Below are 118,281 nucleotides of genomic sequence, written 5' to 3'. Positions count from 1 at the left end.
GCAAAATTTACAAATAAATAATGAATAAGTCAGAAAAAATGAGAGGAATAATTCGAAATAATGAATAAGTGAGGTGTAATAATTCTGCTTTCCACTCACAATACAATGTTTTTGTTAGGAGAAGAAACACATTACAGTGTATCTGGTTTTATTTGGTTGGCTATCCATAAAAGTCATTAAAATGTAAAATTAATTCTAGGGAAAAATATATTTCCAACCAGCAAATTTTAGCCCAAATCAAGCTTCCTAGACCCAAGAAAATTAGTGCAAAACATGCATTAACAATCAAAGAGTAAGTACACTTTATTTATCTTTTGAATAATAAAATATTTGTTAAAAAGAATGATAATTTCGTAGGCACTTTTCGCTATCCTGTGAGGCTTGTGATAGGGCTTGTGATACTTTTCTTCGTAAATATTCTTGAACAGTGTAGGAGACAAATGAGTGAACCTTTTCCGATCGACGACATACACCAATAACAAGCAAGTTTAAAGAAACCACTAAGAGAAACTTAATCCTTGGGCAATCAGCCACATTGACTAAATTCCCTGTTCTACAAGGTCTGCATCTTGCCCAAGCAACAAGATTCACTTTCGACAAGAAATTATATGCTTCCGATCGCTTGATAGGTTGGTAGATTCCGGGTCAGAAAGTTACTTGTATATACTTGTTTTAGACGCCATTCAGGCAAAGCCTTTAAGCCTGGTTTTCACTAGCGACGCAAGCACAAGCGAAGACGGCTTCGACTCAAGCAAAAGCACCAGCGCATTGCAGTTTTATGCTTGTGGTTGTGGTTACGGCAAGCACAAGAACAAGGATCAAAATTTGTCTTTTTTGCGTGATTGCGCTTGTGCTTGCGGCTTGTCGCTAGTGAAAACCAGGCCTTAGTTCAGTATAAAGACAACTATGAAATCATTAAATTTAAAAATAAAACACTAAAAATTAAAACTAGTAGTAATTGGCAATTAGGGGAGTGCGTTCGGTAGGCTGGGGTGTTTGGGGGGAGGTAAGGAAAGCTAGAGGCAAGGGGTGGGAAGTATGATATTGTTTTCATATTCTCTTGATATATGAGGTCTGTTTGTGATGCGCAAACTATACAATGAAATATCCATGCAGAAAATATATGACATTTCTCTGAAAGCTGATGAAATCTTATCTGCTTGTACCAACCCATCTTTCTAAAGCATAAGAGAAGAATACTTGATTGTGCCAAGCGAAGTGGCTAAAGGTCTTTAAATTAATGAATCCAAATAGAGTACATCTAGTATATACATCATGTATATCTAGTAGATACTCTGGAAAATGTTTGTATAGTTATTTGTAACATTTACTAAAAGCAACAAACGACTTTTAAACTGAAATGTAGCCATTCCAAACATTTTGATACCAGTCCATTAAGAACAGTTTTTTTGTTTCTTTACAATCATAAAATACAACAGATGTATTTAAAAAGAAATTTTGGGGTTTGTAAAGTAACTCAACAGTAGTTTAAAATGACTCGACAACTTAAAATAGCCTGCATTCATCTAGTCAATGCTTAGTGGCCGAAGGGAATTTGGTATATTATAGGAACGCTTCGTTCCTTTTAAGACATCATATTTACACTGATGAAGGGGTTTCCGCGAAATGTCTGTTAAAAAAAAAAAAAAAAAACTATCTTTGCACTCCAAGAACACTTATTGAACACTTAAAATTATGCTAGCACAATCTACCAAAGCCGAGGCCAGGAGCCCTGCCTGGACCCTGTTGTTCAAAGGGTGGATAGCGCTACTCATGATCCGCCGGATAAATCTCTATCTAGTGGAAAACTATCATACAAAACCTAATTCGCTTTCCACTGGATAGTAATTTATCCTGTCATATCGGATAGCGTTATCCTAGGCCTAGTGGGCAGGCGACAGGAGTACTCAGAAGCGATATAAGCAATACGAATATCGGCCCGGTTCTGACCTTTCAGGTCTATGATCTGGACTTTTTTCCTCTTCACTTAAATCTATCTATTAATCTGTCTAAATTCGTTGTTTCAGAATTTCAAGCATTGGAATAAAATACCTTTTTGCTCACGGATAGACAAAGAGATATTTAAGCCTGAGATCAAGGTAAAAAGGATCGTATTGTGCAATGAAACAACCCCACATAAAAACAATGTGGAGTTCTCGAAGGTGACTTGCAAAGCGTAGATTCTTGCGATTGGAGAACATATCGGCTTTTTATGCAAGTAGTGTCTCAGGAAAACGTTATTACTCGGAATAGACCAACGGTAATAGGCCTTATGCATGATAACGTCATATGCTCAAAATTCATCACCAAGCCTCGTTTACGCGTATTATTCTCAACCCTCTGCCACCTTCATGCAGTTTTCACGTGGGCATTCTTTTCAACTTTGCTGCTTTGGGAATTGGTTCATGATAAAATTTTACAAGTTTGCGCTTCGAAAGCGAGGCTTGGTGGTGAAACTAGCCAGTCTGACGTAAACATGCATAAGGGCTATTCGTAAAGCTCAGAGAACAATGGAGACAATTTTGTGCACAGTAATACTCGACACATTGAAACTGCTGCGCGCAATAGCAGAACATGATTACGATTCGCAATATTGGGCAAAATTTCATCCTGAGTAGTAACACATTGCAACTTAAGTGCTTGCAATGTTGCACCATGTGTACGGACGTTTACTCAACGAAGTATTGAAAAGAACTATTTAAGGTTTCAATACGTCAACTGCTAACATAGACGAAATTTTGTTGATCGATCAGCCTCTCAGGGCCACCAAGGCGCCTCGCTTTAGTTAAATAAAAAGGCTAGGAAAATGAAATCTATTCGTCGTACAGTATTACTTTTCTTTGTGAAAACTTAGTTTTGGATACGCCTGCTTTAAAAGAGATGAATAAAGAAGATCTGAGGTCGAAGAAAAGGGCTTTTGTAGTTTCAGTTGAACAATGGCCGGTAATTTCCTGTTAATTCATTTTTAATGCCAACAATAACATTTAACGGTAGCTTCTGATTACTATAGGTAACATGGTAAACAGAATTGTCTTTTCACGTCTGTAAGTTGTCTTTTCACGTCTGTAAATATTGTAATTTTAAATTCATTTTTACTGTGTAACTTTTTTAATTTAGTTTAATAATAATTATTGTAATGCGCTTTTGAATATTTTTATAGAAAAAGCGCAATATAAGTATTAAATATTATTAAATATTATTAAGTTGTCTGTAAGTTCTCTTAAGTTGGATTCGGAATTTTGTTAATACGAGACCAAACGAGAAATCTCCATTTGTCCCCCACCAATAATTGTTAAGTTTTAATTTCTCACAGTAACAATTTTATGCAAACCTTATTTGGGATGTGAAGTCAAATCGCGCGCAAGTGATTCTACTTGACGTCAGTTTTTATGTCATAAAGAGAAATACTCAGAATTTGCTGTGAGTGCTGTGAAAGGATTTGTCGCAACGGACAAACAGAATTCGTTCGTAAGAAGAAAAGAAAAAGAAGTTATGGATAGTATCCAGGTATTCATTAGGTAAGTTAATGTATTTATCTATCTGAAGCATATGCGCAACTCACGCAAAGTCTATAATTTCAGACCAAAATTATATTTTGGTAACGCACGCTGCAAACTGTAAAATGCCCTGAAAACAAATGTAATTGAAGAACAATATGGTCAAGTGAGAAAAACCTTTGAAAAGTCTTAAACGTCGATAAATATAGTCTAACAATATTCTTTATACTGAGTCCAAGCACAGTTTTGCGATTTATCAAACCTGGCTGTGAAAATAGTCGTAAAAAAATTCGATAACAAAACTTTTTATGTGCGCGCACGTAACCTTGGCAACGCGAGAAAACACACGCCATAGCAACAATCACATCACCGCTTTCAGTTATCTTCTTGCGGCGCTGATGTTTCGCGCTTTTCCATTTTAATTTTCGCCGTCGATTAACCTGCGGAATCACGCGATATCACCTGATACTTTATTAGACGATGTTCCGAACGCTGAGCAGGGCAATTCTTTTATGCAACAAATTGTGAATGTGTAATGTATTTTTACAGCCAGATAAACTGTGGTTCTGCGATGCTTTGCAAGGTGTTGAATGAGTTTTCTTGAGTGCGCTTCCAAACACGGTCAACTACTTATATCGCAGGATATCTGTTTTGTGTGGATGACGGACAACAACGACTTCTTAACCATATATGCATGGGCACCGTGAAAATCTGTTGAATAATAACACAGGAAAAAATACATAAGTTGACGGATATAACGAATTGCGTATTATTTTCAACCTTTGCTTTTTAAATGTTTTGATCTGCTAAGATCTAATTTTTTTTATGAAAGTGATACAATTTACCCGCATTGCGGACCTGGGGCCCGTTTCTCGAAGTTTCCGAAAAGTTTTCGCACCTGAAAAGCGATAACAAAATCTCAAACCTTTCGTAGTTACAGGGCTGTTTCATTCACATAATTTAAATATGTACAAAGGTTCCCTTCATACAAAGTTTCTAGGCCTATACACATCTCTGTTTTTAAGATACAGATAATTACAAATCGCTTTACCGCGCGGCCCGAAAACTTTCCCCGGCTTTCGAGAAACGGGCCCCTGGAGACACCGTGTTGAAAGCCTGCTGACAAGGCCAGGGAAACTGCCGCAAAGTTGGACGTTACAAATCAATCAATCTTTTGTTCATATTAGAGCCCATGAGGATATCTAATTGAAAAAAATTGGAAGAAACCGAATAGAAGACACGAAGTCTCGTTGCCAGTTTATATCGTACCTACAACACAATTTGAAAAAGAAAGAAAAGGTGAACCTGTTTGTAAATAAGTAACATGGTTCCAGAGGTTTTCTCTTTGAGCCCCGAAGCGATGCGAACAAGTCGCGAAGCGACCTGCGAGAAAACTCTCTTTTGCCGCTTCGACCCCACGAAAGCTTTTTCGCTTTAGTAAAAAAAGAAGGAAGAAATCCTCTGGGACCAGGTCAGTGAATTAGAGGACAACCCTGGTGAGTTTATTTTCCAACTGATCCAAGACCAAATTATCGCATTCCAGTGTAACTGTCCAATAAATCAGTGTTTATAGGGTGTGCTGATATACCAGATATACTAACCGGACCAAATAAATTTGTTATAAATTTACACTGCCGGGAATCGCCGGAAATGGCGGTAAACCAGTTTTCAATGAATATCTCACCCGGCACAAGAAACATGCTGTTTCCATCCTTAGGAGCTAAATAAAACCAGTTGGGACTTTGTGCGTCACTTTCTTTTTTTCTAAACAATAACAGTGATCTGATGCCCCGGGTCTGATGCTTGGCATCAAATATAAGCCGTGAAAACAAAACTCCGAAAGTGTTATTTTCTCGGCTAGAATTTTAAAACCTTCGTTCAACGTTAAATCGCTGAATTATGGAAAATAAGCTTCAATTTTTGTGTGGCTCATACGAACTGTAATCCATATAAAGTAAATGCAGCAGATGTTTATTATCGCGGGATGCAGTTCTTCGTAGTTTCTAAACCTTTCTATTTTTTTGTGAGTATTAAAACCCACAGTGTCACCAGGTCCGCAACGCGGGTTAATTGTTTTTTCCCCTAATGCTGCTTAATACGTGACAATTAGTGCTTTGCGATTTTGCAACGGGGTTATACCATCATAATAGGAGTCAGTTTACACAGAAGCTACAAGACACGTTGGCGTCATAAAAAAGCGTTAACTTCAAGCAGAAGTCGCATTTCATTGACCCTAGCTCGCGCATTTGTCTTATTTTCTCCACTTCTTTATTTTGATAATACTATTGCAAGAGTCGTGAACTGTGGTGTTTTATTCAATTTCCTATGACATTTTTTAGTTGATTTTTCTTTAGTCCCAGTTACCCGGTTCCAATTTTTTTCTGCAATGTTAACCTGTCTGCAGGGTGGTAAATGGGTTATGCGTGACGCGTGATTTGAGCAAAAATTAGCGCGTGAAAACAGCTAAAATCTGACCGTGATCCGTGAGCTGCCACTGTAGTAGGTTGCGTGATCTGCATATTTTAAGGGTCGTTATTCGTGATTACGGCTGTACAGGCTCGTGAAAACCGAAGATAAATTACGTACACATAAATCAATTTACGGTAGTAAAATAAAATAAACAAACGACAAAAATCATAAAGCCAAAGACTGGAGTTTTCAGTGGACGACACTTTCTTTCGGCACGATTTGTGCGTTTAAGGACTTGTCTCTCACAGTGAACTCGTCTGAAAGATCAACTCCGCTTGTTGCTAGGCATTAAAAGGTAAATTGCACGCAAATGAATCATTGAAGCTCATTTTATCAATAATGTATACTAGATAAGTGATCCGTAAAATGGTCTAAACAATATACGTTATTCGTAATTTAAAAGCAAATAGGCTGGTGATTCGTGACTGGGATCCTCCCCCTCCCTCGTTACCACAAAGTGTCTAGTAAAAGGCAAACGGAAACTGCAAGTTGCATACTGTATTGTGCAACATCAGGAGTCCAGACTCCTAGACAAACCTGTTGCGAAACAAATTAAAATGGCTGCAAAAATTAGAATGGCGCTGCCGCCTTAGCCTGCGAATACAGCCGCCTCTCATCCGCGTTCCGCAACAAAGAGCGAAACTTCGCGTTTCGCTCTTCGTTGCGGGACGCGAATGAGAGGCGGCTGTATTCGCAGGCTACTGCAGCCTTTCTTGCATGGCATTTTGCCTTGTGCCTGTCTCGCCCCCAGACGTCCCTCCTTAGTTTTGGAGCACGGTGCGCTTGGTGTTGTGGGCTTGTTGCACTCAGATTTCGCCGCCTTACCACCAAACCTCGCTCCCTGTCTCTCGACTTTCGGCGACGGAATGAAACTGCGTCTGGGAGCGTGGCAGACTTAACGCCGACTTATCTTGTGAAAGGCCCTCGAAAACACGCTGATGGTAAACATTGCTACGTAAAAGCAATGTATGAACTTTTGAAACTGTTGTCAGTACTAGTCGAAATATTGGCCTCCTTCCGCTTAGTGCCAGCCTTGCATTTTAATTGTTTTTTTTTTTACCACTAAAAGCAGTACTGCAATCTTACCTTCCCTCGTCACGAGATAAAAGGTTTTTTAAAAATAAAATAGAACCAGGAATCAATACTAAAACCTGCATACGGGTAATCCCGAGAAGTAAGCCTGCGATCGGGTGATCCCGAACGGGCAACGGGGACAGTCACAAGATAAAAAGAATCTACTTTTCGATTGCTTCAGTTCCCACTTTTGGCATTGAAGATTTGATTGAGTGCTGAGTAGAAAACTTAGCTAATGTGATTGATTATTGTTTATCCACGAATGTTTATGGAGTTAAAAATAGATTTTATCAGTTCTCTGTTATCCGCTCCCTTTTTGACTTGTCGTAAACTTGTTTTTCTTGCCGCATGCGTAGTCACGCGAGCCAAGTTCCTAGCCTCGTTTTTGTGTAAGACTCTGTAGCTTTGCGTTGTTTGATCGGATTTTTTCCCCTTGGCTTTCGTGAATAAGAGAACGAACATTAAGCTTTGCACTCTAAAGATCGGAGCCAAAGACATAAACAGAACTTGATATTGTACGGAATTTCTAATCTGCTCAATCTATTTTAATGATCCAAAACAGTGCGTCTACTTCTTCTATACCATCGATGATTATCTGCAATTCCAAACAATAGGATTGATTGACTGTGCGAACTGCATTGTGAGGGTGAAGGACTTTGAGTGAAGTCAAAATAAGCTGATTGGAATGTTCCGAATGTTTATATTTTACATTTCTTGATGACGCTAAACCTTGTAACCTAATTTTATTTCAATCAAACTTTCAAATCGTTCGGTTTCTCGACCCTTTCCGATATTTGGACTTTGGGGCAAGAGGAGTGTTGAACTTCTAAACCTTGATAAACCAACAGAACAAAGCAGTCATTTTTATATGAATGAAAAGTGCGCTATCATTTAAAACCCAGCCTGATCATTCTGTAATTTGTCTGAAGTCGAAATAAACCGACAGTACCTTTGAACTCCTAAATCCTTATCAAAATGCATAGAAAAATACCGCATTTCCCTTGGACTTTTTAAAAATAGTTCGCTCAGCGGATATGTGTGCCCTCATGCGCCGAAAGTAGCCGTACAGGCGAGCAGAAGTTAATAGAATCAATGCACATTTCTTGTCATCACTTTTTTCCCTACGATATGCGAGCTTATAGACACGCAAGCTTTATGTCTATGAAAGCTTTATAAATAGGTTGTGCGGAGCAATAGACTAGCGGCCTCCGACAGCTGGTTCGGCTTAGCTGACCTGAGTCGTTTTATGAGAATTAGAAACTTCCAGGTACAGAAAAAAATCACGAAATATGTCAAATTAGTCCAATAGGACGGCTAGAAAAAAACTTTTTATTTTTTTGTCTGTGCTAAACTACATCTAGAATATAACCTACCTTAAGAAACTTTTCCCAACTGTATATACCATCTATTTAGTTGCTGCTGTTAGGGATTCTCGCCGCCAAGTAAAAAAAAAACACCTTTTTTTGGGCCGCTCATGACTCGCACCTCACCCCATTAAATGGATCAATTACGGGCAATTGGATAATTATCAGAAAGTCGCGATACTACCTTGTCATACCTTGCTTTTTTATGTCCGACAATTAAAATTATTGGTTTACATACTAAAGCAGAGAAACATCAAAAAAGCAATACCAAGTGACGATGTGGCCCTCGCCCCGTGTGCGAGTATCGAGCCATGCAGACATCTCGGAGACGACAGACGAAAACATTTTGAGGCGGGTTTTGTGAAACTGGGTCATTCATGATCACACGCAAAACGAATTTGGACTTGGCTCAACAAAAACACCTGCCGTGCAGCATAGATCCAAAATGAACTCCATTTTTAGACATGAACGACTCTCGACAAGTTTTGCTTTCCTTCCTGTCTGAATTTTACAACTTATGAAGGCTGCATGTACGCCGGGCATGAACTCAGTTAAATAATCATACCTTATACATATATAGAGCCCCGCTTGTAATTGCGATCATTAATCATGCGTTATTCTATGAACGGATTTGGATATTCGCACTACAAAATCAAGTGTTACACTGACTAAATTTTGCTTGTGTAATCTCTTTAACTGATATGGAAAATTTCCTGCAGATCGGAAGTTGAATAAAGAACTGTATTGACAATGGTGTTCAGCTCTTTATACGTTTCCTCCTAGACAGTGTTGTTCAGAAATGTGATTCGTGAATGACTGTTTGTATTCAGGACCAATACAACTGCTTGAAAGTCTCTCAAGCTCCTTGTCAACAAACTGTAAGGAAATGAACCGAGTCAACATGCTCTCTGGGACCTCTAAGGAGCTAAAAATAGCAACATGCACTTAATTGTTTGACACTTTGTCCAATTGAACATCTTTAAACTAGCGGCGAATCGATATCAATCGTACCTATACAGCAGAGCTAACAATTTGATGATAATAAAGTCATGAAAAACTCGTCAAGAAAGTCGTATTTAGCAGTTTGCGACTGTTTTTTTTTTTACCATTGTTATTTCAGAAATTGTCAAAGGAGTGGTTTTAGTCCAGCCCCCTGATGAACAAAGAGATATTTTTAACTGAACGATTTCCAGGTACCAACTAGTTTACTAATATTGCGACATCTCAACTTCAAAACCAAGGTTATATAATGACAAGAAGTTCAAAATCTTGAGTACAAGTTGCATGCTTTTCATTTTATTTAAGTGGGAATATATGCTGGCGACTATATGAGTATTTTCACGGACGAATTTCTGCATTTGATCTCTGGCCCCAGATCCTAAATATAGCATCTGTTTTGATTGGCGTCTCAATCGTTTTCATTCTGGAAACTTGACACATTTATTCGTATCGAGTGGCAAAAGGAACCCATGCAGACATGAGAGAGCGACAGAGTTAGCGAGTCCAGTTTGAGTTATGGCTGTGTTATGGAAATTGTTCGTAGTGTTTGTCTCGCTTCTGCACATCATTGAAGAAAGGGACTGTTTAGGTGTCGGCGAAAGTTGCGGGCCATGCTTGTGCCGGACGGAGCGCCGAGAAGTGTTTGTTGATTGTACAAGACGCAATCTAACAACCATTCCAGATGAAATTCCGCGCGATGTTACAGCCTTGTAAGTTCCAATACGTTTTCTAAGTTGGTTGAATTCGTTGTTGTTGTTAGGTAAAATGTAATTAACCTCGTACTCTGTATATGGGGATTTCTCAGATGTTCGTTTCTGAGGCCGTCATATGTGTCTCTCTCAAAGGTGTCAAGGGAGGTTAAAAATAGCAAGATCCCTTCCCAAGATCACGTACTGGATTTGATTTAATATTTTACGTCGACTACATGCCATACGTTATCGAAATACAACGTTTCGAGCTGTTTGATTGCTTTACTTCTGTGCGATTTTACTGTAATCGCATTGTTACCCCGGTTGATCATTATATAGAGCTGGGGGGAATTGGGAATTTACGTGGATATCTGCCGATTTATCAGAGATCTGATCGTTTATATGAAGTGTTTGCTTCAATTCTAAATCTTTGCATTCGCCTTTGCCAAAAGATATGAAGCTGAACAGATGTAAAACGATTTACAACTTAAACTGTAATGGGGTGCAGAGAGTAATATTGTGCTCTTTGAAATACTACTTCATTGAGAAACTGTGAGAGATGACTCTTAAGCTTTTTATCCCTCAAAAAAGTCAAGTTATTCGTTTACATTTTTATGTGAATAAAAAGACTAAGAGTCTATAAAACGTTGCGGAGTAAGACAACGAAAATGCCCGACATTTATTTATTATAAATTAAGCGCCCTGTAAGAGTTCAAATCGTTGGTACATTTTTACCATGGTTTTTACACGCCTTTTTGTCTGAGATTTGACATCGCAATAACAAACTTCAGTAAGCTGATCAAAACTAATGACCCAAATAGTACAAAAGCAAAAATATCCATTGGCAAAAATCCTTGTCATTTTTCATTGGAAAACGCTAAAAACGCATTCAACGTTTGTAGTTGAATGTGTGGACTCTCGAATTGAACGCTTTCCTAATTATATGGTAAATTTCATGTTGACGTTTGACATTTTGGTCAGCCTTTTCAACAACTAGTAGGTCTGTATTATAAAGTCAGCCTGTTAAGGATCATGAAATAGCAAAGGTTGAGAAGGATTTTCGTTGTTTATGCTTGTGGGGGGGCCAAACTTTTCGACAGAAAAAGCAAAAGAATTCGTGAATACCTGCGTGCTTTTAATGCGAAAACCTTCGTGATAACGAGCCGAAACTATTTCGCCTGTCTTGTGTTGATTTATTTCCTGTGCCATGTGATAAATTTACTCTTCGCTTACTTCAGCTTGTCATATTGTCAAATATGTTTGTTTGTTTTGCTAATCCCGAGTGCATATTATCCATTTCAGAGATTTGAGTGACAACATGATCACCGAGCTGCCCGATTCGTCGTTCTCCGCGTTTTCCAAACTCGTCACACTGTAAGTAAACCTTTTCACTCTATCCCTTTGTTAAGCTTGACTGGAAAATCTTTGTTTTTGTGAGAAATATTGCATTGGATAGATTCTTTTAAACAAACAACCATATTCGAATCTGTTTCGTGATCATTCGTTTGAAAAGAAAATAGCCCGATATTTGTAAACAATTATCCAATTAGATTTTGCGACCTTGTTTATATTAGCACTCCTGAAATCGGCGGGAGTGTTTGTTCCATTTTCATCTCAGGCAAACACATTTTATTGTATTGCGGCATTTTTTTTCTCAGTATTTCCTTTCGTCAGCGTTGAAAATATATATTTCAGGATATCTTGCTGCGCATTGGCGTGAAATGAGATAGCTTTGGGGTCAAACGAGAACCGAAGTTACTAGAGTTTTGTGGTTGAAAATAAAAAATGACCAAAACTTGACGATTCCACCATATGTAGCTGAGTTCGCAATGTGGGTCGCAACAACATCTCAAATTTGTTTTACCTCGAAGATATTTATCTTTGCGCTATGAACTAGACAAAGAAACTTTGTTTGCTATATAATTTTAGATGCCTCTTGTTGTTTTTAGAGCTTAAAATTGTCTGCGTCTCGCAATAAAATTTGTTTTCAATTGGACTCCTTTGTTATTTAAAGGAACAAACAAACATAGAATACCTTAGAAATAATACCGCAAACGCCCTAAATAGCCCGGCTACACCGCGCGACGTAATTTATCAGTTTCACAAACATACTTATTATAAATTTTCGGCGTTGTTTTTTCGGTCGGGCCAAATTTCAACGAGGGTTTTCACATGAAACTATGGAACCTAGCAGATTCTTGAAATGTTTTCTTGCAGTGCATGTTATGGCCAAACCTTCTCCTTTTCCAGCTTTTTAAAGTCACACAATCTAAAGTATTTAAGACGGTTGATTTCGTTAGATATCTTACATTATCTACATTGGCTCGGCCCACTTTTTTTCCTGAAAGCCAAGCTAGCGTCAGTTAACAATGATGTAGCTTAATGGATTTCACGGAAAACCGAGGGCAGATCCTCGGAAACGTTGAAAGAAAACGTGATTAGTGATTTCCTTTTCTCTGTCTGTGTGGAAAATTAGTGTGGGATAACAACTTGTTTTTTCAGTCATTACCTACGTGGAACATTTTTAACAAAGAGCGCTTTGTCGATAATACTTGTTAAATGTTTTTGCACGATATGAGTTTCCTCACTAATCTGGTATATCTTATGCTGTGACATATTTTATTAACAAAACGTCCTAAAATGGAACTATGGCGTTAAAAATACACTGTAAAAACATCATGGAAAAAGGTCGCTGTTTTTGTCACGTATTCAGGAAATAACTTTAGCTACACCTCACCAAAGCGCTGTAGAATCTTAACCACTTTAACCACAAGAGAGCTGTTATTTTTGTGTGGGAAGTATTTCTCTAGTAGAAGCGGATGCGCCAATGTGCGGATGTGCAAAAATAAATCATTTTGCGGCCTTCTCGTCTGCTCGCTATTCACGCTGTCCTTCAATCTGCCCATTAATTCAATTGTTGAAGTTTGATATCAGTCGTTAAAAAGTTTTTAAACTTTTTTTGTGGTTGAAATCCCGGAAACCATAACTTCCAGTTCGGTCTCTGTTTTGATTGCAAATAAATGCACCGAACGCCTGGCAGTGCGTCAACATAAGATATATTACATGCATCACGAAAGCATTCCGTCTCGAAAAAACAGAAAGTTATCCTTACACCAAACGAAAAAGAAGTATCCGGAGTTACTGTTTTTACTAGGCCTGTTAATTTCCGCAATATATCTCTATCCGAAAATATTTCTCGTATTTGACTGCGTTGGCGTGCTGGTGGTATCCAAACTTCAGCTTTGAGTAGGTGAATAAGTGGAGGTTATTCAATACTAACAATAAAATACTCTTAGATTTACACTTCACCTTATAAACTTTTTCTTTGTTCTGTTAAAATGTCAACGCAAAAAGCACTATTCACAGGTCTGAGAGAATCACTTCAAAGGGTTTTTTATTCCAAAGGTTAATTTCATGTTTTATATATTTTCAACTGGAGAACATTTTTTCAGTGTTATTTTTTGTTTAATCCTCGCGGGATGTCAGATGTCTTATCGGCTAACCACCAAATGTATCTTATTTTTGCTAAACGCTTTAAACTTTAATCTGCTTCTCAGTCTAATGGCGTGCAGTTTACATAAAAACAGCTTCTTGAAATAACTATATACTGCACGCAACATTCAAGCGCGGAAATGCCAATACGAAAATCTTCGTTCAATTGAATTACATGTTTAATGCGACAATTTAGAAGCGTCCTCGTGTTAAACCAGTCTTACACGGGCTTTAAATCGTCGAAAACAAACCCTTTACTTGACAAATCTCCGAAGACGAACAGACGGCTATATGAGAGGAAGGTTAAAAAGTCCGACCTTTTTATCAGCATAACTTTATAAAGCCAAAAAAGTCAATATCAATTTTAACAACTCGCAGATTGAACAATAAAACAAGTGTGGACGTTGTTAAGCCTCTAAAACCAGTGCTACTTTGTTAAACGCAATGGCAACGGGGAATCTCCTTCGATTGCACACAGAAAAAAGTTTAAATCAGTGGTACTCGTTTATTTAAATAGTAAAAATAAACTACTGTTAACTTTTTCAATGAATTGAAATCACTTAGAAAGAGGAAAACAAATTAAGGTTTTTTTTAACAAAATGGATAAATGTAATGATTTTAAAATGGTTAACCAAAGACATTTTGAAAAAAAAGGACAGACAATCTTCCCTTTAACTGAAAGATTCAAATTGTTGAGAAGATACAAAATAAGCGACTTTCAAATGATGAAAAAAAAATCAAAGTCCAAATGAGTTGAATAGTACGAAAATATTCACACTTCGCTCAACAGTCGTAGGGCGGGGTTAGTGAAGAGTTTACTAGAACAATTTTTATTTATTCAAGCTGCAGACAAAGAATTGTCCGGCAGCAAAGGTTAAATTAAAAACAATGACAAATCGCTCATGGTGTTTGAATTTCCATGGGGAATACGTTAAGTTATCCAGCCCGTGGGGATATGCTGATGATATATATTTTCGCTTGACATGCACTTGGTATATCACATATCAACCGCGCGCTCAAGACTTGTCATAATCTAATTTTATAACCACCGTGAAATAGATTTGGACACTTTTGTGGAAGTTTTGTTATCCCCGAAAATAACTCTCTTTTAATTTAATATCAGGGCTTAAAAAATTTTTTTTGGTTTGTTTTTTTTTTGGGGGGGGGGGTTTTTTTTTTTTTTTTTAAAAAAAAAAAAAAAAAAAAAAATTTTTTTAAAAAAAAAAAAAAAAAATTGATTTTTTTTAATTTTATAAAAAAAACAAAAAAAAATTTAAAAATTTTATTTTTTTTTTTTTTTCTTCTTCCTTAAAAAAAAAAAAAAAAAAAAAAAAAAAAAAAAAAAATTATTTTATTTTTATTCTATTCAATAAAAACCAAAATCTTTTTTTCCCCAAAATTGGAAAAAAAAAAAAAAAAAAATTTTTTTATTTTTTTAAATTATATATATAAGAGATAATATAAAAAAAAAATTATAATAAAAAAAAAAAAAAAATATTTTAAAGCTCTTATAAATTTCAATACGTGCCAGCAATTCTATCCCACTACAACACCAACGAGCGACAAAAAACTTTTACAATTACTCTCTGTACAAAACTTTGTGTAACACTATTTAAAGCTAAAAGCTGGTTTATTGGTGAGGGTTTCTTCATTTCCGAAATCACAGTTTTTTTGAGATATTAATTAAGAAATTTTAGAATGACAGTATAATTCTGGTTATTACAATACACTTTTGCGAACAGATCAAGGCTTTAAATTCTAGTAAGGCCTTTTAGTACTGTAGACTAGTAAGAAATTTAAAGGAATGTTCCTTTTCCTTAAAATTTTTTATCAGAGCTTACCGGCTAAATGCTGCGGTTCAACTGGAACTTTTGAACTTCAACAGGAAAGTCTATATACAGGTTACAGTTTATGGCGGCAGAGTTGAATCTATAGAAACCAAATATCATTTGCACTCGAAGGTTGTTGAACACTTCGAAAGACGAAATAAGAGCTAGCTTTGACGTGGATTTTCTCTGGAAAAAAATCTATCCTTAAAGTTAAAAGGTCTGAAATTTCTAAAGCTTTTCTCTCTGTTTCGTCTTTACCTACCCAAGTAAGTGTATGCCTCACCTTTAAATTGTTTAAAAATGGCACGCGCGAAACATTTTCGTTACATGCAATCAGGCCACAGACCACTGCGACAGACACGCGACTAATTTTCACAACTTCTATCGTACATTTAAAATTTGCTCGCTTAAATTAACGAAAAAAAAAACCTTTTCGAAAATGGCATCAAGCCAGGCATAAAAGCGATGTGTTCATCTGCGATCACGGTGAATGGAAGACTGCTTATCAATACAAACATTCGGTCGAACTACATTTCTTCACTGAATGCATTGCGCAAATGAGTGCTATTCTTACAAAAAAGTTTTGAATATTAACAAGAATGATTCTCTCGATCAGCACTGTTCTGTTTGATACAATCGTTCCGTAATGTTGAACAGCAGTAGACTGCATGCGCTTTTTCTTTATGTGAAAGCCAAACGTGAGTAACAATTGAAATAAGACCTTATAGCAAAGGAATTGTTATTGTAAACCGTTTGCAGTGTCAGGTCGAAAATGTCTTTTTTTCCGAACAAAACGCTTGGTTGTTTGCAGCAACATACACTGAGAACGGATTTCACATTTATTACTTTTTTAGACAAACGAACGAAGCTCGTTTAAGCACTTTAGTTCCGAATCAGGATATTCCGGCGTTGAATTACTCTTTTATGTATATTTGTTTATTGCTTATAAAGGGGGGGGGGGGGGGGGGGTTCCCCCCCCCCCCCCCCCCCCTTTCCCCCCCCCCCCCCTCCTTTTTCCCCCCCCCCCCCCCCCTTTCCCTTTGTTTTTTCTCCTTTTTTCTCCCTTTCCATTGCGAAAAAAAAATAAATATTACGAAATTTTTCTCTTTTTCCCCCCCTCCCCCCCCCCCAAAAAACCCCCCCCCCCCCCCCCCCCCCCCCCCCCCCCCCCCCCCCTCCCCCCCGCCCCCCCCCCCCTGTCCCCCTCCACTATAAAGTAATAAAAATCGTTGATTTCTCATAAAAGGTGAAAAAGAATTCCATATGTTATAGTGTTCTGGAATTACACGTATTTTCAATAATCCTCAATAAATATGGTCTGTATTTCACCTCCTAGTTTCGTTTACGTAGTTCTTGATACGATTTTAGGTAGCTATTCAAGATTTGGCTAAGGCACAGTTCCTATCGCGAATCTTTCCCTGTATGCTGTTTTCTCTTGTGCAATCAGTCTCTAAAAATCAACCTTTGATGTCTTTATGAGCACTGATTTAGTGTATTAATCTGTGGATTTCTTCCAGTCGCAAATTAGCGAAATTTTCTTCAAAGACATGCTCAGTATTTTTCAAAGAATTCGGCCTATTTTCAACATCTGCTACTGATGAAGACCCCCAATGCTAAAGACTGCAGTTCAACATAACTGATTGATAGCTTGCTTCCGTTCTTTGGGTAAAAGCATCAACAATGTGTTGAGTGAAGAGTGCGTTGAAACATAGAAAAAAAGCGAGCCTATTTTTAGCCCCGTGAATTAGACCTGTGCAGTCATGTAACTTAACGAAGAAAGTCCCTTCGTATCCCTGTTGACTTTTGTATAAAAGAACTTTTTCAGTTTGAATTTGACAGGCAAAATTGCTTTGTCTCTGACACTAAAATCGAAAGCTTCTTCTTAAAAATTGTTATGGTTATTTTTTGGGTACAGTAAACGACATTTTCTTGTTGTTGTGTAAACGACCTTGCGTGGTTGCTGATCGGCCAAGAGTCTTCATTCCAGATTAAACCGTTAGGCATTTTGGTTGCTGTGGGATCTCTGTGACCCCGGCTCTTTTGATGGATTTTCTAGCTGTTTTTAAGACCGAAGAAACATATGGTTTCCATGACAAGAAAAGCGCATCAATTGTTACAACTGAAACGATTAGCTAGAGACAAAAGGTCGAAAGTTAGTACTTTCTCCTGGACTGTGAATATATTTAGTACCCCTTCGCGCTGGTTTGGGGAGCCCGGGCTGGAGTCGGCATTGGCCGGGCGGCTCGGGGCGGCTCTCGCCGCTCCTCCCCGCGGTCCCTCGATCCCGCGCTTCGCCGTTTGCCTCGTTCCCGGCTATGTGTCTGTGTGATGGTCGCTCGGTGTCGTGAATGAGTGGTCTCTTCGTGTGTGCTGCCTCTCGGGCGTTCATCGGACGGGTTTCGCCCCGTCGTCCATGTCCACGTTCTTTTGTCCGAGCGCGCGCAAAAATTATGGGTGGGTTATAATTGGCGACACCTGTACTGCGCTGTGATCAAGGTTGACCCTATACTAGTGTGACTGGAATAGGCAGCTGACAACCAAATGTAACACGTCACAGCTGCATGTGCAGCGAACAAGGAGTCTGCACCAAGCAGAGCTTGTACCGAGCGAGTAATGAGTCAGTAATATCTGCTTCCGTATAGACCACCACTTTGACAGTTTTTCAAAAAATAAGGCTTACATTGACCTTTTCTAGCTAGGACTGAGTTTGTCCCTGTGCATGTGGGTAACCTTTGGTAAAGGCATTGTAGTGGTTGGTCTTTAGAGCAAGCTTAGAACAATCTGGTCTCCATCACTTGCATATCTGCCGACTTGAATTCTTAATCAGGTGTGCTGACGACCAAAATCAAATTTCATAGCATTTTCTCATCGCGAAATAGCTCATTGCTATCAAACACTTTTTCGCATTCTTATGTAAAACAAGAATATTGTTACCGTATTTTCTCGATTAAACGCCGGGTATTGAATAAACGCCGGGTCTCCAAGACGAAGTTGAAAATAGGCCCCTCAGGTGTTTATTTAAGGTATAATAAGCTGTAGGCATATTAGCCTGATACATTTTTGTCAAAAAATAACGAATAAAAACCATTGCTAGCGCTTGATGAAAATTGGGCTCGAATAATCTGCTGAAGTCAAATAAACGCCGGGTCCACCAGGCCAAGTTTGAAATAAACGCCGGGGGCGTCTAATCGAGAAAATACGGTTCTTAGTGTAAAACGAAAGAAGGATGATAATCATCAATATCAATATCGATTCTTTCATTGTCATGTAAACTGCTCTTAAAATTAAATGGAACCTCCGTCTAACGGCCTAAGGCCTCAGAAGAACGCAAACAGAATACTAGAAAGTCAAATGGCAGTAAAGCTGGACAAAGTTGGGCAAGATTAAAAGGGATTACATTGCAGACATTAACAAATTTTGTCGCTGTCGGAAAATCAAGTTTAGCTCTATTTGTATCAAGAAAAGAGACCTAACATGCTCAGAATTTAGTGTTTTTTGTTATGTAGCAGTAATTTTTTTTATCCAAATCATCCCCTCTATTAACTATGTCCAAATAAACACTGCATGGTCATTTTACTACTCTGCGCAGCTGATGTGCGCCTTGTGGGAGGGTTCGTTGTTGGGATGTTATACACTGAATATTCTGTAATTTGTAAAGAGATTCGGTGTATTGTCCCCTGAATTGTCTTTGTCTGTTATAATTTATGATGTAGATAAGTGTATCGTTTTTACTGCAGAATAATTTTTTTGACTGTTAAAATGTAAGCTAATGGAACTGTCGTCTAAGAGCGCTTGTCGTGAAAACTTCTGTGGGGATGTTAGAACGAATTAATGGTAGCTATTTCGCGACGAGAATAGTTTCATTTTTCTCATACTAACCCTGTCATGATGGACATTAGTTCCTAATAATAGTTTATTGATTGTTATTATTAGTTTATATTGAGTATCCCTTTGCATTCATTTTCATTTTTGGTATTCCTTAAAAATTCCTTTCTAATTTAAGCGCATCATTAGTCAATTGATATTAAAATTGTTGAATCCTTCTGCCTCAATCAACTGAAATTACAATCTTAGGGGATGTAGTTAAGAGATGTATTTTTTCCTGAACTCATTTATTAAAATCGCTTAAACATACAAAAAAGGGAAGTTTTTACTTTTGCAGTTTTACATCGGGAAGCCATGCGAATGCAATTTGATTGATTGAAAACGTGAAATGACGTTTCATTTGCATGATTCATATGGACTCCTGGAAAAACTAAATGGATTAAACTTAGGAAGGTGCGATGAACTTACACTAAATCTATCGAAATCTAGATTGAGAGGTCAAAAGTTCTTTTGTTCTATTCTTGGGTAAGACACTTAACTCTCTACGTGCGTGTCTTTAGCCAGGAGCGTAAAAAGCCGGGTGAAAAAGGTCTCTACGAATATGTGGAGTGAGTGCAACATACGATGTATTTGGAGTAATATTGATACATCTCAGTGGCACCATATCTGTCATCTGACAGAACCGGATATTAAACGCGGTGTGTGAAGGCCATTTGGTCCTTGAACAAACTTTCTTTAACCGGAAGAACACAATCATATTTTTAAAAATAAGATACACCACTTCAAAACTTTACAGAGTGTTGCCGGAGGGAGCATTTGCCTATAAGAGGCTGTATTAAATTTTCTGTGACACTTAAATTAGTTTGAGGAATTAAAATTGTAAACGCGTTGGTGTTACTTTTTAAGTTGAATGTGTTGCCAAGGTCTGCGGAAAATATGCGCCAAAACTTTGATAACTCGCGCTTTATTTTAATTCTATTGTAAAATTCGATACTATTATGACTAAATGGCGGAAGAATTTGTCTATCTGCGAAAGAGGGATTTTAAACAAATCTTATTAACTGTGTTAACCGAAACGAAAAAATAAACGGGATAGCAGCGAGTTTAAGTATATCCGGTCACAACATGATTTACTAAATGCAACTAGCTGAAAATAAATTTGCTGGCAGGGAATCTAGGAAATAATTGCCTAAGTCTGCTGGCCAAGTGCGGGCGAACAGCTTACAGCGAACAGGTTACTTTTGAACACGACAGATAACTTAATCTTTGTACTTCAATTTCTGAAAATGTCCAGACATAGTCAAAGCTTTTCTTTCACGTCATCTTAACGACAAAAAATAATACCCCACACGCATTCAACCTACCATTTGGTATTTTGCAAAACATGCCGCCATTTCAACTGCAAAACTATCTGAACTCTAGCTAAAATCACAGAAAATAACAAAAAATCCATTTACAGACTTTTGCAAAATTGCAAAGATTTGCTTGAAAACTTCAGCAACTTTGCGTTTTTTCAAGTTTGCCCATATGTTGTAATGATCTGTAATCCATTTCCATCCTCGCCATCATATAAGCCATTCGAGCTTATTAAAATTATCTCTCGTCGTGTATCGAGTTCTCTCCTGGACAATCAAACTACTTATTTCTGACTTTTCAGCTATCATCTAATCTTCAGCTTCTGTAGTCCTGCTAAAAATCGTTTAAATCGTGAACGCATATCTGTAGCATGCAAGGTTTGTGCTAAAATAATATGCAAGTTTGGAATGTTCGTCCCTTTCAGTTCATTAATGTCATCTATGTTGTTGTTACAAAGCAGGCAATTCTAATTCAATATAAGTACGGACCAAAAACGATTACACCTACCGGAAAAGGGTACTAATGGGATCAAATTTTTATCCAGAGATAGAGAACATGGCAAAGTTAAATTGATTGTTTTAAAACCCCCTGGCGAGTGAAAATTCTAAGAAAACATTCCAAAGTCTCAAAATTAAACTCCGGTAGCAAGCGAAAAGTCGAAAAAGTAATTTAGTTAGAGGGCTTCTGTTATGTAGGTGAAATAATTAGTTTAGTCCAGCCTAGTTATTTAGGTCACCGAAGGGACAGAATGCCTCAAGCTTTCAGTCTGTTGAAAGCACCTATTTTGTTTTATATTGAAATCGATGCAGTATCGAACAGGTCACTTATAATGGGAGAGGTTTGTTGTTGGGCCGAACAAGCTTATAATCAAATGAAGTATTCATACGAATTACTCGAAGCAATTAGTGTTATTAAGTGAAATACACTTCACAAAAACGATACAACTGAAGATCTTATGAAAGAGGGCTATTTGAGATGGTTGATCCGTGATAACTAACTAAAACTGACACAAAGTCTGGCCTTTGTGGCTATGTTTCGACGAAGCTAGCTTTTTGCTAGCTAATAGTGAACGCCCAATCTTTGCGCATGATCAGAACATGTATTGCGCTTTGCTTGACGGAATTCAAAACTCGCGGTAACAAAACAGCTCATGTAAAAAATCGCCTTTCGTGATTTTCACAGAGTATCTTGGAAACATAAACAGCTTATTTTCAACGAGGACTAAACGAAAACAAATTTCTTTTGCTGTATAGCGCTATATAAACGCAAGCACACGTCTGTCTCCATATTCACAATTAAATCAAAAGTAGAGTCTGGAAAATAGAAAAGACAATATTTCTTTTACAGCGGTAACTTTGAAATATTAGAAATGCTTTTAATCCGTATTTCCTTTTGCATGTGGGATCTGATCGAAGCAAGAGCTTTATTCTTTATTTTTCTGTCTGCGTATTTAATGTGTCTTCTTAATTCAGTTAACTTGATCTGCTCTTCCTTAGTGTTATTTATTTAGTATTATCGGAAGCAATAAAGTCAATTTTAATCCCAACGTGCAAACAGGCCTAACGCCCGTACCATGTAGGTATCGGCACGATGAAACGTTTGATTACTGTTATCTTTAAGCTAATTTTAGCTTTATGTAGGATATTCAATTTTTAAGAAGGACATTGACACGTTTTTCAGTAACCTGAAAGCTCGTGTGAAGGGGAGTGTGAAATCGAACGGGCGTGTTTAAGTTTTCCCGCCATACCATACATTTCCTATGATGATTCCCCATTCCTACTACTATAAAATACCCCCCCCCCCCCTACCCCACATGATAAAAATAGACTCCAAAAGTCCTCTGGTAATAAGGCCTATCCTCCGAATATAAGATGAGGGGTTTATATCATTTACATTTCCCACAATAAACGATATATTTTTCCAATTATTTGCCATCTATTATAAGACCCTGTTTTGCATCCTGATTTATTTATTTATTTTCAGATGTTCATTTATTGTCATTTGTTTTTTCTAGACATTTGGATGAAAATAAGCTCAAAAGTCTTCCACTTAATGCCTTTAAGGGAGTGAAGCATCTTGAGATATTGTAAGTTTCCTTTCAATTATATATAAGTTTTTATTTGTGTTTATTAGTTCAAATTGTGGTTGTTTGTTAGTTGTCAGTTCAGATTTCGTTCATCTGTCGTTTGTTGTTGAACGCATCTTTTTAATGTCGTTATTCAGGTCTCTTAAGGGGAACAACTTTAGAACTTGTCCAGAATTTGGAGTGTCGCTAGAATCTTTAGATGAACTGTAAGTACTTTAAAAGCATGTTAACTTTGTTCTTGGTAGTGTTATTCATTTCATATACAGTTGCATTGTGCACAATTTAATAAACGATATATATATATATGTTTACTTTTTTCAGATATCTGACAGGCAACAACATGCACAGTATCGGTTCGGATGTTTTCCGAAGAGTCCCAAATATTCAACATCTGTAAGTTTGAATAACTTTGGGCGGCATTGTTTATATGACCTGCGAGGGGCAGTATCAGTTTTGTTGTTGTTGTTGTTGTTGTTGTTCTATTTGCTTGGGCTGTATTTGCATTTCTTTAGACCCGCCGTTGACCTGTTTGACTAGAGCACAAACTATAGTACATTGAAATGTATAACCCATCAAGACATAATTCATCAGTTAGTTTGTCAGTTAGTCAAGTTAATTAGTTTCGCAGTTGTCTGTTTGACGGTGCGTTTTCACTGTACGGAGAAAGTATATCAATTTAAGGATTTAATAGGTTAATTGTCGTTATAGATCTTGCTGATAGGAGTTCAGAAACCTGGAGATTGCTACTCTCGTACTAAGACTATAAGACAATCTATGTCCAGGCTGAGCTATATTTAGAAAAGAAGGCAATTTGAGGGAGGCATTGTTAAAGCTAGCTTCTTCTAGCCATGCGTTTTCTTAGGATATGGTGTGTATTTTCGATGCTCATTTGACTGAAATTTTACTTTGTATTCTTGTTTTTAGTTGGCTTGATGACAACAATCTAACAGAAGTCCCGACGCATGCGTTAGAAAAGCTCAAATTTCTGAAATATTTGTACGTATTTACTGCTTCTGCTTCGTTTTGCCGTAAAAGTCCTGAGGGTTAATTTTTTGATCTCTAGAACTAAACTACACCTTACTTTACAGCCTTTCACTCATTTTACAAATTATCGAGGAAAAAAACGGTAGCGGATTACAGAACTGCTCTAACACATTTCAGTTAAATGGTTGCGCACAAAGCTAGAACCATCTTGTGTTTTACCTCAAATTTTCGAAAACAAACCACAAGTTCTGCTATTTAAGTGATGTGAATATTCTTAGCAATAAAAACATTGTATCAGTTACTGTGGTAGAAAATACGCAACTGTTTACGCTTTGATAGTGAGTGACTTACAACTGGGCCTAAACCGGCCCCCTTACAGTACAATCATCTGATATAACCTTTTGTTATTCTTTCCAGGAGTCTTGACCAAAACAAGATTCGCATCATAAAGAATGGCTCTTTTCAATCCCTCTCCAGGCTTTTGACACTGTACGTAGATTTCGTCTTTGAAATTGTGCGCTATTAAGCCCCGAGATTAAATATTTGACCCATGGTGTGTTTTGTTTTACGCATAGATTGCTATTTCATAATGAAATAATGGAAATTGAAGATGATGGATTTAAAGGCCTGGACATTCTGGAATCGTTGTAAGTACTCAATGCAGGTTTGTCATGATATTAATTTTAAGGTTAAATGAAGGGCAGGATTTGCATAATCGTAATCTGCGTAATCAGGATCGGCATAATTATAATCTGTATAATCATGTTTGGAATAATTATAATCAGTACAACAATTACATACTGTTCAAAATTGTAATCTGTTCCGCAATAAGTGTTTTATTCAGAAATCCACGCATCTGATTGGTTCACCCATTGTTGTCTTTTCGTTGACAACACGATCGCGCGCGTATTGATCTTGAAAGGGAAAATTAGTATTGTTTTTTGGCATAGAAATGCAAAAAAAATTGTAGGTTTTAGACTGCACTTCTTTACCCTGCTAAAACAATTGGACTACTCGCCCTCGTTTTCTATGGGCAAAAATCAACTCGTTTGCGCCTCGTTGACTATTCGATCACAGAAAACTCTGGCTCATGGTCTAATTGTTAGTTAGAGCAAATTAAGACTGCATGAAATGGCTTTCCAAAAGTTCAAAACGTTACAAAAATAGAAAACAGAAAAGTAGTTTAAAGTTTTGTCTTACTTCTTTTAGACATTTGAGAAACAACAACCTCAGCAAAGTGCCTGTTGCCTTGAAAGATGTCAAAAATCTTCAACAGCTGTGAGTATTTCGTTCTGCTTTAATAAGTTAAAGAATAAAATAGTTTGAACTTAGCTCGCGGTTTGCGTCAGAGTGGTTGCTTAGCAAAATGACGTAGTTATGCTGACGTGACAATATCCAGAAGTACTGGTGAATGTTGGAGGATAAAATTCGAAACCTCGTCGAGTGCACGGAGATTTTCCGAAAACGACGGGTGTTCACAATGGTTTCTTTTGAAATGATCAGATTTTACTTTGTGCGTGCGCAATTCACAGCTTAATCCTGATGTTTTTTTTTTCTTTCAAACAGGGAACTTAGTTATAACCCGATTACGGAAATCCAAGACTATGCCTTCAAAGGATTGGTTAAGCTCCACAATTTGTAAGTATTACCTACTCTAATGAAGTCAGCGATTAAAGCCGGTGTGTCCGTGTTTAATACCGTTTACGTACCGTTTACATTGCTTATAAATATTTTGTTACTTTTCTTGGCAGAGTTTTCACCTGGGAAAAATTAATTTCAGTTGGACACAACGCTTTTGCATTTTTACCATCCTTAAAAAGCCGACTGTAAGTTGAAATTTGCTTTTAATTATTTTAATTAAAGTTTTAAAGGAATTAAAACTCCTTTAAAAAACTTCGAGATTACTAAAACCTGAAAATAATTAACAATAATTCTACAATCGCATGCTTTTAGCTGTAATTTTCTATTTTATTTATTTTATTAAAAAAAAAAAAAAAAAAAATTTATAATTCGGAGACACTAGCCTTGTCATTGCTTCACTATTATCCGAATTGAAATAATACAGTTTTGATTGATAAATAAATAAAATAAACTGATTGATTTGATTGATGGCTTGCCTGCGACTTATTGTCAAACTGAGTCAAAGAGAAAATATTTAGAAATAACCATCAGTAAGGAATTGTAGGGAGTTTAATATATATTTTGAGTTTTCCTTCAATTTGAAAGTAATTTTTTACATTAATACAAAAGACTTAGATATCCTGGCCCATAGAATGATCAATCACCTTTATACGTATATCATTAAAGTATACGGATAGAAAAAAAAATCATCTTATTAATCATATAATCGCCTGATTCCGTTTATCAATTTTAATCTTTCAGGAGGCTGGTCAGTGTGAAGTTGAACAAATTTCCGAACTTGACGGGAACATCTTCTCTACAATACTTGTAAGTGTTGTTAAATTCCGCTCAGCGGTCAAACGCACTGCGCACGCGTAGATTCCACCCAAAATGCCGCTTATAAGTGTTTCAAATTTCTAAAATCCTCCACTTTCAAGGTAAAAATTGAGACAGCTACTGTGAAAAATTAAGTCTTAGTAAAAAGTGATTTTCACTTGTTATTTGATTTTTCAAATGCGTTTTACAATTATTCTTTTCTCATGTTTTTTTTAATGTTTTTGTATCTGTAGGACTTTGACTTTCAACGAGATAAGAGAATTACCAGAAAATCTCTGCCAAAACCTGAAGAATTTGGTGGATTTGTAAGTTGATATCTTCAACTGAGTTTTGTTGTAATTTATCCACAAGCACGCCTTAGTATAACGGAGTCTTCCTACGTGACCAACGGTTAGAGCGCTGGACTTCGGAATGGGTTCGAGCCCTGCCCTGGCTACCAAGACACTTTACTCTCAAAGTGCCTCCCTCGGCTCAGGTGTATGAATAAGTACTGGCGAATTTAATGCTAGGGCGTAACCCTGCGATGGACTAGCATCCCATTCATGGGGAAGAAGAAATACTCCTAGTCGCGTCATGCTACAGAAATGGGGATAAGCTCCTGCTTGGTGGGCTACTAGGCCCGAACGCAGATTTAAAGGACTTGCTTGCAAGATGGAAAACAGCTCTTTAAAGTTTTGGTTTGCTTGTCTTTCTTTTCTGTTTAAAGCAAAGCTTTCTAACAATCATTTCTCTTCTCTTTAAAGGACATTGAATTTCAACAAAATTGTTCGTATACCAGACCTGGCTGAGTGCACATCACTTTCCGTTTTGTAAGTACAGTCAATTCACACAGCGAAGCTTTTGGAGAGCTGGGCATTTAGTGCAATATACATTAATTTAAATCACTTACAAACCCCTGGGTTTTATTTCAACAGGAAAATCGAGCACAACGAGATAGAGTCAATTGGGAGCTCTTTGAGAAATTTGGGAAATCTAAAAGACTTGTAAGTACGGTTTATATATTAGCCTTGGAAGTCAGACATGATTGAAGTTAAATATTTCTTGAAGCAACCTCAGTTATTGTGGGATCAATTTTGATGATAACGATTGGTGTAACTACCTTAAAGGCCCAGTTATACGGGCAAAATGTTTCTTTCCAACTTGTCACGGGCACTGTTGCATTGCAAATTAAATACTAGATATGCAACACTTTCGCGTGGTATACTATAGAATATCCCACTTGTCACTTGTATTTTCTTCGTATACACACTCGCCTTTAGGCGAGTGTGTATACGAATCGGACGGGGATCCATGTCCACGAGAGTGTTGTGTAACTATTTTATACCATGCCATAGAAAATGCGCTTACTAAATTTCATCGAGAATAAGATCGCAGCGCACGATGGGAAGGTTGGGTTGAATACCTTCGAATATACAACGGCTTTCCTGTATTCTGATTGGCTGTATTTTCTATGGCGTGGTATAAATAGAGTCATTACACTTATCGCCACCCGTGTTGCAAGTTGCGGCAACATGTTGTACAAAGTTGAATTTTTGTCTTCTTCGCGCAACATGTTGCCACAACTTTAGTGAGCGCAACAACACTTTTCAATTTGCAATGCAACAATGTTGCCAGATAAGTTGAAAGAAAATGTTTCCCGTATTATTCGGCCCGTAAAGGGATGCTGTCAGTATGAACGAAGGAGTGAAGTGAGTGATTGAATGAGCGAGTGAGCGAATAAATGAATAAATGAATGAAGAATTAATGAATGAATGAATGAATGAATGAATGAATGAATGAATGAATGAATGAATGAGTGAATAACTTTATTTAAGTGTCGGGGGAGTATATAGCTTTCACAGCTAACTGTAAACACTTTTCTAAGGTTTAAATGAATCAGTTAAATTTACAATGTGCAATGAAAATTACAGTGAGTAGTAAGATGTTCGCAGTACATCTATTAATCATAAATGTCTTCTGCAAACACACTTTTAAGGACTCTAAAAGGAAACAAGATTAAAAGACTTCCAAGTCGGACATTTGAAGGAGTCACCAAGCTGGAAACTCTGTAAGTATTTCAACCAATAAATTACGTTAACGTATCGCCAATACATTTTACCATGAGTATTACTTCTTGTTCGTTTCATACTCGTAAAAATGCCCGAAAGTTTCCAAATCTCATCGTCGAATAAGAATCCAGTACGAACACTCTCGGAGGGACCACGAACCTTAGCAATGCCAGCACTCGATCAAGGAACGTTTATAGCCATCGTTTCCAAACTATACTTGCAGATGAAAATTTGATGCAGGTTAAGTTTGAAGTCATTACCTCAAATTCAAAAATTGCCCGAGTGTAATGAAGGGGAATAAAAGTAGTGAATACTTTTTCTCTGAACAATTTGTGATTAATACGTTGATGCATTTTTCCTTGCAGAAATCTTGCAAAAAATGAAATCAAATCTATTGCTGATGATGCATTTGCGCCGTTTGAGATGATTAAAGTCCTGTAAGTACATACAGTTCTTGCTAAACGCCTTTTATTAGATAATTGGTCTCACGAATTTTAGCTGGAAATCTGAAAAATAACTCTGTAATAATAAACCTATCAATTTCCTTGTAAGCGTAGGCCTTTGTAAGGACACAAAAGAGAACGCGAGGCAAACAAAATCCTTTTGATCTTGGTGGGATTCAAACCCACTACTTCCGGATTAAATCACTGTTGCTTTTACCGACAGAGCTACGAGACCTCACGGGAAAAGGTGGTGGGTTATTAGGTTGATCCACTAAGCACTAATATAAGACAAGTTAAAAATCATAGAATTATTTCTGTAGTATTGAATTTCCTTCTGAGCAGCAGCTTTTAACTCTAGTACATTGCAAGACAAAGAAACAGTCTTTTTTCAAAGGCTACTTGGGAGAAAGTCAAAACAGCATTTCTCCCCAGGAAAGGGGTTGCCCTAGCTTTATTGTCTAGATTATTATTTGTTGTTATTATCTAAACTGCGGTTGTTTATTGGGATTTTGACCACCGAAAAAAACAGTATAATTACGATATTTTTTACGTGTGCTTGATATCACCTATCACGTGCTTACAAGTTTGCCATGTTTCAATGGTAAATGAGCCAAAGTTTATCGATATTAAGTCGAAACATCTTCGGATCTTCCTCGGCAATCTTCGGTTATCTTAAGCAATCTTCGGAAAAGTTTGGAAAATGTTTGAAAACATTTGTTTGACCTTCGGACAACATTGGGGCTTTTACGACTTTGTAAGGGGCTTTCGGAGGGCTTATAACTGGGGGAGTTTATATCCAGTGGGGCTACAGCAGGAGACTTTTAACCAGTATTATACGGTATTATTAGGTTCTAATTTCAGATAATTTTTTTATCGGCAGAGATCTGAGCTTTAACGCTTTTCCCGTGCTTCCCGCAAGAGGTCTGAAAACATTGGAGACCCTCAGGGTTCGTGACAACAGAGAACTTAAAGAACTGCCAGCCGCAAAACTCACCAAGATTCGACTTGTGGAAGCCCATTATCCTTACCACTGCTGTGAATTCCGCAAAGAGAAAAAACAGAAAGAAAAGACAGTCGAGAAAAAGAATGGCGCCAGCGAGTCCACGAATGCGTGGACATGGGACAAAAATGAAGAAGTGACTTTTCTGAGAAACAGTTACGAGGATAATTCGACAGTTTTTACAAGCGACGAAGACGACATGTCAGGCTTCGGCTCTGGCAATGTCGACCCGCTTCTGCGCGACTTTGACGGCAGCACAGAAGACGACCTTCAATCGACGAATTCAGACGGTTCCGGTCAACCGGAAGTTATCTACGAGCATCTTATCCCAATTGAAGAAGAGGAGGACCGTCAAGTGGAGTGTACACCCGAACCAGCCGACCCATTCTTCCCGTGCGACGATCTTATGGACTCCTCGCTACTCCGAATAGGGGTCTGGATCGTGTTCTTGCTTGCACTACTTGGCAACGCCATAGTTATCTTTATTATTATCACGCGTAGCTCTCGAATCGACGTGTCCAGGTTCCTTATTTGCAATCTAGCCGTGGCGGATTTATGCATGGGAGTGTACCTTGGTCTTTTAGCTATCGTAGATGCTTCGACGCGAGGAAACTTTCGAAGCTACGGTGTTGAATGGCAATTGAGTAGTGGCTGTAAGACCGCGGGTTTTCTCGCAGTGCTATCGAGTGAAACATCTGTATTTACTTTGACTGTTATTACCATCGAAAGGTACATTGCTATTACGCATGCGCTGGACATTACTAAGAAAATGAGCTTGAAGAAAACTTCTATCGTGATGTTGATTGGCTGGTGTTTTGCTCTCACCGTTGCTACGCTACCGTTATTTGAGATCAGCGATTACACCAAGTTTAGCGTTTGTCTTCCATTTGAAACTGGCGACATGAAATCTTTGGTTTACGTCACAACAGTGCTTGTACTCAATGGCTCAGCATTCATAGTCATACTAACTTGTTATGTGAAAATTTATACCGCTATTCGTGGTTCAAATGCGTGGAACACGAATGACTCAAGAACTGCTCAGCGAATGGCTCTGCTTATATTCACAGACTTTGCGTGCTGGGCACCAATAACTTTCCTTTCTCTCGCCGCGGCGTTTGGTGGCGAGTTTGTGAGCCTTAAAGACGCTAAAATTTTTACAGTGTTTGTATTTCCGCTCAACAGTTGTGCAAATCCCTTCTTGTACGCTATTTTCACGGGACAGTTTAAGAGGGACTGCATTAACCTCTGTCGAAGGGTCAAAACTTCACAGATACCTAAAATTACGAGCTCACGGAGAAAGTATTCAATCTCAAGCGCCGAAATGCGACGGAATTCACAGGTCAGTTCATCGTACGGTCTGGAGGGTATGGTAGCAAAACTCCGAACCCGCGACTTCCGGCGGAACTCTCTTCCACCATCCATGAGGCTGATGGCAAATAGAGGTGGAGCTAACAGGAGCTTAGAGATGGGCGAGAAAGAGATCATCGTGGAACGAGTAACATCTCTTTAGCAATCTCACATATCCTTGCTTTATGTAACACTTGGCACACAGAGCCAGCTAAACAAACTGATTGAACGCCACTGATAACAGGCGATCTTTAATTATGTAAAAAGACATGTTTTGTACAAAGTCTCAAGTTATATGATATTTAACTGTACAATACTGTACATTATATATAGGGAGATATTTTTATCAACTTCTTGCAGGGTGATGGACTTGAGTAAGAAGAGTTTCTGGTGACAACAAGAAACAGTTTTAACAATGACAACAACGACATTTGTTTCTTAACAGAGTAGTTATTTTGAATTATTATTAAAGGCGAGTTTGCCAGTCATATTTATTTTGTTTCAAACACAATAGACTCACTGACAAAGTTTTCATTACTGTTAATTTTAAGGGTTTTCAATACTCTGACAAATTTATGCATGGTTTTGTATTGTAACAGTCTAACAAACGCAATACGATATTGATTGAATGTGCTAATTTTGTCGGTGTATTGGAATAGTTTGAAAATGTTGTCGCAAGTGTAAAATAGACGGGTGCTGCGTTCATCTTCGCTTGATCACATGTGTTCATTGCTGCAGACGGTGGTAATGCAGCACAAGGGTAAGTCGCATTATATAACCGAGCAAAATGAGAGAAAAACTAGTTTACAATCTTAACAGTTGCGTAATTCTATTTATTTTCATATATCTTCAACTGTTATGAACACGAGAGCGTGCTGGTTTGCGCAAGAAAGCGATTGTTGAGAAAACTACGGCCGGCAAATAGTAGAAAAGGTGTGTAACCCGCGTGAAAGCGCGCGAAAAGTTCTGTATGATTGAAATCACCACTTTCGCCGTCGTCTGATTGTAACACTCAAAGCCAGTTTACTCAAACAAATCTCTGCTTACTCTGAATTGTTCTATTCAGGAGGATATCCTAATCATTCTACACTTGTTTTCAATTCTTTAACTTATAAAGGATTTGTTTTTGTAAATTTCGCTTGTATTTATGCCCCACTTTACAGCAGTTAATCAAAGGGATATGTCTTGTTGGTTAAAAAGCAACATTATTTACATCTTTTAATTTTTTTGTTAGACTACGAGCAGTGATCTGGTTTCCTCGGTTACTACTCGCAAGCAGAAATGTCAATTCTGTAAATCTTGCTGCCCGTAGGGTTTCGACGCTTGATTTGACTTTTCGCGCCATAAAAAATCAGTCCTAAGTCTTGAAGAAAATTTCACTCACACATTCTTCCGCAAGGACGATTTCAATTGATGCTTAAAGAGACTGTGTCAGGGCTGCAATTTTTTGCCAAATTCTTGCTTTGAAACTTAATGTTAGCGAAGAGAATGTTTCTTTGCTGTTAAAAGTGGTTATTTTTATATTTGGCTCAATTTGGAAGCCATCTTCTTATGTGTAAATTTGGCTTAAATTCGTGGCACAGTTCCTTTAAGTCAGCAGATTTAATGACAAGACGAGTACTTATAATTAACTTATTGCTTTATGACGGTAAATTTCATTGGTGCACCAGTCAGTTAAATTAGAAATGGAACACCATGAGAACGTTTGTCTTGTAAATACGTTAAAAAATCCTTTATTACAGATTATCTTGATTTTGTGGATTAACTTCCATGGCTTGTTGATTTTCTTTCCGCGGTTGAATTGTATAAGCTTATAAATAGCCTACTTACGAAAATTGTACATGTAATTGTAAAAAGGTAAATAAAAAATACATCAAAAATTTAATTTGCTTGGGTTTTTTTGACTTGCACGGTGTAGCCAATCTTGGTATTACTGGTTGGCAAGATGTAACAAGGGCCGCTTTTAGACGTAATGAAAGTGCAATGTCGTCCCCCTCGATTCCTAGCTAAAACGCTCGCTATCCTGGTCCCAGTTGTTCGAGGGGTGGATAACGCTATCCGCTGGATAAATCGCAATCCAGTCGAGAGCGTAGTATGTTTTGTTAACATTTATCCACTGGAAAGCGATTTATCAAGCGGATACATTTATCCACCCTTCGAACAGCTGGGCTCTGATGAATCCCGTAAAAAGTCGGTTATAAGCCCTGGGATTTTACAACTTCGTAAGGAATTTCGGGTGGGCTTATAACTGGGGGAACTTATATCGGGTTTGGTGGGGAGGGGGGGGGGGGGGCTATAAGCAATATAAAAAATTGTTTGGGGGTGAACTGATAAGTGACAATTTGGAAATTCTTATAAAGGATATACTGTAAGAAGCCTACTCTTATCAAACGTTTCAATCAGCCCTCTACTTACAAACTTATATTCATTGCCTATTTCTTACTTATTTTACTTAATCTTCTTCGTTCCTAAGTGGAACATAGGTCCTTAACTGGTGTGCGCCACCTAACCCTATTTTGCGCAGTGCCCTTTGCCTCAACTCCACATAGGATGTTTCTCCTCCAACTCTGCCATTCTCGTGCGTCTCCAGGTTTGTTGGGGACTCCCTCTCTTTCGCTTCCCCTGTGGGTTCCACTCTAATGTCCTCTTGACTACATTTCCATCTGGTCTCCTCAGCGTGTGGCCGATCCAGCGTCAAGATCTTTGTCTTATTTTTTCCTCTATCGGTCACTGTCCTGTTTGTCTCCAAAGCTCCTTGTTACTGATTCTTCTAGGCCACCAAATCCGCAAGATGTTCCTCAGGCTCTTATTGATGAACACTTGCAACTTCTGTTCCAAACCCTTGGTCAGCCTCCAAGTTTCAGAGCCATACAAGAGCACCGCTTTCACATTTGACTCACAGACTCTCAGCTTGGTCTTGGTTATTAGTGCCGTGCATTGCCATATAGGCCTCAGCATCGCAAATGCCTGTCTTGCCTTTCCGATTCGTGCCTACGTTTGGTACCAATATGCATCAGCTTTGTCTTGGAGGCATTGATCTTCAGGCCTACTTTCGCATCACTCTGCAAAACACCTTTCTTGCCTTTTACAGTAGCTCAGATCACCTTTCTTGGGCAGCTTGATTAGCAGACCTATCCTCCATTCCTCTGGTGTCTTCTTCTCGCTACATTTTCGGTTGCAGAGGGCCAGAAGAACCTCCTCTTACGTTTTCCCTCCCGCCTTAATCGCCTCTGGTGGTATATTGTCACGTCCTGTAGCCTTCCCGTTTTTTCGACTGTTTTGCTTGTTTACAAGCAAGAAAAGGAGAATAGTGGACAAGTTGTTCTATCTCGAACCACATTCTTGTCTACTCTCAAGGGACTGTTTTAATTTCTCAAGGGATTACTTTCCGCTGTGGGTGATCAAAGCGTCACTCAATAAAAACGTGACTTTTCAAATTTACAACGTTATATAACATTTTTAAAACGTGACTAGCCCAAATCAAACATCGCATGTCAGCTTTCTTATCTCAACGCACGTGTTTCTGTAAGGCGATCTATAAAAAGCGTTGCGGCCGATGTGCACATGATTTCAGGCGGTGCTGTAGTCTTGATAAACGTTACAAATTTACCCTATACTTTACCAACTGTATGACTCGAGCCGTGGCGAAAAGGTCAAATGGATTTAATTATTACGATTACAGTGATCCAGTTTTTGATAACGTCAAACTAAAACATATTAAAATACACAAACGCAAGAGAAACTGAGATCATCGAACAATCGAATTAAAAACGAAACGAAATTACTAAAGGTTACCGATTGTCCTCCCTCTTGCCTGAACAGTTTAAAACGCACGAAGGCAACACAGGGAGCAGAGGAGCCAAATTCGACGTTTGTAAATATTAAAATGTTCGATCTATTTCGCAGCGCTTGTCATACTAGCCTGTTTCGGGAGCGAAGAGAGGCGGCTGTATCCGCAGGCTATTGTCATACGTTATCCGATCTTTTTGTTTACGCGACAGTTAAGCCAGCGGGAACTCTTTCAATAGTCTGTTGCCAAGCGCAACAGGATTCCCGCTGGTTTAACCGACAAGCGCTACGAAATAGATCGAACATTTTAATATTTACAGAGGTCGAATTTGGCTCCTCTGCTCCCTGTGAAGGCAACGAAGTTTATAAAACGCACTGAAGCGGCGCTAATATTTAACCTAAGGCACTAAATTTCGTGACAATTGATTGCGTGACTTAACACGAGTTAATCACACATTCCAGAATATCTGGGACTCGAGACAATTGCACGTCTTCGTGAATTTTCTGTCGTGCGTAACCTTTATCGGGAACCCTACATTAAACCGAGTATATCATTTTTACTCGAAAGGAAACAACTATTTAGAAAAAAAGCAATCGAAAAGTTTATTTTCAACCAATCCACAGTGTAAACAACTTCGCGACTGACAAATATAACATTTCCTTCGCAAAGATAGGAAATTGTTAAACTAAACTACAAAGCAACTGTAATGATAAGTTCGAAGAACAATGCACAGGATAAACCTTCGACTCATACTTCGTGCAAAAAAGTCGATATCTCGAAGAGATCTTTGATTTAGCTTCTTTATAGCATTCTTGATTTCAATGCGTGTGATGTGACCTGTCCTGATGTTAAGCTCATCATTTGGCTCTACCTCTGGTGGGTTGAGCGGCTCTTCATGGTTAAGCACCGTTTGCAAGTGCTCCCTCCACCGGTGCATCTCCTTCTATGCTGTCCTGATCAACATGCCCGCCTCGTTTCTCACTGGCTTACTCGTATTCTGGAACCTCCCACTGAGCTTTCTGGTGATCTCGTACAAAGTCCTTTCATCGCCTCTCTTTCCTGCCTCCTCAGTTCTCAGCCTCTGATTCCACATACAGCCTCCTGTCTCTCCTACACGTCCTCTTCACCTCCCTATTCAACTCTTGGTACCTTCTACTTTCATCTCTCTTCTGATTTCTCGTTTTGGCCATGTTCATGGTGTTTTTTGCTTCCTTTCGCTGCTCAATTTTTTCCCAAGTTTCCTTGCTGATCCACTCCTTCCTGTTTGCCTTTGCCCTACCCAGCACCAACTCGCAGGTCTCCACGTAACCTTGTTCGATCTGTCTCCATTTATCATCAACTGCCAGTTCTTCCTCCTCCATCAACTGCTGCAGACCCTCAAACCTGTTGTGCAGCGCTAACTTGAATGTGTTCCTAACCTCCAGATCTATCACCTTGCTGACCTTAAAACGCACTCGGCCACTTCCCCCCTTTCTCACCTTGGCAATCCTTAGCCTCACTTTTGCCATCAACAGGTGGTGGTCCGACCCAACGTCTGCACCACGCAATACGCGAACGTCCTGCAGTAAACTACTCCATCTCTTGCTAAATGCTAGGTGGTCAATCTGGTCTACAATACCACCGTCAGGAGACCTCCATGTCCGCTTGTGGCACTCCTTATGGGGGAACAGCGTTCCATCAATTACCAGTTCCATTTGCCTGACAGAAGTCTGCCCACCTCTCACCATTTTCATTCATTTCAGCTCTTGCTCCATGTTTACCCATCACCTCCTCTCTGCCCGTATTGTCCATCCCCACCTTAGCATTCATATCTTCCACGACGATCTTCACATCTCTGCATGGCACCTGCTCCAAAACCATCTGTAGCTGATCGTAAAAATCAACATTCGCCTCCTCCGTTGCCTCATTTGTTGGGGTATAGCATTGCAAGATGATGACCTGCTGCCACTTCGAGTTGGACCTGGCCCTGATTATCCTCTCAGACAGGGGTTCTCATTCCAGCAGACATTGTGCAGCTTCTTTGAACAAAATGAAGCCAACTACTCTCTCCAATTTCATCGGCCGTTTGTGCGTCATTCCTTGCGTCCCACGTCGTTCCAACCGGGTGTTTACAACTCTGAGCCCTGCTTCCCAGTGGGGCGCAGCGGTTATTCTAGTTTCGGTTTCTGTAATATAATAAGTTTTCCGGGAGCGGATTATCGGCCCACCGCCCAACCCTAACCTGGAGGACCAGGGGCCGTTTTTCGTCTGGCCCCTACCCTTCCAACAATCCGGCATGATTAGACATGCCAGGGACCAAAGTTCCCGCCGGCACAGCTCTCTGGGTCATTGAGACACACAAGCTTCACCACTACGGAAAGGTGTCAGCCCGTTTTTATTAGGAATAAAGTGTTCTTTAAAGATGTTGCTACGTTAATGTAACGGCTGAGATAGTTTATTTTATTAAGTTATGCCAAATTCTCTCTATGAAACTTAATTTTTCGAAGAAGGTACTTCTAAAGATCTAAATTACAAAACCATAGCTTCATTGCAAACAAACATGGTCAACAAACATGCTTCCCAGGCTTTCTAATTAAAAGTTACAAGCAAAATAATGTTATAGACTGTTTCGAACTGTTCAGCCTAACAGAACACTTTTTTGCCTAACAATCCGTTTGAAACTTCTCCAACTTTGTCCATCCATACCGTCTTTTGTATTTACTGTGTTAAAATATTTCTTCCCTGCTTTAATTGGCTATTTTTATATTTCACTAGATTTGGTGGCCATTTTCTCATGAGGATAAACTGGAACTTTGCTAACATCCATGACACAGTTCCTTTACATGGAATAGTTGGATAGCCTGGGAGAGGTGAAATGTCTGGTAAAGGGACGGGGGTCAGATAACAGGCATTTTACGGTAGTTTGATATTAATATTAATTTTGCTTAACTTACCATACTGTTTCTCTTGACGAGCGTCTCAAACCGGCCGAGAACAACTGAGCGTCTGAAAACAGCAAAAAACAACAGAAAAGTCTTATTGAATAATTTGGAATTTGTCTTTTATTCAATTTACCGTATTTACTCGAATAAGCGCCGCGGCGCTTATAAAATTTTTCGCGTCTCAAGTGCGGCGCTTATTCGAGGGCGGCGCTTATTTGAGGGCGGCGCTTATTTAAAATTTGGACGCCATAAAGAATCTGATCTTTTACAGTACTTGAAACTAGCGTCTTTTGATTGTCAGTCTTCGTCTCTTGCTGAAGAAAGAAGTAGCGCTAGCTGTCTTGGCAAAGTTCACGGCCTTCAAAACACTTACAGAACAGCGTATTGCAAAAATGTTGGATAGAAGAACTAATGGGCGAATGAATGAATGAATGAATGAATGACTTTATTAACGTGTCTAAAGTGTTAAGCTGAGGGGAAAAGTCCCCTCTACTAATTGTGGACACCTGACTAAGAAAAAACTTTAAAAAACTTTAACCTATCATTATACAACTATTAATAATTTAAAGTTAAAATAAGTTAAAAAAGAAGCTATTTACATAATAAAAACGGGTAAAAAAAAAGTAAATCTATTTATATGATAAAAAAAAGACTATATACATGGCTAGCTATTTACATAATAAAAACGGGTAAAAAAGTAAATCTATTTATGTGATAAAAAAGACTATATACAGGGCTAGTATTAATAGTCACAGAGGCGGCAATTGCAACGTTCATTGTTTAAAAAGTTATTGAAGTCACGTTTCCGAATCGTTTTTTTAAATGTCTTAAGTGACTGGCAGTTTCTTTCATCCGTCGTCAGGTGGCCCCAGAGCTTCGGCCCCAGGTATCTAATAGAATGCTTTCCGTACGTAACTGTAGTGAAGCGGGGCATCGAAAAGTCTGATTGCCTCAGCTGGTAGGACGACTGATGAGGCTTAAATAGCTGACGGATCGGATTTGGACTAAGCCCATTTTTAACCTTATACATCAGTATGCATATATCTTGCAATCGCCTGTTTTTTAAAGTAGGTAGTTCTGCCCTCTTTAGTAAAACTTCGTAGCTTGATCGATCATCTTTAAAAACTGCTCTTAATCCTCTTTCCTGTATCCTCTCCAATCTACGTGTATCACTTGCACGACAGAAATGCCAGACTAGATGACAAAATATTAAGTGAGGTAGGATAGCTGCTTTATAAAGCTGTAATTTGGCTTTTGTTGGGATAAGATTTTTTAGTCTCATAATGACTCCGATTCTTTGGCTCGCCTTTTTGCATACAGTAGTGATATGGTCTCTAAAACTTAGTTTATCATCTATTGTTACTCCCAAAAGATTCAGGCTGTTCGATGGACTGATTTCAGTATTTTTTATCTTAATCACATCTGTGTGATACTGGTTGGCACCATTGCTACAGATGTTCATAGTCTGATACTTTTTGAGATTTCCTTCCAATAAGTTGGAGTCGTACCACTCCGTAGCGAGAGCAGCGCTTTCCTTTAATTTTGTGGTGACAGAATGTAAGTCTGCCCCCATTTCGTAGATCTGGTGGTCATCAGCATACATCGATAGGGATGAGGTTATATTATACGTCATATCGTTTTGGAAAATATTCCAAAGAAGGGGTCCCAGTGCGGATCCTTGCGGACATCCTCGACTTGTACATTTAAACGAGCTTGTAAGGGATCCTATTCTCACCCGATTGTATCGATCACATAGGTAGCTACGCAATAGGTTTATCGCGTTATCTTCGAATCCGTAAGCTTTCAATTTACTTAGCATAAGTGGAGGGTGGAGAGAGTCGAAAGCCTTCGACATATCTGTGGATAAGATACTGGTGCACTGGCGATTATCCATTGCCAGTCTCCACGATTCTACTAAGCTCACGAGGGTGGTTTCACAGCTGTTATTCTTTCTGTAAGCGGTGAGGCCATCTGCCAAACATTCTTCGAAATTTATCGTGATTTGCTTGGCCAACAATTTTTCAAATACTTTATCTACGCAAGAAAGTACTGTGACAGGTCGATAATTTTCCTTCACACAGCGATCACCCCTCTTAAAGACAGGTGTCCATTCTCCTTTTCTCCACTCGGTAGGCCATTTTCCTTCTTCGATGCAGGCGTTGAATATCACGGAGAGTGGACGAGCTAGATCCGAGGCACCAATCTTCATCATTTTTATGGGGATAGCGTCATATCCAGTGGCTTTGTTCGCATCGAGTTTTTCTAGGACCTCACATACTTGCTGTATGTGAGCGGTAAAACAATAACAATGAACTGCAAAACATCTCTTTTGATGAAAAAGAAATTTCCAAGTTTGTTTTATAGTTGCTTTGTAGTGCTGTTACTAGTAAAACGGAATTTCTCAAATAAGCGCCGCATCGGGACTGCGGCGCTTATTCGGGGGCGGCGCTTATTATCTTTTTTGTCCCAAATGCGGCGCTTATTCGGGGGCGGCGCTTATTCGAGTAAATACGGTATTCAAAAAAGGGGTTTCATGAATTGTGAAAAAATTTTAGATTGTAGCAATTCTTGATATGTTAAAGCAGAGTTTTCCTCTTGCAAAACATGCTGTCTTATGGTAATTTCGATTATACAGAGGAAGCCATTTAAACGATTAAATTTGCATATCGGACGAAACTATTATCTGTCATCAAGGGAGACATAGTATAAATGATTGTTTGCTAAAGAACGAAAAAACAACGTCAACGGAACGTCAAAAGCATATTAATATCAGAACTGATATATTTTAAACAAACTCAGGTCCACGCTCCTGACAATTTCATGTGACACTTGTTACACAGTATAAACCATTGTTCGAGTGCATTTCTTTTACTCCATAGTGAAGAAAGATATGTACAGGACAAATTATTTATTTCACCGTGAATTGTCATCGTTTGTGAAATACTTTCACTTCCATTTGATTCCATAAAAGAAGCAAAATCGCATTTCGGCGCAGTTTTAACTTAAAGTTGAATATTACCGTAAATACTCCCCTTGGAGGAGGGGGAGGGGGGGGGGGGGAGGGTTACTCCACTATATAAGCTACCGAACATAGCTTTGTGCCGCCCCAAATGGTATGGTTTTTGAGCAGTTTTGGTCTGATAACGGCTATAGATTTTTGTCATTATGGTCTGCCGGGAATCGGGTATGGCTTTCACGGGAACCACGAAAGCGTTTAAACGCATTTGTCTTTTCAACTCCAAATGAATATGAGAGAAAGAGAAATAACCGAATATATCATTCGAGCTGAATTTTAACACAAATCGTTTTTTAGCGTTTTAACCTAAGCGGCGAATACATTATTTAGACCTATATAAACATGTACGTCGTGTGTGTGACCCCTGCCATAGACTACAACAAAGCCAGCGGAAAACTTTAATTTGCAACGTTAATTTGCGATAAAATGTACAAAGGATATTGTTTGCTGTTTACACGATCGCGAATCAAACACAAACAAGGTGATAAAATGCAATCAGCTAGAATAATAGAAAAACCGACTTTAATCTTGTGGACTTTTCTCTATTGAATTCTTTTACAGCAAGGCGCCCAAATGTGTGACCACTTTTAATTTATTCACATTCTTTCGTGCAGATTTAATCCAATCAAAAGCCGTGGATAGCTTGCAGTTGACTTCTGATTGGATTAAATCTGCACGAAAGAATGTGAATAAATTAAAAGTGGTCACACATTTGGGCGCCTTGCTGTAACAACTTTTTTAACAAGTACAACTTTTGGAAGCCAAATCTGAATACGCGCACTTATGGATTTTAAAGGCCAGGTCAGAAAACGGGTGAAGTAAATGGCATGTTTTGGTCTGAAATTGGGTCTGATTTCCAACGTCGTTCCCAGGGTCTCTCCCTTTCCTCTTGGAGGCCGGGAGAGAGACCTCCACCAAGAATTCCGAGGAGCATCCCCCGGGCGTAAATGGTGATCTGGTACCTAGTAAAACTACAATCGTGATGTAATTCTGCCATCTCCCAATATCCTTGATAAGTTTTAGAGGAATTGATGTTCAAAATTCTGGCATTGAAAAGCTTTGCAAGATTACACCTCCTCGAGAAATTTTTCATAAGGGTCGATCCTTCGTGACCTTAGCTAAGGGACTGGTCAATAAGTATCAGGGGGGGTGGGCCGGAGCAATTGGAAAAGTGGTGGCTCAAAAATTTGTGACCCACCCCTTCCGTCTGGCTCAAAACCGACTAACCCACCCCTGACAGGGGGTTGAAAATTACATGACCCACCCTCTTTGCTAAAAAAAAATCAAGGGACCTATCATTTCTTTATCATCTGTTAGGGGTTGGAGATTTTTTATTTGACTTCAGCTTTTTAAGTGAAATTCCCTACATAGACATTTTCCCTGATGAACACTGCTGTTCCATGTATGTCTTTTTTCCATTTCTTGACACACCAAAGAAGGATGAATTTATCACTTCTCATACTAGCCTTTTGTAAGTTTTCCACATATTTGTGTGTAAAGTGAATGGGGAAATTTAGACACAAACATATGCAAAAAACTGAATCAGTATATGATATTAATTCATAATCAATTATATATTGAAGAGTTCATATTTTTATACAGAAATTAATAACATAAATAAAATACAACCACTGTCCATCATTCATATTTGCAAATTGTTTGAGAAATATATCTTATTAACCACGCGCGAGGGCCGTACTGGGCGAATATTAGCCCGAGGTCTTGACAGTACGGTCCCGAGCAAGCTTGGTTAATAAGAGATTTATTACACGACTAGAAACTTTGTGTAGTGGGAATTGCTACCCGGTAGATGTCGTGGAAAACAATGTGCGGCAGAACTTTTACGCTCGCTATTTATTTCTGTGTTTAAGGTCATTTCATTTTCAAAGCAATAAAAACTCTGAAAAAATCTTGCAAAAAAATCTAGCAAAAATCTTGCGCTAAATCGCGAGGGAATTAGCGCGGGATCATCCGGGACAAAACCCGGTCCGATACTTGGAAAATATCGGCCTCGCGGGACCGGAAATTAAGTAATCTGATTGACTGATATAGTTATTAGCCCTTGGACCACCTTAGTTGTGTAATAAAAGAGTTTACTGGTATTTAAAGGCCTAAAGCCCAGCATGAATCTATGCAGGTTGAAGAGAGTCAGGTAAAACTAATGATATGATTACAAGCCATCTAGGGGGGTCAGGGGGTATGTTCCCCCGGGAAAATTTTATATTTGGGCCCCGGGGGGGGGGTACTCCCATATGTGGCCTATATAGGTATGTGCCGCCCGATAGGGTATGGTTTTTGAGGTTCTCGGTCCTTAAATAGGGTATCATTTTTGCTCCTTTTGGCAATGTGTTCCCGCTGTGATCCTTAGATAGGGTACCTAAATTCTATTAGCTAAAATAAACGCCCAGCTAAACGAGAAAAAGATATCTGAAAACTGAATTTTCTGTTCAGGTATTAGAAAAGCGATTTTATAAAGATTTGTTTCTTGCCGTGCGCGGTTTGCCGTTATTTGGGTCGTCACGGAACGTTTCTCCTCCCCTTAAATAGGGTGTCATTTTTCGGTTTTGGGCCTTAAGTGGCGATGTCCTTTAAAGCGGACCATCGCATTTCGGGTCGGAAGAAAGTTTTCCTTCAAACTTTGCCCAGTGAACTATCTTGGTTTATAAGTAAATGTAACTGCATTAGTTTTTTGAAATACGTTAAAATGTTTTTTTCAGAGCCTATAACAGCCAAGGCGACTAAAAGGCTAAATTTTGATGGTCGCTACAACGAAAAACTGCACAAGTTGACGAGCTCGGCACACAAAAACCGCCGACCGCAACAGAAAACTATTATAATCCCATGAAAGGTGGTCCTTAAAGGGTTGTGAAAACATGTTTGTTTTAATATTTTTTAATTTTCAGGTTTGGAAAAATTTATGTCTCAACATCCGTCAGATCACTTTTTATAAACATGCCAATGTACCCTGACTTTGCTGGCCTTTAATTTCCAAGTCCAGACCAGACCATTCTAAATTCCACCTGAATTCTACTAAATAGATGCCAGTGAGCACAGAAATCTAAAAATACCTTGCACTTCTTACTCTCTTTCGTCACAGCGACTTCCAACTTTTTGTGTTTTAAGCGAATTTTTCATACACATTATGCAAATGAGGTTGTAAACCTAACTACGGTTGTTTTCAACAAAAACGGTTTAATTGGAAAATTTTGACATTGTAGGTGAAAAATACAGGGAGTTTTATAGAAAGAAAACTTGCAAATGATATGAGTGGTTAAAATTGACAAATTATGTTGTCTTGAACTTTGCATGCTTTCAAGACAAATGTCACAATTGATTTGCAGAATGTGTTGTCTGCTGAACTTTGACCGATGTTTTCAAACAAACCGTTCTAACTTTTTGGAACTCGCTGTTTTTCATTTAAAAAGGGAAGAACAAATAAGTTCTTGCTAAATCTGAAAGCGTTCAAGGTGTAATATTTGAAAATTTCTTCAGTTTTAACTGGTCTAACAAGTTGGAGTTATGTAACTCTTGAAATAAACAATTTGTGACCTTGTATTTCAGTTGACATGTTTTGTTGCCACTTTATAAAGTTGCAGTTTTAGTTAGTTAATCTGCTGTTCAAAGTAACATTCATAAACTTGTTTTGCATAAAGCAGCACTCATTTTTCCTAGCCTGAATTCCAGCGGTCTCTATGGTCGCTTTCTTCCTCAGCGCTTTACAACTTTATTTGCGTGACTTTTCGTGTTTCATGCAAACAAGATTTGCGTGGGCAAAACCCGACGGTTCGTACCGTCAAAATTCTATTGCCACAATTCACGTTACCAGCTGTAAGGATGCACAAAGACATTTGAAATTGTCATTCTGTAACTAGTTTTATTCATAGTTTAGTGTATAGTGTGGTATTATGGCACGAATTTTTAAATAAATGTTAGAGACAGTTCTCGGGTAAGTATTGTCACTGTGATAATGTAATTAGTTTGAGCCAAAGTTTTGTAATTGGCTCCAAAAATAAAATTTCAAAACAAGATGTCGTGCTTTTTGTCGCAAACGGGAAAGCGTAGCGAGTCGCGAGGCGTTTCAGGTCTTTTCTGCTTGCTTCAGTGCGATGAATCGATAGACAGTCACCTCGCTTCTATACATTTATCGCGAGAGGACATCACAGAATGGCAAATTATCCTGGACAGAGCTGGCTTTTTCGATTTAGAGGAGTCGGTTGTCGCAAAAATGACCGTGTGCGCCAAGCATAGGCACACATATGGAAAGTTCTGGCGCCAAAGAACAACTTGCTTATATCCAGCGCACCAAGGACGTCCACGAAGAAACCAGTAGGGGGCAAAGAGACGGTATTCCGTAAATCTGGAAATGTCAAAGGCTATTCAGAAGGTGTACGGTGTTTTTGTTCAAGTCGGATCCGGTGCGTAGAGAATTGCCATACAGTTTCTTTTACATAAAACAGATTATAAAAATATTTTTCTTTTGCTTGAGAAGTTCATGCCGGTTCAATATTTTACTTGAGCTGCTCTTCTAACATTTGTTGAGGAGGGAGAGTTATTTGCGCCCGCTAAATTCTTCTCAAGCCTTTGTCGGTACTTCCAGGTTACGCGGTTGGTTCATATTCTATAATTGCGCACTAAGACGTCATTGTTAGATAGCTTGTTTTGAATGCTGTTCAGACAAATACATGTAAATTATTTAAGAATTACGAAGTTAATAAGGGAAGGTTTTTTTTATAGCTGTTGAGATCCCTCCGGCCCTTTCTTAGTTTTTTTGCCTGATTTATGGGGGAGGGGGAGGGGGTGTAAATCCCAAAAGAAGGCAAAGGCCACCAAAAAATATCTTTTTAGGCTGTAAGAAAATAAAAAAAACGAGCATCTAAAATTCATGCCCCCTCCTTCATCCCCCCGCCCTATAAAAAATCTAACAGTCCTTACGCTATCAGCCTTGACTAATCAGACTATTCGGTTCCTATTGTCCTTTATCTCTACTAAGTGTACTTATTACTTAGTATTTCTACGTAGGGCCTGTTTACAAGCAGGTAGGGTAACCCTGAGTGCTAGGGTTACCCTAGCGCCTTGTAAACGCTCTGCTAGGGATAACTCACCTACCCGGAACAACTTTATTTTGGCTCCAAGAATCCAAATTTGTTTAAAAATACCGACAAGCCATAAGGTGCGTTTGTTCGAAATATTTAAACTTGAACCTCCTTTTAAATAACTTAATAACCGATATCCCTACGCTTTCATTTACCTAAACTTGTGAGATTCCTACTCTTATATACCTAAAGCATGAAAAAGGTACCCCTTTCGGACGGAGCCTCCCTGTTTAGGCCATTATGGGGGTAACCCCTCCCCCTGAGGGGGGTAAGAGACGTTCCTGGTTATGAGCTTAGAGGTAGTTGTGCAAACTGAAATTTGTTTAAGGCTTGGTAGCACATCTAAAAATGAAAACTGAATGGATAAGCAAAAAGTCGAAAGAAACTAGACGAAGAACCAGGCGATTAGTTTTGAACAGATTAGTTATAATTTTTTGGCCGTGTCACGCTAGTTTCCGTTTTGGCCGATTGATCTAAATTTGAGTCAAGAAAACAGACAGGTGCTTTTTTGAGTAGAGGTTTTCTATGAAAAGTATTTTATTTGCAATGAGAAAGTGTTTTTTTTTTTCTTTTTTTTTTTTGGAAAAGAATGATATAATCTCAAGGTGTAGTAAGTTGTACCGTGTGGTAGCAACAGGGATCAGAGACGTTTCTTGTTATAAGCTTAGAGGTACTTGTGCAAACTGAAATTTGTATAAGGTGCGGTAGCACATCTAAACATGAAAAACCAAATGGATAAGCAAAAAAGTCGAACGAACATAGATAAAGAACCACGCGATCGCGATTAGTTCTGGCTGTGTCACGTCAGTTTCCGTTTTGTCACGGTAAAACTCGCCCCAGTGATCTATAAAGTTCGGTGTCTGACATTTGCAGAATGTAGAATGCAGAATGCAGACGAAGAGAATATATTGTGTTACCTTTACCATTATTGAAAGCTAACTGTAAACAGGCTAACCGGAGTGTATAGTAGGCTAACCGGAGTGTGTAGTAGGCTAACTGGAGTGCGTAGTAGGCTAACCGGGGTGAACTTTTCACTCGGGTTAGCCTACTACACACTCCGGTTAGCCTACTATTCACTCCGGTTAGCCTGTTTACGGTTAGCTTTCAATAATGGTAAAGGTAACACAATATATTCTCTTAGTCTGCATTCTGCATTCTGCATTCTGCAAATGTCAGACACCGTATAAAGTTTGAGTCAAGGAAACAGACTTGAAAGTATTTTTTTCAGTAGAGTATTTCTATGAAACGTATTTCATTTGCAATGAAGCAGCGTTTTTCTTTACTTTTACGGAGGAGAATATATCTCGAGCAGTGGGATGATGATTGGACGTCGATATTCACGGGTTTGCGAGTATAAGATGTGTGTAAACAAAATTAAGTTCGCACGAGCGAGCTTTTGTGTTAAAATAACTTACTGATACACAGAGTAATACTAAAATTTACTGATGTCTGTGTATGTAACAAAGAAGTTGAAAACGAAATTCATTAGGAAGAAAGGCAATAAGGGCCACAAAGTACCGTCCTCAGCTACCTGCTCAGCTACGGTAACAGAATAAATTATTTTTTTAACTTCGTACATTGATGTCAGTAATTAAATTAAAATGTCACGAATCCTAGATTTCAATGTGTGGTGTTAAAATTGAACTTATTACATACTGAGAAAACGCTCAGATTCCAAAAGTAACAAAACTGTTAACTTAACAATAGAAAGCAGCAAAACCAAAGAGTACACAATCCAACTAGTACGTTTACCTGACCAAATTTAGCAGACAGCGAAACTGCATAATTAATTCGTAACAAATTCAAAGTTCCAGGACGAATAATTCGCCGTTTTTAACCGCTTAAAACGTTTGCAAGTGATCGTTCTGTGAAATGACCTGTATTTTTGACTTGCAATGCTGTAAGTCAACGATTAAACCGTTTTTGTTAAAAACAACCGCTGCTCGGTTTACAACCTCATTTGCATAACGTGTATGAAAAATTCGCTTAAAACACGAAAAGTTGGAAGTCGCTGTGACGAAAGAAGGTAAGAAGTGCAAGGTATTTTTAAATTTCTGTGCTCCCTGGCATCCATTTAGTAGAATTCAAGTGGAATTTAGAATGGTCTGGTCTGGACTTGGAAAATAAAAGCCAGCAAAGTCAGGGTACATTGGCATGTTTATAAAAAGTGATCTGACGGATGTTGAGACATAAATTTTTCCAAACCTGAAAATTAAAAAAAATATTAAAACAAACATGTTTTCACAACCCTTTAAGGACCACCTTTCATGGGATTATAATAGTTTTCTATTGCGGTCGGCGGTTTTTGTGTGCCGAGCTCGTCAACTTGTGCAGTTTTTCGTTGTAGCGACCATCGAAATTTAGCCTTTTAGTCGCCTTGGCTGTTATAGGCTCTGAAAAAAACATTTTAATGTATTTCAAAAAACAAATGCCGTTACATTTACTTATACACCAAGATAGTTCACTGGGCAAAGTTTGAAGGAAAACTTTCTTCCGACCCGAAATGCGATGGTCCGCTTTAAAGGACATCGCCACTTAAGTGGCAGTTTCTCTTAAAGCGGTCCATTGCATTTCGGGTCGGAAAATAGTTTTCCCTCAAACTTTTCCCAGTGAACTATCTTAGGTTGTAAGTAAATGCAACGACTTTAGTTTTTGGAAATACGTTAAAATATATTTTTTAGAGCTCTCGACAGTGAAGGCTGCAAAAGGCCTAATTTTGAGCTTGGCCAGAACGAGAAATTTCATAAGTTGACGAGCTCGCCGCTCAAAAATAACCAAACGCACCAAATTATTATTATTATTCCTAAGTTAAGTGGTTCTTCAAAGGTTGGAAACGCATGTTAATTTTGATATATTTTGATTTACGGGTCCGTGAAAATTTAAATAACAGCAACCGTTAGATCGCTTTTTGTAAACATGCAAAAGTATGGTGTCTTCGCCGGCCTTTATTTCACGAGTCCAGACCAGACCATTCTTAATTTCAACTGAATCCTACTAAACAGATGTTAGGAAGCTTAGAAATATAAAAATACCTTGCACTTTTTATCTTCCTTTGCCACAGCGACTTCGAACATTTCGTGCTTATGCGAGTATTTCATACATATTATGCAAATGAGCTTACTTACTCGCATAAGCACGAAATGTTCGAAGTCACTGTGGCAAAGAAAGATAAAAAGTGCAAGGAATTTTTATATTTCTAAGCTTCCTAACATCTGTTTAGTAGGATTCAGTTGGAATTTAGAATAGTCTGGTCTGGACTCGTGAAATAAAGGCCGGCGAAGACACCATACTTTTGCATGTTTACAAAAAGCGATCTAACGGTTGCTGTTATTTAAATTTTCACGGACCCGTAAATCAAAATATATCAAAATTAACATGCGTTTCCAACCTTTGAAGAACCACTTAACTTAGGAATAATAATAATAATTTGGTGCGTTTGGTTATTTTTGAGCGGCGAGCTCGTCAACTTATGAAATTTCTCGTTCTGGCCAAGCTCAAAATTAGGCCTTTTGCAGCCTTCACTGTCGAGAGCTCTAAAAAATATATTTTAACGTATTTCCAAAAACTAAAGTCGTTGCATTTACTTACAACCTAAGATAGTTCACTGGGAAAAGTTTGAGGGAAAACTATTTTCCGACCCGAAATGCAATGGACCGCTTTAAGAGAAACTGCCACTTAAAAAGGGTATCAATTTTCGCTTTCTTTATCCTTAAATAGGGTCAGGGTTTAAGAACCTTGGCGGCACACCCCTATCCGAAATTTATGGGAGTACCCCCCCGGGATTTGGGCCTTTTGAAATCGCTAGAAATTCATTTAAAACTGCTTACATGGAGAAATTTATCAATTTTATATACTGATGAATACAACTTTTCTTGGAACTATAACAGTTAAAAGTAAGTGAATAAATAAGATGACCCACCCCCTACGTGTAGATCAAAATTACATAACCCACCCCTTTTCGAGGGCTCAAAAACTGATGACCCACCCCCTTTCTGCTCCGGCCCACCCCCCTGTACTTATTGACCAAACGTCCCTAAACAGATAAACACGGTGACCCAAGTATTCGGTTTCAGATTTTAATGCAAATAAATTCATAAATGCGGGTATCTTGACAGTCTTGAAATCGGTCGACAGACGCAGCACGTTTTGTATATTTCCGCTTTGTTTGATTATTTTCGTGAACCAAGGGCGCGTGATGAGTTGATGTTTCGACGCGAGGAAACAGTTAGAAAGGAGTGCTTCTCCCGATTGTTAAAACACTCGATCGGTGCTGTGAAGAATGGTTTCTTGGCACCGGCGAATTCCTGTTAGTTTCGGAAGAAGATTATTTATCAAGCGACGTTTCACTGTTGGTGTAGTGGTAGCAAGCGTGCCTTTCCTAGTATACTTACTGCTATTCGCTTCTTCAGATAGTGGATGTTCTATTTCTGGGTCTGGAAAAACAATTTCGACGAACATTGTATGCAACTGTCCTTGTGCAACCAGGCAACAAACGCGAAATAAGACTGTTGAGCCACAAACAGAAGCGGTCGTCACATCGACTGCAAGCGCGTTTACACGCGAGCGAAAAGTCGAACACGATTCCTTGGAGTCCACCGGAAGTTTAACCGTTCACATGTGGTCTGAAATATGTGGAATGAACGTCGATATTTTAAGAAACTGGCCTTATTTTCCTTACTTTCCAGACAAGCGTTCCTTTATTTCGGAATTTCACAAAACTCAAGTGAACATGATAAATAACGGAGAAAGGATTTTTGGATTTGTCCATCCGCAGAGAAGCGGTGAGTATGAGTTTGCCATCACATCAGATGATACATCAGAGTTATGGCTGAGTCCGAACGAAGATCCCGCTTCCAGCGAGATGATCGCACGTGTTTATTCTCCTAATGGATCGGCTTGGACTGAAGAAGGAGACTACAAAAAATATCCTGATCAAATATCTAAAGAAATCATTCTAAACGCCAGCAAGAAATATTACATCGAGTCTTTGAGTAAGCAAGGTTCTGGCGCTGCCCATGTGGCTGTTTATTGGTCCTACAGAAATTCAACATTTGAAATCATTTCTTCGAAGTACTTGTCAAGATTTTCAAAAAATAACATTCTTGAATCGATCCCCGCGCACGCGGGTAAACAAGCCAACACTTCGCTGCAAAGCAAAAGCAATTTATATTATTTTAATCGTCTTCCAGTTATAAACAGGAAAGAATACATTAACCTTATTCCAACCTGTCCTTACAGCCCAAGCTTTCTTGTGCGAAAAAAGCTTCGAGGGGATGAGGGCGCCATGAAGTGGATGGCACAATGGTCACATGTTTTTCCACAAGATAATACCGACATGATTAAAAGTAAGAGGAAACCCCACTGGTCGAAACCTAATGCACTTGTTGATAAGAACAGAGCTGAATCTGTCGTGGACAAGCTCATGAACGCTTTGCAGTCCAGGTAAGTTCAGCACTTGCATTCTTCAATTGCTCAGTGTTGAAGATAATTAACTAAGTCGTATGCCTTGTATCGTATTTCAAGTCAGAGCATCAAATTGCGAATCTCATTCATTAATCATCATGATAAACAAAAGACCATCGCGTGACTGTCCTACAAACTTAACATATAGATGTTAGTAAACCTTTTTAAAGTTGACTTGCTGGAAAGGGCCATTTTGTTTGTATCAAGTTGCTCTCACTGACATCAACACCGTGGCAGGCCGAGTACGGCGGAGACACCAATAACGCAAAAGCAATATCAAAATGTAGTGAAGAGAGTTAAAAAACTCATCTAGAAAAATAAAAGCTAAAGAAAACAAATTAATGGGACTCTGTAAAGTGCGGATACGGACGGCGGATGCGGACGGCGGATGGCGGACGGCGGTCGGCGGACGACGGACGGCGGACGGCGGATGGCAAAAAAAAAAAAATCAATAAATAAAATAAAAAAATAATTAAAATTATTTTTTCTCAAAGGGTTCTTCTGATTGGTTCACAGCGCGGGCAAGGTTCTCCTATCTCTTCCCACAGGCCACGGTAACGCTTTCGTGAGTTTCATTTCGCGGCGAGACGAACGAACCCATGACAGTTTTGCTCTCCAAAATCGATGTAGTTGCTCACAAACCGATTTTTGAAAGGGAAAATAAGCAGTGGAATTGAAGGCCTTGAAGTTCTCCAAAAGGCGAGTATTCATTCTCCATATTGACAAAGTGAAGTTATAGTTTTATGACCGTGGTTTGTCAATCGTTGTTTGTGTATTCGCACTGATTTCACGCCATTGCGGTTAACTGCAAGTCGGCGCTGTACAGACTCGATTTATCCTTTCAAACGCCTTGCTTCTCTGCTACTTTTCTCCAAACTCGAATACTACTTATCGCCATTCAAGAAAATGAGATGCTTTATTTAAAAACAGTCAAATTAATTCTCGGAATATTGTGCCTTGTGCAGGCGACCGAAGTACATAAGCTTATTTCAGCTTCATTCAAGTTTCCCTTTGCAAACTATTTATCAAAACAAAATACTGTGGAAATCAACATTGACGTTTTTGACTCGTTAAATACAAATCCCAGCCTGCAAATAAATATATATACTACCATTTTCATTTTTGGAGCGACCGTGAAAGGCAAACTTTTTTTGCGTTTTCTCACGTGTAAAACATTCAAGTTTGTCTAGACAAACTGTCGCGTTTTACAAGTAAACCATTCAACGTGGTGTCGGTAAAACGCCGACTCGGGTCGGGGCCGGGGCCGAGGTTGGGGTCAATTTTTTAATTTTTTTTTTTAATTGACTGATTCACTGAAAAATTCACAGAAAAAATATAAAGTTATATTAGCGCGTGGGTCATTTCGAGTCGAAAAAAGAGCATTTTCTTCACAAACGGCACAAATCTTGATCCTTATAAGGTCAAGAGTATAAAAGAAGAAATTTGTGGTCTAACAGGCGACAGCTTGGCGGATAGAATTCTCTGCCGACTTCTTTCTGAGCGCTATCTCCTCGCCAACACAGCATAAACTTTTCTTAGGTTAAAATCTTATTGCCCATGCGTTTGTGTAGCAAGAGAAAATGACCCGAAATGACCCACACGCTAATATAAACTTTATATTTTTTCTCTGAATTTTTCAGTGAATCAGTCAATTAAAAAAAAAAAAATTAAAAAATTGACCCCAACCTCGGCCCCGGCCCCGACCCGAGTCGGCGTTTTACCGACACCCACGTTGAATGGTTTACTTGTAAAACGCGACAGTTTGTCTAGACAAACTTGAATGTTTTACACGCGAGAAAACGCAAAAAAAGTTTGCCTTTCACGGTCGCTCCAAAAATGAAAATGGTAGTATATATATTTATTTGCAGGCTGGGATTTGTATTTAACGAGTCAAAAACGTCAATGTTGATTTCCACAGTATTTTGTTTTGATAAATAGTTTGCAAAGGGAAACTTGAATGAAGCTGAAATAAGCTTATGTACTTCGGTCGCCTGCGCAAGGCACAATATTCCGAGAATTAATTTGACTGTTTTTAAATAAAGCATCTCATTTTCTTGAATGGCGATAAGTAGTATTCGAGTTTGGAGAAAAGTAGCAGAGAAGCAAGGCGTTTGAAAGGATAAATCGAGTCTGTAAAGCGCCGACTTGCAGTTAACCGCAATGGCGTGAAATCAGTGCGAATACACAAACAACGATTGACAAACCACGGTCATAAAACTATTAATAATAATAATAATTATTAATAATTATTATTAACAACTTCACTTTGTCAATATGGAGAATGAATACTCGCCTTTTGGAGAACTTCAAGGCCTTCAATTCCACTGCTTATTTTCCCTTTCAAAAATCGGTTTGTGAGCAACTACATCGATTTTGGAGAGCAAAACTGTCATGGGTTCGTTCGTCTCGCCGCGAAATGAAACTCACGAAAGCGTTACCGTGGCCTGTGGAAAGAGATAGGAGAACCTTGCCCGCGCTGTGAACCAATCAGAAGAACCCTTTGAGAAAAAATAATTTTAATTATTTTTTATTTTTTTATTTTATTTATTGAATTTTTTTTTGCCATCCGCCGTCCGCCGTCCGTCGTCCGCCGTCCGCCGTCCGCCATCCGCCCCGTCCGCATCCGCCGTCCGTATCCTCACTTTACAGAGTCCCCATTTTCTCTGGTGATAAAAGTTCGGGTTTTTTTCTTATTTTTATTTTTCATTTTTATTTGTTTTAACTGATGTTATTTACAACAATTCGTTCTGCTTACGTAATTTGATATTCTCGGATAGGGATAGAGTGGTGCAATCACAGCTGCTCTCAAAAAGTCAGGAGAACCTTGCCCGCGCTGTGAACCAATCAGAAGAACCCTTTGAGAAAAAATAATTTTAATTATTTTTTATTTTTTTATTTTATTTATTGAATTTTTTTTTTGCCATCCGCCGTCCGTCGTCCGCCGTCCGCCGTTCGTCGTCCGCCGTCCGCCGTCCGCCGTCCGCCGTCCGCTATCCGCACTTTACAGAGTCCCCAACTGAGCGGCCGCCAGCGGCGACCTCCTCCACTTCAATCGGGAATAAACGCTAAAGTTTGAAAATTCTCACCTTTTTTTCTCCGGCTTGTGATCAAATACATGTTTTTCTATATCGTGGCCGAGTCTGGGCTTCCTCCGTCCAATTTTCCCAGAGAAAAGCGAAGCTTAAGTCCTCCATGAAGGTTTCTGAACATGATCTGTAGCTGACAGCGCGACCAAAGGAATTCCAAGCATGCGGCTCATTTAAAGTCAGCCAATCAACGCCTTGCGACCGTTGCACATCCAAACCCCAACCCGGCCCGGCACGGGAGTTTTGACACTTCGTAGAAGGCACCGAGAAAGAAGAATTCATGCTCGCTTTTCCGTTTTCCGTCTATTTACGTTCAAGACTTTCCGAGAAACTCGCTCAGTATTCCAGTTTCGTCTGGCTCGTAATGGCTCGTATAATTCAAGTGGATTGAAGTGGAGGAGGTCGCCGCTGGCGGCCGCTCAGTTGCCTGCCTTGTCTCCTTTTCTCTTATTACCGACCACCGGCCGAACGTAACATACGAAAAAAACGCTTAATACGACCCGGAACGCGAAAAAAACACCACACATGAATAGATTAACATTTAATTCACCTTTATTGAAATATTTCGAAAGAGGTTCATTTATAAATGTAATTTTCAGAGCTTTATTCAGAGCTTTATTCGTAACTCTCATAAATTTCAACATATTTCTATTGTTCGTCTTAAGTGAACAATTATTAACCACGAACACATAGGGTGGTCTGCCTGTGGTTCAGGTCGTTCAGGTTATCTGTATTTCACATTTTTGTTGCTTGTTTGTTTTACCGGCAGCCTTTATGTCAACAATAAAAGTTAGGTGACAAAATTGATCTATTTTTAACGGCCGCTGTGGCGCGTCCTTTCTGTACATCTTTGAGGTCGTTCATCTTGTTATAAAGCAGTTTCTTTTAATTTTGTTTCCCAATTACATATGAATTATAGATATTATAGAAATTCTAAGGTATAGCTTCGGTGTAGTTTCACGATCCTTACCCCGGTCAACTTTTAGTCCGCAATAACATCCGTTTTTTTACCGTTCGTGTAATGAAGTGTTATATTTCGCATACATTATGTAAATTAACTAGCTGACCAATCAGCGCTCCTGTCCGGATTCTGGACAGATTTACGTCATCAGTATGGAATTTCTGGCCGTGTATCGCAGACGTCTCTCTTCGCGTTTCGCTCTTCGTTGCGGGACGCAAATGAGAGGCGGCTGTATTCGCAGGCTACAATGTTAAAAGACCCATGGAAGTGTTGAACGAAATAAGTTTTGAAGCAACACTTATACCTGTTCAGAACTGTTATCAACAGAGTGGGACTTATAATTATCCGCTGGGGGGGGGGGGGGTACTTATAGCCGGATGTATGTTCTGTTTCCAGGCGGATGGGCCTTTGACATGGGGGCCTTACAACCAGAATTTATGATAATCGGCCTCCTCCTTTTGATAAAAAAATTTGAAATAACTGCAGGGTTGGAAATTCGCATTCGCCCACTCGCCCGTGTGTGAAAACTGTCGGGCGAGTGCAAATCACGGATCACTCGCCCGGTTTGGCGAATACAATTTTCATATCCAGAATATATATTATTCAAAATAAGCGTTACTTTTTACTTTCTACTTTTAAATAATCTTCACTGTTCACAAGCGGATAGCTTACCAACGTTTTGAAATATTCAACAAAGACAACAAAGCTGGTTCGTGTTCGTAAACAGACAAAAGTGGCGTCCGCTTGGTGATTGTTACATGATAGATGTAACAAGATAGAACATGATAGAACACATGATTGTTCACTTAAACATGATAACATGATAGATGTACAAAGTAATACCTCTGGTCATAAATACCCTTGACTCATCCAACGCGTTTCCAACCCTGTAACTACCTCTCTGAAATAATCATACCTCACCCCTATAATTTACATGTACCTCCCTTAAAAAAAACACCCCCTCTCTTTCTACCTCCACTTTACATGTATATCACCAACTGGCTTAGGAATAGCTTTAGCTCTGATGCAGGGCAGATATCGAAAAACACTAGCCAGAACCCAGCATGAGTGCAGTGTACTGGATGACATGTGATTCTGTTATGATTAAATGGGATAGAAAAAAAAAATATTTACGACACATTTTCCAGTTATTCTTTTTTGAAATAATAATCACAATGTATTTCAAAAAGGGAACAATTATTGTCCCCTTGATTAATGACCAATCTCAAATTACTGTCCCCTTTTGGTGCCAAAAATAAAATAATCCATCCCCCCCTGAGGAGGAAATACAATACTTTTAAACATTCTGTTATTGATCACTACCTGTAAGTGCATCAGTAAAGCACAAACAAATTTATACATGAGCATATGGCACCTATTTGTAACATGGTCTAACAGGTAGTGCCCAGAACTGCATAATAATTATATACACTGGGCATCTTCAAAGGATTGCCATTAAACTTAATTTAGATCAAAAACAAATTATTTCCTAGCTTGTGGGTGCCTTCATAATATTTTGGGAAGCAGAAATCACAGAAGATGACTTGTATTAAAAACAAACCAAGATCATTATAAAAATCAAATGATCCTTCCACAACGTATGGCAATCTTGTGCAACGTTTTAATTAATTCATTATGTGGTGTGTGAAAGTACTTGCCTGCATCACCAACTACAAAAACTGACAAGGAAAAAAATAGGGCCTGGTTACATGAGCCGGTCTGGCCTGGTTAGCGCGGCCCGTTCGGTTTTGCCGAGAACTCGATATATCTGTTTAAGGTGACAAAAATCAATTTTGCGATTTCATGACAACCTCCCCAGCCTGGTTTGCCAAGATCTCAGTTATCACAATAATATATGCCAGGATCATGTTCCCTGGGCCAGCCAGGCTTACCAGGCCAGCATTGAATTTCTCTTCCAAGCACTATGGGGCCAGGCCAGCCAAGCTGATGTAATCAGGTCCTTAGACAAAGAGAAGCCTTTTAATAATTTATGACCTCCATGGCAAAAGCTATTTCTGAAAGGTTTTCGGAATATCAAGGAGTCACAAGAAGGAAAGCTAAGGAAACAAAAGTACACAGGCAGCTCAAGCTGCCGGTTTGCCAATGTGGTGAAAATAGGAATGATTAAAATGGAAAATTATAAATGGTACTTTAAAATTTATCATAGTATAGCAATTTGAACTGTTAAAATTAAGTGTAAACAGAAACTGTGTACCTAAACGCCACGAAACAACATATTGTTCAATGCCCTTCATAGGGCAGATGACTGACTGGGGGTTTCTACGGACACCATAAACATTACTGTCACCATACTGCAAAGTCTTACCCCAGACATAATTAAATAAGAGCCCATCGTCATTTGGAAAACGAAGAGTTTCCGAAACTTTAACCTGGCCGAGGTCTCCTGGCCGGTCCCCGCTAAAGAACGCCGGCTTAAAGTACGCTCGGTCACGTGCAATAATAAAAACGATCACGTTTCGTCTTTGCCCTTGCCAACTCGCCTCCAAGATACTTCGATAACTGTGTCAATTTATCCACAAAGAAGGGCGTGGCTTGTTTTGGGGTAACACGGGCCCTCAACTGCTCTGCTGTGACAAGACGAAGGTTATCTTTCACCAGTTTATCAGAAGCTGGGTTACCAAGACCCAGCCGCTTATCCCACTCCCCATCTCGAGCTATCGAATGGGAAATCGATCTTAACTTTCCTATGTATGAGTCCACAGTCTTATAAGACAATCTCAGAGGGCAGCCACATGAGTGTCTACCACGCTGACCCAAGAATTCACAACTATTGCGGTGTACTTGTGTTTTGCAATGTCTGTATTTAAAGATCAGAAAACGACACAAGTCCCTAGGAGTCACAGTCGCCAAGGTAGGTACAAAACCCGGTAGAGCACTAAGAAAAGCCTCAAGTTCCCTCTGAAGAGAGTCTTTTTGCTTTTTGTAACTGGTCGCCTGGTCATAATTAAGTAATTGTTGCAGTCTCGCTTCAATTTCATCAAGGATAACTACAACATCAGAGCAGTCCTTAATAGGCGTTGTCATAAACCTTCTCTTGTAACCACATCGCTGACAAAAACGGAAATCAGTCATTAGCGTGACCACAAGTTGGACATAAACTGACTGAACAAACAACTTTGCCATGACTGGAAGCTCTTACAAACAAGGAAAGAAATACCGTATCATACACCACACACCAGCAACACATGTTAAAATGTATGTCAAGACGCAGCTAAAAACATACAGCAAAAGCCCACAGATCTCCAAGAATGCCTTTGTGAGGTAACCACCCCTTTCTGGACGGAACCAAGAGAGCGTTGCCATCGCCCCGTACAGCCAGGTGTTTGCTCTTAAAGGCTTTACTTACAAGAATAGGCCACCAATACTTTTTAGGAAACATGTCAAGCACCACCACAGTGCACGACTGTCTGTAACTCTGCAGGTCCCGTTAAAGCCATAGGAGGAAAAAACATACGGAGGGTCGACGACACCCACTTTCCCCAACAACGAAATGGCTCCTGATCTCAACCGCGCAATGAGAGTGTCCTCCACAAATGACACAAAGGGCTTGCATGATACATTGTTCTTAAAACTACCAACTTCATGGGAGGCTCGTTTGAATCGTACGATTCCCCTTTAAAGTGCTTGAAAAACGGCTGAATCGAGACCTTGTCCCTTATCCATCCGAGCATCTATGCTTACTGCGGAGAAGGGCTCTCCTTTGCGATGTACTGCCAATACTCGAAGTGATTATGCAACCCCCCAGCTCGAAAGCATTTTGGGTCGCGGGACAACAACTCCGAAATATCACCAATTAGCTCTCCCATCTGTATTCTCTGTAATCTATCATGGTCATAGGCTGTCATCTCTCTACCAACCCCGACGGGGTTTCCGTAACAATCAACCCAGGACATTGGAATTTCAATTTCTTTGTCTTGAAACTCCTGAAGTCAAAGGTCCATCATGATTTAAAAACCACCCCGTCAAAGTCAGCAGAGAGATAACAGCTTTGACCAGCGAGGCTGGAGGGCGCTTGAATCAAGGATACCCCTTTTTCAAAGACGTTAAAACTATGTTGACAAGACAGAGCAAAATATGCACTAGATTGATTTCAACACACACAAAGGCCTGTTTACTATTGCGAAGAAAACTTTATTACAGCACACAGCTTCGCCAAGGTGTCCAACGACCTTAATAACATTGGTGCGATCTGACACAATCTACTTGTCTGATTTGAAAGAAGATTCGCTATGACCGGCCTTCCTTTCAGGGCAGTTAGCCTCAATGTGACCCCGCCTATTACAAAAATAACATCGTATGTTGAAGGAACGTGAGGAGCGTGCCACACCGGCACCTCTATCCTCCCTCTCCGGCTGAGATTTCTTACGAGATTTGTAACCATCCAACGACCACATAAGCCGAAGGAAATACGAATAAGCGAGTCCGCGGTGTTTCCCTAGTTAAACTAGACGCCGACCACTAGTTCACCAACTAGCCACCGCTGAAATAAATCAGCTCCCTCGCTTGTACCATTTGTAAACATCCAACGACAACATAAGCCGAAGGAAATACAAATAAGCGAGTCCGCGGCGTTCCCCTAGTTAAACTACAGGAGGACAAAACGGAGCTGTTCCACTGAAAAGCTGTTCTTCATGCACTTCCCAGAGAAAAACGCACGATTTCTAATGAACCAGTCATTGGATTTTTATGAAATTTTACATGGTTATACTTTAGAAAGCAAGAAAACTGCTGATTACAAAAAACACGGCCAGCCAGATGAGTTGAATTTTTTTTCTCAGCCAGCTGGAAAGTGCATGAAGAACAGCTTTTCTGTGGAACAGCTTCGTTTTGTCCTCCTGAAACTAGACGCCGACCGCTAGTTCACCAACTAGCCACCGCCGAAATAAATCGGCTCTCTCACTTGTACCATTTGTAACCATCCAACGACCACATAAGCCGAAGGAAATACAAATAAGCGAGTCCGCGGCGTTCCCCTAGTTGAACTAGACGCCAACGGCTAGTTCATTAACTAGCCACGTCGAACTGGCGGATTTTCGACTGGTTCCACAGGATCACCGAGTAGCTGAACTTCAGGTTCTGCAGGTTGACCTTCAGCCATAACGAACTTGTAAAAGGAAAATCGCGTGGGTCGTATCTCAATACGAAAAGAGTTCACCTCTTCGTGGCTCCGCTGAAAACTGAGCTAGAATGAATTATTTTCGCGCCAAACCAGAATTTATCATTGGCAGTTACGTAATTGCACGTGAGACTGCTAAACTAGCCATGAAATACCCATTATTAAGTGTATTTCAACTTCGCATATCATTATGAGTGTTATGAATAGCTCCACAATTACAAAGAAAGTCTAGCAACAAAAGTGCTGGCTTTTGGTGCGTACAATTGTATCAGGGTAGAAGATGTAAAAATTCTCACCGAAGCAAGTCAACACATGTCTAAAGAAGGATTTGCCCTTTCCCACTAATTGCGTCACTAAAAAACAAGCAACTTTCGAGCTGAACGTGAAAGCAAAATTTGGAATTTTAACTTAGAAATACGTAGCAGTAAAAGGAGGACATTCATAGTCTTTTGGAAAAGATGAGATGCAATTCTTTGACATCTATGTCTTGTAAGTTTTTATTATCTTTAGTGACTGGTTATTTACTTTGTGTCAATATCTGTCTAATGCCTTCGTTGTCTATCAGTCGTTATTGCTGTTGTTTTAGTGTGTCGTGAGTTTAGCGAGTGTAATAGTCAAAATTAGACACGTACCTTGATTTCCATGATTCATATTCAATACGAAATGAAATTAAGATTATTGGGATAAAGTATTCCTAATTTAATTAAAATCAGTATCAAGTAGCTATTAAGCAGCCTTTTCTTGTTCTTATTCTTCATTTTTTTTTTCAGAAAATATTTCCTGAAGAAAATCCACAAAGTGATTCACAAGCCAGACCCCAAGAATGGCGACCGTTTCTTGTTGAACCTTGAACTCGGCTTAGACAAAACCAATCAATCATTTCGGCTGTCAGAACACGTGTATCAGGAAAAGGGAAATGACACCTTGTGCCTTCCTGAGGGAATCAACTGGAATAACAGCGCCACGGTGTACTTCATTCTCCCTGTCAAGGATCAAGGAAACTGGGTGCATTATTTTATTAATCAGCTCACTGATGCCAGCTTATTAACCGGTGATACGAACTTTCACGTCATAGTTGTTGATTTTGAGAGTAAAGATATTGATATGGGCAAGGCGTTTAACACATCCCTTTTCAGAAGTAGACATACTGTTCTTTCATTAACGGGAAAATTTTACAAGACTGTCGCCTTAAACAAGGCAGCTGAACTTGTCCCGAATGCGCATGACATAATTTTCCTGTTTGACCTGCATATTGATGTGCCCGCAGACATTATGGACAGTGTTAGAATGGTAAGTATTTTGTGTATTTGCATTTATTTAGATCATTATAGATCTCTAACGAAACACAGTTTCACAATTTATGACACAATTTATGGGCTTCTTCGCTGTTTGAAATAACTGGACAGCGAATGGGTACAGAACGGCTCTATTGGAAATATGCCAAATCCTAACGAGGTTTAACGATTTTAGCGCGTGTGCTAAGGCGGCCGTAAAGACTCGTGTATAAGCCGCACTCAAGCTTGATTTTGAGAAAAAAATAAAAACTTAAAAACTTGAAATCCCAAAACCTTTTAAAAGGATGCTCTTTTGACGATATGTTGTCTTTCTTGCTAATGTCCGATGTGGAAAACGATGAAATTTGACTGGAAATGACGAGCACAACAGATAAAGAACGATACAAAACGTTTGCTTAGTAACCACACAAAGAGAGAAGTCTGGGGTCGAGTCACGTTCGATCGGTGATCGGTCCTGTAAACAACATGGAAAAGTAAGTTCGATTTCTAACCATTTCAGCTGTGTGTTGATAAAAATTTGTTGCTCAATAGGAGTTTAGCAAATAGGCAGCTTTGTGGAGGAATGGAGATCCATGTCAGCTCAAGTTTTGCTGCTCAAAAGAGGTGCAAATAAATCCTTTGAAAGAACAACTGACGAACAATTCGTGACTGAGGAATTAACGGCTGCTTTAGGGGCCAGACTTTTTTACCAAAGGCAAAAGCAATGGTCGACAGCAGCAGGTTTCAATATGTTAAATATTATTTAGTCAATGTTTTTAGTGCTTTTTCTAGGCAATTTACACCCCTCAAAAGCAATTGTCTCGTAGATAAGCCGCACCCACGATTTTGAGCCCAAAATTTCAGCAAAAAAGTGCGGCTTATACACGAGTTTATACGGAAGGCAGGCAAGTATGGCAGTATGCACTTCCCCTACCCGTGCAAAAATCGTACGGAAACCGAAGCCGTAGCCGAGCTGACTTAAACCAGACAATCAGCTCCGCAGGATTGATGTCTGTTCCCTCGGGAAACAGTTAGTTTTGTTTTCCCGAGAGTCTCGATGTTTTCTTTCGACTCCGTCTCGGGAAACATCGAGACTAGAGGGAAAACAAAACTAACTGTTTCCCGAGGGAACAGACATTAAGTGCTTTGTTATACATCCAAAGGATGAACAAATTAAACAAACGAACGAACGAACAACAGCACGCCTGAGCCCGACTTTATTTCTTCTATAAAACACTACAAATGTACGACAAATACATCGTAAAATACGAACAAAAGAAAGCAAAGAACCGACTTACTTTCCAGGTATTTTCGAACTCCTTCTGCTCTAAATTTTTTTTGACTTCGTGTTTCTAATGAAAAGTAGAAAGCGCCAGTTTTAGCCTCAAACTGTTCCACTGTGTTTCACGAACTTTCGAAGAACTAGCGACAAATTTCCTGGAATCGCCGAGAAGTGAGCTTCAAAGACATCACGCCACAATCACGCCACCGGCCTTGGTCGCGTTTTGATCACGTGCTTTTTCTGGTTATTGATCACGTTCAGGTCAATGTATACCGATCGGGATATATTTGATCAAAATGTATCCCGACTGGAATATGGATACATTTAAATTTATGCAAGGTCACGTGATCGAGAATCAGCCAATGAGAATCGTCGTTAGAGCAAGAGAAACTGCGGATGTATAATAATGTACGGACATGACTGCAGATAACAAGGGCTTCCTGACTGTATGTGGACATCGCGACAATTTCTTAAACAAAAGCGCAGGATATCTGTTATGTACCAATGAACGATAACAAGGACTTCGTGACCATATGTATTTTGACAATTTGTTGAATAATAACATTGAAACAACAACAACAAGAGAGAGAGGGAGAGAGTTCTCATGTCATTTTTCGTTCTCTTTGACTTCTACTCGTTTTTCTGTTTAACAGTTGGACTACGAGTCCGAGTTTTCTATGGGCGAAAAGTCACCGAGACGCAGCCGAGTTCACTATCGCTTAAGAAAAACTAGGCCGAGTAGTCTGTAAATTGTTTTACCAGAAACTCTAAAGGATTGCAGTTAAAAAACTATAATTTTATGTAATTTTAAGCCATAAATCAAGAATAATTTTTCCTTTAAAGAGAAACGCGCGTGCAATCGTGTTCTATCTAAAAAAAAAATGGGAGGACCAGTCTGATTCGCGGATTTCCAATAGAAAACGACCGAGTTTCCACTAACTAACAATTATATTATGAGCTCAGCCGGTAGAAACCACGAGCTTGCCGTCTAATTAACAATTAGACGGCAAGCTCGAGGTTTCTACCGGCTGATAGTTGGCGAGAGGCGAAGCCCCGAGCCAACTATCAAAAGCCGGTAGAAACCGAGAGCGAGCCGTCTAATTGTGTTAGCATAACCCACTGACCGATCTATTAAACTCAGAATATCGCTAGAATTGATTTATTGAAGGTTTTGTTTGATAAATTCAGCGAAGACTAAGCGCGCGCTCCGAGAGCCTTCTACGGATCGATAGTAGGCACCTGTGTAGCCAATCAGATTGCGCGATTACCAATAGTAGGTCAGTGTGGTTATGCTAATTGTTAAATAGTGTGCAATGGCTCAGCCAATCAGATTGCAGCATTTCCATTAGTCTACTAGTAAAATTCTTCTAAAACTAGATAGCATTAAATATTAAACGTATATTTATATTTAGGCTAATCGATCGCCCCACGGAAAGATCAATGCTGTTATCTTTGTTTGGTGAACTGGTATTTGGTAATGGGAGAAACAGTTGTTATTAAAGGTTTCAGAGGGTTTCCCTTGCCAACCAAAGACTAAAAAAGTGTTTTTTTTTTACAGAACACTATTGCTGGTCGAATGGTTTATTTTCCTATAGTTGGTCGTCTGAATTGTGGAAGTTCTTCCGTGGAACATGAAGGTTTTTGGCAAATGGATGGCTATGGAATTATGTCAGCTTATAAATCAGACTGGGACAGATTTGGTGGTGAGTACAACTCAAAATAAATCATTTTCCTGTTTAAACTTATCTTCTTCTTTTCAATTTGTTGTTGTTGTGTGGTAAGTGGAGGGGATTGGGATGTAGGTCCCACTCCTTCACTCGTTCTATGGTGCAGGCAATAAAATGGAAACCGCAAGCAACAGTTAGTTGCAGTTCCTGGTTAGTTGCAACATTTTTCTGCTATGTGACTTACATAAGTCGTTTCCACATTCATTTCTGTAAGTTAACTCTTCTTAACAGTAAAAGAAATAAAGAAAAAAACTGTCCAATTTGGAAGATTACAAAAAGCCGTAGGTTTTCAATAAAACAAACCTGCGTCATAACCGAAGGAAAATGATAAATTTACATGTGGAATGTGAAGGAAGAATAATTTGCCTGTCATTCACCAGACACATTCATAAGCTATGTCTACTTCCTTTTTCAATGAAAAGCTGCAATTGCTAAAGTTAACACGTTTTGTTGTCTTCCTTGTGGTAAGTTAGGTCGATTCTAGTCGTTTGTTCGGCCTTGTACTGCGCATGCGTAGACAGTGGTGTACTCCAAGAATTACATATTGGTGCCTATGCCTTATTTTAGCAAGTACGATAATTCAAACTTTTAATTTCTGTTTAAAATGCAAGGAATGAACATTGAAGACTTCAAATACAAATGGGGCGGTGAAGACTGGGACCTACTAGACCGAGTGCTGATGTTACCGGTGGAAGTGGAACGAATCAGGCATCCAGGCCTCTATCATCATTATCACCCGGCAAAAGGAAAGTGGAATCAGTAGAGTACGATAATACTGTTAAGTTAAATTAAGTTAATTGAAGTTAAGTTAAGTTAGTTAAGTCGAGCTAAGTTAAGTAAAGCTAAGCTAAGCTAAGCTAAGCTAACATGAGCTAAGCTAAGTAAGGGACTGTGTCACAGCTGATATAAGTCTTATTTATTATGTTTTGCCAAATACTCGCTACAAATACTCGCTATGAGACGTATTGTTAGCGAAGAAATTACTTCTATGGATCTTAATGACAAAATCAGTGCTTCATTGAAAACAAATATGTGTCCCTGTGTTAAAATCCAAAGTTACAAAGAAACGAGATTTTTAAAAACTGTTCACCATAACACTTTTTCAAAAAGCCATACCGCAATATGTTTTGATCTTCTTCAATTTTTTCCATCCGTTTGTATACCATCTCTTGTATTGCTGTGTTATTGATATGTTCCTTCACTGTTTTAAGTGGTTTTTCACTCAATTTGGAGGCCATTTTCTGGTGTCTGAATTTGTGAAGTGAAGTGAAATGAAGTGAAGTTAAGTTAAGTGAAGTACAATTAAGTCAAGTTAAAACAAGATAAGTTTTGTGAAGTGGAGTTAAGTCAAGTAAAGTAAAGTTAAAATAAGTTAAGTTAAAAGGGCACTTAGGCTATCTCGGCGATTTTGCTAAATTTCAGTCAAATCAGTCGGTTATAGATTTATTATGACTAAGTACCTTCGCCGGCTCACTCCAAGAGGTAAATATTAAACTGTCGAAGGGAGAGCTAATTGTAAATTGTTTTCGGAGATGTCTCCAAGAGACAAGGGCAGAATTTGAATAACAATTTGATATCAAAACCTCGTGTATTTATATGGGTGTGACTCATAATGATCCCCCTCCTTAATAGCTTTACTACACTAGTATAGTAATTTCAATAGTACTAGACGTTCTCTTACACGTTTAGGTTTCCGTTGTTGTGAATATACGTTTGGACTTTTGAATTTTCGAAGTCATGCTTACGATAGTTAAGCAATACACATTGTACTAATTTTAGTATTGTCAGTTAAGTATAGTGTATTGTAAGTAGTGTAAATAGTGTAAGTAATGTGATATGATTGTAAGAATAAAAATATGTCTTGAACTTCATTTACAAATGAAGTTAAGGACAGTGGAGTTTAGAAAAGTGTGATAATCAACAATCACTACGAGCCCGAGTTTTCTATGAGCGAATAGTCAACGAGGCGCAGCAGAGTTGACTATTACTTATAGAAAGGAGGGCGAGTAGTCTAATTGTTTTATTAGCGCGCGGATTGATTTATCATTTGAAACTTGCAGCTGTGTACACGCGCTCATCAGTTCATTCAACAGTTTTGAGTTTTTAAAGTCCTGTAACGGTGAATTTTCTTATTTTAGTCTTCTCGGGAATTAACTGATAACCCAGTAATATTTCTAAACCTTCCTTTGGCCTGTTTTCTTTTGAAAAGCAGCCGAAGGCCCTCGCCTAACGGCTCGGGCATCCACCAGCAGCTTTTCTAGACATCAAGCGTGCATTACAGTAAACACCCGCCGACATATATAAGAACAAGTGGATTAAGAACTTCAGGCTGAAAGTTAGCCAATAAAGCACCATATATTTAAGTACCAATTCAGCCTGAAAAGTAAAACATGTTCTTATATAAAAAGAAAAAACAACTTGAGTTTTAAATTGTTAATGTTTTCTTATATTAGTAATAGTATTTATTTATTTATTTGAAATCGATTGGAACTGATTGTTATCGATTGTCATCGATTGTTATCGATTATCGTAATTCAGTTTTTGTACTCTTTAAATATGGAAATTGGACACTTTTAATTTTGAGAAGATGACTTTTTGCCAAACGAGAATAAGACTCACCGAGAGTTAAAGGATCATCGTCATCATCATCATGTTTTTTTACCCTCGGATTTCAGAGTAGCTTGTACAGCTAATATCTCCGAGCAATTTCAACAGTACACAGTACGATGGGAAAAGACCAGACCACAACACCGGGAACTCCATGCCCTTCTCTTTACGATCAGTGTGTTGGTTCTTTTACGTCCCCTGCTGACCGTAACACTGAAGATGCAGGAGACGGGGCCTACGGTTTATCGTCCTTATCCGAGAAGACCAGAATATCTAACCAGGATGAGTTTAGTTGCACGAGAGCGAGTTTTATACAACTTTCAGCAAGCGTGGGCTAAATTTGGCTGAGCTGTCCACGATGGTAAACTACTTTAAACGCGTTTTCGCGTTCTTCCCTCTTCTTGTTAGCAGTAAACACTTCAACGACATATGCAAATGAGGAAAGTGATGATGAAAAAGATGAAGAACTGAATCAAGAATATCTCTTGGAATATTCGAGCTGTGTTCTTCAAACTTGGCACTATAAATGTACACCATAACAGACACAAAATGACACCCACCGTGCCGTTGCCATGGCAACTCTTTTGCTGCTAATACTTATCTTAACTAATACTGACATCCACAGTTTTGCTTAACCAAAGATGATCCACTCCCAACAAGCCTATGAGGAGAGTAAGGAAAATAGGGCATCATGCATGTGTGTTCCAAGCCGGACCCTCTGTCCCACTTAAAAGGGATGCAAATTTAGATATGTGGTTTATGACAGGAAGAAACTGGAACCAAGAGTGTTGCCATGGTTACAACATAGTATGAGCCATCTTGCACCTTAAAGGAAGGTCACTACATAATTATGCCAAGTTTCAAAAATAACACTCTTATATTTTCAGAGATATCCTTGATTTTGTGATCTATCAGTTTAGTGGGACATAACATGACATTGCATATCACAAAAACTTAAATATCTCCTTAACGAAAGAAGATCTTTCAAAACGGTAAACGCCATTCTTCTTTATTTGTAAACGTCTTTCAAATAAGCATCAAGTAATTTTTACTTCATATGCATTTTAAGTTGAAAGTTAAAAGTGGACGGTGCCAAGTTCCTGTCATTGCTAATTAAAAATTTAACGCCAAAGGTCTAGTCTGCATGCTGCCGTCTCCTATTTCCTTCACTTTCCGGTGTGACTGTTTCACTTTTCCTGTATTCCTACGTTTTAGTATTCTATTGTGCGTTTCCATTTGTCGTCTTAGAAAGAGAAAGTATGTTGTCTTTTTTCTTCTTTTTTATTAATCGGGCGTGGCCGATTTATAATTTACCCTTTGGTCGTCCTAGACGATAGTCTCCTGCCGGCCAAAAACGACGGAGATAGCCTGGGCCAATCGGTTTCATTTCAGTTTTGACAGTAAATCTTTGTAGGCACACTGGGTCGACTTTTGGGCTAATCTGCAATCTGGTTCTCTTATTTGCTTCGGCGGGAGGACAGAGAAAAAAGCTTAAGGGGTAAAGTACTGATAATCACCATTGTGAAACTGTAGTTGCTTTGACAAGTTGAAGCTATTCTTGTAAATAAAAGGGGTAACGTCATTCATGTCACGCAATGTTTTTGTGGGAAACTTTGAAACTAGACGCTTTGCTGGTTTCTACAAATAGGCAATAGCAGTGTGATCTGGCGGTACATTTTTTTGAGGCGGACTCCACTTTAAAACTTTTTTTATATATTTAGCAAGAAGTGTGTCGATTTTCATTTCCGCACAGTTGGGCGTCAAAGTCGCCTGTCACAAAGAGTAGATTGTTTGCACAACATGTTTTGAATATATTTTAGATTTGCCTGGTGACGTTAGTAAGGCACTTCTCAAGACGTCAGCAAAACATTGGCAATGTACAGTATTGGTGTAAACTTGAATGGAATTTTTTTACGAGATCGGTAAAGCTATCGAATGAAAAGATGACTTCATACCAATTAAATACCAATTGAATTTTATTTTAATTTAATTTTATCACGGCCTGAATGCATGTCATGGCTTTGAAAGTCTTCGATTTCAAAAGGTTGCTTGGTCTCGTTTTCGATAAAAAAAAATTCATCTGAAACATTTTTCCTGTCGTGTGACGCACGTTAATGTGGTTTTGAATAGTTTGAAATTGTGTTTTTAAGATTTTATTCTTGACTATTATGTAACTCTTGCGAAGAAAGATTTAATTGATGAGGAACTACAGTCGACCCCCGATAACTCGAACCTTCAAGGGAAATTGAAAATGGTTCGAGTTATCGGGAGTTCGAGTTATTGAGAGTTGAAAACAAATGACCGGAAATAAGGAAAAAACGGGTTTTTCTGATTTCCTTTTCATACAGTGTAGACCAGTGTACATTTTAAACAAATTTAATTAGAGTATAGAGAAGCCAAAAGAAAAAGGAACAATATATTTCTAAATCACTGTATAAACCAGAACGTAACGTAACGTAAAACAAAGCGAATCAGCTGCCAACGTTGCAGGTTTCAAAGAGAATAACACTATAGGCTACTGCTGCAGAGTTTATGCGATTTACTTTTCGAGAAATGGTCAGTTAATTCGTCCTGATGATAATCCTTTAAAGTTTTCTAAGGTTGGATTCAAAAGAATCGTTATTAACCTCCACAAACAAACTGAACGCCTGTAGCACTTCAATGGCGTGGCACATTTCGTGTTTTGAGGGGCGTTTCGGAGTCGGCTCTGACTTGTGTACGTTTATTTTTCAAAATTAATTCAACGTTTTGGACTACAGTACACTGTTTGTTTTGACTTGTCAGGTATTAGCTGGTATTGACAGGCATGGTTCGAGTTATCGAGGGTAAAACTATATGAAAAATTATCTGAAGGGAAACGAAAATTGGTTCGAGTTAGCGGGAGATTCGAGTTATCGAGGGTTCGAGTTACCGAGGGTAAATTTACAGTAAATGTATGACGGAAATCCAGGGGAAATCGATTTTGGTTCGAGTTAGCGCGAGGTTCGAGTTAGCGAGGGTTCGAGTTATCGGGAGTCGACTGTAGTACTGTTATTTTCCGGATATTCCGATCTTTTATTCGAGAAATGAATTATTTTTTGGCTCGTCATTCAAGCGTTTTGAGTTAAGTTTTGGAATCGGGGAAATTTATTTCCCGTTGAGGGATGACCCGACATGGCAGAATAAGAGTGGAACTTGAATAGGGCTGGTAGCCGGCCGAAACAACCGGCTGACTTGCCAAACTTTGGCCGTCTACTTTCGTCTCTCTTTACCCTAAGCTTTGACAAAAAATAAATAAAATAATGGAAAGATGCCGCAAAAATACTGCATGACATCCGTGTCTAATGTCTGAGTCGAATTGTAAACGCACTGCAAGAGTTTTTAATATGTTCACCTTTAAAATAAAGCAGCGAAACGCAATGAGGTGAAATCTACATCTTTTGATGAGAAATTCCGGAAGTGACATCTGTGTTCAAAACAGGAATTTTTGCACAACTTAAAGTTCCGAAAAAAAAGACCACATGTTTTGTAAAAATCACAGACAAACATGATCAGGGAAATAAAACAGGCCAATGGGTTTTATTCACGAAAATACAACTTTCTTCAGAAAGAGTTTGTAAACAAGACAGTGGAATCAAATTACATTACACACGAAATTTGCATACATTTGAACTTGCAAAAGAGAAGTATCTCTGCCGAGACATAATAGCGAAACCTTGCATTAATAATCATTGTATTCTGATCTGATTGTTATTTTTTATGCATTAACTATTTGAAAGTGGTTCTCATTTTCATTCACTGCTTGAAGTATTTATAGACGTGAAAACATTCACTTAATCAAATTACATTCTGCACGAAATATTTTTAATCCTTTCGTCCCGAAACTTTGAGGAAATTGAAATCTTTGTTGGACAATACTGCATAAAAGCAGGACATAGAATTGAATAAGAAGATAAGAACCATATTGACTGAAAGGACATTTGAAAACTTTATTTTGGCTCATTTTGACGAAATTCAGGATTTTCAAAGACTGCCAGTAAACGGCTGTATCTTTTCTGTCTCTAACGATTTTGCTGCGGTTTCGAACAAGCTAATTTTTTCAACATATGGTAGCGGGCAGAAGTCGAGTAGTAGATAATGTTGTTTTAAGCCTAGCTTTGGATTGCCTGCATACTAATTTGGATTTCCTGCATACTAATTTGGATTTCCTTCATACTAATAACTGCGTTCCTCCATACTAATGAACGGATTCCCGCTGCATATTAATGGTCCATTCTTTTCATATGATAATAAACTGTCTTCTGAGACTTCTCTTACAATGGGCTTGCTCTGATAGAGAATTTTATAAGAAGCTCCATTTTTTTAGATTACCTAAGATATATTTCCTTTAGCCTACTAGAGATTTTGAAGCTCAAATAGATCGAATAGTTTATTCACGATCAAGCAGACAGAGGCTTAAAGGAGAAGTTCACTCCAGAATGGCCATTTATTTTTTTTTACACCAATAAAAAGTTTATACAAAAATATGTTATTCACCAAAATTTCAGCTTCCAACGAGCGCTAAAACCCTACGAAATCTTTCTCTAAGTAGCCCAAAATTCGTCAACTGAACGCCGCCATCTTGGAGCTAGTAATGTATGCGTGACGTCAAAGAGCTCAGCCTGAAGTTTGAATACTCAAAACTCCTTGTTTTGTTTTGTTTGTCAAAATGCCTGTTTGTGCAGCTCCATGTTTCTCAAACAGTGCTCCAAGAGATACAAAAAACCTTTCACCGTCTTTCAATATCTAAAAGAAAAAATGCTCACAAATGGATTATAAGAATGGGCAGAAACGAAAAATTCCTGCAAAAGCGGATATAAATATTTGTGTGTTCCGAAAACTATACGGAAGACTGCTTCGAAGAAGATTACAGATACAGTCTACTGAGTGAAAACACCCCCCAAAAAAAGAAAAATGCAGACGCAATACCAACCAATGTTACGATTATGCTATTTCACTTTTTTACTTTATTTCAGGGAGGATTTTTAATCAACCAGAGAAACTCTCTGTTGTTGTTGTTGACTTCGTCGTATTTTAAACGCGGGTCCCCGATTAAACGCCGGCTTCGTATAAACGCCAGGTCAAAACTGCTAACTTTTAAATAAACCCTGGGAGCGTTTGATCGAGGTCCCGGCGATTATTTGTGGTCAAGCAAACAAGTAAATATATTCTTTTCAGTAGCACTGCTACGACAAACTAGTACGGTTTGTTACTTTGGTAATTTTTTATGATGTTCAAGGAAACGTCCGTCGTAAAATAACTAGGATGGATGCTGTAAACAAAACGAAACAGCAATGTTCGCGTTCATGTCGTCACGACTGACGCGAACAGTGGAGGAGGACGTTTATCACCGCGAAGCACATTGGCGACATTGCCGTTTATGAACTTATTGGTTGTTTATGTTCTGTTTGTCACAAATCTTGATTGCAACATGCACGTACCGTACGCAATACTGCAACATTGGTATCATGATCATCCTCGGAGACCCAGAGACAGATTGTCGAGCGGGACGACGAGAAAATCGAGGGTCTCGAAGGATAGGTAATAATAGATCAACCTGAAAAAGTTGCAGAAAATTGCACTTCGATAATGAACTCGATCGGACCCCGATTTAACGCCGGAACACACAAATATTTGTGTCCACTTTTGAGCAATTGTTCTTTAAATATTCACGGTGAAAACGAAAATACCTCGTTTTGTCTTTTTTGGAGCTCTGTTTAGGCAAAATGGAGCTGCACAAACAGGCATTTTGACAAACAAAAGCCACTACAAAGAAACAAGAAGTTTGAAGTAGTTAAAATTTTCCCGTTAACTTCAGGCTGAGCTCTTTGACGTCACGTATACATTAACAGCTCCAAGATGGCGGCGTTCAGTTGTCGAGTTTTGGGCTACTTCAGAAAAGGATTTCGTAGGGTTTAAGCGCTCGTTAGAAGCTGAAATTTTGGTGAATAACATATCTTTGCATAAAATTTTTATTGGCGTAAAAAAAATTAACGGCCATTCTGGAGTGAACTTCTCCTTTAACCATGCATTGTTCTCATACAAAGCCGGCGAACGCGCTTGAGTGACCACGGTATAAACATAAGGATTTTAGCGGAATCGAATCGCTTATTATGTACAGAACGAGTCGCGTGAAGAAATATTAAAACTAATTGGTTGCACACACGGATTGTAAAAAAAAATATTTCAGTAGTTCAATTTAACGAATTACAATGATTTTTTGAATTACAATGATTTTCAGTAAACACTGCGTTTTGAGCGGCGCGAAACTTAGACACTAAACACACAAATTGTAAATCAAGCAAAACTTTATTTTAATCGCTCAACACATTACAACGATGAAATTTAAGAATCGTCTTCGTCTTCGTCATTTCTAGGGGGATAGTATGTAATTTTAGGAGTTTCTTCGTTCTTGTGTATGATTGCTCCACAATCATAACATCGACGCAAACTGTGTTTTCCGTGCTTTCGGTCTAGCGGAATCTCGTGCTCGCATATAGGACAAATTTTGCAGTTATCTTCCCAAAAACACATAGGACATTTCATGACCGCAGTATCATATACATTCGGACCTTCGCAGTGTTGACATGGATTATAAACTTTTGCGTGAATTAAAGCTGAACTATCAGAATCGCTATTCTCAGTTTCTTCATCGCTGTCGCTGTCGCTCTCTTGAGATTCCTCAGCTCCAATACCATCCTCAGAAGCTGTTTCCTCCTCTTCGTTACTGTCAGTCGAGTTACGCCGTCGTCAACCTCTTCCTCTTTATCGCGATAGGCTTGTTCTTTTTGTAATATATCGCTTAGAATTTTCTTATTCTTTATCAAACGCTTATTAACCCCAAGCTCTGCCAGTCCCTCCAGGAAGGTATTGAGTGCACGGGGTTTGGCTACATCATCGTTATGAGGAAGTAGAACATACTCAACCAGCTCTGATATGTTTGTTACTGGTATTATACGTTGATTTCGGAGTAATTGTCCGCGGGGAGTCCAAAACAAGATATCTTTGGAGGTGGCCATACTATGCAGCAGTTCAGAAGCATATTTTCTTGAAACGGCTTTGGAGAGATTGTTTAAGACATCTTTTATACGGGGTTCTTCGCTGTCACTCTCGTCATCAGAGGATATATTGTCTTCTTTTCCACTTTCCTCCTCTTCATCATCCCAGTCTACCTTTCTCTTCATATCGATAAGCACTTGTTAAAAGCAAGATACAAATAATCAATTTTTAGGATGCGGCTTTGCTTTTATAACATAAGAAGCCCAAAACTACTTATAATGGGGGTCAGCAATTCTTGAATAAAGCCTCCACCCTCTTGTACAAGAATTTGCTTCTTTGTCTTGAAGGGAACATTGGGTTCAGCGAGGTTAACTAAAGCATCCTTATATGGCATCAATTTACGCCTATCTTCTTCAGGGATCGGTATGTTTTCCGTGAGAACGTTATAAATAAGTTGCACTAATGCGTGCATCTGTTGTGGCGAGGCCGTCTTTAGAAGAAAGTGACGCTGATAAGAAGGACAGTCGGCTAAGAGTCGAAGGAAACCTTGATTGTTCTTTACTACACGAGACATAATCATAGAATGAACTAATGTTAGTAAGATACATCCTTTTATTGGTGGTGGTGGCAGTGGTGGTGGAGTTAAACAATAGAATTGTGGTGGGGGGAAAAAAGAATGTGTGGTGGAGTTAAACAATAGAATTGTGGTGGAGGTGGTGGTGGAGTTAAACAATAGAATTGTGGTGGTGGTGGTGGTGGAGTTAAACAATAGAATTGTGGTGGTGGTGGTGGTGGTGGAGTTAAACAATAGAATTGTGGTGGTGGTGGTGGGAAAGGGGGGAGTTAAACAATAGAATTGTGGTGGTGGTGGTGGCGGTGGAGTTAAACAATAGAATTGTGGTGGTGGTGGTGGTGGAGTTGAACAATAGATTGTGGTGGTGGTAATGGAGTTAAACAATAGAATTGTGGTGGTGGTGGTGGTGGCGGTGGAGTTAAACAATAGAATTGTGGTGGTGGTGGTGGTGGTGGTGGTGGAGTTAAACAATAGAATTGTGGTGGTGGAGTTAAACAATAGAATTGTGGTGGTGGTGGTGGTGGTGGTGGTGGAGTTAAACAATAGAATTGTGGTAGTGGTGGTGGTGGTGGTGGTGAGATAAACAATAGAATTGTGGTGGTGGTGGTGGCGGTGGGGGGGGGGGGGGTGGTGGTGGAGTTAAACAATAGAATTGTGGTGGTGGTGGAGTTAAACAATAGAATTGTGGTGGTGGTGGTGGTGGTGGTGGTGGAGTTAAACAATAGAATTGTGGTGGTTTTGGTGGTGGAGTTAAACAATAGAATAACGGTTTATATAATTGTGAAACATTACACATTTTGTCAGTTCGTGTAAACCTTTCGTTCAGTTGACATGAGTTGGCCCTGTCCTATTTGTCAAAAGAATTTTTCTAGGAAAGATAGCATGCAAAGACACATGAGCAGTAAACATAGCACTTCCGGTGTCCGTCCGTTTCAAGCTTTGTCGGTTTCTCTAGAAAAGTGTCAGCGGTTTCACTTGGAGCATCCGTTTACCTGTATGGTGGCGGGAATGACTGGTTCGGGAAAGACGATGTGGGTCAAATCTTTGTTGCAACAGGCTCACAAGACAATCCACCCACCTCCGGAGAGAATTGTTTGGTCTTATTCTCAATGGCAACCTACCTATCGCGAGTTATTATTGACGATACCAGGAATTGAATTTATCAAGGGTATACCCTCAACTCTTGAACAAGATTCATTCTTTGATGTTAATATACGAAACTTGATTGTCATTGATGACCAAATGATTGAAGCTGGGAGTGATAATCGGATCGTGAACCTGTTCACAAAGGGTTCGCATCATCGAAACTTGAGTGTCGTATACATTGTGCAAAACCTATTCCATCAAGGCAAAGGTAACAGAAGCATCAGCTTAAACAGCCATTACTTGGTCCTTTTCAAGAATCCCCGCGACAAGCTACAGATTTTAACCCTAGCAAAACAAATGTATCCTGGAGAAACTGCTTGGTTTATAAAACAGTACGAAGAAGCGGTGCGGAGACCGTTTGGTTATCTGTTTATTGACCTTAAGCCAACCACTCAAGACAGTTGCAGATTTCGAACAAATGTATTACCTGTTGAAGAACGATTCGATAACGGGGAAGAAAAAGGTAGCGTTTCTAAAGAACTCCTGCAATATCTCAAGCAGCAAAACCTGATGGCTGCCCCAGTAATTCCGGAGATGCAACGATTGCGGAATAATATGGATGGCCTTCTATCCCGTAACGACCTTGGAGAAGATGAAAAAGCTAGGCAGTATATGCAGCTACAAAACAGGTTTCTGACATACAAACACCAGCTTAATTCTATACCTGAGGCAACAAAGTGGGCCGAGCCCCAAGAGAAGAAACAAATATCTACCACAGAGAATTTACCAACAGTACCAACACCGAGTCCAGAACTGGCGACAGTACCAGCCACTCCAGTTCAAGCACCAGACCCACAAGTAATTACTTCCGTGGCAACCTCCACTCCCTTACCTCCTTCCCCTCCTCCATCGATCTTGACCCCTCCGCCCACAGTGGAAATGTCCCCGCCTAAAAAGCGTAAACGCCCGCAAATTCGGTTAGTAAATTATTTGGATGATAAACCGAAGAGGCCTTCTAGACAATCACGGCGTTTACACAGAACCTCGCCATACAAATATTCCAAGGGACATGAAGACGATTATTAAATTTCATCGTTGTAATACGTTGTGTCGAACGACCGAAGTAAATAAAGTTTTGCTTGATTTACAATTTGTGTGTTTAGTGTCTAAGTTTCGCGCCGCTCAAAACGCAGTGTTTACTTTTAAAATCACTGAAAATCATTGTAATTCGTTAAATTGAACTACTGAAATATTTTTTTTTACAATCCGTGTGTGCAACCAATTAGTGTTAATATTTCTTCACGCGACTCGTTCTGTACATAATAAGCGATTCGATTCCGCTAAAATCCTTATGTTTATATCCGTGGTCACTCAAGCGCGTTCGCCGGCTTTGTATGAGAACAATGCATGGTTAAGCCTATGTCTGCTTGATCGTGAATAACTATTCGATCTATTTGAGCTTCAAAATCTCTAGTAGGCTAAAGGAAATATATCTTAAGTAATCTAAAAAAAACGGAGCTTCTTATAAAATTCTCTATCAGAGCAAGCCCATTGTAAGAGAAACCTCGGAAGACAGTTTATTATCATATGAAAAGAAGCGACTAGACAGTTATTAGTATGTAGCGGGAACCCCTTCATTAGTATGCAGGAAATCCAAATTAGTATGTAGGAAATCCAAATTAGTATGCAGGAAATCCAAATTAGTATGCAGGCAATCCAAAGCTAGGCTTAAAAACAACATTATCTACTACTAAGTCGGTTCGTTCTGAATTTTTCAATACGATATGCAAGTTACAGGTCAATATACAGACCCTCTGTAAAGTAAAAAACGTTTTGAGAACAAACCATTGTGAACTTATTTCTAAAAATCCTTACTACGACTGGAGCTTGTTACCAAGTTCGTAAGTACGTTAATACTGCAAGGTGTATAACCTCAGAGAATTATTATCAAGTGTGTTTTGTTTTATTAGCGGTTTATACTCTAAGGTCTTGGTATAGGAGATCAAAATTAAGGCAAATTTCTGTTATTCTCTAATTGCTTGGCACAGATTACTCATTAGTACGCGCACAAACGAAAAACCAAGAAAAAAGGATACTGAAACGGTCAGGAAATGTATGCAAACATTGAATTGAATGAAAAAGGCCGAAAATAGCATTTTCAAGCATCTAAATTCACCCAAAACGCTGGTGAGGATGGAGGTAATTGGAGTAGAAAGCTCGATGGGATAGGGTGGAGTAAAATACTGCAGGAGAGGGGAGGGAGGGGAAGGATGGAAGTAGAAAGGGAGGGACAGGTGGGGGTGAAAGGCTAAGGAGAGGGAAAGGGAGGGAGAATTAAAATCTATGCTTGGTTATATCACGCAACTTTTGACTTCTGTTGTTTTCTCACAAGAACAAAACTTAAGGTGGGGTTCTACCTGAATTTGAATGAAATTTTAAGAGATTTTAAGAAGGGATTGAAGAAAAAAATGAAAACACCATCAAACAGTTGACCCCCTCGAAAGCGCACTCCAGGTTGTCAGGGGACTGTTTGGTGTCCGTCGGCCAATTTTTAACTTCAAATTCTAATATTTCTTATTTGTCTAAATCTAACTAATCCTTTGAGAAAATCTATCGCCTCCCCGACATCCCCCAAAATCGCCCAAAATTAACAAAATACTGCAAAACATAAGCTTTTTTGGATTTCTTGAAACGCAGCTGAAATGGTTTTCAGTATTTTCCAGCCCTTATACTTTGGGTCAGTACTACTATTCTTCATCAGTTGCTATTACAGTAATGGTATGAAACAAATACCTAATCATTGGTCAACTAGTTGTGCCCATTTTCTTGACAATAGTAGTTACCTGATAAAGAGTATTGCGAAAAGGCTGCACTTTGCTTAGTGTTGAAAAATTTTATTTTCTAGTCGTCTAGCTCAATCGTTTATTTTTACATGTATTGTGCGAAATATATTTATAAACTGAGAACATTATGTCATTTAGTAATAATGCAATCTTGAAAACATTCCAGATATTATGTTCTACTAGGGTTCTACACACTAATACAGCTCATGCAGACTGTGACTTACGCAAACCTCCCACTGAGTGTTACTAAAGTGACTGTTTTTTCCAGTGATTTTTACTGTACTGTACCCCCCTTTCTAAATATTATTATTAACCGCCCGATTTTAAGCTTCTCAAGCTTCTCAAGCTTCTTGTTTAACTCTAAGTAAGACTGCGAAGAATTTACGGCTTAATGGTATATAAATTTGATATTTACGGAATTTTGTACGGTCAAGAATTCAATATATTTGAATAGTATTCCCCAGTTAAGGCAATTATATGTGAAGTTAGGAATTTTATTCACTTGACCAACCTTTATAAAAGGTTTGTGACAGTGTAGTTTCAAAAGTTTAATCCTAAATCACTAGAAGTTGAAAAAACATCTGGGATAAGACGTTCGGAATTGAATTCTCGTTTTATCTTTTTGAATATTTTCGGTTATTTCAAGTGAATTTGTTTAAATTTCAAAGGAATAATTCTCAATAAAGGTATCAAACTACATCACTAAAACAAAGCTAATGCCGGTGGTCTATTTAATGGTGCTACGTCACCGACAACACATCTTGACGTCGTTCGAAACCATCCTTGGTTATTTTCGCGTTTTTATCAATCCTTTGCTGTTTTTCTATGTTAGAAAACTATTATTTTGAGACTCTTTTGACTCTCTTTTGAGGTTCCCTTCAATTTGCAAGTGATCAGAAAAATGACTTAAAACAGCCATTGTAAACTTGTGCAACACTAATGACTCATGCAAATTATTTTGATGTAAGTCAACACTGGAACATAAGGGGCAAGTTTTGTATTTTCCGCCTTTTGCAATTATTTTCATGAACCAAAGGACGCGTTGATGTGTTTACTTCTGCTGTGAAGGATGCCTTTCGGGCGAACTCCTGTTAGTTTTGGAAGAAGATTATTTATCAAGCGACGTTTTACTGTTGGTGTAGTGGTAGCAAGCGTACCTTTCCTAGGGTACTTACTGCTATTCGCTTCTTCAGATAGTGGATATTCTATTTCGGTGCCCGGCAAAACACTTTCGACGAACATTTCATGCGACTGCCCTTGTGCAACTAAGCAACAAACTCAAAATAACACAGTAAAACCACAAACAAAAGCGGTCGTCAGTTCGACTTCAAGAGCGTTTACACGCGAGCGAAAAGTCGAGCACGATTCCTCGGAGCTCACCGGAAGTTTGAACGTTCACATGTGGTCTAAAATATGTGGAATGAACGTCGATATTTTAAGAAACTGGCCTCATTTTCCATACTTTCCAGACAAGCGTTCTTTAATTTCGAAATTTCACAAAACTCAAGTTCTGAATATGAGAAATAATGGAGAAAGGATTTTTGGATTTGTCCATCCACAGAGAAGCGGTGAGTATAAGTTTGCCATCACATCAGATGATACATCAGAGTTATGGCTGAGTCCGAACAAAGATCCCGCTTCAAGCGAGATGATCGCGCGTGTTTATTCTCCCGATGAATCGGCTTGGACTGAAGAAGGAGACTACAAAAAATATCCTGATCAAATATCTAAAGAAATCATTCTTAACGCTGGCAAGAAATATTACATCGAGTCTTTGAGTAAGCAAGGTTCTGGCGCCGCCCATGTGGCTGTTTATTGGTCTTACAGAAATTCAACATTTGAAATTATTCCTTCGAAGTACTTGTCAAGTTTTTCGGAAAACAACAATCATGAATCTATTCCCCCGCACGCGGGTAAACAAGCCAACACTTTGCTGCAAAGCAAGAGCCATTTATATTATTTCACTCGTCTTCCTTTTATAAGCAGAAGAGAATACTTTAAACTGATTCCGACATGTCCTTACAGCCCAAGCTTTTTAGTGCAAAGAAAGCTTCAACGCTATCAGGGCGTTTGGCTGACACAGGAGTCACATGTATTCCCACAAGATGATACAGACATGTTTAAAAAGAGTTACTTGAAAAGTGATTGGAATAAACCTAATGCAATTGTTAATAAGGACAGAGCTAAATCCATCGTGGACAAGCTGATTAACTCTTTACAGCCCAGGTAAGTTCAGCATATTTTTATTCTTTAATTGTTCAACGACGTGACTCTGAACTTAGTACACAGAGCAGGAGTTTCTCGGGCACTTTAATTTCGCAATAAAAACGGTTTTTTATTTCCCTTCCGTGCAGAAGTTAAAGGTTTTCATGAATTTTTAGAGATCCATTAAAATTAATTTAATTATTCTTTGACAGATTACCGGTAATTAAAAAACAACGTGACAAACTATACGGTGAGGGTAAAAGACGGAATGAGTTTGCGGAATGGCATGTGGCATGACTTGCGGAATGGCATAATTATGCGGAATGTAATTTTCGCTGGATGACTCAATGACATAAATTATACTGAAAAGCGCGCCAGTTTTTCAAGAGAAGCCGCCTTGTTAAATACTGCGGGCTCAAACCGTCAAGGAGGAAACTTACATAGAACGTCGTGGTAAATTAAATGATCATTTCACCGTTGAAATCACCTCATCACCGATTTACGCCGCATAGAACCAGAGAAAATATTTTCGCTACTTGCCGTGATGGTTCCGACTTCCGAGGACTTGAATTTTCGACTTGCTGGTGCTCCTAAAATAAGGGGCTGGATCATGTAATTTCCAGAGCTTTATTCCAGTAACCCTTAAAGATTTCAAATTTTCGTTTGTTCGTCTCATGTCAACAATAATAATTAACCACCAGTAGTTCTGTTAACATGAATAAAAATTCCTTGACACTATTCGCAAAGGTTGTTAGTAATCGGCGTAACGAGAATCCGTGTTACGAGATTTTGTAGGATTCTTTTTCTGTTTTTTTTTGTTTGTTTTTTTTTTCCTTTTTTTAAGGGTTTATCTATTTCTGCAAAACTAATTCAAAATCTCACTCTTCTGAACCGCAAATATATCTCACAAACTGATTAAGGGTTCTTATATCTTCTTTATCCTTCGAGGTCGATCTCGAACCCGGATTACGAATTTAGGATTTCGAGTTACAATTTCGTCAATTTACAGAAAAAGCGACTGCCCTAGGGCCTAGTAGCTGCCGCATGCAGACTCTTTCACCCCACTTGGGACAATAAAACATACAAAGCCAAAGTCAACGAAGCCGTTAGAAAGAAAATATAACGGCCTGAAAATTTACGTTGCTCGAAGAAAAAAAAAGAAAACCCACAACAACGGGCAATTCCAGTTGGTCACCCATCCAAGTACTATCCCCGCCCAAAAGGACTTAACTTGGGCGATCGGACTAGAATTCGAACTGTTACTTTCCATCGGTTCTTGTCCGATCGCCGAAGTTAAGCCCTGTTGGGCGGGGATAGTACTTGGATGGGTGACTAACTGAAAATACCCGTTGTGGGTTTTCTTTTTTTCAAACTCAGTAAATTTTCAGGCACTTATATTTTCTTTCTAACGGCTTCGTTTACTTTGGGTGAGACAGTCTGCATGCGGCAACTGGGGAGTCGCTCTTCTGTATTAAAATTGACGAAATTTTCACTCGTAATCCCGGCTCGAGATCGGCATGACTGTAAATAAACCACAAATTAAACGATATCGCCGCCTAAAAAAGGGTTCCAGTTACCAGTGGCTGCAGTTTAGCAAAGTGAGAATATAATTTAGTTAATAGCAGAAGTAATTATCGTTCTGAATTTCGAGGCAAATAGACGAGAGTTTTCGTTCACTACTCAGCTACTCAGCCACTCAGCCACTCATTTTAGCAACGCCAGCAAGTCGAAAATTCAAGTCCTCGGAAGCATCAAGGCAAGTAGCGAAAATATTTTCTCTGGTTCTATGCGGCGTAAATCGGTGATGAGGTGATTTCAACGGTGAAATGATCATTTAATTTACCACGACGTTCTATGTAAGTTTCCTCCTTGATGGTTTGAGTCCGCAGTATTTAACAAGGCGGCTTCTCTTGAAAAATTGGCGCGCTTTTCAGTATAATTTATGTCATTGACTGGGTCATCCCGCCAAAATTACATTCCGCATTATTATGCCATTCCGCAAGTCATGCCACATGCCATTCCGCAAACTCATTCCGCCTTTTACCCTCACCGCAAACTATAGTACACAAGAGCAGGTGGAGTTTCTCGTGCATTTCATTAAGGAAGTTTTAATTCTTGACCGATGACAATTTCTCAACTGACAAAATTAGTTCTCAACTGAACAAAAATTCTCGATCGCTAAACATTTCTCCACCGATTTCTCGACCTCGACGGGCGATTATTTTTGGACTGCTGTCCGCTGTTTCAACATTCACTGTCAATGTTTCAAAGGTGGGTTTGATCTCGCTCGGCTGGAATGACATTCGAATGACATCGGCCAAGAGAAATATCATCGGCGGTTTTATCTGCCTATACTTTGCTATGCTTATTCAGGATGTAGTAAGTTAGTTGATTGGCAGATTAGAGCAGCAACATTCCTGCTCTTGCTGCAAACCCTCTTTAGTTTAGTTCGCTCCTTTTAATTAACTACATGACGTCTTGCTCAGCCACATCCAAAACGAATAAGGATCTTCCACCTTGTACCCTTTATAGCAAAATAGTGGGTAGGACAAGCAACGAAAGTTTTTGACTGATTCTATTTATCCACTTTTCGACTTAATAGCTTTTTGCCTGTTACTCTGCGGGACCTTAAACAAGCCCTGCATGCTGATGATGCAGGGGATTGGTGACTACATCATTCCGCCGTCGAACATTTAAGAAACCGAGAGATTCGCCGTAGTTCTCTTATTTAATTCTATTCTTCGCTGTTGTTATTTCAACGAAAGTCTTGTCGTTGTCGTTCCTCGCCATTTTATTTCTCCTATGTTGCTGTTTAAAAGCCGTGCCGTTTGTCGGAATTTACTCTAACAGGGCCTCTTGTATTGTCAGAAACGTATTCATAAAAACCAGTCGACAATGATGGGGACCTCCTTCTCTCTGGCGAGGGCCTGCTAGGCTGAATTATGACAAGACACAAGGCGTTGCATTGCAATTAAAACAGCGAATAGAATTGAAATTTCAAAGAACAACAATTATAGGACAGCGCTAGTGAGGGATCTTGAAAGAAATAAGAAAACCAGGGTGCCGCAAAAATCTCGCATGTTCTTCAAGGAGCACTACCACATACATAAACATAGAATACATAATGCAAATAGATGCAAATCCAGCTTTCGAGAATCATACACAGCACGAAATGGAACATTTACGAAACATTACAAAATTCGCAAAGCTACGTGAAGTTGAAGAGATTGCTTAACGGACTTTACGGAGTAGTTACAAATACGCATTGGTAGTGATACAGCAATTTTGCTACTTCAAGTAACGTGGACAATTCAGTACAATAACAGAACCTGCGTTATGATGTCCCTTTTTTCTACGACAGAAAAACGAGATCGAGAAAGTTTACTTTTTTAACGGCATTTACGTTGATTTGTTGCCCGTAAAGTAGCTCTAAATCAAAAAGGGCGCCTTTACAACATTTTAATGGGCTTTTTACGGCCATCCCTTTATCCAGTGGATAGCGTTATCATAGCCGTGCCTGGTAAATTGAGGTGTCATCTTGCATTCAAGAAACTAATTCTTCTACTAAATTCCAATTAAAACTGAACAGAATGGTCGCAAAGGCATAAAAACAAAAAAACTAATGTCTCACGGCACGCTAAATGTTTACGGTGTGGCTATTTTATTCGGCGAGTGGCGAGAGTTTTGATTGTTTGCGTGGTCGAAAACGAAGACCTGATCGAAAACGAGGACCCCGTTGAAAATCAGTATTGTCTTAAATTTTTGGGATTTTTGGTTAAATGGTAAGCACCCCAGGTCTTTGTTTACAATTCAGTATTCGTTTTCGACCACGCAACTCTGGGTCAATACTGGTTTTCAACGTGGTCTTCGCTTTCGATCAGGTCTTCGTTTTCGACCACGCATCTCTGGGTCAATACTGGTTTTCAACGGGGTCTTCACTTTCTTCGAGACTTGAAAGAAGTTTTGTTTAAGATTAATTCTCATTCAAGATGAAGGTAATAATGTATACGTATTTAAAAGCTTCAAAATTCTGCTCATTTTTGAAGCCGTGAGATCCTGCATTATTCAGGCTAAAGCGTAAGTTTAATTTTAGCCAATTTTTCACTCAGTGGCTTTACCGATCCTTCTAAAAATTCCATTCAAGTTCGAAGCAATATTGTACATAATCATTTTTTCTTTCTGAATTCTTGAGAAGCTGCATTAAGTGGTGATCAAGTCCGTGAATTGTAGTCAAAAACACATTGGTAGTGCCATGTCACAAGGTCTTCTTGGCCACCGAAGGAAAGATAAATTTCTCATTGGTACGGTTTTAGCCCACTGTACTCCATGATTTTCCATTAAGATCCACTTAAAAATTGATCGGTGTTTCTTCATTTCATTTAAGCTTTAAAATGGAATTCTCCGTGTTCGGAATGGAAAACAAGACCCTGGAAGTTTGTTACCGGGGAAGATTGCGTGACGAGCTAAAAATACTTATTTCAACAAGAACATCGAGAAGCTTGAGAAGCTTAAAATCGGGCGCTTTGCCTTGAAAGGCAGGGTTCAGTACAGCAGAAACCACGAAGCAGTTCCCAAGGGTCCTAGAGATTAGGACCCCAGTTTCTTGGGAACCAGGGCATGTGGTTGTGTTTGTTTCCAAGGGTCCTAGAGATTAGGACCCCAGTTTCTTGGGAACTAGGGCTTCCTGAAAGGAAGGAGAGGATTCCAGTCTCTCGTTTCCAACCAACTAACCTGTGATACATGAACCCTGCATGATTTCTATTGATGATTCTGATTGGCAACTCGAGCACTTCATCCCTTACCCCTTTTCTCCCACTGAACTTGTTGTCTTGTTTTGACTTCATGGGTTGGGAACATTAATTAGGAATAAAGTGTTCTTTAAAGATGTTGCTACGTTAATGTCACGGCTGAGATAGTTTATTTTATTAAGTTATGCCAAATTCTCTCTATGAAACTTAATTTTTCGAAGAAGGTACTTCTAAAGATCTAAATTACAAAACCATAGCTTCATTGCAAACAAACATGGTCAACAAACATGCTTCCCAGGCTTTCTAATTAAAAGTTACAAGCAAAATAATGTTATAGACTGTTTCGAACTGTTCAGCCTAACAGAACACTTTTTTGCCTAACAATCCGTTTGAAACTTCTCCAACTTTGTCCATCCATACCGTCTTTTGTATTTACTGTGTTGAAATATTTCTTCACTGCTTTAATGGGATATTTTTATATGTCACTAGATTTGGTGGCCATTTTCTCATGTACTGAGGATAAACTGGAACTTTGCTAACATCCATGACACAGTTCCTTTACATGGAATAGTTGGATAGCCTGGGAGGGGTGAAATGTCTGGTAAAGGGACGGGGGTCAGATAACAGGCATTTTACGGTAGTTTGATATTAATATAAATTTTGCTTAACTTACCATGCATACTGTTTCTCTTGTCGAGCGTCTCAAACCGGCCGAGAACAACTGAGCGTCTGAAAACAGCAAAAAACAACAGAAAAGTCTTATTGAATAATTTGGAATTTGTCTTTTATTCAAAAAAGGGGTTTCATGAATTGTGAAAAAATTTTAGATTGTAGCAATTCTTGATATGTTAAAGCAGAGTTTTCCTCTTGCAAAACATGCTGTCTTATGGTAATTTCGATTATACAGAGGAAGCCATTTAAACGATTAAATTTGCATATCGGACGAAACTATTATCTGTCATCAAGGGAGACATAGTATAAATGATTGTTTGCTAAAGAACGAAAAAACAACGTCAACGGAACGTCAAAAGCATATTAATATCAGAACTGATATATTTTAAACAAACTCAGGTCCACGCTCCTGACAATTTCATGTGACACTTGTTACACAGTATAAACCATTGTTCGAGTGCATTTCTTTCACTCCATAGTGAAGAAAGATATGTACAGGACAAATTATTTATTTCACCGTGAATTGTTATCGTTTGTGAAATACTTTCACTTCCATTTGATTCCATAAAAGAAGAAAAATCGCATTTCGGCGCAGTTTTAACTTAAAGTTGAATATTACCGTAAATACTCCCCTTGGAGGAGGGGGGGGGGGGTACTCCACTATATAAGCTACCGAACATAGCTTTGTGCCGCCCCAAATGGTATGGTTTTTGAGCAGTTTTGGTCTGATAACGGCTATAGATTTTTGTCATTATGGTCTGCCGGGAATCGGGTATGGCTTTCACGGGAACCACGAAAGCGTTTAAACGCATTTGTCTTTTCAACTCCAAATGAATATGAGAGAAAGAGAAATAACCGAATATATCATTCGAGCTGAATTTTAACACAAATCTTTTTTTAGCGTTATAACCTAAGCGGCGAATACATTATTTAGACCTATATAAACATGTACGTCGTGTGTGTGACCCCTGCCATAGACTACAACAAAGCCAGCGGAAAACTTTAATTTGCAACGTTAATTTGCGATAAAATGTACAAAGGATATTGTTTGCTGTTTACACGATCGCGAATCAAACACAAACAAGGTGATAAAATGCAATCAGCTAGAATAATAGAAAAACCGACTTTAATCTTGTGGACTTTTCTCTATTGAATTCTTTTACAGCAAGGCGCCCAAATGTGTGACCACTTTTAATTTATTCACATTCTTTCGTGCAGATTTAATCCAATCAAAAGCCGTGGATAGCTTGCAGTTGACTTCTGATTGGATTAAATCTGCACGAAAGAATGTGAACAAGTACAACTTTTGGAAGCCAAATCTGAATACGCGCACTTATGGATTTTAAAGGCCAGGTCAGAAAACGGGTGAAGTAAATGGCATGTTTTAGTCTGAAATTGGGTCTGATTTGCAACGTCGTTCCCAGGGTCTCTCCCTCTCCTCTTGGAGGCCGGGAGAGAGAGACCCTTGGAACGAGGTTGCTGAATTTGGAGACCTCCACCAAGAACTCCGAGGAGCATCCCCCGGGCGTAAATGGTGATCTGGTACCTAGTAAAACTACAATCGTGATGTAATTCTGCCATCTCCCAATATCCTTGATAAGTTTTAGAGGAATTGATGTTCAAAATTTTGGCATTGAAAAGCTTTGCAAGATTACACCTCCTCGAGAAATTTTTCATAAGGGTCGATCTTTCGTGACTTTAGCTAAACAGATATAAAACACGGTGACCCAAGTATTCGGTTTCAGATTTTAATGCAAATAAATGCGGGTATCTTGACAGTCTTGAAATCGGTCGACAGACGCAGCACGTTTTTTATATTTCCGCTTTGTTTGATTATTTTCGTGAACCAAGGGCGCGTGATGAGTTGATGTTTCTACGCGAGGAAACAGTTAGAAAGGAGTGCTTCTCCCGATTGTTAAAACACTCGATCGGTGCTGTGAAGAATGGTTTCTTGGCACCGGCGAATTCCTGTTAGTTTCGGAAGAAGATTATTTATCAAGCGACGTTTCACTGTTGGTGTAGTGGTAGCAAGCGTGCCTTTCCTAGTATACTTACTGCTATTCGCTTCTTCAGATAGTGGATGTTCTATTTCTGGGTCTGGAAAAACAATTTCGACGAACATTGTATGCGACTGTCCTTGTGCAACCAGGCAACAAACTCAAAATAAGACTGTAAAACTACAAACAGAAGCGGTCGTCACATCGACTGCAAGCGGCGCGTTTACACGCGAGCGAAAAGTCGAACACGATTCCTTGGAGTCCACCGGAAGTTTAACCGTTCACAGGTGGTCTGAAATATGTGGAATGAACGTCGATATTTTAAGAAACTGGCCTTATTTTCCTTACTTTCCAGACAAGCGTTCCTTTATTTCGGAATTTCACAAAACTCAAGTGAACATGATAAATAACGGAGAAAGGATTTTTGGATTTGTCCATCCACAGAGAAGCGGTGAGTATAAGTTTGCCATCACATCAGATGATACATCAGAGTTATGGCATAGTCCGAACGAAGATCCCGCTTCCAGCGAGATGATCGCGCGTGTTTATTCTCCTAATGGATCGGCTTGGACTGAAGAAGGAGACTACAAGAAATATCCTGATCAAATATCTAAAGAAATCACTCTTCACGCCGGGGAGAAATATTACATCGAGTCTTTGAGTAAGCAAGGTTCTGGCGCTGCCCATGTAGCTGTTTATTGGTCCTACAGAAATTCAACATTTGAAATCATTTCTTCGAAGTACTTGTCAAGATTTTCAAAAAATAATATTCTTGAATCTATCCCCGCGCACGCTGGTAAACAAGCCAACACTTCACTGCAAAGCAAAAGCAATTTATATTATTTTAATCGTCTTCCAGTTATAAACAGGAAAGAATACATTAACCTTATTCCAACCTGTCCTTACAGCCCAAGCTTTCTAGTGCGAAGAAAACTTGGAGGGGATGAGGGCGCCATGAAGTGGATGGCAAATGGGTCACATGTATTTCCACAAGATCATACCGACATGATTCAAAGTAACCAGAAAAACGAGCATCCCTATTGGACGAAACCTAATGCACTTATTGATAAGAACAGAGTTCAATCTGTCGTGGAAAAGATGATGAACTCTTTACAGCGGTCCAGGTAAGTTCAGCACATTTGTATTCTTCAAATCTTCAGTGTTGAAAATTAGTTGTGTGCCTTGTATAGTACTTCGGGTCAAACGTGATCCATAAAAACCAAGCCAACATGTCCGCTGACCTTGCGTCGGGGCCCTTGGTTAAAGTTTTTGAGACGTACCACTCTCACCAATTTGGCAATCTCTGGTACGTACTTTCCTCGCCCGCTTGCGGCAGCCCAAGCTTACAATTTAAACTTCGTGTAGCCGTCATTGGCGATTCATTTTATAGACTTTGTATGGGAATTTCACTTTAGTTCTTAAAATGCACAATACAACCACTTACCTCAAAGTGGGTTTGTTTTGTATCTTCTACGTGAGTCAGGGTTAATCGAAGGCCATTTGAGGTGAGTTTTTATTCGTTCACTGTTTAGTACGGAACACAAAAGGGTGGTTGCTTTGTTCGACCATGACTCTAAGATCTCCTGTCATGTCCTTGAAAATATCATCAAATGGATTTTGTTGGAAGCCCGGTTATCCATTAAGGATCCGCACTCTGGGAACGACCACATTGCTATCCCAGAGGTTTACTAGTAGTAGTTCTCACTAAATCTGCCCCCGCCTTTGTACAATTGTTTTACAGCAATAATCTAAGATTAATGGAGTCCATTTGATGCGTTAAGTTATTGAAGCTTAAGTCTTCGGACTACACTATTAGGTCTCTTTTATTACTGTGCCGAGTACGTCAGGACACTGTTTGCTGCTGAATTTCCTTGTTGCGCGACACTGCTCTATCTTAAAAAAAATCACAAGTACAAGTAGAATATGTAAACTAGCAGTAATAACGCATGAACGAGTGCGTTCGGAAATTGGTAGGATTGATAGGTTACCAGAAATTATGAACTTTTAATTCGAGGTGACTACACGCAAGCTTATTACATTCAAAATGAACTTACAAAAATTTCCTCGCCAAGATTTCAAAAGTCCCAAAAGCCTAAAGATTCCACGTCAACAAAATATGGCACATTCAAAGAATGGATAAAACAATATTTGATCCTTATTCGACCCCACTTTGGATCAAATACTGACAGTTTGTGAACGAAATGAATCACCTTATAATTGCATGACAATGTTTGCGAGCCGTGTTCGCAAATCCAATAGCCTGTTCCAGGCTCTCGGTAGTTATGGGAGAACGAATAACGCGGGTGAGCGAGGAAAAAATGAGGCGCAATTAACTACCGAGAGCCTGGAACAGGCTATGTTCGCAAAAAATCGAGATTCTTCCTGCTACGGCGAAATTTTCCTCTCTATACGCGGGGACTTCTAGGATGCCTCCTCGAGTTTTGGCCGTATGGGCCAAAACTCTGCGGGGGCAATAAATCCTCGGAACGTGCACGAGTCTCGCACCACGTTCTATTAATTTGAATTGAAATGTCTTGAAAGTAACATCGAGAAAACATTCAGCGTCAAACCACAAACAAGCAATTCTTCAAAATCAACATCGTCAAAATCACATGTTTTCCCTGATCTACATGATTTCTATTAAATGCGAAATGAAATTGTGATTATCGGGAAAGTATTCATGTAGCTGTTCTTCTTCTTCTTCTTCTTTTTTTTCCAGAAAATATTTCCTTAAGAAAATCCACAAAGTGATTCACAAGCCAGACCCCAAGAATGGCGATCGTTTCTTGTTGAACCTTGAACTCGGTTTAGACAACACCAATCAATCATTTCGGCTGTCAGAACACGTGTATCAGGAAAAGGGAAATGACACCTTGTGCCTTCCTGAGGGAATCAACTGGAATAACAGCGCCACGGTGTACTTCATTCTCCCTGTCAAGGATCAAGGAAAATGGGTGCATTATTTTATTAAGCAGCTCACTGATGCCAGCTTATTAACCGGTGATACGAACTTTCACGTCATAATTGTTGATTTTAAAAGTAAAGATATTGATATGGGCAAGGCGTTTAACACGTCACTTCTCAGAAGTAGACACAGTGTTCTTTCATTACCAGGAAAATTCTACAAGACTCTCGCTTTAAACGTTGCCACTGAATTTGTCCCGAATGCGCATGACATAATTTTCCTGTTTGATCTGCATATTGATGTGCCCGCGGACATTATGGACAGTGTTCGAATGGTAAGTACTTCATGTATTTATCCGTTGAAATAAACTCGGATATTTTAGTATAAATTGGGCAGATAGTCTGGGAAAGTTTGCCTAAATATAATTTGCAGTTAATGTCTCCGTAGCGCCTTCCTTATATTAAAGCCTCAAAGTAGTCATTGCCAATTTCCAATAAAAGAAAAATGATCTGCGTTTGTTCCAGTATATCATTCCTAAAACACTACTCTTTAGAAGCAATATAATATTTAGGAACATGGGGTGTATTCCATCGCCTTTTTCCGACATGAGAATAAACCTTAAGGTCTCTGCCAATAAACCAATTCGTTATCTTGTATAAGTAGGAACAAAAATCTTTAAAGAGGCTAAGTAATATGTCATGTGTTATCCTTTATTGCATTTTGTGTCAAACCTTTGTGTCAATGGTTTTATTACATTTTGCGTCGAAGATTTATTTTAAAGTTACCCTTTTGTATACCATTTTTGACAGAAAAGGTGACTCCTTCGTATACCTTAGCACCATTTACCCTAGAAATTAGCACCCCTTCCACATCTAGCATTCCAAAAATTCACTTGTGATCATGTTTCAGGATAACGCTTGCTTTAGTTAGTCGTATTTGTTTAGTTTTGATCTTTGTTTGCCTTTCTAAGTTAGCTGGATACATCCGAGTATTTTGTTTTTGAGCCACCTGGTTTTCTCTTGGTTAGAATCTCGCCCGTGCTTACAATAGGTTGAGTATTGAAACGTTACGGATAACTGTAGATTAGCAAAGCAGAGCAGAGTATACCAACAAAAAGGAGAAGAATGAACAGCCTAACAACACGAAGACTGTTGGTGCCTCCTGTTTGTTTGAGCGAGTGCCTCTACAATATTTTGAAAGACTCTTTTAAATACATGTACCTAAATGATATTTGACCCGCGCCCTATTTCATAGAATCTTTATACTTCAATTTCTGAAATACCTGACCTTTTAAATGCCCGTCCAGCAGCATGTTAAAGGTACATCTTTTGATCGGAGCCTCTTCCTGAACACCACTATTCGGAGTACCCTTCACCCCGGGGTTATTACATCGTAGTCAGTAACAGTTTTTGCCAGCTGATACATTTTGTGGCCTAACCAGTCTTCTTTCAGTTAGCTGGCCTTGTGAGGAAACGCTGAAACACCAAAAACAGTGATTTTTTTTTCAGAACACCATTGCAGGGCGAATGGCTTATTTTCCTATAGTTGGTCGTCTGGATTGTGAAAGTTCTTCTGTGGAACATCGAGGCTTTTGGCAAAAGAATGGCTATGGAGTTATGGCGATTTATAAATCAGACTGGGACAGATTTGGTGGTGAGTGCAATTGTTTTTATATAACAGACTGAATCGATGGTGGGCTACAAACTCATAATTCTTATGTTAGTGACTGCAACAGTTTGTCAGAGAATCGGGACAGATAACATTTAATTATGGTGTATATTTAATTTCTGCATTTCATTCTTACTTTACTCATTAATATATTCTGCAAGAATGCCCTAATTAATAAGTCGATAAAAACTTTTTGTAATCTGTGAAACTGAAGTTGATTTTATGATTGTAGCTTCATTTCGCGGACTTGCTTTGCTTAATAGTCGCGTCAAGATAACGCATTGCATTCTAACTAGATGACCGTTTTAATCTGATAATGGAAGTGAGTTGAAAGAAAGGTCTAATTTACAGTAAATATGGGCAACGATTTCCGGGAACTTGAACCGCTAAATAAAGGTTTTACTGTATATTTTTACTGAACAATATATCAGTTTTTATTTGCAATCCCTATGCCGGAGCGTGAGTTTTATTAAGGATTTGCACAACAAGTGATTTATGCAAATGTTTCAGGCCACTTTTGGGAAATTATTTTGGATAGTCGAAAATGTAAGCCTGTTCAGAGGGGCGTTCGAATCCACTGACATTGGCATCTTTATTCTGCTGTGAAAAGGCGAATTTTGTGTATTAATCAGTACTTAACAATTATCATGCGAAATCGCGTGAAATATCAGACGATATTCCAGACGATTGAGCCGCATTTTTCAACAAATTGTCTATGAAACGCATTTTACACTGAGCTAAAAAACTGTGGTTTGCGGCGCTTTGCAAGACGAGAAGTGGGGCGAACCTTGGCATACCACGTATATCTCAGGATATCTGTAATGTACGGATGACAGTTTGCAATGACTTCCTAACCATATATGGGAACATGTTGACAATTTGTTGAATAATAACTTCAGTTATCTTGTTTGCCGTATTGGGTAACGCTGCTTTCAACCATTAGTTCACTCTTTCTTAAAGTGCGCATGCTTGGAGCGAAGTGGTTCCCATTGCCTTATCTTTGCAATAACAATTATTCTAATTAATTTCTTTCTTTGTATCGCCAGGAATGAATGCGAAGGACTTCAAATACAAATGGGGCGGGGAAGACTGGGATCTACTTGACCGAGTGCTGATGTTACCGCTGGAAGTGGAACGAATCAAGTATCCAGGCCTCTATCATCATTATCACGCCAAAAAACGACAGTGGAATTAGAGTTTGATAATGTTAGCCTTGATGTTCGTTTTTCATAATCGTTGCCATTCGAAACATGTACAGCGGGACCAACCGGCCGTTTTCTCCCAAACGCTTTAACAACCCGTTTTCTAGAGTGGTTTTACAGTTCTACAATTGAGTTTTAAGAAGAGCTAGGAAATGTTTTTCTGTTTAAACATACAAGGGCAACTTTTGCCTTTGCGAAATTGTTAGACTTTTCTTTCCATTTCCCGAAAAATAAGATTTCACGTAAAGGTTTTCGAAAACGCTTTTTTTCCCGTTACTTTTAAAAGAGATGACGTTACGGCATCGCTTTATGGCCCGAGGCGGTGGGGTCCTTTACTCTGTTTTTCTGTTTGTTCTGTTGCGATCGACTGATCAATAACAAAATGTCTGCGTATAACACGGTAATGTAAGGTAAGACTTTATTTAATGACAGTGACCCGTGACAGTATTTTAAGTTACTGCTTACGATATTATGTAATGTATATGAAATGAATCATATATGAACTGCGGATGTATATATGAAAGTGATAAATGATCGTCGCAGTGAATTTCCAATTTAAGCAATTGGAATAAAGAAGCCTGAAAAAAATTTAGGGCTTCAAAAAATTCAGGGCTTGAAGCCCTGAATTTTTTTTCAGGCTTCTTTATTCCAATTGCTTAAATTGGAAATTCACTGCGACGATCATTTATCACTTTCATGCTTACGATATTATTTACAATAAAATGCTAAAATAAGTTATTATTTACAATAAAAACATTCCAAATTGTTTAGAGACGTAGAAAAATGGTTACAATTATAAACACAAAATCAAAATACTGCCAGGCAGTTAGAAAGGAACAGTTCAAAGTATAAACGAAAGAGACAAATAACATTTGATGAGTTCTGTTACATTCACTTTTAAGTGAATAACAAAATGTTAAAACAGAATCTCAAGAATCTAAGGGCCTGTTTATATGGAGGAGAGTTGTCCCTGGTAGGAGGGTTACTCTCTCAAGTTGTCCCAAGCCAAAACTTTGCCCTCTCGGTTCAAAAGACTGGCGAGAGTTGTTTTAAAACTTTATTATGGCTGCTTTTTATAAAATCAGGAACGCTGAAACATCGACCAAGACCATTTTTTGGACAAATTTACCGCCGACTTCGATTTCAATTTATCTGCAATTTTGTTTTGGCGTTATATAACGTTTGCGTATGCTCTGTATGTGTCAACTTGTCCCTGGTAGGCGAGGCAAAAATAACCAAACTGTTAAGAGGGCGTCCGTGTTACAGCGGATAAGGCACTTTTCGGACCTTCGCCGATTTCCCTGATTTTTTCAGTGAAAGTCGACAATTATATCCCAGTAACAAAAATCACATTTATTTGGATCAATTCGATATTTTATATTTTTTGCGAGGCGATTTTCAAAGTCACCTCAAAACCATGCATTTCGCCATTGGAGACTCCGTAAACTTGCTATAAATGACGGTCGCTGCCAAAACTTTATTACTCAATTCAACGAGCTGATTATTTTAAATATTGAAGTTTCATCTTCCCTCGATAGTGTAGAGGTTTAATAATTGAAATCTATTTAAGTCTCGTTAAGTGATGATTTTTTTAATTTAACTCCCAACAAACTCCGGAATGTGCAAAGCGTGACATGCCTGTAGTTGAAAGCCATTTTCTCGAATGTGGGACCTGATCTAGAATCGTGTCTTTTGTAACTTAAAAGTACTAACACCATAGTAGAAAAGTATGAAATAAAATTTGTGGGCACTCTTTACTGTGCGCCGTACAGAGCTCCACGAATTTCCCAAATATTCGCCATTTTGATCCAAAACAAAGAAAACGCTTGAGCGACCGATAAACCAATTCCAGAACCGTAAATGTTTGGAGATGTGTTAAATACTGCTAGAAGTCAGACTGTAAATGTAAAATATTTTTCTTTCGCAGTTCCAACCGTTTTAGCCGATTTCTCGGTATTTTCAACGCTCACAGCAATAAATATATCACTTGCGATCAATTATGCAAATTTCGGCATAATCCCGTGTTGTCACGGAACATCTGTATACCGCAAACAATTTGCCTAAAAACGTTTTCCAAAGCAATTATTTCCTTCTTACCTGGCCGGGCGATAAGATTCTTTACCCTTCTATGTTAAAGCTTTCTTTTTGTTTTTGGCTGTAGAGAAGCTGTTTTCATTTCCCACGCTGCGATAAAACAGTGTTTGTTTTGCCGCAAGACTGACTTGTTCATTTCAGTCTAATTCAATTAAAGCCTTATTTGTCAAACCCCTGTCAGCCCTTTTTTTGTTTTTCTCTTTGCAAAACCTTTAAAAAACATTGTAAGCTTCTGAGGATGTTTTTTCATACCCGACTGAAAGGGTTTTTATTTGCTTGGCTTTTTTTCGGAGGGATTTATTCGAAAAAATTACATCCCAGTCTGGTCTTGTGGAAACAAGGGAAATCCCTGATTTGCGTCGCACAAGTTTTGTTTGAACAGTGTTTTGTGAAAACTATCGGACTCCAATGAGGCAAAGCAAGTGCTACAATTATCTTATAAACATTTAAAGTCTTTGAAGCATTGTAGACATAAAATACAAATAATTGGGATAACTCAATGTTTGTTTTTGCAAACTTACTTGTTTGTTTCAATGTAATTGAATTTAAACCGACCAATAAATGTCCGCGATTTTGTCTAATTTCGAGAAAATCCTTGCGCGTCCTTTCTGCACGAAATGGCAGCTATTGCATCCAATTGCTCTCTTCACAAGATATTACAGACTCCGTGTGGATCTAGTAGGAATGAAGAGAGCCATGTGTTGCTCTCTGAGTGCAACTCGGATATTTCAGCTCATTAATTTTGTCGAGCTGCCACTTATCGAAATGCGGCGATGTTACGGAAGCCGAACTAATCTTGTCGAGAGCGTGACGTTACCAACGGCTGTGTAGTAGACTGAGTGCGGGCTTGACCATTACAAGGTGTGGTCGATGCTATTTTTTTTTTTCAAAAAAGCGTTAACACTATCCCGCTAAATTTGAGTGAAATATATCCCCCAGGGGGGGGGGGTTACTTTAAAAAAATTTATACGGGAAAGCTTCGCCCGAGCTCTAACCCCTGCCCTTTTATAAACGATTTTGACAGAAATCGTTCCCCTTTTGTATACCTTTTACTGAAAAAAGGTACCCCTTTAATATACCTGAAAGACATGGTATAGACTTAAGACACGACGTTTTCTTGTATATTGTCTAATAGACGCCCCCCCCCCCTCCCAAAAAAAATTAATAAAATAAAAAAAGATGAATCGCCTCATAAACCGGGGAAACGCTCCACAGCGTAACATCACTCGGACATCGAAAAGGCAAACAATGCCAACATGGTTGACCCTTATGGCGCTGAAGACATCAGCATCGAACTATGAACGTAACTACCAACAAGGCAAGAGACGAGCAGAACGATCGCTTATTTGGCAGAGAAAAATCGCTGACCAAGAGCCAAGTGCAGGGCTTCTTTTCGCGCCGTGCAGCGGCTAGACGAAGAAAGCAGGAACCAGAAAAAATCGACCTGAGTCCCAGGGAGCTATTGCTTGAAGAAGAAGTTGATAGACAACAACTTGTTGAAGAGGTAGTGAACGAACTGGGGCCGCAGCACCCACTGTCGTACGACGCATTCAACCTGTGCGAGTGTGTGAGAGAACATAAACTGGACAAATTTAACGTACCAATGCTCAAAGAAATCTTGCGCCATTTTGAGGTCCAATTCAAATCGAAAGACAAAAAGAAAGACCTGATTGAACAACTAAGGTTGTTCATGATTGAAAAAGAATGAATATAAAGGGATAAACAAGTCACTAACCTTGCAAAGAAACATTCATTAGCACATAAGGTTAAACGTAGTAAATGCCGTTAATATTACGATCCTCTTTTCACGAAAAACAGTTTTCTGTTATTGCCCCCGCAGGGCTTTCGCCCAGAGACGAAAGCCCGAGGAGGCATTCATTGTAGCTTACGCGTATGTATAGAGAATGTACTTACAGTCCGAATATACGGTATGTATACCAGAAAAAATCTCGATTTGCTCAAACAAGGCCGCAAGGAATCTCTGAGTAATGATAATGTTTTCCGGCAAGGGATTCCTGGGTAATGATGAAGTAAAGGCAGAAAATGCCCGAAGAAGTTATGGGTATTATGATGTCACGATAACAGGGGGTAGCGGTAAATAAAAATCCCTATCTTGGGTTAGAACGGTATTAAAAAGACTGACGCGCGTTTTGGCATTTGTCACACGTTGATTACTCCGATGTTTGGCTTACGCGTGTTCACAGATTTGTTCGAGCGGTTTCTCCGCTTTGGTTGTGTTTAATTTAGTGATATTTGAACCAGTTGTTAGTAATACGTCGAAAGATTTCGAGCAATCGGTTTCGTGTTCTTGGCTAAGTGTGTTCCAAGAACTGGTTCAAGCGTTAAAGTGCTACTATGACCAAAATTTTTGTTTTTCTTTTCGTCTTTTTCTAAAGTCAATTTGTTCAATAAGTCTATATTTAACTAGCGCGCTAGAATTTAGAACGTTGCGAGCAATATAAGCCTTGAAATAGCTTGCCGAAAATCGTGGAAAACCCGTCCGCCATTACTCGGACGTCAAAAGTGAGCCAGCGACTGTACTGAAAAGCGGATTTACGCATGAGTTGGTGGTAAGTACGTAGTGTAGTCATCATATAGTGGTTTGACTAAATTCTATATAGGGATATTAATAGAGGGGATACAGAGCCCTACGTAGCTATACACGGCTATATATAGCTATATACGGCTATACATAGCCCTACATAACCCTACATAACCGTACATAGCCCTACATAACCCTACATAGCCGTACATAGCCCTACATAACCCTACATAACCGTACATAGCCCTACATAGCCCTACATAGCCCTACATAGCCGTACATAGCCGTACATAGCCCTACATAGCCCTACATAGCCCTACATAACCGTACATAGCCCTACATAGCCCTACATAGCCCTACATAGCCGTACATAGCCCTACATAACCGTACATAGCCCTACATAGCCCTACATAGCCCTACATAGCCCTACATAGCCCTACATAACCGTACATAGCCCTACATAGCCGTACATAGCCGTACATGGCCGTACATAGCCGTACTTAGCCCTACATAGCCCTACATAGCCCTACATAGCCCTACATAGCCCTACATAACCGTACATAGCCCTACATAGCCCTACATAGCCCTACATAGCCCTACATAGCCCTACATAACCGTACATAGCCCTACATTGCCCTACATAGCCCTACATAACCGTACATAGCCCTACATAGCCCTACATAGCCCTACATAGCCCTACATAGCCCTACATAGCCGTACATAGCCCTACATAGCCGTACATAACCCTACATAACCGTACATAGCCCTACATAACCCTACATAGCCGTACATAGCCCTACATAGCCGTACATAACCCTACATAACCGTACATAGCCCTACATAGCCCTACATAGCCGTACATAGCCGTACATAGCCGTACATAGCCCTACATAGCCCTACATAACCGTACATAGCCCTACATAGCCCAACATAGCCCTACATAGCCCTACATAGCCGTACATAACCGTACATAGCCCTACATAGCCCTACATAGCCCTACATAGCCCTACATAGCCGTACATAACCGTACATAGCCCTACATAACCGTACATAGCCCTACATAGCCCTACATAGCCGTACATAGCCCTACATAGCCGTACATAACCCTACATAACCGTACATAGCCCTACATAGCCCTACATAGCCGTACATAGCCGTACATAGCCCTACATAGCCCTACATAACCGTACATAGCCCTACATAGTCCTACATAGCCCTACACAGCCGTACATAGCCGTACATAGCCGTACATAGCCGTACATAGCCCTACATAGCCGTACATAGCCCTACATAGCCGTACATAGCCGTACATAGCCGTACATAGCCCTACATAACCGTACATAGCCCTACATAGTCCTACCTAGCCGTACATAGCCTTACATAGCCGTACATAGCCGTACATAGCCCTACATAACCGTACATAGCCCTACATAACCGTACATAGCCGTACATAGCCGTACATAGCCGTACATAGCCGTACATAGCCGTACATAGCCGTACATAGCCGTACATAGCCGTACATAGCCCTACATAGCCCTACATAGCCCTACATAGCCCTACATAGCCCTACATAGCCCTACATAGCCCTACATAGCCCTACATAACCGTACATAGCCCTACATAGCCCTACATAGCCCTACATAGCCGTACATAGCCCTACATAACCGTACATAGCCCTACATAGCCCTACATAGCCCTACATAGCCGTACATAGTCCTACATAGCCCTACATAGCCCTACATAGCCCTACATAGCCCTACATAGCCCTACATAACCGTACATAGCCCTACATAGCCCTACATAACCGTACATAGCCCTACATAGCCCTACATAGCCGTACATAGCCCTACATAGCCCTACATAGCCCTACATAGCCCTACTTAGCCCTACATAGCCCTACATAGCCCTACATAACCGTACATAGCCCTACATAGCCCTACATAGCCGTACATAGCCGTACATGGCCGTACATAGCCGTACTTAGCCCTACATAGCCGTACATAGCCGTACATAGCCCTACATAGCCCTACATAACCGTACATAGCCCTACATAGCCCTACATAGCCCTACATAGCCCTACATAGCCGTACATAACCGTACATAGCCCTACATAGCCCTACATAGCCCTACATAGCCCTACATAGCCGTACATAACCGTACATAGCCCTACATAACCGTACATAGCCCTACATAGCCCTACATAGCCGTACATAGCCCTACATAGCCCTACATAGCCGTACATAGCCGTACATAGCCGTACATAGCCCTACATAGCCCTACATAACCGTACATAGCCCTACATAGCCCTACATAGCCCTACATAGCCCTACATAGCCGTACATAACCGTACATAGCCCTACATAGCCCTACATAGCCCTACATAGCCCTACATAGCCGTACATAACCGTACATAGCCCTACATAACCGTACATAGCCCTACATAGCCCTACATAGCCGTACATAGCCCTACATAGCCGTACATAACCCTACATAACCGTACATAGCCCTACATAGCCCTACATAGCCGTACATAGCCGTACATAGCCCTACATAGCCCTACATAACCGTACATAGCCCTACATAGTCCTACATAGCCCTACACAGCCGTACATAGCCGTACATAGCCGTACATAGCCGTACATAGCCCTACATAGCCGTACATAGCCCTACATAGCCGTACATAGCCGTACATAGCCGTACATAGCCCTACATAACCGTACATAGCCCTACATAGTCCTACCTAGCCGTACATAGCCTTACATAGCCGTACATAGCCGTACATAGCCCTACATAACCGTACATAGCCCTACATAACCGTACATAGCCGTACATAGCCGTACATAGCCGTACATAGCCGTACATAGCCGTACATAGCCCTACATAGCCGTACATAGCCGTACATAGCCCTACATAGCCCTACATAGCCCTACATAGCCCTACATAGCCCTACATAGCCCTACATAGCCCTACATAACCGTACATAGCCCTACATAGCCCTACATAGCCCTACATAGCCGTACATAGCCCTACATAACCGTACATAGCCCTACATAGCCCTACATAGCCGTACATAGCCCTACATAGCCGTACATAGTCCTACATAGCCCTACATAGCCGTACATAGCCCTACAAAGCCGTAAATAGCCCTACATAACCGTACATAGCCCTACATAGCCCTACATAACCGTACATAGCCCTACATAGCCCTACATAGCCGTACATAGCCCTACATAGCCCTACATAGCCCTACATAGCCCTACTTAGCCCTACATAGCCCTACATAGCCCTACATAACCGTACATAGCCCTACATAGCCCTACATAGCCGTACATAGCCGTACATGGCCGTACATAGCCGTACTTAGCCCTACATAGCCGTACATAGCCGTACATAGCCCTACATAGCCCTACATAACCGTACATAGCCCTACATAGCCCTACATAGCCCTACATAGCCCTACATAGCCCTACATAACCGTACATAGCCCTACATTGCCCTACATAGCCCTACATAACCGTACATAGCCCTACATAGCCCTACATAGCCCTACATAGCCCTACATAGCCGTACATAGCCCTACATAGCCGTACATAACCCTACATAACCGTACATAGCCCTACATAACCCTACATAGCCGTACATAGCCCTACATAGCCGTACATAACCCTACATAACCGTACATAGCCCTACATAGCCCTACATAGCCGTACATAGCCGTACATAGCCGTACATAGCCGTACATAGCCCTACATAACCGTACATAGCCCTACATAGCCCTACATAGCCCTACATAGCCCTACATAGCCGTACATAGCCCTACATAGCCCTTCATAACCGTGCATAGCCCTACATAGCCGTACATAGCCGTACATAGCCGTACATAGCCGTACATAGCCCTACATAACCGTACATAGCCCTACATAGTCCTACATAGCCCTACATAGCCGTACATAGCCGTACATAGCCCTACATAGCCCTACATAAAAGTACATAGCCCTACATAGCCCTACATAGCCGTACATAGCCGTACATAGCCGTACATAGCCGTACATAGCCGTACATAGCCCTACATAACCGTACGTAGCCCTACATAGCCCTACATAGCCCTACATAGCCCTACATAGCCCTACATAGCCCTACATAGCCCTACATAGCCCTACATAGCCCTACATAGCCGTACATAGCCGTACATAGCCCTACATAGCCCTACATAACCGTACATAGCCCTACATAACCGTACATAGCCCTACATAGCCCTACATAGCCGTACATAGCCCTACATAGCCGTACATAGCCGTACATAGCCCTACTTAGCCCTACATAGCCCTACATAGCCCTACATAACCGTACATAGCCCTACATAGCCCTACATAGCTATACATAGCCCTACATAGCCCTACACAGCTATACATAGCCCTACACAGCTATACATAGCCTTACATAGCTGATTACTGGGTTTTGCATGTAACAGTCTGTCACTTGATCTCATGGAGTATCTTAGAGTGATTTTATTTAACCCGTGAAACAACATCTAACAATTAGTGCTAAATAGTGAAAACTAAACAAAAGAAAACAATGGAATAAGTGTCTAATAGTATCTATTTGAGTAGTAACTATGCGAGTTTGGAAGACATAGCTTTAGGCTAAGGAGAGTATATATTGCAAACAAATTAGTCAATAACAGTCCCATGTAACTTTCAACGAAAACAGCTCACGTTGTTTTTTTGAAAAGCAAAATAAAGGAACTAAGCCAGTTTGAGTATTGCTGTTGACAGCCCGTTTCTCTGTAAAGACTGTGTAGTTGTACAGTGAGCAGAAAGATGTGTTGTACAATGGGAGGCTCTACATAGATTGATAACTATATTTTACATGGATAGAAGCTATACACAGCTACACAGCTACACAGCTACACATAGCCGTAACGATAGCAGCACTCAGCTGTACATCATGATACATGGCCATAGCGGCGAGCGAAAGATAAAGGAAAGGAACCACTGGTCATTTTTTTTTCCTCTCGCCGTTCTTTGCGTTGATTCACAACAGGCTACGCAATGTACGGCTATGTGTAGCTATGTGTAGTTGTGTAGCATAGCTACACATATTGCGTAGCCTGTTAGATGCCAAGTTTTTTGGCTGGTATGGAGTGAGAAATTGAAGGAGCATTAGTGAGACCCAGAGGAGTAACTTCTAGAGGTGTCTGGGGGTATATTCCCCCCCCCCCCCAAAAAAAAAAAAAAAGAAATAATATTAAAAATGTAAGTTTGCAGAGAAGCAATTTCCTTCATTTTGGGCAAGCGTTTGTAGTTTTCTTCAACTCTTCCCTACTCGAATAGCGTTCATCTCTACCAAAGCACAGCTGAAAGAATAACTTTATTTAAATTAATAAGACTTTTTCATCAAGTTGTAGTATTTAAAAAATTTAAAAAGTTGTAGTATTTTCTTTAGCAAGAAAACTAACCCGATGACCCCTATTTTTTATTGCCCTAATATTTTCCTTTTATGTAAAGGAAACGCCAGAGAAAATCTAAAAAAATTCTACGAAAGGAATTTTTAATTACTTACAAATTGCTCTTTTTTGCATTTGCAAAAAATCCGCTTCGTAGAATTTTTTTAAAATAATTATACAGTTTCTTTTTCATATGCTTAAAGTTATCACGAGAAAAAAAATGGGGGTCATCGAGTTAGTTTTCAAGATATAAGCACTGGAAGCTGAAAAAGGGTCCAAAAAATCATTGCCTACCGTTGCCATGGTAACCACTGATGACGTAATTATTGGTATTTTGGATAAACAACACAATGGGTAATTTAATCATACAAAAATTTTGTTACGATCTTTAATTATATTTTTGGCCATTTTCTTCCAAACGTCGCACAGTCAAAAACCTGAAAACTGGTACGAGCCACCTTAATTAAAAATAATTCACAGGCAAAGACATGTCAAATTCCTTCAGTTGGAATTATAGTCTCTGCTACCTTGTAGACACATATGTTCTAGTAACGTAAGAGCAAAATTAATTGTGATGATTTAAAAAGGTCATTATTTATGTTAGGTCACTTTATAGGCTTTCAATTTCGTGTAAAAAAGATTATCATTACAAAAAAATATTTCAAGAAAGCATTTAGAAATTAATCATTTAAGACCTTTTACATTTAAATTTGTTGGAAGATTTTGAACAGGCAAAAAATCCACCATCACAGAATTTTCAATTTCAGATTTTTAAATTTTCATACATATTGAATGTTGGTGCATATGGAAGGTCTGTTACTAAGTTTTTTTTTCCATTCAGTGTACTTGTGTTTAGTGATCGCAATCACTTAGCTGCTAGAATAATATTTGTCCAGTGCAGTTCTATAAATTTTTTAAAGCACTCAGGACAGTGTGGCCACCTTTAAGTCACGTCGCATCTATGTTACACAAGAATGTAACATAATTATGTGATGGTGGAATTGCCTGTAATTAATATACAATCAATGGAAATATTACACCATACACTTTGCTTAAAACTAAAAATAAGTGGACTTGTGTCTATGATGTTACTGTTAGTTACAATGTCATAAGTTTTGCCCAGAAAGGGTTGTGACTAGTTTTGTTATATTGAATGTTGATGTTTGTATACATAGGAGTTATAAATTGAACGTAAATATTAGTTCATACAAATTAAAATAATGATTAAATTTTGTTAGAATTTATTATATCACTTAGATTTTAAAGAAAAGATTATATTAACTGTATGAAATGTTACCATAACAATTCATGGGTTGAGTGGCAACATGGTTTGCCAGGGATCCCATAATAGGGTGAAGGTGGCGGCAAAAAACATTCCCTAAGGTCGACTTCAGTGGGAAATAATGTAGTTAAATCCTAATGGACCATTGCAGATACAAACATTCCTTCTTGTGATGTGTCAAATTAATAGTACTGATAGCATTGAGTGATTTTAAAGGTATCAACAAGTGAACAGAAAAGTAGAAAAAGAAGTGTTGATTTCATGAAAACTTGAAATGATTAAAATAAAAACCTATTTTTCTTTTGATTAAACTGCTGTTATTGCATCTTTATGTAGTAATTAGTAGAATGAAGTCATTGGCTGGTTTGTGAAATGGCCTTCACTCTTGAAAAAAACTTACAGCTGTAATTGATTTACCCCACGAAAAATGTGAGAAAAAATGGTGTCTCATTGACATTGAATTGAGTGACAATTTTGTTATCCACAATGCAAATGTTGGAAACAAAATTTAAATTTATGGTATGGAAATCAGTTGTTGACACTTGCAGATTAGGAGAATATTGCTAAACGCAAACAGGCTAACTAAAGTGCTATACAGGCTAACCGGAGGAAATAGTAGGCTAACCAGAAAGCATAATAGTCTGCAATCTAAAAGTGATAAATGATCATCACATGGAAATTATTTTCAATTTAAGCAACATATACAGTACATCTGCAGTTTATATATAAATCATTGCACATACAATTATGGCATTACCTGTATCACCTCTTTGAATTTACTTATAGTTTTAAAAAGGTGATCCCCAGTTGCAACTTTGAACACAACAGTAAAATAATGGTGTTATGAGAGGACCTGAACCAGGGGGTGACAATTTTTTTTTTGGAGACACGTAGTGCCCAAATGATTAAGACTGGCTCAATTAGAGCGATTATACTTGAGGGTCAAAATTATTTAACATTTTGCTTTGGCTTTGCATTATAACTATCCTTAGTGGTTGGTTAAAAAGCTTGCACCATCATCAACCAATCGGAAGTAAAACCAAAGTAACGGTTACCGGTACCGTTGTGATTATTTGGCTTTGGTTCTACGGCAATTGAAAGCTGCTTTAAAGGTACAAAAGCTTTATTTGTGTTGATTTCTGTATGCACTAAGGACTTTTAATATGGCAATTTGTTTCGGAACAAGCTGAGGCACAGTTAAAAAAAGTTCTTATTTGTTTAAATTTAGCTCATAACGTTGAACTGGTCAAATTCTCAGAGAGGATCGAATAAAGAAGCAAATCTGGAATTCCCATGGGGGTGAGGGAGTTAAATAAAGTAAACACCATCAGTAAAAACATCAATAATTCCAATTATCCATACATGTCTACATTGATTTTATTAATTTCTAATATGAGGAGAAATTTGTTGCTGATCACTATTGGAAAAAAAAGATAACCGTAATTATTCGAATAAAGGCTGCGACATTTGTTAAATTTTTCGTGATTTGAGGAGGGCGTTTATACGAGGGCAGCCTATATTTAAAATTCAATCAATTTCTTACAAATAATAGTAGCATGGTATTAAGCTGAACATTTGAACTTTAAAAAACAGGAACACGCTTTCTCAAAAGTTTTTTTCCATATCTTAAAAGATGTTTCAATCTAGGAAAATTATTATTTCAGGCTTGCTCAAGCTTGATCATTAATGAGATTTACTTATTGAGTCTATTTTTCGAATAAACAACACATCATGATGCGGCGTTTATTAATATTTATGTTCTAAATAATATTTATGGGGCAGGTCATAAGAATACTTTGCTTCAAATGTAACCTGCAATAATTATTTATTTGTTTGAGTACATAACCCTTCCATGGAAGGCTTTTTGCTATGAATCTCCCACCCCTTTGGAAATTCTTGTTGATTAAGCCCCATAATTTACATTAAAAGTGTTGGCTTTGGAGACCCCCACCTCCTCAAAATTTTAAATAACCTTCCTTGGAATGGCAATGGATATGTCTATCACATATTTTTATTACAAAAGATACTCATCAACTTTTGTTACTTTCCTGAACAGAACTTTTTTCTGATAAACACAAACCACAAAAATACATAATAGTTATCTTTCTTGTCTATTAACCAACACTTGAGGTGCGCATATTTCGCGACACTTAAATTTCGCGATTTGGCGAAAATTTTTTATGTTGAATCACTTTAATTTCCCGTTTTTGAGTAAGACACAATTTACATTCTGTTGGTAATGTTATTTAACATGTTCTTGAATTAAATAAAAAACTTTATCAAAGGAACAGTAACGTCAAAATTAACAAAAACGCAAGGCCAAGACTAAATCTTGGCAATATGACATTATTTACCACAGCATCCATTAACATTAAAAATTCCTTCCTTTAGTGGTACTAAAATTATTCTTTCTTAACTATTGACATGTGAGTCACTTAATTTTCGTTTCATGTTATGTTTGCAAAACTATTGTTCGCGTCACTTTAATTTCGCGACTTTTTTGGAATCGCGAAATTCACGAAATTAAAGTGTCTCGAAAATTTCATGTTCTAATAAGGTATATAAACTAGTTGCTTGTCACCCAATGAAATGCTTGTAAATATCATGTTCAATACTGCCCCCTTATTGTATTACATTATTAAGCATCATATTGCTTTAAAGATTTTTTTCGGTGAAATACCTGCAATGATCTAAATTTATTGCAGGTACAAATACTAATACTACAACATTCTGTATTCTAAATTAAATTCTAAATTATTTGTTGTTCATCAGCTCTTTAAGGATATTGTGTCTACCCTTGACATGTAGCAGTTTTCCAATAATCTGTGCGGAACGTTTTGTTGCAATGTCCAATTTCATTTGAATAACCAGACTTGAGTCAGCAACAAAGTTGTACATGGTTACAATACTCTGGGAATTTTCATGTAAGTTGGAGATTTCTAGAAGTTCATACACAACCAGTAGGAGTAATGTTTCAAGATCTTTCCAGGGACCAACAGAGACATCAAATCCCTGGGAACTCAGGAAAACGGACCCACCTTTCCTTTTGTATGGGTCAGGATTTGATCTTTTCCTCTTCTTCGGCAGACCAGGTGAACAGGCTGAAGTGACATGTTTCCTGGTTGTTTGATTGTGAGGGTTGCCACAGCCTAAACACTGGCATGCACTGCTGCAGCTCACACCCGATTTCAAACATGGGCACTTTGATTTCCTGCTCCAGTCCCTACACACAGCTTTGTTGCTTCCTTTACTTTTGGTACTTCCCCTTCCACAGCGACAGCGATGCAGTGAGGGTGAAGATGTCACTTTGGTCCCATTATTCAATGGGTTACAGCAGTTGTAACACTGGCAACGTCGTGAGCACATTCTACCAGAAGAGAGACAGGAACATTGTTGAGATCCACTGTAGGTGCAGGAGTGGTCATTCATCTGTTTATTCTTCTTCTGTTTCCCACACTGACAATACTTTTTCCCCTCTTCATTTGAAGCATCTGGTAAGGTAATCTCTGTAGGGATCATAGCAGTAAAGTAACTCAGTTTTTATAATAAGTAATAATTAAACGCTATTTTAACAAAAGAAAATAATATTTTAAGGGTTTAGTCATGCTTACATTCCAGTGCCATTCACGGAGCAGTTTACATTTATATTTATTTTCGCTACCTCTGAAAAGCCAGTCACATAGCACTATATGAATTTGTACCATTATAATTATTGTCCATAATATCTGCTTGATAACATGTATGCTATTAACAAAAATATAAAATTAAATTGTTGAAACCAAACGTGTGGAAACATCATGTTATTATTATTATTATCAGGTTTATATCGATCAGTAATTCAAATGTTGCTGCAATTCTAGCAACCCTAACCCTAAGTAGGTCCTCTAGTGATAAGAGGTTTTAATTCTAAAAGCAAGTTTAGTGCATGGTTATCTATGAAAGACAGACACCAATTAAAAAATACTCCACTAATAAATAAGTATAGCTCAAAATGACAAAGATTAAGACAGATTATGGGCAATCAACTGGAGATAATTTGCCAATATCTTTGATTTGAGTTGTCTGTGATGTGGCTCCTTTAAATTTGATGCACACCAGATATTAAAAGCTAGTATGGAATGTACTTTGGTAAGCCTGTTTACGGTTAGCTCTTTTTATTATTCAACACATGCGCGCGCTGCCCATATAAGGTCAAAATGTAAACGATATCTGTCATCCCTACATAACAGATATCATGCGATATACGTACAGTAGGTTGCGAAGATTCGTCCAAAATCTTGCAAAGCGCTGCATAATTACAGTTTTTCTTTCTGCAAAATGTGTTTTGTTGACAATTTGTTGAATAATAAAACAATTATCCTGCTCAATCTTGCGGATGCAAGTTATCCTGGACTCTCTCTTTGCGCGCCTGGGTTCAACCCCTATATAGGGCGCGCGGAAGAGAGAGTTCAGGGACTAGACTAATATTAGTGTTGAAAATGTACTGTTCTAACCTGTTGTGGCGTCATAATGTCCAGGTGGCGAATGATTGAATGCCACATAAAGCGGGTCAACTGAAGACATCTTAGGTGGCACAAAGGACTGGTAAGAGGCTTGGGGATAAGAAGTAACAACAATGATTGGTATTTCCAAAATGTTGCTACATACTTTAACTGCAATATCACCAGCATCACTATTGAACCATCCCTGTTCTCTAAATGCATTTACATCCTTTGATAGCTGCTCGGCAGTCAAACCCAGCCATTGTTGATACTCTCCAGATTTGCTCAGGATCTCCTGGCACATCAGGTACCTCAAATGCATAGCATCTTCTTCCTCAGTCTTTCCAAACCCAAGACTTTTAAGAAACAAAACATAGCTTATTGTGCTGTCAGTTGTTTTTTTTAGATAACTGTGATGAAGACATTTGATAATACTACGAAAACAGCAGTTCCCATCTCCAACTACAGACACCTTGGTTAGTCCAAACGAGGCTAGATTGCGTTCAAGTGTTTCAAGGTTGCAGCCAGCAGGAGTGTCTTCTTCTGTGGACTGTTGCTGAGAAAACTTCATAAAGCAGCGTTCGAGTCCAAATATGTCTAACATTGAAAGAACAGTTGATGGTGTCTGATTTTTAATAGAATTCCAGCAGTCATTAATTTGTAGCAAACGTGTTACAACATAGTTAACCACAACAACATTCAACAAATCATTTACATTCGCAACCTGGTAATGTGAATGCCATGTAGAAACACTTTCTGGTCTATCTGTTTCCTGACCAGCACTTCCTTCATTTTGAACATCTTTATCGGGCAAGCATTTAAATGGCAAAGGGTAACCATTGCTACACTTATTTCTTTTGTCCACATCCCCAAACTCAAATGGTATTATGGGGATAACTCTTTGATTGCTGGTATGCTTCTGTAGCCCTCTGCGTCTACAGGTCCACACATAGAGCACAAGAGCAAGGATAGGAATGGCCAGCTCAGGGGAAACAGAGGATGCACCACACAACATTGAGCGTTTGAGATGCCTGTGTAGGCGTTCATTTAAGGTTGTTCCTACTGAAGGTGGTATCCCTGATAAGCAGCCCTTGCGCACATGTTGTCTCACGTTTTCAATTGCATTCAGAGTAGCTGCAGGCAATTTTTCCTTCCATTTAAAAAGTAGCTGCTCAAGGTTACTTTCAATGCATTCAGGATCAGGAGTAGGGAACATTCTGTCCTGTCCAACATCACCATCCTTTCGAAATACAAGTCCCACTTCTTTAGAAAATGTAAGGCTTTCAATTGTTCCTTTGGGGAGAGTCTTGATGATTCTTTGAACAGCATGAAAAATGTCCAATTTTACTGGAATGTTTGGAAAGAAACGATGGTAAAAATTCTTAATATGGCAGCAGTCATCCACTACGATCATCTCCAATGTATCCCCACAAATAGTAAGCCTCTCCTTCAAGTCAAGAACTAAGTCATCAATTTCGTCACAACTTGTTGACCGCGTGAGGCGCCACATTACTACTTCGCCATTTTCATTTAGACCGACGTATAGGTTCTGAAACTGGGGCACAAATACAGCATCAGAATCGCGAATAACTCCAATGTGCTTACTTACTTTAAATGTATGGTCACACGATAAAATGCGACAGTGTGTAGACAAAAAGAAATTGTCAATCGAGATTTTGATATGCTCATAATATGACAGAAACATCTGCATTAACTTGTCATTTCCGGGAATAGAATACAGGGGGCTTTCATGAAACGAGACAGTCGAGTCAGTGCCATGAATGCGATAAAAGGCGCGATAGTTCATGTCAAGTATAGATTCTGTAATATCGAGGAAGCTGTGTCCCATGGTCAAGGACGTTATTAAGTAATCGAGTAGACGGTTCGAGCAAGCAGATTTGTAAGACATCCTCAAGGGAAAGGAATCCTTTACTGAACTTGGTAGCACGTCCAAAATTTCTTTAGAGGCAGACAGGAACCTATCGCCGCGCGGACAAACATAGGAAGCTTGAATTAAAATTATGTTGCCGTACAAATCATACACAAGACGCGGGTTGTAATTATTATCACCAACGACATGAGACGTCCATCTGTAAAATGTTAGATGAAAACGATGAACAGGACATAGTATCCTTACACCTTTGTGCTGTAGAGGGCACCAAATGAAAACTTTTGGCAGGCATCTTGAATTCTCCGAGCCGGTGTTGATTACAGAATCGTAACGATAATGATCCGAACAGGTTGAATATTCTTCTAATAGCTTATCCAACAGCTTTTGTTCCTCTTCCGAGAACCAAACTCCTCGCCCAAATGAAAACGAGGAACATAGAACCAACAGAACGAGACAAAATGAAACAGAAAAATGCATCTTTGCACTGCGACAACTGTCGCGTCGCGACAACTACGAGTGAAAGTAACGAATCGACCGTGAAAGCCTGGGAAAAAGCACCGGGCGTCGATGGGTCACCAGGCCTCCACTGATGCGATCGACTAATGTTTGGCTTGCACGTCATATCCAAATTCAAAATTCACTGATCAGTAAAAGACTGACGGGAGAGACAAGAAAGCAGAAAGGGGAGGGGAATGGAACAATATAATCAAATATATATGGTCAATTCATACGAAGTACGGGCTCCTGTGGCAAGGATTCAAGAACAAACTCAAATATATATGGTCAATTCATACGAAGTACGGGCTTTTGTGGCAAGGATTTAGAACAAACTTTTCAATGCCCTTTTTAAGCCGGTGTTACTTTATGCGTTCGAAATTTGAAGACCGGAACTACTCAGTGATATGAAACACACTTCAAAAAAAAAAAAACACAATTTAACAAGTTCACATTAATTTATTTTATTTATTCCCAGCAAAATATTGACTTTAAGGCCCTCACCAGGAGCCCATGAAGGCTCCTGCCCTCACTAAATGCGACCACCCATCACCTATTGCTGACCACATAAAAACAACAGGCCATAACATCAAATGGGATCATTTTGAAATCCTTGCGTCAGGCAAAACTGACCTCCACTGCAAAATTAAAGAGACCTTACACATTCATGCCAAGAACTACAACCTTCTTTTATGCCAATGTCGGTTGTTACTTTATTAACTGAAATGTGAATATTAAGTTACTGCTGAATATCAATTGTCTCAGTCTAGGTTCCAGAACCCTTTCATAACAATATAAATAATTGCCAAAATTTTAACGGTCATAATTTTGAAAATGTATATAGCTTAGCATACGAAACGTCAAGTTTAGCAATATGTGATTTTTCATAATGTTTATCACCGCTGTTTGTGTTATATTTTTAATCAAGTTACGATGGCCTAAAACCAAGAGTATATATGATACATGTTCTGCTAGTTATTATCGTTTGTCTTGTAGAGAAGAAAATAATAGAAATTTTTTGTAGCTTAAACTAAAGCTATCAAGTATTAATCCCATACCTACCACTACCCTGGCTGACAACAACTTGCTGTCACTTCTTTTAAATATTCCATTTTTGCCGATCCTCAGTCATAGCTGTTCTGCTGAGTAACTTTATCAATTACAAGAAAATTGATCGAGACTTGATGGACACTCGTGCGGTGCGGTTGTTTTGTTTCAGATATTTCAGCGTTTTAACTATTTAGTGCCGGACTTAAGAACATAACATTATAGAGCGCAAAATATGCTGGTTTAGTTATGTACTGACACGCTTCCCATTCCCATTTTTTGTCCAGTGAAAATAAAGGCAAATGCCAGTCTAAATAGGCAAATCCCAGTTCCTATTTTAACCCTTAGGGACCCTCATATAACTATATGCCGAACGATGGAGCATTTGGATTTCTACAAGGCAAATTCATTTCATTCGATTTTCAGTTTCCTGGCCTCACTTATTAATCTTCTGGGGTTGCGTCCATTGGCGAGTTCATTCTATCTAGCTTTTTGATAAAGGACCCATAAAGCTAAATTAAATATTTCTTTCTGCGTTAGTTTTCTTCTTATCAAAACGAATTGCAAATATCCGAATCTGTATTTTGAGCAATTCATCCTTTTGTTTCTCAGCTGCATTTTTGATAAGAAAATTAAAAAAAGCTGTTTTAAATACTCGTGTATTAACCATTAATTTAACGACTTGAACTCAAATCGTATTCTGTCAGCAACGAAGATTAAACGAGGGTCTCAGAACAAGGAATAATTCTCGTTTTGTATTTTACCATATATAATCGGAGTACAGTAGAACCCCGTTAATACGGACACCAAGGGGACAGGCCAAATTGTCCGTATTAACGGGGCTGTCCGTATTAAGCGGGGTCTCAGGAAAAAGTCACGGATACATGTTTTATCGACACAAAGACGAAGGCAAACCATCATGCGTTTTTACAGCAACAAAACGTTGTTTAATTGTACTGTTACCGTAACAGATGCAAACTGTGAACCCTGACAGAAATGAATAGTTTTTACGAAAACCTTACGATCTAGTCATACTTCGAACTAAACTTTTTTAAACTCAACAATTGAATTATTTGAAAATGTCGCAACTTTACTATAAACAAGAAAAAAACGCATCAAAGCAACCGAACGTTTTCTATAAAGTTGCCTTTGTAACTTAAACTCCAGATCTGACCGTAACCGTTATTAAACTGAACAAACTCAAGTCGGTAACGTTACTTTAAAAGGAAGCTTTCAGCTTGAGCGGGCACAACCAGGCCGACTAAAACCTTTGCATGTCACACTATTAGGTTACTGATAGTCTTAAAATCGTTTTAACTCATCGCATTCTGTCATTTTTTGACCAGGGTAAAGTAAGAAAATAATTGCGACAATGAAAATTGACAGTTCATAGATAAACAGTGTCCGTAAAGCGGGGTTGACAATGTATGACAGTTTTTCATTGGGGACACGGAAAAGTGTCCGTGTGTACGTATTAAGCGGGTTCATTTTAAAGAAAATGTATTAGGTTTTCGTCGGGACCTACGAAACTGTCCGTAATACCGAGGTGCACCGTATTAAGAGGGTGTCCGTAAAGCGGGGTTCCACTGTACAAATAACTTGAATGCTCAAGAAGTTTCCCCTTGCAACTATCCAGTCATTATTGGAGTAATACGTTAGCGACTACCACATGTAAGCTTCAGCCTGTTCACAATTTGCAGCCAGGTTTGTTTTGATCATATGATCATATTTGTGCAGTTTCAAGATCACATTGATTGCTAGATGTAAATCAAAGACTGCTGGTCAATGGTCCAGGTCGTGCTATTTTTGAGACAATTAATGATGTACTTGGTCTACTATCCCTGACAGCGAAGAAGACAAAGAGGCAGCCTTAAATGACTCCATCTTGCAGAATTGCTGACAGTCAGCGCTCCTTTAAATATCGTGGTGTAAAAACAGGGGCGTATCTGCCTACATGCAAAGTACGCAACTGCTTATCAGAATTTACCAGATTTCTTTACATTAAAGAAGAAATGCAAAGGGTTTAAAAGTAGTGTAATTTTTCTACGCGTTATGGTGTTTTTTCTCTAAACTTTTTCTGACCGATGATTTGGTAGGAACTTTACGAGCGCGCAAAGGGAATGGCAGCCGAATGTGGATAAAACAAAAAATACCGCGTCAATGGGGGAGTATCAGCAGACACGCCCAAGCAGTACTGGCGCAGAGCTGTTTTACCACTTGTGGACCGTATGGAATAATTTAATCAAGGATATGAAGAAAATGACAGACACAATTTGTACTTTCTCTTAGTATTTTTTATTACATATATTATGTTATTTTAATATTGATGCTGAGAAACACTTATCAGGGATGCTCATAAGCCAAGGACTCTTGGTTTTAGGCCATCGTAACTTCATTAAAAATATGAAACAAACAGCGGTAAACAGCGGATGCTCAATCAACTGAATGTATGTTAAGTCAAAACATATTATGAAAATTAAAATTAAAATTTGGGTCGTAACTTTAATGGAACGGTTAGCTATGTATAGATATGTACGGCTATGTACAGCTATGTACGGCTATGTATAGCTATGTAGGGCTATGTAGGGCTATGTACGGCTATGTACGGCTATGTAGGGCTGTGTAGGGTTAGTACGGCTATGTACGGCTATGTACGGCTATGTCCGGCTATGTAGGGCTATGTAGGGCTATGTAGTATGTAGGGCTATGTACGGCTATGTACGGCTATGTACGGCTATGTAGGGTTATGTACGGCTATGTACACTATGTAGGGTTATGTACGGCTATGTAGGGCTATGTAGGGCTGTGTAGCGCTATGTAGGGTTATGTAGGGCTGTGTACGGCTATGTAGGGCTATGTAGGGCTATGTACGGCTGTGTAGGGCTATGTAGGGCTATGTACGGCTATGTACGGCTATGTACGGTTATGTAGGGCTATGTACGGCTATGTAGGGCTATGTAGGGTTATGTACGGCTATGTAGGGCTATGTAGGGTTATGTAGGGCTATGTAGGGCTATGAAGGGCTATGTAGGGCTATGTAGGGCTATGTAGGGCTATGTAGGGCTATGTAGGGCTGTGTAGGGCTGTGTAGGGCTATGTACGGTTATGTAGGGCTATGTACGGCTATTTACGGTTATGTAGGGCTATGTACGGCTATGTAGGGTTATGTAGGGCTATGTAGGGTTATGTAGGGCTATGTATGGCTATGTAGGGCTATGTAGGGTTATGTAGGGCTATGGAGGGCTATGTAGGGTTATGTACGGCTATGTACGGCTATGTACGGTTATGTAGGGCTATGTAGGGTTATGTACGGCTATGTAGGGCTATGTAGGGTTATGTACGGCTATGTAGGGCTATGTAGGGCTATGTAGGGCTATGTACGGTTATGTAGGGCTATGTACGGCTATGTAGGGTTATGTAGGGCTATGTAGGGTTATGTACGGCTATGTAGGGCTATGTACGGCTATGTAGGGCTATGTAGGGCTATGTAGGGTTATGTAGGGCTATGTAGGGTTATGTAGGGCTATGTAGGGTTATGTACGGCTATGTAGGGCTATGTAGGGCTATGTAGGGTTATGTACGGCTATGTAGGGCTATGTAGGGTTATGTACGGCTATGTACGGTTATGTAGGGCTATGTAGGATTATGTACGGCTATGTAGGGCTATGTAGGGTTATGTACGGCTATGTACGGCTATGTACGGTTATGTAGGGCTATGTAGGGTTATGTACGGCTATGTAGGGCTGTGTAGGGCTATGTAGGGCTGTGTAGGGCTGTGTAGGGCTATGTACGGCTATGTACGGCTATGTACGGCTATGTAGGGTTATGTACGGCTATGTAGGGCTATGTAGGGTTATGTACGGCTATGTACGGCTATGTACGGCTATGTACGGCTATGTAGGGTTATGTACGGCTATGTAGGGCTATGTAGGGCTATGTACGGCTATGTACGGCTATGTACGGCTATGTAGGGTTATGTACGGCTATGTAGGGCTATGTAGGGTTATGTACGGCTATGTACGGCTATGTACGGCTATGTACGGCTATGTAGGGTTATGTACGGCTATGTAGGGCTATGTAGGGTTATGTACGGCTATGTACGGCTATGTAGGGTTATGTACGGCTATGTAGGGCTATGTAGGGCTATGTACGGCCATGTAGGGCTAAGTAGGGCTATGTAGGGCTATGTAGGGTTATGTACGGCTATGTAGGGCTATGTAGGGCTATGTAGGGCTGTGTAGGGCTGTGTAGGGCTGTGTAGGGCTATGTAGGGCTATGTAGGGTTATGTACGGCTATGTAGGGCTATGTAGGGTTATGTACGGCTATGTAGGGCTATGTAGGGCTATGTAGGGTTATGTACGGCTATGTAGGGCTATGTAGGGTTATGTACGGCTATGTACGGCTATGTACGGTTATGTAGGGCTATGTAGGATTATGTACGGTTATGTAGGGCTATGTAGGATTATGTACGGCTATGTAGGGCTATGTAGGGTTATGTACGGCTATGTACGGCTATGTACGGCTATGTACGGCTATGTACGGCTATGTAGGGTTATGTACGGCTATGTAGGGCTATGTAGGGCTATGTACGGCCATGTAGGGCTAAGTAGGGCTATGTAGGGCTATGTAGGGTTATGTAGGGCTATGTAGGGCTATGTAGGGCTATGTAGGGCTGTGTAGGGCTGTGTAGGGCTGTGTAGGGCTATGTAGGGCTATGTAGGGTTATGTACGGCTATGTAGGGCTATGTAGGGTTATGTACGGCTATGTA

General features: G+C 39.2%; 5 protein-coding genes across 10 annotated transcripts; 3 read left to right on the top strand and 2 right to left on the bottom strand.

The window, feature by feature from the left end:
• The first annotated feature begins 3,395 nt into the window (after positions 1–3,395).
• LOC144633650 (follicle-stimulating hormone receptor-like) lies at positions 3,396–32,844 on the top strand. 3 transcript variants are annotated; one of them, XM_078492492.1, is made up of 18 exons: positions 3,396–3,507; positions 11,395–11,466; positions 22,609–22,680; positions 22,818–22,886; positions 23,002–23,073; positions 23,605–23,676; positions 24,082–24,153; positions 24,240–24,311; positions 24,874–24,942; positions 25,231–25,302; positions 25,416–25,490; positions 26,047–26,112; positions 26,355–26,426; positions 26,865–26,930; positions 27,036–27,104; positions 28,097–28,168; positions 28,535–28,606; positions 29,493–32,844. In XM_078492492.1, the coding sequence occupies exons 2-18, from the start codon at positions 11,411–11,413 to the stop codon at positions 31,120–31,122; spliced, it is 2,748 nt and encodes a 915-aa protein (XP_078348618.1). In that variant the 5' UTR covers positions 3,396–3,507; positions 11,395–11,410; the 3' UTR covers positions 31,123–32,844. The 3 variants fall into 3 exon arrangements, with proteins under 3 accessions (XP_078348618.1, XP_078348619.1, XP_078348617.1); XM_078492493.1 differs by lacking the exon at positions 3,396–3,507 and adding an exon at positions 9,529–9,597; XM_078492491.1 differs by lacking the exon at positions 3,396–3,507 and adding an exon at positions 9,847–10,113.
• A 2,972-nt stretch (positions 32,845–35,816) lies between these two features.
• On the bottom strand, positions 35,817–36,476 carry LOC144633423 (uncharacterized). The gene has a single exon (XM_078492299.1). The coding sequence runs from the start codon at positions 36,474–36,476 to the stop codon at positions 35,817–35,819; it is 660 nt and encodes a 219-aa protein (XP_078348425.1).
• A 13,440-nt stretch (positions 36,477–49,916) lies between these two features.
• On the top strand, positions 49,917–66,624 carry LOC144631502 (beta-1,4-N-acetylgalactosaminyltransferase 3-like). 2 transcript variants are annotated; one of them, XM_078489944.1, is made up of 5 exons: positions 50,429–50,560; positions 51,018–51,221; positions 61,197–61,716; positions 64,541–64,685; positions 65,321–66,623. In XM_078489944.1, the coding sequence occupies exons 2-5, from the start codon at positions 51,064–51,066 to the stop codon at positions 65,470–65,472; spliced, it is 975 nt and encodes a 324-aa protein (XP_078346070.1). In that variant the 5' UTR covers positions 50,429–50,560; positions 51,018–51,063; the 3' UTR covers positions 65,473–66,623. The 2 variants fall into 2 exon arrangements, with proteins under 2 accessions (XP_078346069.1, XP_078346070.1); XM_078489943.1 differs by having other exon boundaries at positions 49,917–51,221; positions 65,321–66,624.
• Positions 66,625–79,844: 13,220 nt separating this feature from the next.
• LOC144631501 (beta-1,4-N-acetylgalactosaminyltransferase 3-like) lies at positions 79,845–94,598 on the top strand. 2 transcript variants are annotated; one of them, XM_078489942.1, is made up of 4 exons: positions 79,845–81,062; positions 91,178–91,697; positions 92,872–93,016; positions 94,078–94,598. In XM_078489942.1, the coding sequence occupies exons 1-4, from the start codon at positions 79,906–79,908 to the stop codon at positions 94,224–94,226; spliced, it is 1,971 nt and encodes a 656-aa protein (XP_078346068.1). In that variant the 5' UTR covers positions 79,845–79,905; the 3' UTR covers positions 94,227–94,598. The 2 variants fall into 2 exon arrangements, with proteins under 2 accessions (XP_078346068.1, XP_078346067.1); XM_078489941.1 differs by lacking the exon at positions 79,845–81,062 and adding an exon at positions 88,224–89,582.
• Positions 94,599–107,780: 13,182 nt separating this feature from the next.
• LOC144631498 (uncharacterized) lies at positions 107,781–112,462 on the bottom strand. 2 transcript variants are annotated; one of them, XM_078489936.1, is made up of 3 exons: positions 112,218–112,316; positions 110,091–111,633; positions 107,781–109,103 (listed from the first exon to the last, which is right to left on the bottom strand). In XM_078489936.1, the coding sequence occupies exons 2-3, from the start codon at positions 111,586–111,588 to the stop codon at positions 108,352–108,354; spliced, it is 2,250 nt and encodes a 749-aa protein (XP_078346062.1). In that variant the 5' UTR covers positions 111,589–111,633; positions 112,218–112,316; the 3' UTR covers positions 107,781–108,351. The 2 variants fall into 2 exon arrangements, with proteins under 2 accessions (XP_078346062.1, XP_078346061.1); XM_078489935.1 differs by having other exon boundaries at positions 110,091–112,462.
• Between the last annotated feature and the right edge of the window lie 5,819 nt (positions 112,463–118,281).

This window comes from Oculina patagonica, chromosome 12, assembly GCF_052425735.1.
Source record: "Oculina patagonica isolate OP01 chromosome 12, crgOcupat, whole genome shotgun sequence".
Classification (NCBI taxonomy): domain Eukaryota; kingdom Metazoa; phylum Cnidaria; class Anthozoa; order Scleractinia; family Oculinidae; genus Oculina; species Oculina patagonica.
Note: the sequence above shows the minus strand (reverse complement) of the source record. Positions and strands in the feature narration are given on the sequence as shown.

Bases quoted from the DNA above. Each gene is read 5' to 3' on its own strand.
- LOC144633650 (XM_078492491.1), top strand. From the start codon at position 9,920: ATGGCTGTGTTATGGAAATTGTTCGTAGTGTTTGTCTCGCTTCTGCAC. The intron at 22,887-23,001 runs GTAAGTACTTTA...TACTTTTTTCAG, and splicing joins CTAGAATCTTTAGATGAACT to ATATCTGACAGGCAACAACA. The intron at 27,105-28,096 runs GTAAGTACGGTT...CACACTTTTAAG, and splicing joins TTGGGAAATCTAAAAGACTT to GACTCTAAAAGGAAACAAGA.
- LOC144633423 (XM_078492299.1), bottom strand. From the start codon at position 36,476: ATGGTGAGAGGTGGGCAGACTTCTGTCAGGCAAATGGAACTGGTAATT.
- LOC144631502 (XM_078489943.1), top strand. From the start codon at position 50,059: ATGGTTTCTTGGCACCGGCGAATTCCTGTTAGTTTCGGAAGAAGATTA. The intron at 51,222-61,196 runs GTAAGTTCAGCA...TTTTTTTTTCAG, and splicing joins ATGAACGCTTTGCAGTCCAG to AAAATATTTCCTGAAGAAAA. The intron at 64,686-65,320 runs GTGAGTACAACT...TTAAAATGCAAG, and splicing joins AGACTGGGACAGATTTGGTG to GAATGAACATTGAAGACTTC.
- LOC144631501 (XM_078489941.1), top strand. From the start codon at position 88,405: ATGGTTTCTTGGCACCGGCGAATTCCTGTTAGTTTCGGAAGAAGATTA. The intron at 91,698-92,871 runs GTAAGTACTTCA...TTTTTTTTTCAG, and splicing joins TTATGGACAGTGTTCGAATG to AACACCATTGCAGGGCGAAT. The intron at 93,017-94,077 runs GTGAGTGCAATT...TTGTATCGCCAG, and splicing joins AGACTGGGACAGATTTGGTG to GAATGAATGCGAAGGACTTC.
- LOC144631498 (XM_078489935.1), bottom strand. From the start codon at position 112,446: ATGCATTTTTCTGTTTCATTTTGTCTCGTTCTGTTGGTTCTATGTTCC. The intron at 109,104-110,090 runs GTTAGAACAGTA...TGATCCCTACAG, and splicing joins ACATTATGACGCCACAACAG to AGATTACCTTACCAGATGCT.